The sequence below is a fragment of the Glycine soja genome, chromosome 17, assembly GCF_004193775.1.
Source record: "Glycine soja cultivar W05 chromosome 17, ASM419377v2, whole genome shotgun sequence".
Lineage (NCBI taxonomy): Eukaryota > Viridiplantae > Streptophyta > Magnoliopsida > Fabales > Fabaceae > Glycine > Glycine soja.
The window spans coordinates 11,810,688-11,932,583 of record NC_041018.1 but is presented as its reverse complement, the minus strand read 5'-3'; the positions used below and the strand labels follow the sequence as shown (position 1 = coordinate 11,932,583).

General features: G+C 29.9%; 8 protein-coding genes across 12 annotated transcripts; 5 read left to right on the top strand and 3 right to left on the bottom strand.

Moving 5' to 3' along the window:
* Positions 1 to 4,171: 4,171 nt before the first annotated feature.
* On the bottom strand, positions 4,172 to 5,325 carry LOC114391418 (ethylene-responsive transcription factor 1A-like). Its single transcript, XM_028352422.1, has one exon. The coding sequence runs from the start codon at positions 5,262 to 5,264 to the stop codon at positions 4,509 to 4,511; it is 756 nt and encodes a 251-aa protein (XP_028208223.1). The 5' UTR covers positions 5,265 to 5,325; the 3' UTR covers positions 4,172 to 4,508.
* A 13,336-nt stretch (positions 5,326 to 18,661) lies between these two features.
* LOC114394178 (ethylene-responsive transcription factor 5-like) lies at positions 18,662 to 19,694 on the top strand. The gene has a single exon (XM_028355811.1). The coding sequence runs from the start codon at positions 18,745 to 18,747 to the stop codon at positions 19,570 to 19,572; it is 828 nt and encodes a 275-aa protein (XP_028211612.1). The 5' UTR covers positions 18,662 to 18,744; the 3' UTR covers positions 19,573 to 19,694.
* Positions 19,695 to 48,395: 28,701 nt separating this feature from the next.
* LOC114393294 (gibberellin 2-beta-dioxygenase 8-like) lies at positions 48,396 to 52,870 on the top strand. The gene is made up of 4 exons (XM_028354575.1): positions 48,396 to 48,623; positions 49,248 to 49,691; positions 51,060 to 51,384; positions 52,455 to 52,870. Exons 1-4 carry the CDS (start codon positions 48,580 to 48,582, stop codon positions 52,686 to 52,688), a joined length of 1,047 nt encoding a protein of 348 aa, XP_028210376.1. The 5' UTR covers positions 48,396 to 48,579; the 3' UTR covers positions 52,689 to 52,870.
* A 15,318-nt stretch (positions 52,871 to 68,188) lies between these two features.
* Positions 68,189 to 72,271, top strand: LOC114394022 (nudix hydrolase 8-like). 3 transcript variants are annotated; one of them, XM_028355561.1, is made up of 9 exons: positions 68,190 to 68,743; positions 69,146 to 69,378; positions 69,683 to 69,748; positions 69,962 to 70,099; positions 70,317 to 70,394; positions 70,546 to 70,596; positions 70,721 to 70,755; positions 71,077 to 71,185; positions 71,797 to 72,271. In XM_028355561.1, the coding sequence occupies exons 1-9, from the start codon at positions 68,605 to 68,607 to the stop codon at positions 72,001 to 72,003; spliced, it is 1,056 nt and encodes a 351-aa protein (XP_028211362.1). In that variant the 5' UTR covers positions 68,190 to 68,604; the 3' UTR covers positions 72,004 to 72,271. The 3 variants fall into 3 exon arrangements, with proteins under 3 accessions (XP_028211363.1, XP_028211362.1, XP_028211361.1); XM_028355560.1 differs by having other exon boundaries at positions 68,191 to 68,743; positions 69,098 to 69,378; XM_028355562.1 differs by lacking the exon at positions 69,683 to 69,748 and having other exon boundaries at positions 68,189 to 68,743; positions 69,098 to 69,378.
* Positions 72,272 to 76,610: 4,339 nt separating this feature from the next.
* LOC114392440 (deSI-like protein At4g17486) lies at positions 76,611 to 81,425 on the top strand. 3 transcript variants are annotated; one of them, XM_028353583.1, is made up of 6 exons: positions 76,694 to 76,712; positions 76,829 to 76,922; positions 77,085 to 77,330; positions 80,002 to 80,289; positions 80,607 to 80,687; positions 81,031 to 81,425. In XM_028353583.1, the coding sequence occupies exons 3-6, from the start codon at positions 77,177 to 77,179 to the stop codon at positions 81,177 to 81,179; spliced, it is 672 nt and encodes a 223-aa protein (XP_028209384.1). In that variant the 5' UTR covers positions 76,694 to 76,712; positions 76,829 to 76,922; positions 77,085 to 77,176; the 3' UTR covers positions 81,180 to 81,425. The 3 variants fall into 3 exon arrangements, with proteins under 3 accessions (XP_028209385.1, XP_028209384.1, XP_028209383.1); XM_028353584.1 differs by lacking the exon at positions 76,829 to 76,922 and having other exon boundaries at positions 76,611 to 76,712; XM_028353582.1 differs by lacking the exon at positions 76,694 to 76,712 and having other exon boundaries at positions 76,740 to 76,922.
* A 1,313-nt stretch (positions 81,426 to 82,738) lies between these two features.
* Positions 82,739 to 87,573, bottom strand: LOC114393641 (putative dual specificity protein phosphatase DSP8). Its single transcript, XM_028355012.1, has 6 exons — positions 86,745 to 87,573; positions 85,102 to 85,224; positions 84,158 to 84,251; positions 83,822 to 83,904; positions 83,624 to 83,713; positions 82,739 to 83,293 (listed from the first exon to the last, which is right to left on the bottom strand). The coding sequence occupies exons 1-6, from the start codon at positions 86,940 to 86,942 to the stop codon at positions 82,895 to 82,897; spliced, it is 987 nt and encodes a 328-aa protein (XP_028210813.1). The 5' UTR covers positions 86,943 to 87,573; the 3' UTR covers positions 82,739 to 82,894.
* Positions 87,574 to 91,802: 4,229 nt separating this feature from the next.
* On the top strand, positions 91,803 to 94,023 carry LOC114392322 (uncharacterized protein DDB_G0284459). Its single transcript, XM_028353401.1, has one exon. It carries the CDS (start codon positions 92,114 to 92,116, stop codon positions 93,836 to 93,838), a length of 1,725 nt encoding a protein of 574 aa, XP_028209202.1. The 5' UTR covers positions 91,803 to 92,113; the 3' UTR covers positions 93,839 to 94,023.
* Positions 94,024 to 98,828: 4,805 nt separating this feature from the next.
* On the bottom strand, positions 98,829 to 101,029 carry LOC114394142 (homeobox-leucine zipper protein HAT4-like). Its single transcript, XM_028355745.1, has 4 exons — positions 100,570 to 101,029; positions 99,907 to 100,220; positions 99,675 to 99,754; positions 98,829 to 99,582 (listed from the first exon to the last, which is right to left on the bottom strand). The coding sequence occupies exons 1-4, from the start codon at positions 100,736 to 100,738 to the stop codon at positions 99,246 to 99,248; spliced, it is 900 nt and encodes a 299-aa protein (XP_028211546.1). The 5' UTR covers positions 100,739 to 101,029; the 3' UTR covers positions 98,829 to 99,245.
* Between the last annotated feature and the right edge of the window lie 20,867 nt (positions 101,030 to 121,896).

Sequence of the window (121,896 nt, the reverse complement as noted above, 5' to 3'; positions counted from 1 at the left end):
GTACTTGCAAATGATTATGAATAAAATTCACTATAAAAATGGATAGTTCAACAAATATCTATGAGTATAATAAATAGATTCATTTATAGCTATTTATTAAAAAAGTGGGGTTAGATAATACCTACAGGTACCCGTCTCGTAATTTAGAATTGCTTAAATATTCTTAATTATATATATATATATATATATATATATATATATATATATATTATGAATTTTGAGGAAATGTTAAGACATTTTCTTTCTGATACTTTCTTTTCTTTTTGATATTTTTTTTAAAATAACTAATTTTAATAGGTTTTATTTTTCATTAATATAAATCAGGAGAGATAAATATTAATTAAAAAAATAAAATCTACTAAAATTAGTGATATTTAATGAATTTTAATCGGAGGAAGTATATGAAAAAGAGAAAAAAAAAAGTGTCAGAGAGAATATCATAGCATGCATTCTTCGATAACTTATTTTTAGGATAAGTATATTTCAAAATTATTTGTTTTTACCATAAATATATGGTTTTATTTTTTTTAATTTAATTTAATTTATACTTTGATTTAAAATCTATATTTTAAAAAGAACACCAGTCCTATGGTGGTAGCCCCCTTTACTAATAAAGGAAATAGATAAATATTGGTGGATACCCACAAATATTTACAAAATTTATAAATACCAACTTAATGGATATCTTTATGGGTATAATACGGGGTGAACTTTCATCCAACGGAGTGCGTGATCAAGGATTACTAGTTTACTATTTATAGTTGTCTTGTCGTATTTTCATCCAATTCAAAATCATGTAATCATTTTTTATCTATAAAACTCATATTTAAGTATTAAAATATTTACAATGATTAATTCATGTATATTGTTGAATACAACTACAACAACTGTGTAAGCATTCAATATAAGTGTTTATCGTTTTTAAAAAGAAAAATATTTGTCATAATCGTAATAGATCCCATTTCAATCATTCTCAAATTATTGATTGTTTTTAAATATAATTTTTCTTCTCAAATTTCAATCTTTGATTAACTTTCAAAAAATTTCATATTAATTTTTTTGCCTGAAATATTAAATACTTAATATATATTTTTAAATTTAGATTTTTTTTATCCTGAGTTAAATTTATTTATATATTTTTTACTTATTTAAATTAATTACGAATGCATTTTTGTATAAATTCAAATATTTTTAGATACTTTTTAGCTTCTATTCAAAATCATGTGATCGGTCAATTAATTCATAATTGTTTAAAACCGTGATGGCGAGTGTAGGGGTGTATCATGTATGGGGGCTGTGGGGCACCATGTTTCCATTTTAAAAACCAAATAAAACGTTATTTTCTTGTTTTATGTATAATGCAGAGATTAACTATAATTTATTAGTAAAGTATGAACTACATGGTGCCCTATGTTCTTCAAAATATTAAAAGCATTTATAATATTATAACTGAAGAATCTTAATTATTATAAGAATCCTAACTTTAAAAAATAATGTGTATTTTTTTCCTAGGCGTCTTCCTCTCTTTCATTTCTACGAAAAATATAATAATGTCGTGTTACCAATAATTCAACATTGAAACACTTTTTTTGAATATAATATAACTATGGACTCAACTTTTCTTACACAGGAAATCCCACGTTATTACTTGTTTTTCATCTTGTAGCTTACTTTTTGTTGTCCCGTTAATGTTAAAGTAATGCGTATCTAATAAAAGAAAACATATTTGTCCCGTTGAGAAAAACAAAATTGTATTTAAACCATTTGTGTTTTGTCAATTTTAACTTCATCTTACCTTATATATTTTTAAAGAGTTAATAAGCAAATGTTTGTTCTTATCGAGACTGACCTAGCGTTTGTCCTAAAGAATTTCAGCCTTTAAAGATAAGGATGATGATGAAAAGGATTTTATAGTACCCGTTATTATATCTCTGTTTTAAAAAATATTTATATCTGATCTATATTTACGTGGATAACAACTTTAATTCCTATTTTTATATTATTGGATACTTATCCATCTATATTTGTATTTGTACATGTGACTCACAATTTACTAATGTATAAAGTTAATGAATCAAAAAATATATATCAATTAAAAAATAAAAAATTATTATAAATAAATTGAAAATTCACTTTTAAATATTCTAAACATAACATTAAAAACCTTCACACATAATATTAAAAAAAAATAAGCATAACATGATTTCTCCAAACATTCAAGTCATAAATAAATAACATTAAAAAGATAATTATCCAACAAAGAAATTCTTAAATTTAATGTTATGATTGCTTAACAAAAACTCTAATTAAACTTGAATATCATGTGATGACAATATTCTCAAAGACCTATCACAAAGTCATAAATTTATACATAAAAATAAATAATAATTCAATATTTTTAAATAGAGTTAAGCAAATATAATAAAATGTATGTTAAAACTAATATGATCCTTCTACACAAAACAATATTCAAGATTTACGAGTCAATCCAACACCAAAATGACATTTGAAAGCATATGGATAATATTGACCTCAACATAAAAGTGTTAATATGAAATTTACAAACCAAAACCATGATTGTATTCATCCGTCTCAACATAAAAGTGCTTATATGAAATAAAATCAATATGACACATCCCTAGTCAAATAATCTCAATTATAACATCAACACTTGAATTGGAAAGCATGAACCATGAATTTAAAATATCAATTGAATTGGAAAAAATATAACTTTGTTTTTACATAAAAGTATATGTATAATAAAAATTATTTATTTAACATATTTTAATTACATTAATATATAATATATATGAGATGTGCAGGACAAGGCGGGGTGGTACTATAGTACTCGTACCCACACCCATCCCTGCAAAAATTTATGGGTAAATACCTGTTCCCATTTTCAGCTTCAATAAGCAGGTAATTATCCTCTCCGCTTGTGGATATTTTGCGGGTGCCCATAGGGTTTGGGTCCATTTCGTTATCTCTACTTGGAGAGATCAGCCTAGAGAGACCGGCCATTAGTGGTCAACCTTAGGAAAGTTGTGTGAAGTGTTGTAATGTGTAAGCCGCCAAAAAGTTGCCAATTAGAAATGTTATAATCCACACAATTCAAAATCACCATATATCTGGGCTTACAACAATGATTATAGAGGAATCTAAAGATATTTTCCATGATTGAATTTGATTAAAAGTTGAAACTTTGAGAAATTGTAAGTGATGAAGGGGGAGAAAACCACAAGCCTTAATTTTTTTATCCATCAAAATATAAAAACAAAAAGATGAAGGAAAAGAATTAACTAAAACTAGCAATAACGTAAACTGTCTCCACTCTTAAAAGAAATCTAATAATGAAGAAGATAAGTGATCTTGAGTTTTAACTCGGATAATCCTGAATTTCAATAAAAATAGTTAGAATAAAAATATAATTCAATTTTAAAACAAAATATAATTTAACGACATTACATGAAAGTATATCAAAGAAATAGTTTTAAACAGAGGAAATCTTATATTCAAATAAAACATATGGGGTGTCATTATAATTTGTTAAAAGACAAATATGGCATTTTATTTAGAAGCTACACTATTTTTATTTTGCCTCATTTTTTTTTGTTACATTCTTGCGTCATATATCTAATTTTTCAATAACCGGATCCAATTCCCTAAAAATCTGCCAAAATTTTATTAACATTAGTCTTACCACAACATAGCATTAAATTGTTCATTTATTACCTTATGCTTTCTTCCATTTTCATTTATTATGAGATTGATCAAATAGTTATAAGAAAAGCAAGGAAGAGTGAAACAAAGAGAGACCACATGTTTAAATTTCTTAAACAGCTAATATTTTTTTAATAAAACTAATAAAATTAATATTTACTAATAAAAACATTATTTTTTATATTTTTTATGAGATATAAGATTAATTCAATAGTTGAAAAAATATGAAGGAAGAGTGAAAAGAAGAGAAATCACACGTTTAAATCTTCTAAACAACTAATATTTTTAACAAAACTAATAAAATTAACGTTTACCATTTAAAAAATCATTTCCATTGGCGTCCCTAGTTTTATTTGGTGCATTTTATTACATGTTGCCATGCTTTTCAACTCAGAATAACAATTAAGCAATTGATAATAATTTATCACAGAATAATCATTTAGAAGGATTCTTAAGGTCTCAACTCATTTGTCACATTTAACCCATTCATAATTCATAATGTTGAACAAACAAATTTGGTAGTATTCACAAAGCTAAATTACATATCCTCACCTCTGTCATCACTCATCATCATCTTTTAATTTTTTTCTTCCCGTGGTGGGTTCACCACTCACCATTTGAAATTTGATATACTAAAATCACCTGTCTCATCTTTCACCTTTTTTTTTTCTCTGTTGCAAGATTGAGTTGGATGATGGGTATAGGACTACACACGCACCTCACATAATTACAAAAGAGTATTGTATTTTTTGTATTTAATAAACACAATACCAATTTTAGAATCTCTCTCAGCTAACCAATAACTGTTCGCCACGTGTACACTCCACCACTTGACTCCCCACTTGCTCTTGCACCGTCCCCACCACCATAACTTTCTTTCTCTTCGGCGCCGCCGCCGCCATACTTTCCGGCGACGACGACCGCTTCGACGTCACCCTCACCGGATCTGGCTCGCCGGAGTTAACCCTCAACGGAAAATTCAGCAGCGCCCTCGACCCTCGCATCCGGTAGGCGGCGCGGTCGTACGCCAACGCCGCGTCCTCCGCCGTCTCAAACGTCCCCAGCCAAACCCTAGCCCCGTTCTTCGCCGGGTCCCGGATCTCCGCCGCGAACTTTCCCCACGGCCGCTGCCGCACGCCGCGGTAGTGCTTCCCCTTCGGCGGAACAACCTTCTTCTCCTCCACCGCCGGCGCCGGAGGCGGACACGGATTAATCAACGCCGGCATGACATCAGGCTCCAGCTTCACCGCCGGAAAACCCGACGAGACGCTCTCGGGCGAGCCGGCATCGAGGGATGGGACCCACCCCACATTAACTGCGTCACGGAGAACGCCGTACAACACCATATCTTCTGAATCGTCCTCCTTAAACGGAAGCTCTCCCCAATCATCACTCAAACACGAGTCCAAGCTGCTGAAACTGGAGCTCCGACCCGAACCGAAATTCGGGGCTCCGAATATCAATTCGGACTCTCCCAGCAAGTGGCGGCGAATCGAATCCAGAAGCGCCAAATCGGATTCGTAAGAATCACTCCGTCCGTACATATCTCCGGTGGTCTCCCCAAAAGGTGGATATATTAAATATTGGAACTTAGAGGGTTATGAATTAGGGGGTATTTATAGGAATGTAGGTTCATGCATTTGTGGATGGTGGCTGTTGGGGTCCTCGCCTTAGCTTCGCTGAAGCTTCGCATGTGTAAAGTGTAAACGGCAAGGAATTAGTGCCCATTTTTCTCACGTGCTTAATCAAATAAATATACTCTTGTGGATTTTTCTTACAACATTTTTTATGATAAGTCAGACTAAAGCATAAGGTTATTATTATATTTCAGCCGGCAATTCTTGCACTATAATTTAAGTGAGAATATTTATAAGATAAATAATATCAGAACAGAAAAAATTAATGTAAATTTTAAATATATACTATTTTATAAAAAAAATTATTACATGCATATCACTTCTTTTATTAATGAGTTTCAGTCAATTTTTTCTGACGAAAAATCGTACATGTATGATGTCATTCTGCTTACAGGCGCAGACAACTTGCTCCTTTGCTTGTCTTTCCTGTTGTCACCTTCCATGCTGCACAATCGCCTAGTATGTCATGAAAAGAGAGAAACAAATTAACAAATTATCTCATGAAAAGAAATTAAACGTTTTATGATAATGTTAAATAAAAATAATATTATTAAAAAATCAAATTAAAAATTATTCAATGCGTAATATTCTTCTATTCAATAGCTCACGTATAGTCTATGCAATGCCTTTTTTTGGTGTGTGTTTTTAAATAACGTACATAGAATTATAATCATATTATATATATTAAAAAAAGTAAAAAATGATTTCGACGAATTATTTTAGAACACAAGGATAAAAAATTATTATTATTATAAGTTTAAAAACATTTTTTAAAACTTAAATTATAATAATTTGTTTAAAAAAAAAACTTATCCAAATAGCTTGTGCCTCAAGGTTCGGTGAAAGAATTAGATACTTTAAAATTTTCTAAATCGAACACTTACACTTTATTAATGTTAAATGAAATAAACTTTATGAAAACAAATATAGTGTAATTTTAATTAAGGAAACTGATAAACAATTAATTCAATATTGCAGGATACGAATAGCGCACAACTTATTTAAGTTTATATGTATAATTAGATTATGCTAAGTAATTAACATAGGTACCAAAATATTACTCACTCTGTCGTCACAAAATAATTTTCATCCTAATTTATTTCTTATGGATCAAATAAAAACAGATAAAAAAGAATAATTTTATAAAATTAATCTTATATCATCATTAATTTATTCTTATATTTTATAATTCATCATCAATATACGATAAATATAATTAGAAAAAATAATTAATATACATTAAAAAATAAAATTATTTGAAGACAATTTTTTTACACTACTATTATAATTGGAAAGGAAGGAGTAAAACTTTGACACACAAATAGCACCGTGCTAAGTAATGAAGATAACTTTTGTTGTTAAAAAGAGTGGAAAAAAAAAAGGGTGAAAGAAGATGGCGAGTGGCGAGGAAAACAACGTGGGACTGAAGGACACGAATCAAACAATGCGGATACAACGATTGTGGACACATTTACGAGGTTTGCACTTGTGGATAAGTCTCTTCCAAATTCAATAACCCAACAGGTTGAGAGGACCCCACTACTCGCCAATTTGCATCCCCCAGTAACTGTATATGCTTTATGCTTTTAGTGTTTTCCAGGACAGTAACTACGAATCACAATTCAACGAAACCCTTTACCTTTTTAGATTTCATCATTTTGGTTTTGGATTAACACTACGAAAGATGACCCCATCAGTTGTCCAATTGATCATTATTTTATCACAAGAATTAGGTGTCATTAACTAAAAACAGCTACTATCTTGCCAAGTTGGATGTTGATTTGAATGAGGTTGAGTTGAGTTACTAGTGGATGGCCAAACAACTAGTGTGAAATTATATAAAACTGAATTGTTTAAGTTTTATGGAAGTGTTTGATAAAGTTTGTTTGTTCAATGTGAAATAACTTGTGAATTATATATATATATATATATATATATATATATATATATTATTGTATATACACATATCAAGTGGAAATTGTTTTTTTTAAATTAATACATTAATAATTTTAATTACAACGATTTTAAAACTTCTAATATTAATATGTTCATTGTGGTTATACGAGTAATTTTTTAAAATATTAAAATTGATTTTGAATTTATTTTTATAAAGGCTAAAAAATGAGTTTTTTTTTTAATAAAGCGATACAAATAAAATTATATTTAAAATATCTAGTTGGTTTACTAAATGTAACTAGGCATAAACAAATTAAGTAAATCATCCTAAAATTTCTTATATTTTTATAACTCAAGATAAATTCAAGTTTTAAATTAAATTTATTTAAATAACCGAATGAAAGTTTAGTTGTGTTATTTTTTCTTATGCCAAATTTGAATATTAATTTATTCACATTTAGTTGAGTTAACCTATAGTTCCTGTTAAGTTAAAAGATATTTATGTCTTAAAAATAAATCATGACTCATAATTATTTTGATTGGATGTAAATAAATAGAAAGATAAAAATTGCATTTGAAGTTTTCAAACAATACACTTATAAAACGATTTGATAAAACGTTTAAATAGTGTATTTAAGATCTTCATTTAATATTTTATGTTTGAGATTCTTTCATTCAAAAACATCCTCTTAAGATTTTTCAAAGTCTTGTGGAAAATAAAAAAAGTCCATAACCTGAAATACACTAATCATCCTCAAAAAGACACTCTTTGTTGTTAAAGATCTATTATGAAGAAAGAAGTGACTTCTCTGTTGAATCACAAGACACACTATCCTATCAATATAAACTTTGCATGAAGAAGAAACGTGCATTTAATACAAGCATTAAATGTTTCAATAAACTAAAGACCTCAAACAAAGAACAGAGTGAAAAATTTAACCGTTGAGAAACAACATATACTTGGAGATGAAGGTTATATATAGAAGAAGCTTTGAAGAAACTAGACACGAATCATCTACGTAAATCATTTTTTCATTTTTTCTTGTAAAACTTTTTGTATATTATTGTAAAGATACTAAACTCTCAAAACATCTTGTATACCTTAAGAGAAAAGACTAAAAGTGTTAAGTGATATACCCGTCTGTTAAACGATCATACTTTAGTCAGTGAACAAACTTTCAACATCTCTTGTTGATTTGTTTAGAGCCATTAGTGGCTTGGTTGAACATGGAATACTAGGGTTTAAGTCAAGCTTGAGGTAAAGCTTACAAGTGTAAGAGTCAAAAGTGACACTAAACAATACTTGTAACTTTGATAAGTTAGTGAAAACTTGATGGTTACCAAGAACTACTGCACGTAGTCTCAGGATTGAGAGAAACTAATATAAATTCTTTGAATACTTTCTTGTTGTTTAATTGACAAAGGGTTTGAATTTGTTTTTAGATCTTTTATCTCTTTTTGTTTTTCAAAGAAAAATGTTTTCTTCATCATCTGATAAAGTCTAAATCAAAACATGTCTAAGTGTTTTTAGTTTTATGTGCATCAGACAATAAAACGTATTTTTTGTGTTCAAAAAGTTTTTTTTTAAATATTTAAAAACACAATTCAACCCCCTCTTCTTGTGTTATTTGCTTCTACAGTCCGATACATCAAAATCATTCAAATGAAACAGAGAAAAATATAAGGAGTGAAATACATCTCACTTAGTGCTTAAGGTATGAAAATAGAGACAAACAAAACACACACATAAATAAGAGAACGTCAATCACAAGAAATTAGTCTTAAACATAACATATTGACCAACAAGTCGTTGATTCGAATGATACTAGACTCGGTCTCTTAAGCAAGGTCTCGAGTTCAAGTTTTGTGGATGAAAAAGACGTGGTTGGAAGGGTTGAATCCCACTAAAGGTGTCCAATCAAGTTTTTCGACAAAGATTAGTCATCGACAAAACTGATGAATACTCTGTATTAATAACATGATAACAAAAAAAAAAAACATAACATAGTGCTTTTGCAATGCAACAATGTTTAACTTATACTTTTCTTGCACATGAGGCACCATTCTAAACCCTTGAAAGCAGTCTAGTAGGACATGCATAAACATAAGAAGTGCTATCAACACACTAATGCCTTTAGCTTTCACACACTTACTAGAATGATATTTCTTAGTGGCTAGTTAAGGTTACCAATCTTTGTCAATACGCTCCGACTCCATAGGATCAACATAGGTCATTAAAGTTTCCACACCAGGTATCATCACTTCCAAGGCCAAGGTAAATAACATTTATTGACAACTTCTACCAACCAAATTCCTACATACTTCCCTTCATCACAATACTTGATGTTCTTATGCTTGGTTTTACATACATAATGCTCATGTTTCCATTGGACATTTCACAACAGGATCCTACCTTTCTTAGTCAATTCATGTCATTTATCTAATGACTCACAAATATGTCATACATATCCATCACATGTGGTATAAAGCCAACAACATGTTCTTTCCTAGGATTAAGGATTTTTTTTCCTGCACTACATTGCATTTTTGCATAGCGAGAATGGTCTCACTCAGCAACTCTCTCAATTCTTGCTTAGCAAGAATGCATCTCGCTAAGCAACACAAGCTCCAAGAATTTACCCTACTTTCTATGAAAATTTTGCTAAGCGAAGCTACATGCTCGTTAAGCGAATCCACTTCAAGGAGTCACCTTTTCTTTCTATCCAATTTTAGCTCAGCAAGAGAAGGTCTTTCTTAGCGAATTCACTTTAGAGATTCTTCTCTATTCAGTGTCTAATTTTTGCTTAGTGATAAAAGATCTTGTTTAACGAATTCACTTTTGCTCAAGAAGACATTATCTCGCTCAACAAATAACTCACTTAGGCACACCCAACCTTTATACCTATTCCTCTTAGCAAGAAGACTTTTCGTTGAGTGCAAGGCGAAAAATTTTGGTAGGTTAAGGGATGACAACAAAAAATTGTACTTGTCGAATACCAAAGAGTAAACTTCGACACATATTAGATTTGAGCAGCTTAATGAATAGTTGTGAATAAAGTCTATTAATTTTTGTCTCTACTTGCTTATTAACAAACAAGGATGGATAGAAAGGTACTTATACTCTATAAAAAAAGGTACTTATATATGAAGATTCCCACAATTTAAATTCTCTTATATATAAATTAAGTTACGTACTCTAACTTATTTTTAGTATGAATATATGTTTAAAAATTATTTATTTTTATAATATATATATATATATATATATATATCAAAACAATTTTCTATTTTTATGTTTTAAAAAAAAACATTTTAACAAAAAATTATAAAAATAAATCTGTATAGACTCACTTAACGAGAATACTCATATTAGTATGAGGTGGATTTTCATCTAACAAGACAAGTGACGAGGGATTACTACTCGTGTCCATGTTGTTCCATTACCATCCTTAGGTGAACTGATGGTTGCTTGCATTCACATGTTGGTGGGTAATGTTGGGAAGTATAAGATACAGACTACTTTAGGCAGGATCAACAATTAATTGAGCGGATATGTGAAGAAATTCTTCTTTCTCCACACTGAATGGGCGTTGAACTACATGCAACAAGGTATTTTTTTTTTCTTCTTTCAAAAACTTACTACCAGAGTTATTTTGCCTCCCTATGCCGCTTTAATTCTTATTTAACTTAAAAACAATAAATTTAAAATATTATTATGAATAATAAAAAATATATCAATAATAATATTTCTCCTTTATTTTACTCTATTTCTGCTCAATCAAATAAATTTTATTTTTACTCTATTTTTCATCTATTTTTTTCTCTCACCTATTCTCTTCTTTTCCTTTAGGTTCTGTCCGGTTTTAGCAAGTAGAATTAATATTGGAAATGATAGAATTAATTTTAAGAATTTGGTGGAGGAGAAATAAGATGATTTAGAAATGGTAAAACCTGTTTGTACTATTTCTTACATGTTTTTAGTCATCTCTCTATCTCTTTCCTCATTTCTTATCTCTAATTTTCTTCAACTAAACAATTTATCATTTTATTTTTCACCTATTTCTACTCTTCTTTTTCTATTTCCTTCTACTCTACTTCTCTCCTCGTTAACCAACACAACCTTACTATCAGGCTGTCATTGTAATATGCATTAACGTGTGGTTTAGTAGGTTAGTCGAGGTGAGATACTAGGTGTCAACCTCAGTTGAGGAGCAATATTTCAGGTCCCACTGTGCTTAGCGTCTCAATAGGTGTTAGACAAAAGAAAGACATTGGACCACAAACTTTATTTTCTCTAGGGTTGAGCTAGCTCTCATAAAATCGAGGCTTCCAAAATACTCAATCCGGAACTAACTTTTAGTGGACTATGGTTTTTATGCAAAATGAATTACGCAAATTAATTGTTTTTCTTCGATAGATGAATATTTATATTTATTTAAAGGAATCTACTATAATACTAATTAACAATATATATCCAATAGACTGAATTAGACCTTTATAGACCGATGAATATACAGTTTAACTTTGAAGCTAATTTCTTTTTGACATTTACAAAAACAAGTATATATTTAAGGGACGCACGAGGAAGACAGTCCCGCGTAACATAGCATAAGCTTAACAGAGGAGCCTTTGAAGCTGACCGATGACCAAAACAAATTGGGACTTTTGACTTTGACTTCAAAATTTCTCATTGATATATTATTATTGGCTAGCATGTATTTTTGGTCACTACGTGCCAACTACCAACCCGTGCGCACCGCAATCTTTGAGTCTACTAAACCTTTTCCCTACTACTATAATACTATATACGTCTAGGCTTTAAATCTTCAATATTAGTTTGAACATGTGAGGCCCACAATGGATTTACCTGATGGAGGAAAATTAATTAAATAAGAGCGAGATAAAGATTGAAAGAAATCTCCCCGTGCACAATTCAAGCAATTCAATTCCTAGTTTGGTTGAATGATGAAAAATAAAATATCAGTTTTCCTCCAATGTTAATACTATTATTTTAGAAAAAGTTGTTGATTATTCTAACCAAACAATTTGGCCATATCTATGCACTGTCACGTAAAATAATTTCATTCAAACAAGTTGAAATTCTTTTCAATCTAAAAATATCAAGTTGTAAATTTTATAATAATATCTGCTGTCGTCGGGCCTTACAATAATTAAGGGAGTACATGCATGTGTTTACTCCAAAGGTAGAACAGATACAAAGGATTAGGAATCAACCCTGTTCATTATACATGTTTAAGCTTCGCTAATGGTCAAATTAATCACCTTTAAAAACTACCCCATTGAACTGTGTTAGGAATCTTTGAAGGCATTTGATAGAAGCTAGCTCTGAAAAACATAACGAGGATATTCTTAATTGGTAAGCACGTGGTTTCCACGTGGCTGGCAGATGGAAATCCTTTACCCATGTACCTGTGTTGAAGACATGTTTTGATTTGAGTCTTCTGGCATATATAGGCACTCCAGCTCCAAGGGGTTGTCTTATTTTATTTGTCTTTTTGATCTATTAATTTATTTATAAAAAATAATAATAACAATACTTAATTAATAGCAATCGATTACCCCAGCTAGCATGGCCGTGGGATATGTCATGCCAATACTAAAACCTCTAATCCAGATGTTTAGTGGGCAAGGCCGCCATCATCTATCAATAAAATAAGATAACTGAAACTAATATAGTACAGTTGAAATTATTATATATTAGTAGGTAAATAGTGCTTAGCCAAGTCGGCCATAAATATAATAACTGAAATTAATATAGTACATCATCTATCTATTATTTTAATGTATACTCCAAGTATCCATTATTACAGTGACGTAATACCAATTGAACCTCTTGATTCCAGATTAGTTTGTAGTTTGCCCTTTATTGATTGGAGCCGACGAACTCTACATAACAAATAAACCGATGCATTCTTTCACTTTAGTACTTCCTACATTAATCAAATCATAAGTGATTTATAATTAGGATAGAAAGGGATGGAAATTTGGACTAAGGATATAAAACAGTTTATATATGGAGCTTGTATTTCCTAAATTTTAACAAAAAATGGGTGTGGTGGGCCGGGGAGTAAACGATAATTTATTTGGTGAATCCTATCTTTTTTATTTTATTTTTATGTGGATCATTTAGAGAGAATTATGTTTAAGTATTATAAGATCATTATGAATAATAAATTCTTTCTTTGAGTATTTAATATAAGATTACTGTGATGTCCTTTTTTAATGAGTATAAATAAATTTTAATATTTGGCAAAGAGAGCGCATATGAGAAAAATGTATTGCTAACAATACTATTCATCATATAGGAACTTCACTGATAATTTTGGGGGCAATATAGTTGCAGTGATGAAGCTGAAGGATGATCACTATTAGGAAATAATAAATCAGATCCGCAGACCACATAGGAGATGAATTAGTGGAATGAAACAACAACTTGTTCACTTGGTAGCTAGAGAATGTGGAACCAGAAGCGGAAAAGACTTTGGTTAGTTCTTAATAACAGAAAACAAAGAGAAAAGAGAGGAAACAGGGGAAGCATGAGAATGGGGTTAATTGGTTGCAAGAGAGCCAGGACTCTCAAATTTTCCTTCTGAATAGAGAGTGAAGCAGAGTTACACTATTTTTGTACAAATTAACCTGGCATTGTTATTGTTACACAACGTAATGAACATATCGGTAATTAGAATTTTGATATTACTATTATTATTAAAGAAATATGCATATGGAGCATAGACAATCATGTGCTATTCTACATGTTCAATTCAAAGAAGGATATGTCTGTCGATCAGTACGCTTAAGTTTTTTTCGCTCTTTCATTAAAACGAATGTGGCAATCTCTTTCTCTGCCTGCATTCAAACAAGAAACTACATCAATGCCCGTTGCCAGAGATCATGATGCAACGCCTTAGCTTGACTAGAATAGACCGAAGAGTTTGTAAGTTAAAAATGTTCAAAATCTTTTGCACAAGTATATTACGGTCATTGTAATTTGTAAACAATAAACTTATTTATGCAAGGCTGAATTCAAATAGCAATGGTGAAATGAGTAGAAACAAAAAAATACAAAAAAATATTAGCAAATGAATGATACTTTGATGGAGAGTCTATTTATGATAAAGATATAATCATATAATACATGATTTTAGCCATTGGAAAGGTGCCCATGAAAATAGGCATTACATCACACATAAGAGAGAAATGATTCTCTATAACTTACAACAATCACAAGTAACTTTAGGATTAGATTCAACAAAGAAGTTTGTTTATCTATAATTTCAATTATGAAAAATTCAATTTAATCTATTTAATTTGTTAAAAGTAAAATACTTGAATCAAATAAATGATGTACATAATTCATAGAATTTATGTAAGATCCTTTATGTTTGTAAATAAAAGAATAATTTATTTAATGAAAGAATTTTGTATTTGATTTCTTTCGTGCGTAAAATTTTTTTAGGTAAGTGATAATCATGTAATATACAGTTTAATCTGTGACTTAATAGGTTTAGATCGATGTGATATGCGATTCAGGAAAAAAAAATCTTAATAATTAAATGAATGAATAATAATTTATCTTCTATTATTTCTAAATTTAATGAACCATCTAATTAACGCTTCATAAATCAAAATTCGACCAATTTTTTTCTCATATATGGATTTCTATTAAATTTATTAAAATTGTACACCGATTTCTCATTAATTCACTGTGGATGACTCATATTCTATGAATGAGTAAATGTTAGAACGAAGTGGAGCAGAGCTCTCAACCAAGCGTAGGCACACTTGTCAAATGGTGTAGGGGTGATATTGTAAATATCTATCATTGTTTATTCTATATAATTTATGTAAACCCTATTCATCCTATCGTGCATTGAGTTTTATTTTTTTATTTTTTCATTTTTTCCAAACATAATTCAAACATTAAATGGGCGTGAAATGAAGATTTAAGTAGATGCAATTTTTTTCTCTTAAAAATAAGTACATGTAATTTTAGTGACATTCTAACCCAATTTCATCACTAGCATGTAAAGCAAGATTTTTCTTCTCTCTTATACAATTATACAATTTCTTCATTATATAATTTCTTTGAAACGTACGTTCATTTCCTTCGTTGTTCTTGTGCATTTATTTCTTCAAAATTAAATTGCTTGATGCCTCAAAGATATGAATGAGACTGTTTTGAAGAGTTTAAGCAGAATTTATTAATTTGCGTTCATAGACTTGACTTATGATTTTTATTAGGTTACATTTTAGTAGTATTTTTTGCAGATGGACTATATGAATAAGCTCTTATGTGACATGCAAACCTTCTTCATTGAAACTTCACATAACTTAATTTGCACCTGATTCTGGAAGGTAGAAGAGTCGTAACGTCGTACCTGCAGCTGGTAACCCTTGATAAAAACCCATGTGACAATTTCACACTTCAGAAGTTGAATTTGTCAACCACTTTTCATGGGAAAACACTTAAAATGTTGGGTCAACCATGACAAGACGTTTAATGAATTATGTATGAAGAACGATATTTCATTGTTATATGAAGCTAATTTTGTGATTATTTATGTATAACTGTTCTTTTATCGTGTCTATGACTTGGCAAGAAGTTATACTTAGTTATATATAGGGTTCCCTTTCTGTTAGGAATGGAATTTCCAAAAACGCATGAGCCAGATCAGGATGCTCTCAATTCTCATCCTTTGATGGTCCCTTAGAAACAAATAATAAAGAGTGGAGTCGTTGAAACTTGAAACAGGCCCGAAGACACAAACAAATTAGGATGGCTTATAAACCTATAAACATTGACTACTTCATCATCACCTTTCATTAAAAGATTAAAATAAATAAATTAGTAAAGCTCAATTAAGTGCTCTATAAATAAGTTCGGCATTATTAAGGATAGGAGCTCGGTCCAAGAGTGCCTAAACAAAAAAGCTTCTATATATCCTTAATTAAAGTGGTACAGCATAATTCGTATGATCCATGATATTCCTTGAGGGCCACATAACCTAACTTCTTTTTTTAGGTCTATTTATTTTATCTCATAATCTAATTAATTGCAACATGTATGATTACGAACGGTTATTACACGCCCGAACAAGAATTATTAACGGTTTTTGTATGTGTCATTAAGATTTATTTAAAAAAAGTTCTCTGACACGCAAAAAGATTGAAAATATTTTTTTTTATTATCACATTGATATGAAATATTTATTAATAATTAATTTTTATTAAAAAATTTAATTAATTATTTTTAATAAAAATATAAAATATTTTCTTTTAATCATATTTTTTTATCTATAAAATTTAAACTTTATTTAAGAAAATTAAATTGAATACTACACATACCAATCAATTATTTACTCAAGAGAATTTAATACCCAAGTCTTCTGCACACAAAAGACCGCACCTCTGTGTGTTGTTATATATTCGCCATAACACAACGCATCAACAAAACAAGTTGCCCTATGTCATGTTGACAAAGTTGTCATGCAAGCATCAATTTGACATTTCATTAAGACTATCATTAACACAATTTGACAACACATCAACAAACAAATGACCATGCCATGTTTGGAATATTTTATGAGAAGTCGGATGTTCACACCTTCCTAGTGAAAAAACAGAAAATTAAAGGAAGGCTATCCTTTTCAATTAGATGATCGTTTGTTTACGATGGGTGCAAAGTGCAAACACATGCACCCTAAATTGTGAAATAACACTAGCAATAAAACGATTTCAAACTAAAGCTTCACCTAAAGTATTAATAGTTTCGCAAATAACTTTGTTCTTACTCACCAAAAAATAGTCTTTGTTCTAGAATATAGCTAGATCACATTGTCACCGCCATATTCGGTTTTATATCGAAGTGTTTTGTCAAGACAAGATATATATTTTTCTTCTTTTCTAGAATCCTGCATTGAAGACGCAACATAGTGGAAGAGTGAAGACTCTTGAAGTTTACGCATATTTGCCTGGATCTAGGACTAAGGCTATGTTTCAGAGATCAAATTAGAATAAAAATAAATAAATAAATTGCTATTGTTATTGTTTAATTAAAATAAATTTAGATAAATTGTATTTGATTTCGTTTTATGTAATATTTATTTTATCCTATTTAAATTTACTATTTACTTTACAAATCATGAAATAAAAATTCATAAGTAATACCCATCCAAAATTCAGATTTATAAATACCAACTCCCCATACGAGGGTCATCAACAAAGCCTAACAAAGGTTATAACATATTTAACATAGCAAATATAAAAATACTATAATAACCTTTGCATCATAGAACCCACCTTAATAATCTCTGTCTGCACAAATTTTGATGCACGTGGTAATTTCAGTAACAGCCCTCCCATTGTGCTTTCCCCCATTCCACCAATCCTCATCACCCCACAAATCTTATTTCACAGTGATATACACAAAAAATACTATAAGAAAATATAACATTTTATTTTGTTCCATTCAACAAGATAAATGATTTAAGATTATTTCTCCAAACTAAAATTATGAGCCACCCCGTTCTTAAGGGCGAAAATAACATAAAAAACGAAAGGTACACAATCAACATTATATTGTAGATTTTTTTTTTTAATCTTTCCTCGTCACTAACTCTCTGCGCTTAAACTTGGGTGAAAATACATCATATCATGACTTCTCACAAGTTAAAATCATTTAATTTTACAAAAAAAAAATTATATATAAGTTAATTTTAATTTATAAAAAAAAATTATTTTATTATACATACATAATAATATACACATATATAACAAGAAAGTCATTGAAACTAAGACTTTGCTTGCACGTTACAGCCGTAGTTTAGCTCCACCAAGTGACCAAATCCTCATGTCATGTTTCACTTTCTTAAAACCTCCTCAACTGTCTGAGAACAAAGTCAACTAGACATAATGATCCATAAAGCTTGAAATATGGAAAATTTTACACTCAGTATATTGCAAAGTTCCTTCATAATCAAATCAAGTAATACTTCACCAAGAAAAAAAGTCAAATAAAATAAATAAATACTGCATAAAAGTGATAATTAAAACAAAAATCCAAATCTGAGAAATTACCTTTCTACATAATATGGTATAAAAAAAAGTTGAAAAATAGCAGATGAAAAAGTGAAAGGAAAAGCACCTCTTTTAAGTATAGAAAGAAAAAAAAAGGCAAGGATGGTGAAAAATAGGTAAAATAGAAAAGAGAAACGAGATTTAGTTGAAGTGGAGCAAGGTTACTAGGGTGTTCCCTAGCGCAGAAAATCGAAGGCATTGAGAGGATAAAGAATAATAATTCCTGAGGCAAGAGGATGCTTCGTGGCTCCATCATAGCACCAGGGTTGAAAGTCACATTTCTCCCCACTATATATATCCCTTTCCACTCAACTTAAACACACAACACAACCCTCTTCTCTCTTTACCTTCTTAACGCACCAAGCGAAGCGAAAAGCGCTTTCTAACTTAAGTGATGGCGAACGCAGCTGAAGTTTCAGCCTTGAACCGCATCAAACTGCATCTTTTGGGTGAACTCTCTCCACTGGCCACTCCCCTAAACTATTTTGATGAATCAAACCCTAGCCCCTCTGAATCTTCCAATTCCCAATCTTCTTCTGTTTCTCTTAACCACTACTTCACTGACCTCTTCGAATTCGACTCCAAACCCCAAATAATCGACCTCCAAACTCCCAAAACACTAACTTCAGCTCAGAAGAAACCTCAATTGAATCGGAAACCGTCGCTGCTAATCGCTGTTCCAAAGAAGACCGAGTGGATCCAGTTCGGGAGCCCGGATCCGAACCCGGTGATGGCTGCGCCGGAGAACCTGCCGCAGAAGAATCACTACAGAGGTGTCCGGCAGCGGCCCTGGGGCAAATTCGCCGCCGAGATCCGCGACCCGAACAAGCGCGGCTCTAGGGTTTGGCTCGGAACCTTCGACACCGCCGTCGAAGCCGCCAAGGCCTACGACCGAGCCGCCTTCAGACTCCGCGGCTCCAAGGCCATCCTCAACTTCCCCCTCGAAGTTAGCGCCGTGGCGGAGACCGTCTCCGTCGCCGCCGCCGAAGGCAACGTCGAGAGAAAGCGCCGCCGCGAGGAAGAGGAGGTGGTGGTGGAGGAAGTAAAGCCGGTGGTGAAGAAGGAAAAGATAACGGAACAGGATGTGAGTTGTTTTAGGGAGATGCCGTTAACGCCGTCTATGTGGACCGGGTTCTGGGACAGTGACGTCAAGGACATTTTCAACGTTCCGCCGTTGTCGCCGTTATCTCCTTTTGGATTTTCACCGCTCGTGGCGGTGTGAAATTTCTAATTTAGCACTGCGTTTTTTCGTGTTTAAGTTACAGCGTCCTGTATGGGGATGAGTACAGTGTACATTTGACGAATTTGTTAATTCAACAATCTTTTATTCACTTTTATTTGCTACATCTACATGGTTCATTTATTGGTCTTTTGGGTTAAGTTTAAATATTTAAAAAAGATTAATCACTTAAAACTTGAAAACTTTAATTGTATACCGTGAATCATTTGTGAATCTCATCACTGAGGGAAAGATACAATAATAATGATTACAAGTTTTGCATACTTTTACCTTTGTTTAAAAAATGAAACATCCATGAGCTTAATCTCCTTAAGAATCTATTTTCAAGGGCTTAAAATCAATTAAGCATGTTCAGAACTACTTTTAAGAAATAGACCCGGGTTAATCGATTTCAAGATGGTATAACCGATCACACCATGTCGATCTTATGACTTTTTAGTTGAAAATTACAAGTTACTGTTTTAACTGATTACAAGAGACCGCAGTCAATTAAATCAAGAACAAGCCACGCTTTATATAAGAATAAACATCGCTGTTTCAATCGCTTTCATCTATATTACTTTGTTATTCTTGAGAAAATCATGAGTTTATTATTTTAATCGATTACCAGCTTAACCTAATCAAATAAAATGTTATTAAATTTGTCCAGAACAACTCAGTCATTTTAATTGATTACTTCTCCATTTTAATAAATTATTTCAGTTAGTTTTTGAAAAATATAAAAGCCAATTAGGCTCTCTTTCTCTCATAACCCCCCTAAGCAAAATTTTGAAATTATCATTCTCTTTGAGGGTTTTGAACTTCTTCAAGATAGAAGAAAAATATCTTTGCATAACTTTTTTTACCCCCTTTGTTGTTGATCATTACGGATTAGTTTCTACATGGGTTAAGCAAGCTATATATAGTTGTGTTCTTCATGGATCTTGAGATAGGATTTCTCAAAAGGGTTGTTCTTGTTACAAGTTTTCACAAGAAGGGTATTAGGATTCTTATTGTAGGGTTCTAGAAAAAAGTGTGCTGTAAAATTTCATTGTATTTGAGCAATGTTCTTGTATTAAATTCTAGAATCTTTAACGGAATTCAATCTTGTTAGATTGAGAGTTGGATGTAGCTCTCTATGGTTCAAAGTGAACCAATATAAATTGGTGTCTTTTTTCTCTCATTCTCAAACCTTGATTCTTGTATCATATTATTTTAATTGTCATCATATCTTTAACATAGTAAATAAATCATTAGTTCTATAATATTGGTTTGAGTTGACTACCGTAAATCAACCTGAGTATTCAATTGATCAAGAATATAATGGCATTTTTATATGTACCGTAGTTTAGAAATACTTAGTGTAATCCTATTTCTAATTAATAATAGAAATATAACTGCTTTACTCCTTAGGTACATTGTCAAACCTCATTAAATCTTTGTTTTCATGTGTGCATGATTGATCTATTTCTTTATATTTTGATTTTGTGTTGCTAACACAAACATGCCTTCTAAAATATAAATTTGAGAAATAATGTGGTAAAGTATAATTTCTTAAAGATAGGAATTTATTAATTATGTGAAATACTAAAAAAGATGATTTCAACCAATCCTCTGACTAGTAAACCCCTGGAAAAGAGATTAATATACAAAACATCAAGAAGAATAAGATTTTATTAAGCCATCAACTAAAATTGACAAGTGATAATAATACAACCTTTATGATTGGAGATGTTATAAAGAAAGGTCATATGAGTAAGAATAAGTTATTTGTCAATTTTGCTAGCACTAAAATTAATTAGTTTTTGTCCCTTCTTCCTATAATGTGAGAAAGTGTTGGATATTGCATTAACATGATGCTAACCTTATAAAATATTTAATAATTTTTATATTCCTTATAAGTAGTATATGATTTGTAACAAAAACTTGATAAAATCATTTATATGGGTGTCAATTTTAAATTCATATTTTTAACTTTAAATGAAATATTTAACATATTATATTTCTAGTTTTGACTTGGTCTTTGTAGATAAATCTTATCTCCTCCTAGCTTCTACTTTGTCTAGATCTATTTGTCTTCAACAAAAATCAATTTTATCTTTTACATTTTGTAGCATTCTTTCTCTTAACCCTTCTTTCATTTTATGCTCTTCTCCTTATTGAGTTCTTGGGTATATTAAAAAAAAGGTTTTTTTAATAGTTTGTTGCCCTAAAAAAGTTGAGAAGGATCTCGTGCATCATGCAAATAATTCTTGGAAGACAATGTGAAGTTATACATCTCAACTTACTTGTTTCATGGATGATCTGTTGAGTTTAAAATCAAATCGTAATTCATAATTTGACCTAACTAGAACAACAAAAAATCTTGTAAAATGAAGGACCAAAATCTTGTTTAAATCAAATTTTAATGTAAGCTATAAAGTCCAACCTACTTTTAGGATATTATATATAATTAAGAGTAATTTTAATGATGATGTAATGAGAATGTAAAATAATTTTATACTATCATTTAATTACAAATAATTATTTGTATCACTTTTAAGATAATTATTGTAAAAATCAACAAATGTATATCATACATGTTGATTTATGATTGGATGACTATATAAAAATATTTTTAGGTAAGTTAGGAAAATACTAATTAATGTATACTACATGTTTAGGATGTATGGTGGAGGAAATAGAGAAGTTGAGAGAAAAATAAAGGAAAAGAGAGAATAATGATGTGATAAAAAATCAAGAGAAAGATAAAAAGAAGAAAAAATAAAGTAAAAATGAGAAGAGAAAGAAATTAAATAATGTATAATAATAAGAAAAAAAAGTCACACACTTACAATGTAAAATAAATTTTAACTCTAATAATACATGAGGATTTAATTATGATCTAATTACAATATTTTAAAATCTAAGAGTTCATTTGGGGTGACTCCAAGTTTTGGTTTGTTATTTTCAAATGCAATATTTTGAAACAAAATACGTTAGACAAAAATGAAGTTGAAATGATTTTTAACTCAATTTTAAAACATTTTTTTATCTTCATTTTCAAAATCAAGAAAAAATATTTGTGAATTTGATATTTAATTTTAAGATAAACATTTTTCCAACATTTGACAACAATCATTCTTACTATCACCACCAGTGTCATAAACATCGACATCACCATTAGCATTGCATGACCGCCATCAACATTACCATTGTTGTCACTACCACCACTATCATTGGCACCACCACATGTAACACTACTATCAATAGGAACTACAATCGATCATCACTAACATTATTAATACTGGCACCGTCACCACCGACATCGTTATCGTAAGTGACATTGTGGTTATTTTCATTGTCCCACTACAAAAATACATCCTTAAACTAATTTTAATAGGATTGAAAATTTCTAAAATAAGTTTATCTTAAAACTATAAATTAGAAAATAAAAAACTAAAACTAATTTTTAATAATTGGTTTTCAAAATATTTGAAACTAAAATTAAAAATTTATAATTAGTTTTAAATTTTTTGAAACTTACAACTAAACACTTCAAATAATCCTAAATCAAACAATCTAACTTAATTGATTCAATTGATTTAATAAAGTGCGCGAGTTATTATAAACTTTTAATATCTTTCTTTTATTTCTTCAAATATAATATATATAAAAAATGTTCCCTCTACCATATCTAAGACCATCCAATTTTTTCACATGTTAACACTTAACACGCCACCTGCATTTCCAAAGCCGAAACCAACATCTTTTTACTGAGGTTTGAGACTACAATTAGTGCCACCTATGGGCTTAGAGAATGATTTACATGTATATTATTAATTGCGACCACAATAAAACTATTGGATAATGTTCTTAAGTCAGATAGTGCTCTTAAAAACTAGTTTAATGGATTACTGGTTCGTTTAACGTTTTCAATCTCCATATATACTGATCCAAAAGTACGTAAGCTACCTATCTTAACGGAATTTTAATTACATTTTCCTCGAAATTATATATGAGGATAAGAAGATTTGTTAGTGTGACTTTGTTATTGACTTATTGTGCAGAAGTATATTACCAGTTTTAATTGCATATGGGTTAGGTTGCAGTTTTAAATTTGCCCCTCTGGTAGTTACATAATAGTAGTATATATAATTTACCTTTGCTGTTGTTGTCAATCCAATCGCCACCATCCTGTCACTATTCAAAGTTGGACATAAATGGTTTCGGTTTTTCTTTATTTTTTTGAAATTGGAGCACGTGGTTTGAAACTTTCTGTGTTTGAATAATAATCTCCATCATCCATCGGAAGCAATTCACTGCTACCTAGCGAGTCAATATTTCTGTTTCAATCAATAATCATCACATAGTTATCCGTTTTGAATCAAATTCAGCAAAACTTGGTCAAAATGACGTATAGAATATTCATGAGCTCATGCTCATCCCATCTTGTGTTGTAACTCAACAATAGCCGAAACCACGAAGGTGACGGTCATAATAAAAAATAACCAGTTTTATTTGGTAGAAAAATCACGCTTCCAACCAGTTGTATTATTCAAAAAAATAAAAAAAAAATTCCTTACTATCGTATCCCAAAGACATAAAAAAAAACAAAAAAAAAATCCTTCACAAATTTAGATTTTACAGGCCTAAAAATATGTATATTGGTAGTACATAGTATTAAGCTACGTGTCACCCATATATGGCACTCGCATATGATTTGTCAATTTTGTCTTTCTTCACGTACACCAAATAAACTACACTGTCATAAGTTTCAGCCTCATCGGTCAAAGTCGTTGCTCCATGTTTCTCAAAATAAATGTCATTCTAAGTTAATTTATACAAACAAAAATAAAGCAAGTCTAATAAATATACAAAAGATGATATATAGTGATTTTGTAAAATTAACATTAATATTAATATTAAAACATAAACTGATATTATTAGAAATCTTAATGAAAAAATAATATTACATTAAAAACTTAAATATGATACTTATTTGAGATAATTTTTAAATACAATACTTATTTTAACACGAAGGGAGTATTATTTACTCTTTTTTTGGGTCAATGTCTTCGTCCTTTACTCTTCTTTTGGGTCACTACCATTTTTTTTATTTGTGTTGGTTTCAAACTCATGGGTCAAACTCAAACCTACGAACATCTAAGCGAATGGGGACTCTTTCACGTAAATGATATATAATTAAGGTTCTGTGTGGCCCTTTGCTGTTCTCTCTACGATGTCAATCTACAATTCTACATGAACATATATTTATACTTGCACGTATGTATTGTTTGATTTGTTTACTTGCACTTCAGGTTCGAAGTTTGCTGTAATTAAATTAAATAAGGAGATTGTTGTGATACGTATATATCATCGTTACTCTAAAAAATTGACCATGCAATTAATTATATATAAAAATTAAAGAACTATATATTGACCACGGGTACGTGAGACATGCAATGATTTCATTGGATAAGTGTATAAACTTAACTTGTTTAATTAATTAGCATAAATTTCATTGTTTTAACTTTTCCAAAGAAAATTCTTTAAAAAGTATTTTAATTATATAATAAACTCTTTTAGTTAATGAGATTAACAGGCATAAAAAACATCGCGGAAGTGGCAAATAAATCTTTTTATGTATAAACTATTTACTATAAAGTATAATAATTCATATTATACTAATTTATATAATATCATATTTTTGTGTCTATCTCTTTCTACCTCATCATTTATAACATTTCAAACTCCTCTCTTTTCTCTCTAGTTTATATAATTTGTTGTACCATTTTCTCTTTAACTTATGAGTTCATTTTGGTTCAAACATTATTTTGAATTGCATCGTTATATTTTTTTTAGGGCATTTGTTATTGACAACTTACAATTTTACTAATATATCTCCTTTTATATATATATTCAAAAATATCCTTCTAGAAACTCCCTTTTCCAAATGGGTTAAAATTTTAACACATTCCATATGGTACTTTGCAGAAGCTAGTTTTTAGGGAAAAAATGGGACACCAATTGCCTTTAAGGAGACAATCTTTGTACTATTTGGAATAGTCTATGACGATAACGGTATAGTTGCGAAGAACTTGGGAACTTTGGTTCTATGTCTCGTAGTTGTAGAAATTTTACTTCTCAACCAGGATAACAACTTCTCCGCAAAAGGGGACATCATTTTGGTGATTACTTCACTTGAAATTTTTTTTGTGATTGTGATCGGAGTGTCGATGCATCCATAAGATTCATATTGCTGTAGCTTTTCTAGATACTTATAATTTTATTTTATTGCTAAGGTTTCTTCTAAATAAATTGAAAGAACAATTATATCAACACAAAGCAACTTAAAGACAATTTGTGCTTTTTTTTTTCTTTCTTTTGAAAATTGGCTTTCATACAGTATTTTCTGGAAGTGTTAAAATTTAACATTTAGGAAATGTTTTTATTTTTGTGAATGTGTGGGGGCAAAGCTCCATTTTTGAAAGTTTTTCCAGAAAAAAGTATATTAAGAAAAATAAAATTATAGAGGAGGTATAAATATAAAAATAGAAAGTACAAATAATACTTTTTTTTAGACAACAAAGCCCGCAAAGAAACAATAGAATACGACCCGAAGTAAGAATTATATGGCCCAGGTCCATGATGATTTCATAATGGACTTCTTTACCTAGAATTTGAGCAAGGACTATTGACAAATATACCTCTGTTAATTATAATATGTACCTCCCTTTTCCTTATTTTTATATTTTATTCTCTAAAATACCCTTTTGTACCCCCTTTTTCCAGTAATGGTCATCGACGGAAACAACTTCGAGAACCATCAGAGTTTTAAATGGGGCTGCATAATAAATAGTTGATGATGTTCATAGAATATTGGTTATTATTTCTGCACCAAAAGTTCCATTGTTAAAAAATTTTCAATGAGCTCAAAGATGATTGAAGTAGGTGTTTCTTCTTGGGAGTTATTTTCTCTACTCAACAATCCCAGATCTATGTCTATATTCCAAACATCGTTGATTAACTAGTGCAACTCGACATATGTCCTTTGTTGGAACCTTGATGGAAACTTGGTTGGCATCATTCCAATTCCTTTCGTTTCCACACAAAATCATGCACGCACCAAAATTTCATCCTCTATTTAAAATTTCAAAACCCAACTTCACTCACTGTTGAAACCGCATTGGCAGGCACAGAATCAAATAATAAAGCAATAAAAAAAATTGGAATGTCTTATTCACAATTGATAAACTGATTCATGATTGATATGAAACCCGGCACAACAATAACAATTTGGGAAACAAAGTAGAGAATTACCAAATCAAAGCCAAAGTGATTGGGCAACATTGATGGTGATGAGGGGTGGATGCATGATGGTTTCACCCAATGTTATTAACTTGAATTGATCTAATGAATCATTAATTAATTGACTCGCATGAATCAGTTTATATCAAAAAAAATAATTCATAACCTATATTTTGTCAATAATATTTATACAAGTTCATTGTTTGATATGTTAAAGGTTGTCTGATCGATTCCCAACATTACTTATTTTGTATTTTTTTATATTTGTTTGCAATTTTTGAGTTGTTTAGGATGTATGGCAAAAGTGGCACGTGAACAAGAGAGAGAAACGTGAAAGTTGAAGGTAGCCAGCAAGTAGGGATTTAGGTGAGACGGTGAAAGGCTGCAACATAGCAAAATGTAAAAGTTGCACAAACAAAGAGAAAAATATGAAAGCCTGAAAAGAAGGTTAATTGCGGTTCAATCCGAGTGTTTACTGCGATTCGATGACATGTCAACGAGTGATTGACATAAATGAACCAAGCAGTGAATCCACTCAGCTAAGGGTCCGGTTCCCAATTCAACTGGTTGTACCCGCTAGGTTGAGTCCAATTTAAAAATAATGTTTCCATGTATAACATAGGTTTCTCTTAAGGGTGTGAGAACAGACCTTTTAAGAGTCTTCTTTGTAGTAGGAATGTGATAGTATTTTTCAATTATAATTGCAAAAAAAGGGGTAGTTTAGAGAGAAAAAAAATTAAAAAAGGGTATATCTAACAAATTAGGGAGGTATATCTAACAATTGCATTGAGCCAGAAACAAATTTAATGACCCAATGGTTTGATCAAAAGTATGATATGATAGAAAAAAGAAAAGAAAAAGAGATAAATGCCATTCATAACTAGTATTTTAACACTTGTAATGTATAGAATGAACATTTCTGTTTATATAATTAAAATTTATAATAAATATATATTGTAATATATAAAGAAGTTTTATTTATATTTTTTTTTTAGATTTAATCTGAGATCAATTATGCTGCAAAACAATAATAGAATGGATTTCCATATGAGTTGTTAAAATTATTTGATTGCAATTATAAAGCTTCAATTGTAAATCTTGAAGCTTAAAAAAATAAAGTGAAAAATGATTGAAGTAGGATTTAAGTAAAAATATTGTCTAAAGCTTCATTTTTTTGTTTGTTTTAGGTTTTGGGTTGAATTCAATGTTAAATAATTTTGTTTTATTTTCATATTTTTTTCCATTGAGGAAGACACAAAATGAATAAAAAATGCAATTAATATTTTAATTTAGAATTTTTAAATTTTTTTCATATGAATTTATTGTTATTTTTCTCATTCATAATAAATATATAAAATATTTATAAATAAATAGAAACAAAAAGTATAATTAAAAAAGATAATAATTAAGGCGATCTTAAATTATTAAATACATAATGAAATAAAAATATTTTTAATACTTGAATAGATAAAAAAAAATTTACAAAAGCATATAAAAAATTGTTGCTGACAAACATAAAGTTGCATGAATCAGCGTGACCTTTTCTGATTAGAAGAGACTACATAGGCTTGGACGAATTTTGAATATTGGATTCAGTCTGGCTATTAGTTAGTGATTGATAAGAAACTATCATTTAAGTAATATTGATATCATTTATGTGTTATTTAATTATGTAAGATTGTATGACTTATACTATCGGATAATTTTTTTTTCCTATTAAAGTTAAAGATTTTTTCTCAAATCTAATATTTTATTTTTCAGTTTAATATTTTATTAAAAGATATTTTTTATCCTTAATTAATTCCTATTTTTTTATTCTAAATCTAGTTTTATCTTCCATGTATATAATCTTTTTCACCATCATCAAGAATAAAGTACTTTTCATGCGCCTCTCTTCCGTGCCTCCTATCTAATCATCAATCACGATTATACAAAAAGTTCTCGTATCCGCATTTTCTGTGCAGAAGTTGAGTGTTATTATATATATTTTTTGCCTTAAAAAATAAAATGCTCTATTTATATGTGATAAATTGATCTTGCAATTATTTTTTATTCAACATTATAACAAATATATTTTTTTATCCAAGATTAGAATTCATATATCTAATAAAATTTTAAAATATGTATTTTTTATTTGTATCTTGATTTTTTTAAATAAGTTATAGAAGAAAATATTATGCATTTGACAAGGAAAATTGTAAATATTTTCCTCTCTAACTTGTTTAAAAAAAATCAAGATAAAGATTAAAATATATTTCAAAATTTTATTATATATTTGTTCTAATAATAAATAAAAAAATATATTTATTTTAATGTTGAATAAAAGATAATTACGAAATCAATTTATTAGATATAATTAGAGCATTTTATATTTTTAAGGCAAAGAAAAAATATCACTTAGCTTTTGTACATAGAATGCAAAGATGAGAACTCTTTTGCAATCATGGTCAGTGATTAAATAGAAGGCATGAAGCAGGAAGGAGAAAGTGCTCTACTATTGACCACAATGAAAAAGATTATATGCAAAAAAGTAAAAATTAGATTTAAAATCAAGAAAATTAATTAGGAATAAAATGTATTTTAATAAAACACTAAATTAAAAATAAAAATATCAGATTTACAAAAAGATTATTAAACTTTAATTATAAAAACAAAAATTAAATTGAATTATTTAATATGACGATATAAGTTACTTAACATTACATGAATAGATAAACATAAATCACACGATATCACTTGTTTCAAGTCTTCCTCAAGTAACAACCTTTATAAAATTGATGTACAGTTTCCGTTAAGTATTAATTTAAAAGTAGTTTGATTTTCTAACCTGAACTGTTATCTGTCTAACAGTTCGGAGTTTTATAGAAAAAATATTATATACAAACAATTTTTTTTTAAAAAAAAGCAATTAGATAAATAAAATAAAAGAAATAATATCTAAAAAAACAGGATCAACAAATGGTGCCGACAATCATATAGCTGCATGACCTTTTAATACAGGAAGGAGGCTAGGTTTGGCAAAAGTCTGAATAGTTAGATTCAATTCGCTTCTGTAATTAGTCAGTGAATCATACAATACGCCAAAAGAGGAAAAAGTTATTGAAATGATGTTGGTTATAGATTGACAAGACCGTGGGTTACTTTTCAATTGCAACTGCTATAAAGAACGGTGCCATGTTAAAGATCGAAGGAATGTTTACACATCCAATCCAACTGTTAAAAAGGGGAAGCATGACCGCATATATGGAAACCGGATTAACTAATCCACCCTACATCATGAAAGAATATTAAAAAAGCAACATCAACAAGTATTCCAATGCTTAATTTACCCAAAGCAACACATGTACTAGATCCAACCCATATTTATTTATAATAAAAGCAATATGAATATCAGATTCTATCTCATTAAACAAGTAAATATATAAAAAATAGTGTAATTAGAAAAGATATATCACTGAAAATGCTTTATCCTAATGTCATGCTGACTAAAATAAATAGTATGAAAACCTTCCTATCAAATATAATAAATCCAATCATTGTATCAAAGTTGCTTTCGTCGAGCATGAATTAGTATCAGAAGTGCATATCTTTCCCAAAACAAAAAAGATCGGGGTTAGGAAATTGAAAACTTTTAGCTTTGGTTTGGTTGCGGGGAGGAAGTATTATTTATGAAGAATGTTTTAAAAAACAGCGTGGATTTCACATTTTTTGTTATCTTTACTTTAATTTAAATATATTTTTTCAATTCACTTTTATTTTTTTTTTCTCTTTCACACACTGAAACACACCCTTAAGTTACATTTAATTACGAACGTATGGCAACTTAAAACTATGACCTAGCTGATTGGGCTAGGAAATTTACCCTCCTTGTTTAGGAAAAGGAGGAATGATAGAAAGATGCAGTTGGCGTAGAGATAATGAAAAGGGACATTTTAGCCAATAATCATTATTCATTAGACAACAGATGAAGATCTGTGACCTGTAGGCCATTCAATTCGCCCATTGCCACAGTGTTTATATACTGCCATTGATTAGGAGCATAAGGTGCTGTGCTACTGTAGTACTTAATTGGCATCTGTAACAATTAATGGAAAGCCTACTGTACAAACTTTTTCATATGTGGACAATGGCAAATTGCATTCCCTTCTTCTTTTGGGATATATATGGTTATTGCATCTGAAAGCAAACGTCCCTATCGTGTGTCTTCTTCTGGGGTTATTCGGATTCTCAAATCTCAACCATTAAAACGTTCATCATGGCAACGTACACTTTATGAGAAGAGACCACGCCGATGCAATATGTAACAATGCCGACAAATCCCACGTGGTCCCTCTACTGTTTTCATGTAGAGGATCATGTCGTGACTCATGACCATGAGGTTTATTAGCCCTCGTTCATTGCTTCTGGTCTTATGTGAAATTTATGAACAATATAGAATCCTCACTAGTAATTTTATCAAAAGAAGAAAACTTGACTTACTTTATACATTGGTGTCAGTATAATTGAGTTTAAGTATGTTTTTGAGATAGATAAAAAAATATATATACAGTAGTTAAGAGAAGAGACCTACTAAGAGGAAGCTAATTAAGTTTTTCAGGAAATATTAATTATTGATACTTGTAACATACACCAACATTATGGCCAACTTTATTGCAATTGTGCTCTGGCTTTATCCACATTGCCTCTTTTTCCAGTGACATTGTTCTTATATTTAACACTTCTAAAGCCATTATCAGTATAGCTTGCAAGGACTCGTGAATATCCTCCATGTGATCATATAAAATAATTATTTCTTGTTGAATCTTCAGAGATTATTTTGTTGATATTTGGTAGGGATAATGATATTTGGACATTTCAATAACGTTAACGTGCATTCCATTGACATCCTTCATTTTTCTTTATTTATCTTTTATTGTCATATTATGCTATCAATCATTTATATATTTCTTCTCTCTTTTTATCTCTCACAAGATATTTATACCCCTGTGTCCAAATATAGTTATTAATTTGTTAGATGTTGTAGCAGCATAATTTTACACCGTACAACCGAATAATGTTCATTCAGTCCCCCTTCACGAATAAAAGTTTACCAATTTTTTAAAAAAGTATTTACCAATTTTTTTTTCTCATACAATAAGTGAAAATAAAATTTATTTTTTAAATTTTTATTTAACTAAACATGTAAGAAAAAAAAAGAGACTGAATATATTTTAATATTTTGGACAAACTATTAGTTAAAATTTATATACAATTTTCTATATTAAAAGTAACAGTGTGTTTGGTAAGAGATTATTTGCAAGAAGCAATTACCTTTTTTTAAAAAAAAATCTCTTTAAGAAAGTTAACAAAACTAAGTGATTTTTTTTATAATAAGTTAGACCAAATATATATGCACTAAGGAAGAATATATAATTTTCCTCTTTTAATAAGTTTTACAAAAATTATACCAATTGAATAACATATTAAAATTTTCATTAAACTATTTTTTTCTTCTTTCGAAAACCTTGTAAATGCATGGATACTATTCAGTTACTTTATTACACTATCAGTAAGTGACGTATTTTCCCTTAAATATTTACTAAAGAAATTATCAAATTCATTTACGTACTAATATGTCACCGAATCACTGAATAATATTATAGCACGCCCACGTGGCCACGTTACATACTTAATACTTTCGGTATATTTTAATTAAATTCATAACAAAAAAGAAATTGCACCTCTCGTGTGGATGGTGTAATGCCACACGACACGAAGACCATCAGAGATAGATGCCTATGGCGCTTCTCATTCCCTCAGCCTTCTTGCATTAGTGATAATCCTCAGCCCCATTTCCTTATTTAAACTCCAACTCATCACTCATCAATCTTCTCTCTCTCAAAAGGAAAAATATATTATACAATCTTAGGAGATGTAAACACCTTTTTGAGAGAGATAGATCTAAACAGAAAAGAAATAAAAAAAATAATTTATTTGATTGATAAATATGATGTGATAAAAAAAGATGAAAAAAAAAAACAAAGAATGTAGTAGTATTTTATAATTGGGTTGTCCAAATATCAATTTTCCTCTCAAATATGCTTATTTTCTTCGAGTTCCTTATGGGTTTAGCAACTTGCAAGAATACTAGTTGTGCCTCTTTCCTAGGAAGCTGCATTAAAAGAGTCATATCTCTCTAAGAGTGTTTAGATAGAAAATTTTAACTAAGGAAAATAATTTATCAAAAAAATTTAAATTTTTTTAATCTAAAATTTATTATTTGAATTTTTTATGAAGAATTTAAATTTTTGAAATTTTAAAACAGAATTTTAAAAAACTAAAAATGTGAAATTTTAATTTCTTTTTAAAAGGTGAGAAATTAAAATTCTGTTCTTGATAAAAAAAAACCTTCCAAAACGTTCGTGTATTTCCTTTATAACATTTATCCTCTCTTTCACTTGAAAATTCTCGAAATCTCCTTCTCTAAGTCGCGACTCTTCCCTCACGTCGATGATCCACTTCTTTAAGAAACAGCGTCTGAGCTCGCAGAACGTCGATCGAATGCGGACATAAGGAGACACATAGAATTGCACCCACTAGTCATGGGAGCCGTCATCGCTGCCCATCACATGGCAAAGGTGTTCACTGGTGCGGAGGACTTGAGTCATGCCTTGTGTAAGTGACTGGATGCTATGATCGGGTATGGTGATGTACGTTGTCGTGTCCCAGTTTTCGTGTGACTCTCCACGCCAAATCACTATTCTTCTCTTTGGAAGCACACCAACCATATTTTTTCTTCTCTTTGCATTTATTTTCTTTCATCCTCACAATTTTAATTTTTTAATCTAAATACAAAATTTTAAAAATAAAATAATTTTAATTAAAGTATTTAAAATTCTTAAAATTTAAAATTTCTCAAAATTTTAAATTCCCTTGTCCAAACACAGTCTAACACTTTCAAACCTTCAAGACACTTCTCCTTTTTCAGCAAAACTCAAAAATGATCAGGTAATCAAGCTCTTCAAAAATCAAACAAATCTCCTGGGTTCTATTTTTTTTTTCTTCATCTTTTCTTTTATTTTCATACATTTCCCTCCATTTCAAATTTCAACAAATCATGATAAAAAAAAATATTGACATTTTTTTCTTTCTTATGTTATTGTTTGGAAGGCCTGCTGTGGAGAACTATACATACACGGGCAGTGAAGAATCTGTTCTTTGAAGTGTTGGAAGAAATGGCTGATGGGTTGGGGATCCAACCAAAGAATGTGTTTAGTAGGCTGATAAGCGATGAGATCAGAGAAGCCATTGCTTATTTAGGGTTAATAGCTACCCGGCATGTCCAGAGCTTCATGAAGTTGAAGCACCGAGTGGACGAAATTTGTTGGATTTGGCAAACACACAGACCCTCAGATAATATCTGCCCTGAGATCAAATAACTCATCAGGACTTCAAATCTGTCTAGAAGATGGGACTTGGGCTTCAATCCCATCGGATCAGACTTGTTTTTTGCTTGCAAGTACAGCAGAACAATTACAAAAGAGAAAAATAGAAAGGGTATATAGAAGATGAAACATGAAGATATTCATCTATTATATATATATATATATATATATATATATATATATATATATATATATATAATTGAAAAAGGGATTAAAAAAAAAATAGAAGAGAAATGTGGAATAGATTTGACAGATTGCTGCAGGACAGAATGAAACAGAGGAAAGATAAAGGAAAAGTTTATCCTCCTATTGGTTTTTGTATGGTTACGTGGGATAAAATTAGTAGATAGAATTTTAAAAAGTTAATTTAATAAATTATAAGTATTTAGTAAGATTAGTTGTTGAAGTAATTAAAAATTATGATTTATTTAAAAAGAATAATTAAGAAATTGGATAAATATATTAAAAATAAAAATGAAAAAAAATAAAAAATTAAAACTAATATTTAAAAAAATATTATGTCAAATAGTATTTTATTTCATATGTTAAAAGTTATTCAGAAACTAGTAAAAGAAGCTTGTTATACTCAACCATCAAATAAACTTAAAACAAGTTTTTTAATTAGTAAAAACAAAATTATCTGAAATGTGTTGTCAATAATAACTTATTTCCCGTGCAATATTAATTTATGCTTAATTACTTGTAAAGAAAATTATGGTACTCACTGCGATATCTTTTACCACAACAGTAGCCACCAACTATTGAAGATATTGCTTTCAATTAGTAAAAAAGTAGAAGAAAAATGTTTTATAGTAGTAAAGGCTACAACTTTGAAAGTAAATGTGAAGGACATTTGGTGCAAATCGATATCTAATCTGTTTTCTTAAGGATTACAAAGCATACATGTATACACTATTACACTTGAGACTGAAAAGCATATTGGAACCTCCCAAACAATGATAAGAAGAACAAAATGAGATGAGAAAATAAAGATAATATTGGAGGAGTGATGATAGAAAGATAAATATGTGTTTATGTGTTTCAAAGTCTAAATTATCAATCTCTTACATAATGTTTATAAGTTTGATAACCATTAAAAAAAGTTAATAAATAATATTTAATTTTCAAATTAATATAAAAGAAATGTTAATAAATTTATTTAATTACAAAATACAATTATTTGTAATTTTTAAAATGATAACTATTAGAAAAAACTATACAATTATCTATACAATAAAGGTTGTAAAAGAATAAAATATTTTATTAAAAGGTAAATGAAGAAGAAGATAAATAACATTTAAATACCTTTCAAAAAACATTTAAATAACATTGTATACATAACTAAACTAGTAAACAAAAATAATTATTATATATATATATATATTAAAAATAATTTGTAATAGGCAGGGGGCCAAGTAGGTTCGTTATTAATGACGACAATAAGAGTTATGATGATGATGCTAATATCATTGGTGATAATAATGATAGTGGTGATAATAGTATCCACACTAGTAGTGGCCAATAATATACTTTAGAGAGGAAGGGGGTATTTGTCTCCAATAATATTTCTTTTTTCATAATATAACATGTATAATGAGTTTTATCCCATTAATTTATATATATGCATATTTTTCTACAGCTAAATTAAATATTCTAGATTGACCACTGGTGGCAACGACAATAAATGGGTGGTGGTGGGATAGCAATAGTAGTAGTGATAATGATAGAGGTGACATTGATATTGGTGGTGGTGATGGCAGTAGCATTAACGATATTAACAAAAGGACCATGCCAAAGAGTGTGTTTTTAAAATTAAGTTAAGTTTATAAAACTTTTTTTTCTTAATTTTAAAAATGAATATAAACATATTTTAAAAATAAATTAAAAATTATATCGGCTTCATTTTTGTCTAATACATTTTGCATGTTTTCAAAATTACATTTAATTTTTTTTAAAACAAAAAACATAGGACTAGGCAATTTACCCTGCTTATTTTGGAAACGGCATAATAATAGAAAGATGCAGTTGGTGTAGAGACAATGAGGAGCGACATCTAGTTTAGCCTATAATAATTATTCATTAAACACTACATGATAGGTAAAGAGATATGGCCAGTAACTTTTATCACAGTTGATAGATGTTAGAATTCCTTAAACATGCTGAAAGAGATTCAATTTTCTAATCATGCATATAAAAAAGATTTTATTAGAAAAGACAGAATACCTTGCTTTTTAGAAAAAGAAAAAAAAGAGAGATATGTTAGGTGAGTGTGTTTTGCGTTTATATACAGTCATTGATTTGGAGCACAAGGTGCTTCTGTGGGTGGCATCTATAACAATAAATGGAAAGTCTATTGCAAAAACTTTTTCACAGTTGGCAGTGGCAAATTGCATTCCCTTTTACTTTAGGGATGGTTGAATCTGAAAGCAAACGTTCCTATATATCGAGTGTCTTCTTCTGGGTTTCGGATTCTCAACCATTAAAGGGTCCGACATGTAATGGTCCACCGTTCATGGCATGGCTCCATGTAGATTCCATACGTAACGAATCCATTATTAACGACAAACAAAAAATTATTTTAAATATAACTTTTTTTTACTCAACTTTTAGTATAAGTACTGAATAATATTATAGCTTATGTAATATTTTTGGTAAATTAAAAGTAGGAAGAAGAGATACCCGAAGGAGTTTGGCCTGGTGGAAGTATATTAGGTTCGCAAGACGAGAGTGTATACAGAAATTCTTCATAAAGAGATTCATAGTTTGATTCCTGCGAAAAACATTTTTTTGGATATGAAATTTATCCATGTCGCTCTAATTCTTCCGACTCTGAAGTTCTCTCTCCACAATTTTACGTAATAAAAGAAAATACAAAGAAGAGATAAGTGTTATTTTTTGTTTTATATAAAAGAGAAAGAACACCTCTATTATAGTTTAAATTGGTCAGATTATTTGCTGTAAGTTGTAAATAAAGTTGATATAACAATGTTAATTAATCAGAAATATTTTTTAATCAATATATTAAAAAAAGGTAATTATATATAATCAGACTAAACAAACTTTAATAACTTAAAATTAAACAAGTAAAAGACCAGTTAAAATATGACATTAATGCCATTAGAAAGAGATATTATTTTAATTTAAAAATGATAACTTAAAAATATCAATTATTTAAATTAATTTGAAAATAATTTATAAAATAACAAATAAGAAATATTAACCTTTTTAAAATACTCAATCAAAATACCACCATTTCATTAGTGTGATTGAATGGAACTTTAGAAACACTGAAACAAAGCAGGACATATATACTTGATCATGAAAATTTAAAATTAGCATTATTTTGAAAATAAGGCAAAGAAACAAATACATTTTAATATTTGTTCAAAACAAAATGAAAAACTTGATTTAAAAATAACATTAATTTATTAAAAATTTGTTTATAATCAGTATGGGTAAAATCACTAAATTTTTACCATTTTTTATGATACAAAATTTAAAAAATTATTATCTTACTTTTGAAGATGATATGGTATTAGAAATATATTTAAATATTAGAATTATTAAAGACTAGCTTATCCACTAATCTTTCCAAACACTTTCACCGACTTACAAGCATTCAACTTTTCAACTTTTCCGCTCCTAAGCTTATGTTTGGCAAATTATTTAAATTAATTTCTAACTTTTTTACTACTCTTTCAGCAAATAAGCTTTTTTAACATTTTTTTAAATATTTATGAAAGTAATTTTTTAAACTCTAGTTTATAACTTCTAATTTTTTTATATTTTATTTATTTTTTTATATGATGAACAAAACTATCTAAAAATATGAAAGTTAAAAGTTGGTAAGCGATAGATTTTAAGCTAGCTTGTTTATCTTAAGTGTTTGGTAGATATGTTAGTTAAATAACTGAAAAATATATATAAAAAATAAAAGTTAAAAATTATTATTTTCTTACACGCTACTAAAAACGTTAAAAATTACTAAAGAAAAAATTTTCATTATTGAACATTCTAACAAATTGTTCAGCTAATAAAAAAATTACAAATTAATTAAAATAACTTATCAAATATAACTTTTATCCATAAATTATTATTTTTTATTGAATAATAGTGTAAAATAATTTTTTACACTATTGATAATATTTCTTCTCTTAATTTAGTTCTACATAAATTAATTTTAATTTATGCAGTAAAAAGAAATAATTTTAATTTATAAAAAAATTCATTTGATCTTTTTTCTTATTTTCTTCTACTGTCACTCTTTTATTGGATGCTCAACATTTTCTCTGATATATATTTTTTTAATTTGTAAACAACTCTATTCAAAGCTGATTTCTTAACACTTAAAAAATTAATTGAGTAATGACTGTTGGATGGAATTATTTACAATTTTATGTCCGAACAATAATTCTTTAAAAGGATTTTTGTTGACATTTTGTATTTTTGAACATATCATTCACATCCAGCACACTAGTATTGAAAATATTCGGGGAAAAAAAGAGCATTATCCTCTGGCTCAGCCCCATTCCCTTATTTAAACCCCAAGTGATGGAAGCTCTCTCATCAATAATCATCTCTCTCTATCTCTCACACGCTTAATTTCTTCGTGTTGCTTCTGTTCGAACTGGTTGTAACAACTGCACATGTTCACTTTGAGATGTATCTTTGTTAGGAGAAAACAAGAGGAAAACTTGCAAAACCAAACATTAGGAGATAAAGTAAGTATATGTTTCAATGAAATTAAGTGATATGTGCATATACTTGTTGCTCGTGTACAAAATAATGTGTGTTTGAATGTGTTGAAAATTTGATAAAACCTGACATTTATGAGAGTAAAACGTAGATGGGGGTTCTTATTTAAAGGGACTATTATAATCTTTATACAAATAACCGTTCAGTTACAAAACTCGACTGCAAAGAGTCAATCAGGACTTCAAATTTATCATGACTCAGATCTATCTCATGACAGATACTAGAAATTCAAATCTATTATGAGATAGGTATCTATCTGTTCTCAGCAAACTCAATTAAATTTTGTCCACTTGAACTTCATCAAGCTCTAGGCATGCCGGGTGGTAACGATTTCTTCACTGCGCCTATGTAATCCTCCACTGCAGAAGAGGAATGCATATAAAAAAAAATTATTTTAAAAAAATTTACTTTTCAAAAATACGTTCAGTTCCTCCTGGAAATATTTTTTGAACGGTTAGCCAAGCATGTTATCTCTAGTAAAAAAAAAGTATCTATTTCCTTTTAACCATCAATAAAGAAATGGAAAATAGAAGAGAAATGCGCAATAAAATTGTCAGGAGTGGTACAAGAAGAATGAATGAAATAAAGCAAAAAATAAAATAAAATAAATGTGTAGAAAATTTGTACGTCCATAATGAAGGAATAAAAAAAGAAATAGAAAAAAATGTAGATTATCAAGAATATGAGTACCAAATTGACTTGTTTTCTTTAAATTGAAATTTCATTTAGAGTTATACTATTCTTTTATGTTTTATGAGATTTATTATAATTTATTTTTTAGAACTCCTTAAAAATAAATTATAGAAAATCTTATATAATATATAAATGAATAATATATATATATATATATATATATATATATATATATATATATATAAATGAAATATCAATTTACAAGAAAACAGCCCATTTTTATTAATATTTAGATGAAACAAAATTGCATCTACCTCCATAGAAAGTCTTTCGACTTATAATCTGTCTGCAATTATATCAATATTTTTCACCCACTTTTTTTTTTCTTTTACCTTTCTAATACTTTTGTTGGGACATTAATAGAAAATTTCACGGTCTGACGGCTATCCTGGCTACGGACGTCATGTGCCTTATAGGACAATTGTTTGTCAAGTACATTATATTATGAATAATGAACAATACAAGAAAAAAATAACAAATTTACGTTAGTACTCCTTTTAAAATAATTTATTTTAATACAATTCATATTATTATATATAAGCGTAAAAATATTTTCAAAGCTTTAAAAGCTTTTGATGTTAGCAACCAACGGAGAAAAGAATGTAAAAAAAAAAACACTGAACAAGCTGCAAAGCTTATCTTTAGATAACAAGTGATTAATGCTATATTTAATGTTTTCCTTATTTTATTATTCTTTTTAAAATCAGACCACTTATAAAGTTCATAGATTCCAAGATCTAAAAAAAAGGAGGGGAGCAATTGTTGAATGTGTCAACGAAGTGAACGTAAGAGAAAAGCCTGCATTTATCTTCTCTCATATAATAATTTTTTACTAATCAAACAGACTTATAGTATTTTATTTTTATGATGTTATTTTTTATTTATAATGAATTTGAGTCCATTTTTACGGGAAGGATTTAAATACATTTCGTAGAGATAGAAGTAGGGTTCAAAACCGAAAAACAAGAGATGAAGACAGTAGGATTGGGATAGAAAACATATTATTTCCTCTTCTTTCTTCCTTCACAATCTCGATTTGATATTTTTGTTTTAACTTCTTGGTTGTATTCATGACTATGGTTGAGTAGTTTTCTTATTAACATAGGATTGGGCGATTGATTTCTTGCATTTGATTTTTTTAGTATTATGTTTCTCTGTACGACCGGCTAACCATCTATTTGCATAATCTTAGGTATGTAAGAAAGAAATAAAAGGTCAACTTATATACTGGATCAATAAATAAAGCAATTAGGATTTGAATTCAGTAAAAAAAAACTTAGGATTTGAATCACAATCAGTACAACATAGTTTCTATATCCATCAAAGAACAAAGAAATTAATAAAGAAGGTAAAGAGTTTAATTTGAATTAACTAATATAAAAGTAGCAAGGAGTTAATTTTATTAAAGACTCGGAAAAATAAGGTCATTTTTAATTTATTATTTAAAATTTACTTTTATTTATCTACGCACTTGACATTTTTTTTATGTTTCACTTTAGTATCTGTCGTTAATATCATTTTGTTAAGTGATGACGTGATGAAATATCATGTCATCAAGCTTAATCACTGACACATCCAAATTTTGACTCATTCACGTGTTAGTCATGTGTTACCATCATCCCTTCCCTTATTCACTTTCTTCAACCTCAGCCTACTAGCTTTGCACCTAAACAGAAACTACAACCTCTCTCTCTTTCTCCATTGTAACCTCACACCCTCTTTACCTCATCTGCCACTCCTTTCAGTGCTTGAGTTCTCATGCCTACTCTCTTCTGCCATAGAACAAAGCTCATTGATGGGATCGTTACCAGGGTTGCTCCTTTCGGCCACTCCTACTCCTTCGGTTCAAGCTGAATCAGACAGTCAAAAATCCTGAACACTTTTTCCATCTTACGCGCTTTGATTTTGACCTCCATGAGTGTGTAGAGTGCGTCAGTATTGCACAGGTCGGTGCTAAGGCGCTCTTCGAGAAGCCTCTCGGCCTCCTCCTCGATGAAGGCGATGTCAATTTTCGTAACGGGGGAAGTGAGCGGGGCAGCGAAGAAGAAGAAGAAGAAGAAGTACATGTTAGTGATTAGGCTTGATGACATGATATTTCGTCTGTTATGTCATTACTTAATAGAATAAGACTAACAGTAGGTATTATAATGAAACAGAAAATATCAAGTACGTAGATGAACAAAAATGAATTTTAAGTAGTAAAGTAAAAATAACCTATTTTCTATGTATGATAAACATATTTACGTCTTTTATTAAACATGATCTTTGTATCTTAAAAGGGAATATATACCATTTCATGTTAATTAACCTTCAAATGGTAATCTATCTAAACATATAAATAATAGCAATAAATCCATTTATTGTGGTTGTACAAAATCCAATTCGAAAAATTATTTTTGTCATTGATTTTCCTTTAATTGATATATATATATATATATATTCTTACTTTCAATCTTTGTTTTTACCCTTCGATCTCTATATTACAAAATAATTGTTTCTCGCTCTCTTATTGAATTGCGATAAATTAGTAGAATTGGTATTCTCTCCTAACACTAACTATTTCTCACTCAACAACCCTAAAGGGAGTTAGGATTAATGAATGGTTTTTTGGATTTGGGATAGGCAAAATTGCACTTTTGGTCCCCCAGTTTATCTTTAATTTCGGATTTGGTCCCCTTATAATTTAATTCACAAATTTGATCCCTCAGTTTTATAAATTCATGCAAAATTGGTCCTGGAAATCCGATTTAGACGTTCACCGTTAACCTCAGACGTTGACTATGACGTGTCAATGCCACGTGTCAATATCACGTGTCAATGCCACGTGTCAACGTCTAAGTGGTTCCCTGTAAAGGCTTCATTTTTTGTAGGTAAAATTGCACTTTTGATCCCCCAGTTTTACTCCAATTTCGATTTTGGTCCCCTTATAATTTAATTCGCACATTTGGTCCCCAATTTTATAAATCACTTTATAAATTCAGCCAAATTTCATTACTAGAGAAGTTGTATTTCAAATTTCAAACAAAAATATCATTATCATACATAGACCACTTAAGCAGTCGTATACACATAATATCGCATGGGGGAGCAAAAAAAGAAAAAAAAAAAAGGGGATTATTACAGAACCTGTTAAAGTAAGAGATCTGAAAATTTTAGACCCAGGTTGGGATTCATGCACCACTTTCCCAAGTTGAACAACCCCGAAAGTGGGAGAGAGACATAGAGTGGTTTTTCTCTGGGTTCCAAGTGAGTGAAAAACTTGCGATGAAAAAAAAGTGTGAGATTTATCAAGACCTACCATGTCTCTAGCACCTGTGGCTAAACCATTCAAAAGACCAATTTTGCAGGAATAATTTATAAAAGGATTTATAAAACTGGGGAACCAAATGTGTGAATTAAATTATAGGAAGACCAAAATTAAAATTGGAGTAAAACTGAGGGACCAAAAGTGTAATTTTACCTACAAAAATGAAGTCTTTACATGGAACTACTAAGACGTTGACATGTGGCATTGACATGTGGCAGTCAACGTCTGAGGTTAACGGTCAACGTCCAAATCGGGCTTCCAGGACCAATTTCGCAGGAATTTATATAACCAGGGGACCAAATTTGTGAATTAAATTATAGGGGGACCAAATCCGTGATTGAAGATAAAGTGGGGGATCAATTTTATAATTTTACCTTTGGAATAAGATGTACTATGTGAAGAATTATTTCACTTACATATACTAACTAACTATTTCACAATTACTATCCAAGACAAATGTTTATGGGATCCTCGTCATGAGTAGATGATCCATAATTAAAACATTCAAGGAGAATTCTTGAAAACATCTTACAGATATCCTAACCAAGGAAAAGGAAGCCTAGAAAGTCGGACTGACGGGCGACGAGGCTTCGGCTAGTCTTCTTACTTATTGGGTTGGGAGTTACTATTCTTACCCCCAAATTATTATTCTCACCCTTATAAAGTGTAAATGATCCTTGCTACCCTCCTCTCTTTTCTACGTCCCTAATCCGTTTCCCTTATTTCCAAACCATCCTCTCTCATGACATCCCCACCCCTTTTTCTCCCTTCTTTTTTCATCACACTTCAAACTCCAAACCCCAAATCTTTCAAGTCAATTTTACTATAGAAGAAAAACTTTTTTGGCAAAAATCTTGGACCAAGTACCCTTTGGGACTTGCCACACATTCCTCTTAAAGAGTTATATGAAATAAGCATATTATACACTGAAACCAAACATATAAATCAAAAGTTATGTCCTATCAAACAAACCAACAAAAACACAATTTTGTTTTAAAAGTTATAACAAGATCATATTTTTGTTACATATTTTCAAGGTGAAAAAAATGCAACAAAACATGATTTTATTGTATATTTTTATAACAAAATTGTATTTTTGTTTCATATATTTTTCACCTCAAATATATATAATAGAAACACGATTTTATGATACAAATATATAACAAAATCATGTTTTTTGTTGTTTATGTTTTTCTACCTATATATATGCAATGAAAACATAATTTTATTGTACATTTGTAAAATGAAATCGTGTTTCCATGAGAAGGATAATTTTGGAAATAAGTAAAAATCCACCCACATGGGCGGTGAGAATAGGAGCTTCCTATTGTGATTTATTGGACTGTTTTTCGTCCTATATAGGTGTGACCATTTTGGAATAGACACAACATCTTTTATTGATATATATATATATATATATATATATATATATATATATATATATATATATATATATATATATATATATAATAAAATAAAATAAAAAAGAGAGAGAAGAAGAAGAATAGACACAACATATGGGATACCTAGTGCTTTACACGGTAGTGTTTCCCCAGACGAATGGGGTATTAGACAATTAGTGTCTTTTAAATTTTGGTTTTGATTGATGGAGTTATTTTTCAGCCAAAAAAAATAAGTATATTACTAGCTTAAAATGCAAGGATGTGCAAAGATGACCCCACAGCCCTTGTACAAAATACAATGTAAGTCTGATTACTAGCCTACATTATTCATACCAACATATCCAGCCAATAATCACACAAGCAACATTGTAATATGACTCTGCACGTTGTATTTCCAATAATGCTATATACTCCTCTCTAATTATAAAGATTGTTTTTAAAAGAAATTATTTATTCTTTTTCTATAAGATCATTTTATAAATTTATAGATTATAGATGCACTAATTATTATTTTTTCTATATACCCTTGCTTAATTATTCTTTCTCTAAAAAATTAATAAGAAACAAGCTAGTAAGTTGATATACAGAAAAGAAAGGAATAAATTTTGAATGAGTATAAATAATTGACAAATTTCATGCGATAACTATTTTCTTAAGATGAAAGAATTAGTTGAAAGAATATTATATTTAGAGACCGATGGAATAATATCCTTAGTACATTAATTAAGAAACTAAAAAAAATATTATTGGAAAGTGAAAAATTTAACTACTTATAATTTTTACACTGTCTCGTAATTAGCTAAGAGATAATTAATGAAATGTCAACTAATATGAAATTAGGAATGTGTGATAGTTAATTATGGAGAGAGAGAGGAGCATAGGTCTCAAACCCAACCTAGTCATTGACATGATGGAGTTAGTGAGTCAATAATTTTACTAATAGGTCAATAATTCATTTGGTTTGATCTGATATATATTAAAAATTTAAAATTTTATATGTATATATTATATATAAGTATATAATTAACATTATTTTAGTAAGAAAAATTAATTTTTTTGTAATAACAATTAATAATAATGTGACATCAAAATAACACCGTAAAGGTGATTCATTTTTTTTTAAATCAATCGGGTCGGATCGATCCAATTGGAATTCGGTACCTAACTGATCGGGTTTGATTGGGTCTTCCCGAATCAATTGCATGATTGATTCAATAATAAAACTGGTTTGGTTAAGTTTTCAGATTCTAATTGGACCGATTCAACCAATCGGACCAAATCAGATTTAACAACTTTATAGGAGTATGGATAGTTATGAACATTGAAAGAAAACGTGGAGTGGAAGAAATGATTTAATAGAAAAAGTGTCTATAATTTTTATTAGGAAAAAAGTTGAGTAATTATATTTGTTGGTTACGTGAAAATTTCCTGAACAACTATTATATAAGAATAGAGGAAGTAAATAATTTTTCCTTTTAATTTCTTAATTAATATCCTAAAGACATTTATTAATAAGACCATAAAAATTATACTATTTTTATGTAACCAAATAGATCAGATATTACGTTACGTTTATTTCCTAGAAACCCACATGAATAATTTAAAAACTAATCTTTAGCTTCCAAAGGTAGCACCATTTGGCCCCAAATCAGCCATATCAACGTTTCCAAATGAGTGTTATAACTTGAAAACCTGCAACAAAAAATTAATGTGCATTGTTTCTTCCTCTAAACGGAAGAACGGTCATGAGAAATCAAGATCTTGTATCATAACATTTCTCTTTCTTAAGTTGGATTTTGTTTGAATCCTATTAAGTACGTGTCAATTTTTACCCAATCGCTGAAGCATTAGAAGTACAGGTGTACTCCAAAACCTGCGAAAGAAGGGAATATCAGCGCTCGTTCACAGGGTTCTTTGCGGTACCTTATGTATCAAACTTCTTATTTTAGACTTAACTGATGCTACATAAATATTTAATTATTTTTAATATTTATTTAATATTTTTCATTTTTTATATTTCTCCTTTTATTACCTCATAAGTCATATCTCATATTTACTTTTTTTTTCTTACTCTGTTAAATAATATAATTAGCGCTCATGTAATATTTATCTTTAGACTTTAGCATATCGTATGCCAAATTTTATGGTTTTTTTTTATTGAATACATCCTCTTTCTTTTCTTTTTTTTCAATTTACATTATTTTGCAATTTAATTATCAATCTACACTACTTTAAACTTTGTGCTTTGATTCACATCACTGTACGAATGAACGTGACAAAAGAAATACTGCTACAAACTCAAATGAACATGAATACACTCTCTTTCACTTTTTTTTAAATTTAAAATATTATAAAATATAAATATTATATTATATAATTTTTAATTGATTTTAAAATTACTTAAAAATTTTGACTACTTTTAACAAATCAGTAATCGAAATACAAGAAGACATGTATCATGCACAACATATTTCAGATCATCATTAGTTTTGTCATATTTGTGTTGTAATTGTATTTTTTAATATGTTTCATTATTTTCAACTATCATCTCAGTTACTACACTTTGAAATTTTATGTTTATTATATAAAATAGATATATCAATTATTTTTTCATTGTGCTTTTTAACTTGTTTTAATACTACCGACTAATTTTCTTATTTTTTAATTAACAAACACAAAAAAAAATATCAACAATACATAAATTTATCTACAAAATTACATACAACATAACTAAAAAATTGTACTATAATTTTATCCAATTTGTTTTCTTTTTCTTTATATGTATATTTTTTAAAAAAAATAAAAAGCAAAATTATAAAATTTAATTTAATAAATAAATAATTTTAAAACCAATTTTAAGAAAATATATAATATACTATTTATATTTTATAATATTTTAAATTAAAAAAAAAAACAAAATGGTGAGAGAAAGTGTATTCACCTTCATTTGAATTTACAGCTGTGAGATCTCTTTGGTCACCTTTATTTGTAAAATGGTGTGAATCAAAACACAACGTCCAAAGTAGTGTAAATTGAAAATTAAATTGTAAAGTGGTGTAGATTAGGAAAAGATAGGAGAGAGTGTGTATTCACGGAAAAAAAAATCAAATTTTATTCTACTATAATGATATTCTGTTTTTCTTTTAAAAAAAATAAGGATTTTAAGTAAAACGAATTAATTTTAATTAAAATCAAATTAAGTTAATTTTAAAATAGAAAGACTTAATTGACTTGCCCAATCAAAATACAAGAAAAAGTGTATTGAAACTAAGTTTTATAAAACAATCAATCTAATTATCCAAATACTATTAATTATTCTTCATGGTTGCACCTTAACGTTTTTTTTATTAGGGATAGTTACTTAATGTAATGAAGGTTAAATCGTGCATATATTGCTCCAGTTTGATATTTAACAAAAATATTTTTTTATCATATTTTATTTATCTTCTGATGGAATCGGAAGATTAAAAAAAATATATTAAGACATAATTGCTTCTTACTATTCCAAAATAAATTGCCTAATAGTGAATTGATGATGACAGAGTTATAATCTATTATATAAAATAGTATCATTCAAATACTACTAACAAAAATAATTACAAATATATAATAAATATTTGAATGTGCACGGTAATATTGTGAAATTTGATTGGTTGCTTATCTTGTCCACGCTTTATGCTTTTTACTTTTAAGACACTGCATTTCGCGGCTACAAGTCAAGTCTTGATTTTGTATGTTGTAGTTGGTTGCATGGGGAAGTCCCCTCTTTATCTGATGATATATGCTTGTCCGCGAGTTCTTTGCTTTAGCCATACACTTATTTGTAGTGCTATTCCAAGCTTTGTATTTTTTTATCTATTTATTTATTTTAAATACCACCAGCGGTATTCTTTTCATTGCTTCTTAAATTGATGGTGCATATAAATATGTGTGCAACCACCAATATCTCATTAATAATCTAAACTAACCAATTACTCTTCTTGTTGTTGTCACCCTTACAATTTGATCCCAAAACTAGCTAGAAGTTTCTTCTGGCAAGGACTTTCCTTAATTTTAACACTTACTGTTTCTATGCTGTACGTGTTTTCTTATCCGATCCCCATATTAATTCCATACTAAGAGGTAGCATTTGAAAGCTATGAAGTCCGTTAAATGCCATAATCCTCTTCAATCAAAGCACAGGTGAAATTTTGATTCATATATAGTTTTTTATTTATCATATATATATATATATATATATATATATATATATATATATATATATATATATATATATATATATCCTTTCAGCAGGCTCATGGCTGAATTTTTAATTACATATCATATATATCTGGAGCGATCAATCAACGAGAACAATTAATAGAAGTATATGTTTCCCTCAAATCCAAGTATATGGGTATTGGGAAAAAACCCCAGATCTTTATGTATATGTGTTTGTAGCACAGAAATTAGGGCAACAGAGGTAACTACACTAGCACTAAGTACTGGGATTAACATTTTCAGCTCGAGTTCAGTATAAAATTGCTGAAGCTTCTGTTTATTACAGAGAAAGCATTGGGCACGGATGCACGTGTAAGCATATTTGGTTCAATTTTTATATTTAGAGAAACAATTATTTGTTTTTAAAAGTTTTATTGTAAATTTCTTTACAATTAGTTCACGTTAAACTTTGCGCCGACGTTTTCATATATTAATTGAACGAAATTAAAAGTTTGCTGATTTTCTTATCAATCTAATTTGTGACACATACACCTAATAATTGATTTATTTTCATATGATTGAAGCTTGTGTATTATTTTCATATAGCTCTCAAATGGATTGTGAGCCTCCATTCCTTGAAACCTATAAGACCCTTGTGCAAAAACACGTTGAGGATTCAAAGAATATTGACTCCTCCTCTTTGTTGGAGAGATCAGGCGAACTACCTTTGATCGATCTTGGCCGATTAAATGGCGAAAGAGACGAATGTGTGAAAGAAATTGCAGAAGCTGCTAGTAAATGGGGTTTCTTCCAAGTTGTTAATCATGGTATTTCACAGGAGCTGCTGGAGAGACTTCAATTTGAGCAAAAGAAATTGTTCTATCAACCTTTTATTAATAAGTCTGCACAAGTTAATCTCTCTAGTTTATCTGCCAAATCTTATAGATGGGGGAATCCATTTGCTACCAATCTGAGACAATTGTCATGGTCAGAAGCCTTTCACTTTTCTCCGACAGACATCTCAAGGATGGACCAACACCAATGTCTGAGGTATTAATGTCATCTTCATTATTATATTTTTCAAAAAAATATCCAAGGAACGTACTAGAAATTGCAAACAAAATATAAAAGGACAATGAATTAATAACAGGAGCATGCCACTGCCAATTATTATCTTTTTTTTTTAAAGCCAACTGCGTAGAAACATCCCAACATGACCTTAACTAGCACATAAGATGTGTAAGGATTGGAAAAGCATGGTTATCATCATGCCCTCCCGTATACATAGCCATATAGAGCCCCAAAGGAAACCAGTACTCGATGGTCCTATAACTTATCCCTTTTGGATACAATAACCCTTACAATGGAAGGGTCAAAAAACCTCAAAATTAATTTGGACTTAACCACGCCCCCAAAAACCTGAATTAGGAGGGCAAAACAGAAAATAGACCATTGACCGTACTAATTAAAGAGTGCACAAATGCTCTCCTTTGTATGACAATTGAATAGTTGTAATTAATAAACCCAACTCCAATTATTATAATTACTTTATTTACCATTTGATCCATTATACGTATTGAATTTACATCTTAGCTTTCCTATTTTTGGTGTTCTAGGAAGTCATTTTTAACTTAATATGACTATATATATATATCAGATCAGTACATTAGTGAGTGCCTCTGCAACCTAACTCATGATCATACATCTTCATTTTCTTGATCTCTAGATTTTGATGGTAGACGAATATTTATGTCAACTCACTTTTTTTACATTTCATTTATACTCATATCAAATTATCTAACAAAAACAGATCAAAGAGAAAGTATTGTGCAAAAAAAACTCTTTTACAATAAATGTAAATGTCATGTTATAAAGAGTAATACGTGAGAATCACAAATGTAAATATATGAATCAATCAACATAAAATAATTCTAACTTAATCGTCTCAAGTTCAAATTCTAAATATATATGTTATTGTGATAAATATTCAAAGGAAACATTTGTCACTCTTAGTAATCGTGTTATAAAATTTAAATAGAATTGTCTCTTATAAAAATATTTGTCGTCTAATTAAGAGTAATGTGGATAATTAGGGTTTTAAAGTAGAATATTTATTTCCATCACTTATTTTTATACCCATTTATATATATATATATACATATATTTGTTGAACATAATCAATAAACAACACTTGATGTGGTCATATGCTTTCATATGTCTTCATTGTAACCAAGTGGTTGGACACAAATAATTAATGTGATGAAGTTAAAGTTGAATCTTTGTTTGATGATAAACTGGAAGATTAAAATAATATATATATATATATATATATATATATATATATTTATTGTGTTACGGTGCTTTATTTGTTTTTTTGTAAATAAACTTATACAATTAACTATTTTTTAAAAAATTTAGATTAAGCCTTGAAGCTTTTACAACAAGAATGTTCCCTCTTGCCGAAAGCTTGGCGGAAATTCTAACCTGCAAATTGATGAATACGAAATCAAACTATTTCCAAGAGAATTGCTTGCCAAAAAGTTCTTTCATTCGACTGAATAGATATCCCTCATGCCCTATATCGTCAAAGGTGCATGGCCTGTTGCCTCACAGTGATACTAGTTTTCTTACCATCGTACATCAGGGCCATGTTAGGGGATTGCAATTGATGAAAGATGGAAAATGGGTTGATGTCAAGCCTAATCCACAAGCTCTAGTCGTTAATATTGGCGACTTCTTTCAGGTGAAATATATACCTTCATTTATTATAGAGTAACTGATATTATATTTTAATACATGATATATATCTTCTTAATTATTTGTCTTCCCAACACTAAATAAAGAGAAAAAATAAGCGAATAAATGAAGCAAATGTATTTAATAGTAACGTATCTTTAAAATATATAAAACATTTAATATTTTCCTTGTTTGATAAATAGGATTAAGTTATGAAAATGTTGCAAGGAATTTAATCTTTGATCCTCATTAACGTCATTATGCAACAAAAATTATGTTTTCTCAGAATATGCCAAATTTGTAAATTATATTTCCTAATTAAGTAAGGTTCTTGTTTCGTAGCATATAGGAATATAATATGACTCTTTTTCAAAACGGACAATGATTACTTTGAGGAAGTGCCATAATATATAATGCCCAACATCTATGCTTTTCATTTTCAATCAGTAGTACTCCATAATGGTTGAAACCCACCAACTTTTCATCAAATCTGAATGGACCAAAAAGGCTTGCAAATTGCAATTATATGATAAAGAGTCCAATAGAAATTATATCGCTGAATGAATACATCACAAAAAGTATTAACAATAACGTATCAATAAAATAACATATCCATAAGGGTGTGATAAGTTTGGTAATTAATATTGTGCCTTAAATATATGATTATGCGTTTGATTTTTTATCTTTACAGATAGAAAACATCTATTAAAAGAAATTAATTTTTTAAATAAATTTTAATATTACCAGAAATTAGTCTTTAACGTTTTGGCTAAATGATATCTTGATTCATAAAAAATATAATATTAATTAACATTTTTTTTAACTTTTGAAGATAAAAACATGATATCTAGCCTGCATCGAGTTGCTTTATCTTTTTGTCAAAGCATTTTTTTTTTTTGGACTATAATCAAAAAGCTTATCACCAGTGTGAGTGTCCCGAAGATGGCTGACAAAAAGAAGGTATTGCTAGAATACCCTCGATAATTTGATTTTTCTATCTTATTATTTGGTTGACTAGATGTACAGGTGTTCTCAAAGATCTTGTAAACTTTAATTTGTGCATCCTATAATGTGCAGGCATTCAGCAATGGTGTTTATAAAAGCATACAACATCGAGTGGTTGCTGCCGAGAAAGCAGAGAGGTTTTCTATAGCCTTTTTCTATTGCCCCTCAGAAGAGGCAATTATAGAAAGCCAAATCAATCCAGCTACGTACAGGAAATTCACTTTGAGGGAGTATAGACAACAGACTGAGAAAGATGTAAAACAAACCGGGGATAAAGTGGGGCTCTCTAGATTTCTTCATTCGTAGTATAGACATGTTTGATAATCAGTTTAATTAATATCTTATTCAATAAGTCTTGTAACACATACAAGAGTTTATGCCATAAGTGTCTAAAACTTAATAAGTTATTTATGTTTTTAGATATATATGCAGCTAATGAGCTCTTATACAATTTTAAAGTGTTTGGATATATTATTAAATAAGTACTTGTCAAGTCATAATGAAAAATAAAATTTTTAAAAGTACTTTAATAAGTTACTAGACACCATTTACATATTTTTACATTCGGCCTTGGTTTATTTTTCACTACTATTTCATTTCTCTTAAACTTGATTTGAAGGTATTTTATAGGAGCTATTCTATAGCACAATGCAAAAAGTTTTTATGCTTCGAGTCAAATGTGGTCAAGGTTCTTGTACTTTTGTATGGATGAATTTGATCCTCAATTAATTATACAAAACATGTAAATTTATCCCCTCTTAACTTTAAAAAACACAATTAATTCTCGCTGTTAAATCATTGGATGAACCAACATCATTAATTGGTTTTGACAATAACAAACAAATAGCTAGCACAATCTTTTAGCAACTACTCATATAGTCTTAAGATGTAAGATGATGGGTTGGTATTATCAGAGGATATAAGCTATACTTATTTAAAATTATATTGATCTCATATTTATTTTATTTCTTCAGTTTGTTTAGTTATCAATTTATAAGGTGTTTTTACTTATCATTGTCAAAGAGAATGACTAAGAGTATTAAACTAGAGATCAACTAGTCATTGTTCTTGATATCAAAATCACAATCAATCATTAGATATGAGCTCTTCATTTATAAACACAATCTATAAATAAATAAAATTATGAATAAAATAAATATATAAGTTTCCGATGATTTAAGAAATTATTTTCTTCTCGAATAATCGAAACATCAAAATAATGAGTAATTATTATGTGTAAATGAGATATTAAAATCTATTTAAAATAATAATTATGGCTAATTAAATGTTAAAAAGTATGACAAAAATTGATATTATATTAAAAATATTCTAAAGTTAAAAATAATAAAGAATAATCTTTTGAAATACACAAAATTTACAACACTAACAAGTGCCACCTAATCCCTCAAAAGGCATTCCAAATCAAGCGAAAAGAAAATGTCAACACTCAACTGATCAAAAAGCAAATATGCTCACTGCAGTAACAAGATACTTGTAGAAGAAAAAGAAGATAAGTTAAATGTTTTATCATATAAGAGTGATTAGTTGGTGAAAGACATTTAGTGCTTGCATTAATTACACAAGTGATCATTTTCTCTCCTTAAAGAACTCAAATGAATGCTAAACTAAAGCTTGAAGGAGGCACAAGAGATAACGGTTAGTTTTTGAAGCTCACCTATAAATAGGCCAAAAGTCTTTGAAGCATAGTTAGAAAAACATCAACGAACATTCTTGTATTAAGTGCTTCGAAACTCTCTTGTAATGTCGGTGCGATAGAATTTTTCAAGACGATTTGGATATTTACCTTATCCTTAACCAAATTTGTGATTGGTTGAACTTTAAAGAGACTTTGGTTCAAAGAATATTTTGAGAGTTTGCTTTAAGAGAAATTGTAAGAGCATCTTAAGAACTCCAATCCATCATATCTACTATGATTCTTATTCACGAAATTTTTTTATGTTGGTAGTTGAGTTCTAAAGAAAGAACTTACTTTTGTCAAAAAAAATATTTTTTTTAATATCATTTATTTGAGAAAAAAATTTCAGTGCAGGTAAAATTCAAATTGAGTTCTATCTCTAGAATAAAAATGACAAAAATTCTTATTAAATTCTATTTGGTATCATAAGACCCAAAAAAGTTATTTAAAATCTAAAATAAATTCTTCCACTAAAAGTATTCTAACACTACTTGGATTGATAAGTCAAAAATGGCTTGAAAAAAAAAATACTTGTATCTGGGAAAGATATAGTAAAAGTTGGTGATTAGTCGGGAACAGAATTTTGGGGGGAGGAACGAAAAAAATAAAACAATTGGAGGATGAGCCAAAAAAAAAAATCTATTATATTTATACCATATACGTTGTGAATTGGATTTAAAGCTTGGATATTACAATTTACAAGTTTCGCATAAGCTGTAGCAACAAACAATTTATCAAAATAAACTTAAACATATTATGAATCACTCATAAGATATTTTTATATTTTTTTAAAAATACTCTTATATAGTCTTAATTATAAATACTTAACAATAGAAGACAAATGCAAATAAGTTATCGATAAATTCTTCTAAATGGAGCCTATATGTAATGTAAGTATTTCTATGTAAGCTTTATGTTAACGTTTGACAATGTATATTTCCTTAAATAAAATTTATAGTTTGAGCTTTATAAACGAAAAATAATTGGTATAGGAGAGTTTTATAAATGAACCACTCATAACATTTTTTATTTTTTTTAACACCTGAATTATTTAGATAAAAACGAGAAATTAATTAAAAGGAAAAGAAATATAACAATAATAGACATCAAATCAACATAAGATCTAAAAATCCAAATCATTTTAAAGATGCTGCTGCATCTACACCAAAAAAAAAAAGTCAGATTAAAAATTTACAAATCTAGCAAAAAAAAAAAAACGTGGATCGTTCAGGAACCTTCTAAGAAGGAAAAGAAGGTCTGGGATTGGCAGTGTCAACTATTTTTGTCCTCGTCCAAAAATGTTGAGGGTCCCTTCTGATTAAAGGAATAAAAGAGATATAAAAATGAATTAAAATGAAAACAAATAAAATATTTAAATTAAAATAGTTAAAATATTAAAAATATGAGACCTGCATCAATTTTTTAAATTTTAATCTCCAATGCACCTAATTATAATTAAATCAAACACTACTTGAGTATGGGTCTTTAATTTCCATACTCAACCAACTCCAAAAGCCGAACACCTCAGCCAACATCCATTGAACCAATGACACCCATCTTGAACCAAGACCCAAAATCTAAATAGAACAGCACCATACCATGGCTCACTGATTTTGCAACAGGCCACGTACACAGTAGTAGCAAGCCAACATCATAGTTCCTCGAGCCATTGCCCCATTATGATCAAGCCCTAGCTAACTAGCTTGCTCCATGATTAAACAATCTCAAGAACAACGAGCCTCAAATTATTCTTGATCCAATTGTTCTTTTTTTTCGGCCTGCTTCATGTTTTGGGCATTTACTTTCATGCTTCCTGTACTTTCCAATTTTTTTAATATTCCTAAACTACCATTTTCAATCCAGAAATATAATTTGGAACATCTATTTTAGGAGAAGAAAATTCAAAAACGCTATTCTATAATATGTATTCCGCAACACATTTTGGATTTTATAAGTCTATTATGAAAATACCCATCCCATAATACACTTCTAGAAGTAAAAAAAAAAAAAAAAATCAAAAGTTGTGTATTACAGAATAGGTGTTTTTGTAATACATTTTTTGGATTTAATTCCAATACCAAGATTAATTCAAGACTAAGAGTTAAGAGAGAGAAAAAATCACACAAGAGTTTATGTTGATTCAGTCCAATCATGACCTGCATCCAGTTGTTCTAAGTCTTCTTAAAACTTTCACTATATGGAGAAAACAAGTGTGAACATCATGCACACACAATTCTCTAATAGAACTCTAATCTTTCTCATGAATCCTGCAAAAGAAAGATTGAGAATTGAAAATTTTCTATCAATTCTCTGACCCTCTTGGTAACACTAGCCAAGAAACACAATTTAAACAAATGAAAGATAAAGGATTGAATACACCTAAATGTGTAGATGTTCACTATCTTCAAGTTTTCTTCACAAGACGATCAATTCATAATGGTAGAATGAATGATTCTTTGATCAACTTCAATCTTCAAACTAAATGCAATGTGATCCTTTTAGAATACTCTTTTGAAAATCATGTCAAGAGTATCTTTCAAAGAAAACATATAGGGATATTTATAAGTTTTGACCGTCAAAACAAATCTAATCAATTATAAAATCAAATAATTGATTAATTTGTCAAAATCTCCTTTGTTTTACATTTTCAGAAACTAGATAATCGATTATCAAAATGGGTAATCAATTAATTCGTTTAAGTCTAAGTATCTTTGTTTCTTATGTGTTGTCTAGATAATCGATTATCATGTGTGGTAATCGATTATAGAATCACACAAAAAACTTCTCTTTGTTTCCAGATGTTGGATAATCGATTATCAAAGGAGGCAATTGATTATCCTAAACTATAAATCCTTTCTTCTTCTGAAACTGGCTTGGACAATCGATTACCAAAGTAGGAAATTGATTAATTCGATGTTTCTAGCCAAATATCAAGTAGAAGTAAGTTCTTAGGAAACATATAGAACTAGAATACTTCATATTTGATCAACACTAAGCAAGAAAAAGAATTATACTATATCACATACATATGCCTAGTCTAAAAATATTTAATACAAATGTCTTATCTATTAAACATGTTAGACATTACAAAATAATCAAACTAAAACTAAAGACTTTAAGTTTTGATATGATGGAAATGGGAAATGAGACATTTAAGGGAATGGAGTATTGAGACTCATTAAAACTAATTTTATCCACACAATTAAAATGGAAAGTGTAGGTAGGAAGCAGGTAGAAAAATGCGGAAAGTAAATGTCCATGTTGTTAAGAAAATGGAATCTGGTAATTTTCATTTATATGAAATAGTGAATAAATACATGATCCTCTCTACATTTTTTCATAATTATTGAGGACAAAATATCAAAACAGAATCACAAATAAAAAAGGAGAAAACATATAGAGATTTGGATCAATTACAATTTAAATTCAAATCATATCTAATCCCTACAATTAATGGACTCTAACACCCCCTCTCAAGTTGGTGCATGAATGTCACACATTCCCAACTTGTCAAGAGAATCACTAAGGGCCTTGGATGCTACTGCCTTGGTCAGCATATCAGCAAGTTGTTGTTCTAATTTTACAAAAGGAAAGACAATAATATCATCTTCAATCTTCTCTTTGATGAAATGTTTGTCAATTTTTACATGTTTTGTACGATCATGTTGGACGGGGTTGTTAACAATCTTTATGGCTGAAAGTGATAATAACACCTTCACTATATTGAGCTTTGCAACTGGTGCAAAAGTTTCTTGATAATCAACCCCAAAGGATTGAGTGTAACCCCTTGCAACTGGTGCATAGGTTTATATGTTGCCGAAAAAGCGTAAAAGGCTCGTTAGAAGATGGGTGACGAGCATACAGGTCCACCGGGACAGTGGGTCACCGAAAAAGTGACGGCAGCGGGTGATGATCGAAAAACTTTATGGGAAAGGAGAAAAGGGTCGTCGCAAAGCGGAAGCAAGTCGCCAGAATAAATGTGACGACCATAAAGGTCCCCCAGAAAGTGAAAACATAGGAAAGAAGTTTGTCAGAAAAGGTGTGGCTAGTATAAAGATCCACTGGGGACAGCAGGTCCCCGATGGGTTGTCCCCAGTGGAGAACAGCTTTCTTTACTCCCTCAACCTGGCTCTGATACCATGTTAAGAAAATGGTATCTGGTAATTTTCATTTATATGTACATGATCCTTTCTACATCTTTTCATAATTATTGAGGATAAAATATCAAAATAAAATGACAAATAAAAAAGGAGAAAATATATAGGGATTTGGATCAATTACAATTTAAATTCAAATCATATCTAATCTCTACAATTAATGGATTCTAACACATGTTGCGTTTGTTGGGTTTCATTCCTTAGCCATATCTTTGGTTGTTTCACCAATTTGTGCATATTCATGGGTCTACTTGTTTCATGTGATTTAGTTTGAGACTCTTGGGTTTGATTTCATGGCATATATAACATTGGATTGTTATCTTAATTTGACAAAGGTGAGAGAAGGAGAAGAAATAAATTAAAATGAAATAAATTTTTAAAAAATTATTTAGTTTTTTATTTTATTTAGATTATGAAATATTTTCTTCTTTTATATACTTGAAAAAAAAGATATAAAAAATTTCCTATTAATACTAGAAAGGAGAAAAAAAATTAAAACAAGTTTAAAATAAATTTAATTGAAGTGCATTGTGAATGTAAAGATTTTTTATATTGTCATCCGATTATGAGAAAGCAAGTTTTGCAATGATACTATAAAATAATTTTGCATTGTCATTCAATTATAATTTATTATATATAATAATTTTTTTTAATTTTATAATAATTATTTTAAAAATTATATTAATAATAACTTGTAAGTAAACGATCCTGTAAAATTATGCATTGGAAGTGTGAAATTATTTTACACAATGCATAATTATTTGATTTTTTTAACTCGTTAATAGTATAATTTTTTCATTAAATAAGACATACAGTTAAATTCCTTTGACATTCTACAATTTTGCCTCTTAGGTAAAAATAATTCTCAAAGAACGTGTATTCATAAAACTCACTCGGTGTTTTCTTTATTAAAAAAGGCTAAAGGCACTGTTCAGACTTTCTTTTTTGAAGACTTTTTTTTATGATGGGTGAAAATTTATTGGAAATTAATATTTTTTTAGTTTTACTTCTCATTTTATTTTATTGTTCTCTCCTTATTTATATTAAATAAAAAATAAAACTTACCGAAATTAATAAAAAAATATTTGAGAACGAGTGTGCTAGCATTTTTTTTCTTTTCTTTCTTTCTTTTATATGTTAGACTTAATTATATTTTTATTCTCAAATTTTTACTGTTTGACTAATCTTACTTCTAATAAATTAATTACGCACATTTTAACTCAACTTTTTAAAAATTATAGATTTTACTTTCCATTTTCATTATTGAATTGATGTGTCATATCAAAATAATTTCACTTTTTATCTTTAACTTTTTTTTATTTTATAATGAATTTTTCACTTAACTTTTTTATTTTTTATTAAATTTTATTCTTAACTTTTAGATTGTGACAATAGTTAAACTAAAAAAATTACAATTTTTTTTAAAAAGAGAAGATACATTAAATTAATTTATTAAAAATAAAATTCATAAAAAAAATAAGTTTCTTTTTAGAGAAAAATAAATAAATTCATATTTTATTATTTGTAAAAGTTAACACTAAAAAATGCAATTAAGTTCATATTTAATTATTTATACCTTCCATCAATGAGAAGAAAATGGATAAATCTCATATCAAATCTCCTGTCGATTGAGAGTAGATTTATGAAATCACGCCCACCAAAAATTAGATATAATGAAATCAAGTGAGAATGTTGTCCACGCAATTTTCGTTTTTTTATTGTTTTATGTCATTTTTCAGTTTTCTTTTCCATGAGCCAACGCGCCTTTCATGTCTAACGGCTTAACAAAAAATGCTCTCTCCTTTCCTTCTTTATAGGAAGGGTGTGTTTTGCATATAACCATGAACAAGAATAAAAGTATGAAGATGAGAACTAAAAAAGTTTAATAGTTATTTTTATTTCTGAATATGTAATTTGGATACGATCATTCTTGAATGATAAAAATATATAATTTAGTTTACAAAAGTATAAAAAGTGTAGCAAATATATCCTGTCGTTAACTTCTATTTTGTCTGCCGCGGTTAAAATAGCATACGTGATACACATGGTTATTTTTAATTATCAGCATAGAAACATATTTGTCATATAATATTTTTTTTTACTTTTCTTCCCTCCACTCCACTGTGAAAAAATGCGTGGAGGATGAACATATAAGATTTAGTGTCCGAATGTGTAAAAAGTGTGACAAATATATCAAAACGTTAATAGTAGATTGTCACTAATTATTATAATTTTAAAAAAAATTATAATGATTGTGACAAATTTTTTTAACAAACTCGTAAATTAAATTGAGTCTAGAAGAAAAAATAATACTCGTTTTATAAATTATAAATAATTTTTTTACACTCTCATGTTTGATGAAAGGTTTAAATAAAAAAATGTTTATTGTAAAACATTATACTTAAATTAGGTTCATGAATAATTTTTAGAAAAAATTACAATTACAATGACACTTTTAATTTGTAAAAAACACTCACCTCCCTTGGAATGATTTTTTAAATGACCAGTCAATAAAAAATAATTATGTATGATTTTAAAAAATTAAAAATCAACAAATTTTTATTATAATTTATAATTTGATGTCATTGCATATACTAATAGACATTCATATTTTATTATGAAAATTTATAAAAAAAAATGAAATAAATAGTGTTTGGTTAAATAGAAACAATGATTTTTTTATTGTTTACGGTAAAATTTCTTTTTTTTTTCTATGTTGATAGCATTTATTTAAGAATTAACAACCAAATGATTGATTTTTTTTTTGTAGTTGAAGAAAAGTAAGAAGAATTTGTCAAAGTAATAAAACTTCACTTCTATGGGTAATATTTTATATATGTCTCAATCGTTGATGAAACTTAAAAATATATAACGGAAACAGACACTTACCGGTGTGATATAGCTCTCACGAAATTTTGTCGTAGTCATTATAAATTTTTAAAATTATAATAATTAGTCATAATTTATAATTAACATCTTGGTATATTTGTCCCGCTTTTTATACTTAGAGACTAAAGTTTACATTTTCATCTTTCATGTACACATTTGTAAGCGGAGTTGGAGGATGAAAAGTTAAAAAAATATTATGACAAATATGTTCATATATGACCACGTTGACAATCATTTCAGTGACAAATTTATTCATCTATATCACCTATGCTATTTTATTAACGGTGATGGATAAAAGTTACCAACACGGTATATATCTGTTGCACTTTTTATACTTTTAGGGATTAAATTTTGTATTTTCATTTTTCAGGGATGCATTTATCAGTGAATTATATATTGAAGGACAAAAATAATTATTTACTCAACTAAAAAAGGATGAAAAAAATGGTAAAGAAAATTTATTTAATAAAAATGAAACATTTAAATTAAAATGTTTAGACGAGTAATAATAAAAAAAGTTAAATAATTATAAAATATTAATTTTATTCCAACTTAAAAAAAATAACTCAATGAATTTTTTTTCAATTTAAAATAAAATAATGCTGTAAAAGATTTTAACAGACATATTATTAATTATGTATGATTACATGTCACAATTGAAAAGTATTTTTAATGTACTGAAATTAAGATTAAATTATTTAAGTTTTATTTAAATATGAGAATTGCCGAAAACCATTGAGTGATTCAAAACACTATAAAAAATAGATAATTATAGATATTTACTCACCTTTTTATATAATCAATCTCACCTCATTTTTAATCACGTAAATTCATTGTCGAAAATAGGTCTTATGAAATAAAGGTAATATAACGCTCCAACAATAAAGGACAATAGGTGGTTCGACTGGAATAAAAATCCTATAGGGTGAAGAATAATTATCATACTTATTTATTTTTATGTATATTCTACTCTTTTTTTCTTCTTTTTCTATCACATTATTTAGTTATTATCTCTCTCTTTTCTCTACTTACGTGGATTTTAATTTGTTTTTATCTCTCTATCCTCTTCGTACGTACATTTTAAAATGGAGTACACCTTTATAACAACTCTAAGTTGATTTGAATATCATACAAATGACCCAGCTGTAGCAATATCTTCATGCTTCTTGTTGCACTGCACATTTGAAACATGCCACATTGACATAGCGTTGGCTTTTAAATTTAAAATTAATTTCGTATCAGCAAGGAATGGAATTATTTTGTGATTTTTGTCTGATACATAGAAACAAAACAAAATGCCTGACAGAATTGGGTTATTGTCATCGATTTATTCTAACAAATAATTGGAAGTCCTGGGCCCATCTAAGCACCATGATCAATACCTCTTTTAATATTTTTTTGAGATAATGTTATATATTAAGAGATTTTTTTACGGAATATATTAAGAGATAGGGGAAGGATTCTATTATTTCATGAATATTTGTTCTAATTTATATATGAGCAATGGATTTGTCAACTTTTTTTTTATTTAGAGGAAAATAAAAGAACTACAACAGAAACTTAATGATCCGTTTGGTAGAAAATAAATAAAATAGAGAAAAAAACACGACTTATGAAATATTTTTTTGCTTGGTTCCAAGGAAAAATGAAAAAAAAAAGTTTATTCCTAAAAAAAATTTAATTTTTAATTTTTTCATTTTAATTTTAAATTTTTCTTTCATCCAAGCAAACGGACCATTAAGTCCTCAAGAAACTAATGTCTGCTAATAAATGATTATGCAGAAACAGTGGATAGAAATCATAAACTAACAACTCTTGACGAATTGAAGCATTTATAATTTTATATGAAATTTTGTGTAAATTAAAAATCTATAGGCACATTATCATGTTGTTCACATTTACTTAATTACATTTTCTTTAACTGAATCTATAGGTAGGATAAAAAAAATTGAACAATTTAATATTTTTTCTATTTCACATGTGAAAAATTTGTACGTGTGACTACCATTTTTCCTTATAATAATTCCCCACGCTGTACAGATTAAAAATGTGAAATAAGGTATATTCTTCTTTTCTTGTGAAAATGCTCCTCGATTAGACCTATTTTCACGTATATATTTTTTTCTTCTTGTGAAAATGCTCACTGATTAGACCTATTTTCACGTATATATTTTTTTCACCTAATTTCTTGTGAAAATGAACAATCTTTGTGTTTGGTTTTTCGTTGGAATGCTTCCTAAATCACTTGGTTGAATTAAAAATTTTGAATTTTTGTTTTCATAAAATTATTTTAAAACTCAACAAATATATTATATATATTTTGAGTTATGATTTGATAATTGTGTAAAAAAATTTATACGATTAAATTATAATTTTTTTTCTTAGTAAAATAGAAATATAAAGAAATTTAGGAGTAATTTTTTGTTTTCTCTTATAAGAACAAATCTATATCTTTCTTATTAATTGCTTTTAAAAATATCCTTAATTAAAATTATTTCTCTTAATTCAATAAGTAGTTTGTGGAATTTTTTGATAACCTAGATTGCATGTATTTTTTTTATCGGAAATAATATTGTTTAAGTTAGATAGAGTCATTATGGATTATAAAACTTTTCCTCCAAGATTTAACACAACTTAATATTGTAAGATGAAATAATTATAGTTGTATTCACCTTTAATTGTGAGTGTACAATAAATATATAGAGAGAGTAAAGAAGAATAACAAACTCTACATTATCTATGACTTGAAATTAAATATACACATATAAATAACTTGAATTTAAATTGTAACAACTTGTCATATCAATGGTCTAACAAGTCCCCACAAGATGGTGATGGGGAGACAATGTCTATCTTATTCATTAGAAAGAAATAAATTTGTGTTGTAAAAATATAAGATATTTGATGAGAAGGTTCACACGTCCATCAAAATCACAAACACAAATTTAACCCCTTAAGAGAAGCAAATACACTTAATCACCATAAGGCATAAACAAACACACACGCTTAACCACCTAAAAGGCTAAAGCAAAAAAGAGTTTAATTACCTTAAAAGGCAGAAGCAAAAAAAAGGCTAAATCACTTAAAGGCATAAGCAAATAAAAAAGGTTTAACCACCTAAAAAGCTAAAAGCAAAAGGATTTAACCACCTAAAAAAGACACAAGCAAAACAAATGGCTTAACCACCTAAAAGGCAGGAGCAAAATGACTTAACTACCTAAAAAAGAGAAAAGCAGGAGAAAGACTTAGCCACCTAAAAAGTAGAAGCAAAAGAGCTTAACCACCTAAAAAGACATAAGCAATAAAAAGCTTAACCATCTAAAGTCAGAAGAAAAATGACTTAACCACCTAAAAAGACATAAAACAAAAAATGACTTAACCACCTAAAAGATTGAAGCAAAAAACAACTTAACTATCTAAAAGGCAGAAGCAAAAATGGCTTAACCACTTGAATGACAAAAGAAAAGGATGACTTAGCCACCTAAAAGACAGAAACAAAATGACTTAATCACCTAAAATGACAGAAACAAGAGGACTTGACCGTAGAGGCTAAATTTAATGGGTAGATTGAAAGCATTGACCATGAGGAAAAAAATAAAGAAGAAAAAGAAAATAAAAAAAAAGTTTGATTTGGTTGTTAAGCTCATGACCCAGCGATATCATGTCGAAAGATGAGATAATTTGGATTTTATTCACCTCTAATTATGAAATTCTAGATTATCCACTAAATTATCTATAACTTGAATGTAAATTGTAACAACTTGCAATTAATTATTCTATTATATCAATAGTCTAACACGGAATGCTCAATGCTTAAACCCGAGACCTATAATTTAGCTGAAATAGCATCACACTAGTTAGCAAAATACTAGGAGTAATGCGTAAATAAATTTAAGATGTTTTTAATACTATTAATCAAATTAATCAATTTCTTTAATTTTAATATATTAGTTAACTAGGCTTGGTAAAAATGACTAGAAAGAGAGAGAAATAAATAATAGGTTAAATTATCCATTTGGTCCCTATAGTTTCACGATTTATACCTCTTTAATCAGTATAGTTTGAAAGTAATTTTTTAGTCTTTATAGTTTATATTTTAATTCTCTTTTAGTTCCTATAATTTAGTTCTTATAGTTTATATTTTAATTCTCAATTAGTCCCTATAGTTTGAAAGTGATCTTTTTAGTCTTATAATTTGTATTTTAATTACATTTTAGTCCTTACTAAAAAAATATAAAAATAATAAGCTACAGATTAGTTATAAATTATCATCTATTTTTTTATTATAAATTATTTTACGATAAATTAGTTACGAATTACTTGCTAATATTTTTGTAGTTAATTGTAATTGATAATATTATTCATACTTTGATGGTAAGGACTAAAAGAGAATTAAAATATAAAGTATAAGGACTAAAAAGACTACTTTCAAACTATAGGAATTAAAAAGAAATTAAAATACAAATTATAATGACTAAAAAAACCACATTCAAACTACAGGGATTAAAAGAGAATTAAAATATAAGCGATAGAGACTAAAAAAACTACAAGGACTAAAAGATACAAATAGTGAAACTATAGGGACCAAATTAGACATAGCAACAGGGAAGGGCGAGGACGAGTATTGTCTTCCCAGTCCCCGACCCCGACTCCCCAACATATATCCGTATTCGTTTCCGATACTTGATGGGTTAAAATTTGTTACCCCATTCCCGTACTTGTCGGGTATCGGGTATCCCCGCCCCGTCCCAACTTTAGATTTATAATTTTTTTTTCTTATTTTTAACTACTTGTATTTGCAACACATTTGTCCACAAAAATCATCAAGAAAAGAATATTAAATTATGTAAAAATTATAAAAAAATTAACAAATAATTAATAAAATTTCAATAATTTCATCATTGGGGCGGGTACGGGAATGAGTATGAGATAGGTAGTCACATCCCCATCCCCGATCCCAACCCCGACTAAAAAAGTTGAATAATCCCCAAATCTGAACTCGTATCCAGTCAACTCGGGTATTCCGTATCAAAATCGGTATTGGTTTGGATAGATACTCACGGGTAGAGTTTCATTGTAGACCAAATGTACAAATGATGTAAACTATAGTTTAATTACTATTTTCTCTAATATATTTTTTAGATTCAATTTGGTCTTCTTATTATTAAAATGTTCAATTAGGTCCTATATATTTTTTAAATAGTTGAATTAAGTTATTTTATTTTTAAAAGTTTCAATTAATTTTTTTTTAAATAAGTTCAATTTAGTCCCATTTTAAATCAAATTATGTCCTGTTTTTGAAAAAAAATGGAGTGGGTAAAAGAAAAATGGACCAAATTGCATTCACTTTAAAAAATAGAGGACCTAATTGAAACTTTTAAAAATAAAGTGACCTAATTGAATCATTTTAAAAAAAATTAAAGGACATAATTTAAATTTTAAAAATAAGAGTACCAAATTGAATAAAAAAAATAATGCTTAAATATGTTTTTAATCCTTGATATATACCCAAATTTTGCATTTGATTCCCAATAAATTTTTTCTTCACATCTGCTCCATGATATATTGAAAAATTTTGTTTTAGATCCTTGCTGTCAGTTAAGTGATTCTGTATCCGTTAAATATTTGATAACACAATTTGTGACGACTTAAAAACCGTATGTATTTGTTTCAAACATTGTGAACCCTTTTTCGAGTCATCCACCAGCATTTCACCTACCTTTTTTTTGCCTTCAAACTTCATCTTCTGAAACATATCTCAATTCCAAAAAAATTCTTCTTCCCAATATTCTTTGATTTCTCTGAAGCTTCGATTACAGAAACAACGGTATCGATGGCCGGGGCTGGGGTTTTGTCCTTATTCCTCTTCTGCTTCTTTTCCTCACGTGGAATCGGTGTTCACGGGGTGTTCGTCGTCGTTAGGGTTCTTAGTGCGGTTTGTGAGTCGGAAAATGGAGTGGGTTTTCTTTGAAAGGGGTTGTCATCGAAAAATAGAGAGGCAACGATGGTTGCAATGGTCTATTCCATCCTCGTGTCCCCGTTGAGAAGCGCGCCTTATGCGTCCAATCCATGCGCCTATTGGCCGCCAATGTCTTCTCTTTCTGCCTCCTCTTCAACGACCACCTCCTCCTCCACGCCACCACCTTTAACCACTCTTGCATCCTTTGCGTCTCTGTTGGTGCCGATCACGAGGTCGTTGTGTTCTGTTGCCTCAACAATGACGACGTCAAGATCCTCAAGTCCCCGTCGCTCGTCCAGCGCACCGATCCGCACAACCTCCTGTTCTTTGACGACGCGTTGGACCTTGCCTTTTCCTTCTCAATGTTTGATTTATTTATTTATTATTTTAATTGATTATAACGTTTTTTAACCGTCAGAAAATTTAAATTTGATTTTGAAACAAATACTAACGATTTTTGAGTTGCTACAAATCGTGTAATCAAATAATTAACGAACATGTCATCATTTAACTGACGACATGGATCTAAAACAAAAAATTTCAAATATCAAAGAACATATGCGAAGAAATTTTTTTTATCAAGGATGAAACATAAAATTCAGATATATATCAAGGATCAAAAATAAATTTTATGAAAAAAAAAATAAATTAGAGGACAAACTAGTAATTAAACCTAAATAATAAGCGTACCTCCATTGTTCTAGAGCACTCCGCTTTAGTGAATGTTTCGTTTCACATTTCATAATAGATACTAAGTTTATCGTTAATTTTAGATAATTTTTATGTTTGATTTCATGTGCTAAAAGATATCAAAATTGATTTTGGTTCAGAATTCATTCAGTTAAAACAAGTATCTTTTGTATTGATAAAAAAAACATATTGAATTTTATTTTAAAATTAATTCTAACCGAAATCAATTTTATTCGAAATCAACTTTTTTAACCTCTTCCAAACAAATACTTAATTAACTCGGATAAATAACTTACCTCGTTTTCTCAATTTATTATATTGTTAATGTTACAATTCATGAAAAAGAAAGAAATTAACAATCTTTCAATTTTGTTCTGTTTCTGGTTGATTTTTCTGTGTCAATATATGACACATAATCACGCATCGCTCAATATGCACCACCAGCTTAATCCTTCAAGGGTCGCTAGCTATCTAAGTGTTGTAAAAAACTAGCTTTGTCCCAATGTGGATTATGCTGAATTATATCCTGTTGGCACCCACTTGGATTATCAAGCTTTCATAACTCAAGCATTGGAAGGGAATAACAAGCTATAGTACACTCAGAAAAAACGATGAGTCCCATGACCATGATCACGACCACGATGTTTCTTTAGACATGTCAAAGTTCGATACCTGCTAAGGTTGCCTTGATTTCTGTGAAGATTCTCGTATATACGTGTTTACCCTCCATATTATATTAACATTTGGACAGTGATTCCCTGTGGCTACTAGTTAGAGTGTGTCTGGTTGGTGAGATTTGGCTTGTGTGTTGAGTTCTGACCACCGATTTTGATGGAGCTGAAATCGTTCTCTTCTTGTTCTGTGTCCACATCTGAGGTTGCCCATGTTGGAAGATCCTACTCCACTTTGATCTCCAGTTTCAGACACAAAGTTGGAGTTAGATTTTCTACCCACTTCCAGTGTCGCAGAGGTAACTGACAATTGCCCAAATACATCATTCTTTGAGGCATTTTTGTTGTATTTTTTTTCTACTTTTTGTTAGTTTGAGTTTTTTTTTTCTCACTTTAACCAGTGAGACAGAATACCTGAATTAATTTTGGCTCATGAGTTATAAGCCATGGTTGATTTCGTTTACACATTTCTAAAGTTGACATTTTTGCTAATAATCGATGCTCCCGTTTTGTTTTAATCTACAACCAAGAATGTGGGAAGAGTTGGTATCTGGTTTGGTTGAAAAAATTTAGAATTTTTTTGTTTTGGATTTTTGGGGGGTCCAATGAGAATCTGGGTTTAATAGTTAATACTCTCTAATGTTCAATTTCAGGGTTGTTTCTGACGACTTATTGTGCCTCGGATAACACTTATTTGACAGATAAAGCAGTCATTAGTTCAGTTGGTCAAGATAATTTTGCAGCAGAAACGAGTTCCCATCGAATTAATGGAACAAATGGCTCAATTTCAAGATTCTATTCCACAAATCTGAAATTACTTGATGCCTTTGATGATGAATATGGGGGAGTTGTTGTTCATCCAGATAGGTTACCATCCAACCCATATACCTTTGCATCTGTGTTGCGTTTGTCTCTTTCTCAGTGGAAAAAGATGGTAAATCCTTTGTCCATGTTCTCATCCTCTTTAACATGAACTATGCTTTCGTGGAAATTGGTCACCTCTTAATGATTCTGATGTTAATTCCTTTGAAAATAAATTTTATGACTTTATCCTTAAGGCAAACATAGCATATTTATGATCTTGTGGAGAATAAGGGCTTCTATGATATCTCATGTTTGAGAAATCAGAAGACATCATCAGTATTTTCCATTTGCTTTTATTTAGTGACTGCATTTGTTGTCTCTTGAAGGCATCATATAGCACAAAGTTATATATTAAGTTACCTGATCATTTACAGGGAAAGAAGGGAATTTGGCTTAAGTTGCCTTTAGACCAATCTGACCTTGTTCCAATTGCTGTGAAGGTAATTTAACTTCTCACAAGTCTACCGATGAAAAAAAATAAAGAAGAGATTTCAGTATGTGTCATGTTCATTATTAAGTTCACAAAATTAAATGAATCAACATGCGCAAAAAGACCAGTAAATTCATCCACTTATCTGTCTCTATTGAATTCAGCCTTTGTTTTAACTCATGGAAGAGTTGTTGACCCTATGAGTAACTCATTTTGGTCTCAGGAAGGCTTCCAATACCACCATGCAGAGCCAGGATATGTGATGTTAACATACTGGATTCCTGAAGGACCTAGCATGCTTCCAGCGAATGCATCACATCAAGTTGGAGTTGGGGGATTTGTCATCAATGACAACAATGAAGTATGATTGCTTCTAATATAATTAACATAAGAAACAAGCAAGCTCTTCACAATTAAATAAGAAAGCAGGATATTCTGCACTTTGGATTTGCAAAGAACATTTTTCAAGCTACTAAACATTTTGCATTTCTTTTTATGTGATATCAGGACAATTCTTATCTAATTCGAATCTTGCAAGCACTAACATTTGTATAATTTTCTGTTAAAAACTCGTAAAGGTGCTTGTAGTACAAGAGAGGCATTGTTCTCCAACAACTCTTGGTCTTTGGAAGATACCAACTGGATTCATTCTTGAGGTATTTAGTTTTGTAGCTTCACTTAATTTTCTTAAATGCTTTAGGAAAAACAAAAATATAAGACCAAATTAAAGATGGTGTTGAATTGTAGTCTCATTTATGTAATTATGTTGCAACTTGAATTATTTATCACTTGTGTGAATCATCTCAGGCTGAGGAGATATATACAGGAGCTGTAAGAGAAGTGAAGGAGGAAACTGGGGTAAGTTTGGTGTAGTTGGATATATTCCTCTGGTGTTAACTTATATTGAATGTATTCATGAGGTAAAACATAAGCTTCAATTGCGTAAGGGCTTTCTTCTGATGCTAGCTGCTTTTTGTTGCAGATCGATACAGAGTTCGTTGAAGTCATAGCATTCAGGTAACAATGCTGTTCATACTCAACCATGTGATCATGAAATTAAAAATTTTCTTCAATAAAATAAATCTGAAACAGTAACTATTGATTTTGTGCATATACTTGATCCATTTTGAATAATTTGTCACCATCTAATTATGATGTCTAAGGTAAAACTTAAAAGTAATTTGGATTACTGGAAGGGTTTCTCTTGTAATCAACTACTTAGTTACAGAATCTAGTGTGGTCACAGGATGCTACATAATTTAGCTTTTAATTCCATTACTGCAGCACTTTTGCTTGTATTTTTCTTCAATATCTGAAGAATTTTATCATCAATTCTAGGCATGCACATAATGTGGCCTTTGAGAAGTCAGATTTGTTCTTCATCTGTATGCTAAGACCCCTGTCATCTAAGATCATTGTTGATGATCTTGAAATTGCAGCAGCGAAGGTATGATATTCTTACTCATGAAGACAATTAAAGGAAACCTTTCTTGGAGGTGGTTAACTTATATCCTTGCAGCTCCTTTTGTTCTCCATTCACAAGGAATAGTCACCAAATAAAGCACAAGTTGGTTTTTCTATTTTCCTTTTCTTTGTTTTGTAATCATCACCAAACCCATATTTGGTGAGTATGAGAAATTATTAAATGATCCCATACCATCATAGTCTCAATCAATCTCCACGTGACACATAATCGAGTTTTATTAACTCTTTCATGCAAAGTGAAAAGCTCAACCATATGTCACATGGAGATTAACCAAGAACATGGCCATATTGTCATCTCATACCATGTAATAATTTCTCAGTGATTACAAAATATAGAGGATGGGGAAGTATGTATGACATAAGAAACCACAGGCTTATATCCCAAAAACCAAGTTGAAGATGGTCCATGTGACTTCAGTACTACTTGCATAAATTTCCCTTGATCATCGTGTAGTGATTAAGGTAGCATGACAGTTACTTTGTCAAACAAAAATTGAAGTGTGGTATCTTGTTACATGCAAAGTTTAATTTACTTATCTGGATTTCCAATAACTCTTATGTGATGTGATGCAGTGGATGCCCCTGGTTGACTTTGTAGAGCAACCACTCATCCAAGAAGACTCCATGTTCAAGAAAATCGTAGATATCTTCATTGCTCGTCTCGGGAAGCGATATTGTGGCTTGTCAACTCATCAAGTAGTTTCAAAGTTTGATGGCATGGTGTCTTCCTTATACTACAATGTCATTGACAATGCGGATAACAACTGTGTTGGAAAATGAAGACTCGAACACGCACAACTCTTCTTGGCTTCTCAAATGTCAGCAACAAGTTGAAAACTGGGCTAACCACTATACTGCAGATATCCAATCGGATATGTAAACATTCAAATGACAATTTATTCCTATAGTTATAATGTATATAAATATCTCTGATAACAATGTTCCTGTGGAACATGTTTGATCATCACAGTTGTTCCACATTTACTAATGATTCTTGCAAACAGAACATTAACTATATTAACGGGTCTCTATCTTATAATTTATGGAACCGAATCAGCATCTAGATTTGAAGGTTAACATGTTAGAGACGAAGTTGATAGGTGATTTTGAATATTGTGGCCTGTGGTGGTGGTGGTGGGGTGTTTGAAGTCAAAAGAGCAGTAGTGTTGAAGTGATGACCTTGATCTGTAGTATTATTTCATGCCTTGATTGGTGGAAACTTTACTTTTTTACAAGTCAAGGAGCCAAACCTTTGTTTATTCTAGTGATTAAGGTGAATTAACTGTGAGTCTCAAGTAAAAAGTCCTAAATATTTTTTTTTTCTTTGAAATCACAAGCATCTTTTATCGGAGATCATCTTGTTTGAATTAAGTAGAATTATTATGAGCCACAAAGTTTTTTCTTTCAAGCATTTAATATAGCTGCGAGATCCCGAAACCTCTAAAAATACCTACTAGTTACGAACACAAAAAAAAAAATTGTCATGCCATAGGGATTAATGCGGGTAATTTGATCCCAACAACCCGAAATTATAAAATTTATTATTCAACAATACTTAAAATGATCTAAATTTTTATCTGTTAGAGTATTCAATTTAATATTATTATCTTAAAAATTAAAAAATTGTAGTAAAAAATGTTATATCTTTCTTATCTTATTCATCATCATCATAAAGAACTTAGTCAAGCCTAAAAGGAGAGAATATTTACTAGTTATTACCAGTAATAAAACAAGATAGTTGCTGTGCTTGAACAAACCCACTTCCAGTTTGATGCAGATATTCTGAAATCAATTATTGAGATTTTCCCCGTGAATATCACGTTCACTATCCGTTGGCAATTTTACTAGCAGATGAAAGGAACAGGGAAGCGCAAAATGCCAAAATTTGTTTTCAATCGACATGTGCGAAATTGCAAGAATATGCGATTTTAATTAAAATAATAATAATACAATAAACTTAGATTTTTATTTATTTATAAGTAATTATTCTTTTATGTTTGAGATATTATATTTTCACCCGCTCCTATTTGCTTTTCTCGTCATCTTGATGAATATTATTCACTTAATGATTTAACAGTACGGATCGACTTATTTTAGAATAAAATAATATCTTTAATTATTATTTTATGCCAAAACTGAGAAAACAATTTGATCCCTTGATTAAGGGACCTAAACTCAAACCAATTATATTAATAACTTTTGGTATGTGGTTGAACTTTCATAATCATATGAGTCCTTCGTGACGTGTAGTTTATCTTGACATTGAATTGGTAAAATGATGATCATCAATACTCATTAAGGAAACGCCACGTGAGTTTTCAGAGCTCAATGGATAATTATTTATTTTCAAACCATTCAATTTAATCAGAAGGGTTTCCAGCATGCACTATCCGATCATACATACCATTTTGGTCTTCGACGGACATACTCATTCTTTTAAATTTCTCACAAGCTCTAGTTTTTATGTTCCTCATTTAGATTATACTATTAAATAATTATTTCTCCATTGATTACATCCACTTGCTTAAATAGTATTACTTTTTTTAGTTTTTAAAGATCATAGTTAGTGAATTTGACAACTATCTTTATTTGAGGGACACTAATATGATACAAATTGTATTTGGCTTCCTAGCTAAATTTGAGCAATTTTTTTTATTAATTAATAATATAAATTTTTTTATTCAATAACTACGTTGTTAATGCGGTTTCAGAATTGCCACAAAATTTTAATCTTGTCATTCTATCATAATATATTTATTGTGTTTTATAATAATTATATTAAAAAAATTCCTAAAAAAATAATGATATTAAAAATTATATTATCGACGATTTTTAATGAATCTATAGTATAAATTTTTTTTACATTGATAGTTCACAAAAATCAAGCTCTAAAAGCTTATAATGTTATAATTCATTAATATAAATGTATATTAAAGTTTAGAGAAAAAAATATTACTTTCATATTTAAAATCGATATCATGGATTGACTCTTGATGATATAGAAAAAAGGGAGCAAATTTAAACTCTAACATTGATTATCATAAGATAGTTTAGTATTAATTTTTTTTTTATTCCATTAACTTTTTGAACTACTCACAATTCACAAACCAATTTTCGGTTCAATCAGTCTCCACAGAAGGTCGAATCCAATTTTTAAAATTACCCAAATTTTACATTACACAGGTGGATTACACTAACCTAACTGTTTTATATTCAATTAATTGTATAGCCACATGTCACCAATTTGTCCAAATGGTCTAGATGCTTTACTTATGTATTTTGTTATAATGGCACTCACCTTACTCCCGCTATTAAATACTATATCTACTAGTAATAAACCTTTCTAATTCAGTTAAATGTAGTTAAAGCCAACTCTTGGTCATATGCATTATTCTACCCCTAGTCGCGAATAATTTGATGGGACTCATTCATTAATAGAATGAGGCTCATTAATTAAAGACTAAACAAATGACCCTCTCCTTTGTTTCCTTTGCATTGTTTTTTATTCCAACGAGAAACGACATACTATATATATATATATATAAAGAACTATAGTAACGAATGAACAAATAATTTAATTTCAACATAACCTTATGGGGCATTATTTAATATTTTATTTATATTAAAATTATAAATAAATAGTTAAATCTCAAATATACATAAACATTAAGTAGGTCGTATAAATATTTGTAAATATTTTATAGAATCAAATTGGTATTTAGAAATATATTTTATAAAATATAATTTTTGTTTGAATTTCTCAATTTAATTATAATGTTTCGGCAAAATTGAAAGTTAAGCTATTTATTTGATCTTAGTAGTTATTATTTACCTTTCATTTCATTTAAATTGTTTTTGTTCAGTTTCTCAATTTAATGAATTATTTTTGTCATCAAAGTTAAAAGTTAATATTTATCAATTTAACATTTTTAATCATTTAAAAAACATATAGTTATGCTTTAATATTCTAATAGAAATAAGAGATTTTCCATATCAATATTATTTAAGTTATTAACCACTACGTAAAAAAATACTAGTATTGTATTTTCTTTAAGAAATTCTATATTTTTTTTTCATAACACGTTTTACTTTTTAATTTTGAAGGAGTAGAGAGAATAAAGAGAGAAAATTTCATGAAAAAATATTAAAGGATGCAACATATATCAAAGATAGAGAACAAAGAGTTATACATTTTTTATATATAAAAAAAAGACTTGAGAGTTTAAAATAATTGTATATAATTATTCAATCACAAATTATCATATATATATATATATATATATATATATATATATATATATATTAATTTTAGTATGATTAATCTTTGTTAAAAAACCTAACAAATTATCTTTAGTGGGATAATTTTCTTCAATTATAATTTTTTTATTTATAAAACTCGAACTCTCTTCCTATTTAAGAAGATCAAATTCAATCATATGGAACACCCACTTGTTGATTGTTATGGATAATTTGAAATAAATTTTTGAAATTTATTTTATCTTATTAAAATGATCCATGACTTTTATAATTTCTTAATTTATTTTAATAAATTTTATAGTTAAAATTTATGGCATCAATAAAAGTTGTGTATTTAAATAACCACATTAATCGATAGCTTATTTAATAAATTTTATAACATTATAATTTATGCGCAAAATCTAACCATATAACTTAGAATTAATTGAAAAAACCATTTTAAATTTTAATAAGTAATACTAAGAGTCTAGAACCTTATCCCATATTAAAAGAAATTATGAAATAATTTATTATTCTCATCATTTTTATTAACTTGTGATAAGATTTTAGAGTCAGTTAATAACCCACTGAATTTGTTCCTCCGACAATAATAAATTACTTTTATAAACAGAAACATATTTCGTATAATAATTTTTGAAAAATACCTCCAAAAAGTACAAATAACACAACCAAATTAATTACTTGTTTGCCTGCCTGTGGGGGGGGGAAGCCAAGCCACATTGAGAGAGAGAGATTTAGCATAAGTTTGATTTCCATTTTCACGTTTAGTCTTCATTTTTTTTTAAATTATTTTCATTTTCAAAAGGTTTTAGAATTTTTTGCTTACAAGAAATAAAAATAATGTATTTTTAAAAGAAAATACATTTTTAGATTTATCTAAAATTACATTTTTTGCCACCGTGTTTTCATTTTACTTAAAATGAGATTTCTAGTTTCAACTTAAAAATGAAATTTTATTATTTTCAATTTTTAATTTATTTAAAAAAATATTTTCACGAAAAATAAAAATAAAAATCCAACCAAACACATTTTCATCACTATTTTTTATTTCATATAAAAATAAAAACAAAAAACAATCAAATCAAACCTCCCTTAACTTTTTCAATTTAGGCTTGATGGTTAAGTACTTGCTTTGCTACCTCACAATTTCATCTCCAAATTGCACCCCATTTTATTGTTGAATTTCAAGCTCTACCCTCCCTTCCCTCCACTTTCCTCCCTCTTCTTCTTTTGTAAGTTTCTCTCTTTTCTTACTTTCCGTTCCCCATATTTCGCTCATTCCACTTTTTTCTATTTTCATTTTTGGGATCTACCCTCTCTATTCATTAAACAATATCTTATTCTTCAGATTTATGCCTCTCCTTGACACAATAACAATTCAAGGGCAATTCAATCTCACAAAACTCTGACCTTACCTGCATTTTTAAGTCTGATAAATAAAGGCAACGATTTTTTCCCTCTTTTTAATTTTTTAGACAAAACCCTGATGAAAAAAAAAGTTCAATTTTTTCCCTGTCCTTTTGTTGTATGTTGTGTTTTTGCAAAAGGGTTTTCTTGTGCATGTAAAAACGATGCTTTTGTTTTTTTTTTTGACAATTTTATAGGCTTCTGTTTGAGAGGTGAAGATGGAATTGTAATAAAGCTCGGAATTTAATTGGGGAATTGTGGGAGAAGAAAAAGGAGGAAATCATACACAATGCCGGAGTTCCCCTCGAGCTCGAGGTTGGAAAGGGTGCCAAATAGCGAGAGAAAGAGTGGTTCTTTGGTGTATCTCAATGTGTATGATCTTACACCTGCCAACAATTATCTTTACGTCTTTGGGGTTGGAATCTTTCATTCGGGCATAGAAGGTTTGTTTGTGTGATCCTTCCTTGTATTGTACTTCATCTGCCGTCAATTTTTAATTTTGAGTTCAGCTTGTGATGAGAGAAGTAAATTTTATGCAAATTGTTATGGAATTGCAAAATGATGTTATGGCGCAACATTTTGATTATTGAAAGGAGGAAGAGTAGCAAAACCGAACTGGTAATTGAATAGGACACGACCTGGTTATAATCTATAGTGTGAATGAAATTGCTTTGTGCATTGATCAACATCAACCTAGAAGAAAGACATGTGAATGCATTACTTGACAGTAGGTTGTCCACTCATTCATCGGTTTAGGTTTCTTGTATTATTTTTTGATCGGGTTTGTAGCTTTGGTTTTTAACTGAGCCAAATGGTCCATGTAGCCAACCTCACCTAGTAGCATAAACCTTTGTCGATGTTGTTGTTGCTGCTTGTAGTAATATGCCTTTAGAAAATGTTGCATGGTGGTTAAAATTAGCAGACATTCATTATAATGGTTGTTATATGGGATTCTGCTTTGAATATTATTCAGTCTTTAGGCTAGTAGGAACTATCCATTCATGATGACACTTCATATCAAACATGACAGAAGTACATAATCAATATGGAAGTGCATTAAATTGGGATGGTAAAGTTGGTATCAAAATTGTTGATACATATGACTCTAGACTTCTTGAAGGGTGAGACTTTACTTAATTTTTCTGCATTTGGTAATGTGGGAGTTAAGATATGGTTTTCTATTATTTTAAACTTCAAGTTTAATTATTTGGGACTTTATTATGGTTTACTATACATTCTATACCTATTGGATCTAAGGCTTGATGTTTCATTCCTAAAAAATCTTAAATGTATTTGGAATTTTGGATTACTATAGTAGGAAATAGTTTGTTTGGCACTTTGGCTCCTTGTTTTTAATGATTACTTGAGTTACTATTTTGCCTTTCCCTTTACAGTCTCTTTTTTCTCTGCTCTGCATTTTCTCTCCTGTTTTTTTTTTCCTTCTCTTTCTTTTCCATGATGTTCTTGAAAAAAACTCCCATTGTATGCTTTGTGATTTGTTAAATTTTGGGACTAATTATATTCTTAATTCAGTTTAAAGCTGATTTTATGATTCAAAGGGTAACTCAACATTACATTTGACAATCAAACATAGCATTCCATTGACCTTGAGCATTGATTTTTCTTTTTGGGTATATGCCAGTTGCATCATGGTAAAGGCTTTAAACACATGCATATGTGATTATAAGTTCTTCCTCATCTAATGAAATTTATTGTCTTGCCAAAAGATCTATGTATGTTTTGTCATTGAAGAACTGTGGTTTATCCATTCATGGTTAATGAATTAGTTCTATCTCTTTTGAGTCAAGTGACATTGAGATTTTAAAATGCAATAATGCTTCATTGTTTTCGTTTATTAGTGATCATGCTTCTAGTTAATGTTGCGACGCTTATACCTCATGATTAAGTAACACCTTTCTCACTCTAGCTGAATACAAATCTTTTAGATATATGCACTGCTGAGATTGTTTTAAGAAAACTAATGGCTAGTACTCAGTATATCTTTATATGGTCTCTTATGAGTTGTTTTAATTACTGTCAGTGTAACCCTTCATCCCATCTCTCTGCTGTCAATTATATGGCAACCTCATGCCCGTGCTACTTTTGGATCACAACTCATAACCTATGCTTTATCTTTCATCTTTTATTCCCTCACTTTGAGCCTTTAATTATCAATTTAAATGAACTAAACTTTTTAATTACATGGAAAATTCATTTATATTGCCCATGTCTGAGATTCTGGAATTTTTACTGTTGCACTGTAGTCGTATGAGTTTTGCGTTGCTTCTGGTATGGCATCTTGTGCTATCAAGTCCTGGATAGTTGGCTTATATTTGTGGGTTCTGAATAACAATAGCTCCTACAAACTAGTTTTAGGGTTTTTATTTAACTTAGTATTTGCTATTCATCATTCTTTTAATTCATTTGAGTGTTTTGCTGCAGCCATAAACCATTTACTTTTCCTTGTTACTACAGTTTTGTAGTGGCTCATTTTGTTATTCCAAAATAATTTTAGTTTTTATCCTTTTCCTCCGAAGCAATACACTCCTAGTAAAAGAAGCAACTTACTTGGATGATACTGTTTTGGAATTCACTGCACTGCTTCTGATTCAATCTAATTATCATCAAAATTTTACCATATTTGGACGATGATTATTCGTTTTGTTAATTTATTGAAGTGAAATATTGTAAAAGAAAATCCCACGTGCCCATATTGAGATTGAGTAGTGTCAAATTAGAGTATAGCCAAAGCATGCGCCGAATATACTGGGGGCTACTATAAATTATGCTTAGTAGGTCCAACTTGGGGGCCTATTTAATGTTTGTGTGCAAGTCATTAGTTGAGTTCCTCTTCACCAAATCCAATATGACATTTGCTTTGACATTTGTTTTTGACAGAAATCCCATTCCTAGTTTAAAGGTGTTTTGGATATTGTTACTAATTACAACATTGTATGTACAAGTTACTTATTTGGAAAATTTAATATAGAGAGTATTTTATAAGGGTATAAAGCTACATCTCTCGAACAAAATGTTGATCGGGAGCTGGGATGTACTGCTTTTCTGTTTTAATACCCTCTTGATCTGACTTTAGCTTATTGTTTTCATGAACAGTGCATGGTATGGAGTATGGCTTTGGAGCACATGAGTACCCTACAAGTGGTATATTTGAGGTGGAACCCAGAAGCTGTCCCGGCTTCATCTTCAGACGTTCAGTATTGCTAGGCAGCACTGATATGTCTTCTTCAGAATTTCGTTCTTTCATCGAACGCCTTTCTGGAAAATATCATGGAGACAGTTACCATTTGATTGCTAAGAATTGCAACCATTTTACTGATGAAGTTTGCCAACAGCTAACTGGAAAGCCTATTCCTGCATGGATAAATCGGCTGGCTCGTGTTGGTGAGGGTTCTCTTTTCTTGATTATTCTGATAACAGAGAAGCTGTATTTTGTCTGTCTCACTGTATATTTACTATGAATTCGACATGTATGTCTAATATGCATAAGTATGTTCCGTTCTGTCCCTAGTTTATGATTTAAATTATATGCTGCCATGAATGTAAAATAATTTTTCATATTACTGTGGAAATAAGTTTTGTCAAAGGCTGATGGCTAGTGAGAGCGAGTTATCACAGTTGCTTACAACTGGCCATTGATTTCTGGTACTTGCCTCAACTAGTGTAGGTGTAACATGACCACATCCCGATTGAAATTTCAGGTTCTTTTTGCAATTGTCTTCTGCCAGAAAGCCTTCAGGTTGCTGCTGTTAGACATCTGCCTGAACATCTTGCACTTTCTGGTAAGATTTGAAGACAACAGTATTAGCCAATTGTTTTACACTTTATGACCTCTTTAAGATTAATCTATTGGTGGCTGTCCAAGAAAGAAATATCTATTATGGATGGCACATAGCATTTTACATAATACACATCTACTATATTTTCCATATGTGAAGTACATTTTGTTACAAAAAATGAAAAACAAAAAGTGCACTCCTATGTGATTCATGAAAACCAGAAAGAGTTGAAGTGGCCTATCATTCTTTTGTGAATACCATATCATATAGATGAAACATTTGACATTATAAGCAGTTTGGTTAATCAACCCGCGAGGATAAGGATCTAAACATATGTCAATTGCAGACGACGAAGAACTGGAATCTGATGGCCTCTCAGATTCAGAGGAGAGTGAAGACGAGGATTCCAATCACCATCTGCTAACTACATCAAATGGTGGTGAACTCACCATTATAAAAGAAAAACCAATGACTCTAGCACGGGACCTCCTATGATTTTTCATTAATTACTTACCATTCTTATTCTTTCTTCCTTGTACTGTATGTGTGATATTAGCTTTCAAGGTGTAACAAGCTTTCTCAACTGCCATGTATGTGTTACAAAGATGATATTTGTCTATGTGGTCCTGTATGTTTCAGAATGTAGTGGCTGTCTTTTGGATGTAATATTAAGGTACAAACAAAAATGTTCAGGCATACCGTTAATCTGATTCTGTGGAGTTCATATTATCCTTTTGCCAATATAACCTCTTCTAATTTTCTCATCATAATTGATGGATGATGGGTATCATTTAGTACTGAACAGGTATATATCTTATATTTCTAAGATTATGCTCCATCAGTTTCCCGTGGCTGCTTTTTGTATTGGTTATAAAAGGATTATTTAGGGGAAAAATATTATTTGTTGACTTAGATATGTTTCTAATCTCTCAAATTTAGAGGTCTGTCTTTTTTAGTCATCAAATTAAAATTTATTTTTTAGTTCTTTAATCGTGAAATGTTTTTTTCATTCTGAATTGGTTTTTGATGATTTGGCTGTACAATTTGTAACAGTTTTTGAACTTAAGGGGGACTAAAAAAAGACATCCCTAAATTAGAGGAACTAAGAAAAAACAAACTCCTAAATGTGAGGGACTAAACATATTTAAGCCATATTTGTCCTTAATTATGAACAGACCTACTGTACTGTTAATATTGTAACTCAAACGTAAATAAATGATCCAGTGGGAAATGTAACCATAAGTAGCGCAAAGCAATTCGTAGTTGAAGAGTTTGGCGCGTTATGGGAAATGAATCGGTATATTGATAAATGGATAACAATGCTTGATATTTGCTATAGCATGCATTGAAAGTCATACACTACGTTGATGGTGCACAAAACAGTAGCCACCATTTTTAATGAGAATAAGCACCTCAACAAACCGTAAAATGTCAACGTTATCAACTTCGTTAGTGTTCTGGAAGGTCATCTGAAATTATCCGAGAAAACTATGATACGCTTAGCTCCATAGAACAATGAACAAAAGATGTAACCAACCGATAAGAACAGCAACTAGAGTAACTAAGAGTTGGGCTATGATTTTAGACTGAATGGTATAAGAGATGGAATGTAGGGGAGTGAAGTGAGAAGGTAAGTGACATCATAATGCTCATTGAAAAAGATAGAATGAGATTCATTACACTTTATCCATTCCATTTCATTATATACCAACCGACTCCATTCTATTTTCTACCACCAATTCAAACATGACCTTAATCTTGATTCAAACGCTGCAAAGTTATACCATGTTAATTTTTAATTAAAACGTACGGGCGGGATTTCTTTTGGAGGGGGCTAATAATACAGTGTCTTAGGATTGGGCAATGGTAGTCATTAAACTAAGTTAGTGGAGGTTCCCACATACGTAAATTCATTGGCTCAGCCATGTAACATTCCAACCTCCTTTCTCGAATCGGCAGTGTAGGCCTGCATCCATCGCAAGATAAGCTTGCAACGATGAGGCTTTATACACATTTAAAACTATTGCCCTGTCATAGTAACCATTAGATCAATATAACATAAATGAGGCAGATTGATTGACTGACCCGTAAGACACTCAAATGAGAAAACAGCTGGAATATACAGAGGAAAACGAGTTATAGAGTCAGGACCGCCAAATATGTACGATTATTGGGCAGAAAATGAAAAACATGACTTATAGGCAGCTTTTTCAGTACACGTGGATATCAACACTAATTTCTCCCAGGTGATTAGCCCGGATTGAGCAACTGCTTTCCCTGCTGCTCAGTTTCTCCGAGGAAATCTTCTGGTCGGTAGTAGCATATCGCAGCCAAAGGCATGATATTCTCGCCAGTGCTGCCTGTCCAGCAACTCGTACACGATATACAACACTTAAATCTGCCCATATTTCACTTGCCATGGCTGATTGACTACTTGGGTCGTAACCTTCTAGATCTGACTCTGTTACCATGACTACAGAATTGTCATCAAACATCACAAGATCTCGTGAACCTGCTGCCGTCTGAGAAGCCTTTACTAATAGATTGGCTGTGGGAGCACATCCAACAGCCCTCCTAACCATAAGATGGTAATAGTATTCTTGGACAGCCTGGAATTTCAAAATTAAATTATATGAGGATTAACAGTAATACTAATAATTTTCCTAACCCAAACAAACAAATTTTTGGTCCAAAAATTTGATCAAGAAATTTAAATCAGACGAGCTTCAACTTTTAAAGTAAGGCAATGCTATTCACAGGTATAAGCAAACACACTTTTTCACAGAAAGCTCAAAATCATACAAAATATAAATTCTATTTCACATTTTCATAGACAAACCTTACCCCAAAGCATGTTACGTAAATTGAAGATATGAATGAATTCTGTAAAACTTCAAAATTAACAATGACAATAACTGAAAGATAAACCGCACACTTACTTGCCACTGAGAGGAAGCTAGAAGCACCCTTGGTCGAATTGATTTCACATAAGCATATGCAGCATCAGGTGTCATCATTTTGTGGTGCACCTACACAAAAGCTCAAAACGTAAGAACAATTTACCCAATCACAGTACCAACTCTTTTCTTTTTCTGTTTTGATCTTTTCTATGCTCATTTTTAAGTTGAGGCACCAACCAGATAACAAATAACAATAGTCGTGCTGCGACCACGTCCAGCTTTGCAATGGACATATGTAGTTCGTCCCGACAATGCATTTTCTTCATAAAAAACAAATGAAAAAAAGTCAAAATAATTACAAATAAGTGTAATAATTAAATTATATAAGAAACAATGATACAAGCCAACTTGGCTGACATTAATTCAAGATGCTCCCATTTTGTTGGCCACTCTATGCAACACATTACAAATAGTTTAAAAAGAACAATCAATTTTGTACCACATAAAGAAACTTGAATATGCCACTAAACAGTTGGATATCATTATAGTTAACCAATTTTTCGTAATACTCACCATGTATGAAGTCCACAGCACGGCAAATGTCATGCAGAGAAGGAGCAAAACAGTAATCTCTAGTAGGAATCACCAGATGATCAATTCCATGAGCCTGCCAAATTTAACAACAAATTAAGAGGAAATTGAGCATACATAAAAATACATGAAACTTTGATGTCATGAAAACAGTCAAGATGCTATAATAACCCAATGTAATTGAGATGTTCCACAGTGCCTACGGAACATAAATATTCACCAAGAACTAGAGAAATCCAGTGTTACTAGTATGTTGTACAGATAAGCATTGTTAACCCCACTTTTCCTGAAACACAAGTGCATACCAGAACATGCACACATGCACAGCAAAATTCAAAGTACTAATCTTTTAGAAATAACATTAATCCCACTCATAAAAATGTTATTTCTAGTCATTATAAAAACCAAGATGCTACTACACTTACATCAGATATACATGCAAGCAGTAAACAACAAAATCTATGGGTCAGGTTAACAGTAACAATGTTCCCTTGATCTTATGATTCATAAGCAGCTTTGTGGTTTATTAGCCTTAACCATTTCCAAGTATACTTGCTTCATGTAATCACATTATGTGTTTCATTTCACAGTCAGTTTAAATACTTCCTGGAAGTTGCAGAGCCACCAAAGCAAATTAATTATCACCAAATTTTTATGACAAGAAAACATGATTAACAGAAACTAGTCAGTCACTGCAAACAAAACAACTCTCTACACAGAAGGTCAGAAGGGGCATAAAACCCTTTGAACTTAACTCCCAAATTTCACAAGTTATATTCAACATCATTCTTATAAAAAAAGTCTTGTAGTAAAAAATCAAAAGGATTTAGCTAGAAAAGCAGGTGCTAAACAATAAAGAAAAAAAAAAACCCTCAGATAAAATATTAAGTATTAACATCAATTAAAAAAATATAGAAAATACTCACATAATATAATGCTGTTGGAACCAAAGTCTCATATGACTCATTCAATGTGATAACCCCACGAACACCGAGCTCCTTTAAGTGGGGAACATCTATAGGAAATGGAACAGCACCTAACAATATGAACTGAAAATTAAGTGCATCAGATTTAGGAGCAACCTTGTGTCCCACAAACAACATAAGACAATTTTCATATTCAGCCAAGTTAAAAATGTCATCTCAGATATAAGAAAAAATCGGATGGCTTCACTACCAAGATTACATATTCAATGAATTAAGAAAAGTTTTGATATCAATCAAAGTAAACCAGTAAACCACAACAACCTTATCCCACAAATGAAGATATTATCAGAAGCAGAAAATACACCATGGGAGGACACATGGATGAGAAACAGATGACAGCAACAAATTGTACCAAAATGAAGTATGGTATGTGTCCTTTGTTGATTTTAAGGAATAAAAAATCAATTATTATTAGATCATGCAGAACAAAGATAATAATAGCAACCAGCAACGACAACAAAAGTCTTATCATACTACATGAATCTTATGACACCATTGGGCTATTAAAGGTCAAATTCTCAGCGAGATAATAACAACCAGCCGAAAGGTAAAAAATAATCAGCCAGCTTTTGAATCAGAAAACAGAAATCAAATACATTCCGACTTAGCATATCAATTTCCTAGGTGCAAATTATAATTGCCTTTTCCATTTGAAATCCGAGTAAATCAAATTTCACTTACAGTAAGTTAAGAATTTCAAAATAAAAGATTCCATTTAATTTACAAATGAGTTTGTTCATGAAACTTATTTGGAAATTGGAATGATATTAACGTAAGAAGCCCATTCATTTAAAGGTAGTAATTCAAGTGCAAATTAGAATTGATTTTTCCATCTGAAACCCAAATAAATCCCATTTTACTTCCAGTGTTAGTAATTTCAAAACTAAAAGAACTCATTTCATTTAATTGTATTAAGTAAAGAATTAAATTCATTTAACACCTTTTGATGCATTTAAAGGTTGCTAATGGAATTTGCATATCCTCTTATCTTGAGAAATTCCTTCCATTTCTATAACCATTAACTACTGTTCCAAACTGGAACAGGTTGGCTCTGGCACTTAAAGCCCTTGGTCAACAGTAAACCATATTTAAAGAATAGAAAGGAAAAAAAAGAAGCTTTTGGTTAGGAAAATTAAATTAAATACATAAATGAGCAATCAGAAAATATCACAAATGTTGAGATCAATACCCTCATCAAACATAAAAAATTAACAGTATGCGAAATTTTATGCTTCATAATCTTCCTTCTTTAATTCTCCAGCCCGTAAGAGTTGTATCATCATCTCAATACAGTCCATAACATGGAAGAGGGATAAACCACAGCAGGTATATTCAATTAATCAATCAATCAATGCTATAAAAAGTAACAACATTTTTAACTCACAAGCAATCTTCCCTCTCTATGTTGATAATCACAGCCAGCCAGCCACCCACCACACACACCGAATTTGTTGCATTGCATGTATATTACTAAATTGTAAAGCCAATGTGCCATTACTAAAATTGAAGATGAAAACAAACACACACACAAAAAACTGAACACCATTCAATACATAGTCAAGCTGAAGCACAAGATATCATACCTCATCAACCTTATCCCACCATCGAAACTCGGTCTGAATCTTATTCCTTACGACATTGTAAAACAGGGTTGGATAGAAAAGCGCACGAGCGCCTGCTCCAACCAGCACCCTTTTCGCATCATAACCACCCACAAACCTCGATCCTCCTTCCTCCACACCTTCTAAAACCTCAACTCCCTCCAATTCCTCTATATGCATAACTCACTCCAAAATCACAAAGCAATTACCGTAATAATATCCCGATAATTACAAAAACCCTAATCAACAAATACCTATGGTGTGAACCACGCTTTTTTTTTTTACAAATTACAATTTTTTACAAATTACAACTCCTCGCGTATCCTGTCCACGAATCTATCACGATTTACAACCACCAAAACAATCACAAGAAAAAAATTTACAGAACAAACGGAAGAAAAAAATAAAATCTAATTGCCCCAAATTGAAATTGGCGGATCAATAGATCGATCGACAACCTAGGAAATTGGAATTCTACAACAAATCGAAGAAGGAATGATATAAAGGACGAAAGGTTGGCCCAGAAAACTGTGAGGAGTATTTTCCCGGGAAAATAAAACCATGTTTCTTTCGGAAAAGGGTAGATCGAGGAAGAGTGGTTATCGTAATTTGCAAGAGAGAGAAAAATAGAGGGAAAATTTGTCAGGAAGAAAAAGAAAAAGGAAAAAGAATCGGGAGAGAAAGAGGAAGTTGGGAAATGGAATCCCTAACCCTAGATTTGGTAGAATCAGAAGAAAATGGCTCTTTTGCTCAACAAACTCTGCACCTGAAAGTAAAGGATACGAATACGAGAAAATATGGATGAAGAGGTAAAAATCGAGAGAATGGGGAGCGGCAAAGTTTTGGTTACGCGATTGTGACGCACGGAAGGTGAAAGTCTCGGAGAGATTGACACGTAACACCGCTTGTGGGCTTCGCCTTTTGGGTGAGGTTTGCTATTCTTGTGGTTGTTTAAATCCTGCACCTCCCATATTGAATCCTACACCTCCTAATTTCTTTAAAATCCCAAATTACCCTTTTCATATTATACCATTCCGAAATAGACTTTCCATAACATAAAAAATAACTACTAGAATAGGTATTCCATAATAGTAAAAAATAGTTTTATCTTTTGAAATAGGCGTTCCATAATAGTAAAAATAGCTTCTGAAATAGGGATTTTGTAACAATTAAAAATAACTTTCGAAATAAGTGTTCCATAACAATAAAAAATAATTGTCTTCTAGAATAGGTGTTCCATAATAATAAAAAATAGTTTTGCTTCTGGAACGAAAATTTTGGAAAATACAAAATGCATTTCCAAAAAGGCTATTTTCATAAGCAAAAATGTTTTCAAAACAACATTTTTGCTTGTGGAAAGATCATTCTAGAATGCTTGTTCAAGAAAATTTGTTTCAGAACCAGCATTCCAGAAGCTTGTTCTGGAACCAACCCTCACCCCATCCAAACCAGAACCCAAACCCACACCCACTGCAAAGGAACGAAAAAGGAAGCAAGGGCTTACCTTGGATGATGAATGAAGAAGAGAACGAAAGAGGAAGTAGGGGGGATGTGTGCCGCATTATGGGGAGGAGGAGTGCCACTAAGAGGGAGTGTTAATTCATTAAGGGTAATTTAATAATTTCAAAGGTAATTATGGGTGTAGGATACATGTATGGATGTGTAGGATTCAAGTCCCTTCTTATGAGTTGATTACTGACAACCCATAGGTCTAAGTCCACACCTTATTGTACAACTGCTACACTTCTTCAACCTTTAATATTTTCAATTTATTTTTCATTGCTTTAATTTTATTTTTTTTACACATGCATAATTATCGTCCACAATAGATAATATAATAGAGTTAAATAAGATTATTATAGATGATAAAATTATACTCTAGATATTTAACTTAATTGTTAGAATGGGTAAAATCATTATAAAAGACTAGAAGGAAAGAGACCATATTTTTGAATAAAAATGAAAAAAATAATCTAAAAGTCAAAAGAAAAATAACTGTGTTAGGTATATATTTAAAGAGGGTTTTAATTCTAAAATGAATTCTAAAACGAGGTAAGTATTAAGTAGCTTTTATGTATAGATTTTTCAACAAACTTATTTTCAATGCAAAATATTTCAAATATATATCACCTAATTTCATACTCACTTTTAATATAAGTCCCCTACACCCTAGTAAATTTTATTGAAAATTATAAATAAGACCTACTAAATAATAAATTAGACTTACCAAAATTTATAATTTTCAATAAATTTTAATGTGTATTAAATATGATATGTTAATATTTCTACTTGTACCAGTCCCAAATTAAAAATGCCTTAAGCAAAAGCAACTCAAGCAGCCACATGAATTGTAATCGTTTTCTCTTCTTCTCCCAAAATTGTTTTGGTATCTATATGTTTCACTCAATATTCCTTATTGAGTTTTCTTAGTTTCGCGGTAAAGAGCATCTAACTCAAGCGCATATCAAAATTAGAAATATTCAAACGCAGATGGGTAGGGATCAGATTCTTTGCCAACAAGTGATCCAAATGTATTCCTCTTCTCACCACCTCACCTTCACCCTCTCATAGAAAACAAGAGAGAATTATAATTAATATACTGAGTAACTCTATATATCTCAATTTATTTGAGTATTTTTTATTTAACAATGCTTCATTAATCCTTTATAACTAAGCAACATCATCCTTTTGCTCTACTCACTTTCTCCCAAACTACGCCTCTAATAGAAATAAAGGTCTTCTTATTTAGGTTATAGGTTAAAAAAATTAAAGGAAAAATATATATTTATTATAAAAATCATTAAAAAAATCCAAATTCTTTTAATTTCTTAATCAATACTCTAGGAATAATAATTAGTATTTCCCTACAAATAAATTAGTCAGCACTTGAAGTACCACATACAGAGATTCTTGGTCATGCTGTCTTAACATTCGTACTTAAACCTAGTCGATCTATTAATTATTTGGTACTATTTAGATTAAAAAATTGATAATATAATAATATGATTCACAACATTCTATCGTCATTCCCAACTCTCTTTGTTCTCTTTCACACACACACAAAAAAAAAAAAAATTAACCAAAAGTATTTAAAAGGCAAAGGCAAGTTATGCATGGCAGCTTTGATAGATAAAGTGGCCAGTTACACTAATGGGATAAGTCATCATTGTTGAATCATCTAACATTGAGAAGTAAAATTGGACCTAGAATAGAAGGCCTAGAACTTTCTCACTCATCACATTCCTGTGAGTGCATGATTAAAAAAAAATTAACCGAGATCATCCGCTTATTATTCCATCAACTTTTGCATCCATATTGACTCACTGCGTAACCTTTAAGAGAACATTTTGAGTCACTGCGTAACCTTTAAGAGAATCCAACAGCAGCCAAAAAAGGAGGATTTGAAGTGTTAGTAAACAAAATTAATTAATAGATAAGTATAACACAAAACTTAGTGCAATGAAAATTTATATAAAAAATTAGCATATTAAGATAAAATTATTCTAATTTAATCAAATTCTGAATGTTAAATTTGTAATTGTGTTAAATACTCCAAATAAAAATATTGCAAAATTCCAATTCTAGTTAGAGGACAACACAAAGAATACATAAGGATGGTCATCTGAGTTTTGTGTACGCGTAAACACATGCTGGAATTTGTCTTTTCTTTTGTCACATAAATCCAACAGCCTCCATCCAAATGAAATCCATGGCAGGAGTACAAAACGGGAATCATGACTAATTCCAACGCTAACCATTTGCACCTTGCATTTTTTTTTTCTATTCCAAAGTTGTCCCTTTTCTCTATCTGAAATTCCCAAGCTCAATATATAAATAGCTGGTCATCAATATGAGTTTTGCAACTGTTACTATAGATGTAGGCAAATTGATTCGATGCATATGGACCCTCTGCATATGTTCCTCCAACTATGCTTTAGAGTCATGGACCAACACCTGAACAAGTGTATACTTTGGTATTGATCACAAGCTGTTGTTTTCATTTCACCCTCTTTACGTGTAGTTTTATTCGATCAATCTGTAGCACCACTGGGGGAAAATAATGGTGATAACCAATTAAACGTCAATTGAGTTGAGCTTATAGGTCCATGTGCCAATTTTAACTATTTCTTGGTGTTGATGTAAAATTGATAAGATACCATGCATGGCCAAGAAAACAAAACTTTCTGGAGCCAAAGGGGAGTTAAGAAAGGTATCTGGTGATATGTATGCTTTTTTTTTTTTTTTGGTAATTAAGAGAGAAAAAAGTATCAGCAAAATCATGTTGGAGCATAGAGATACGCCCTCTAGGAGATGACTCAAGAAAAGGCAAACCCAAATCCGTCTTAAGGTATATGATTTTTGAGAAAACATCAGTGTAAATTAAAGGCTGGAAACTTGGAATCAATCGAAAAGTTGGAGACACTAGCAAAATTTTAAAGATAAGAAAACAAGTTTCCCATTATTTTCAAACTCTGTTCTTAAAACTTAGGGTTATATACTATGGGAGAAAAAAGATGTTGTCAATATTTGTAACAGTCCGCATTTGATTTGGAGTCATGGATACACATTAATACTCAATTTTGTGTTAAAGTTTTAAAAAATTACACAAAAGTAATATTTGGAAACTTCATACTAACACATGTCAATGACTGAAAGATTGATACAAAATCAAATATGTAATTAATCCTAAATTAAGTCATAATTTCATTTGTCACTAAATAGATGCTTAATGTGATACATACATTATGATCTTTATTTTTAATGAAGGAAAAGAGATTGAGAAAAATATTAATTTAATTATTTTATATTTTAGAAATAAATTTAGAATTTTAATATCATTATGATGCAACCTTCTTCTTTTGTCAAAGACATTTTCAACCCATAGAAAACTAGATAAATATAAATTATAAAAGTATTTTTTTATTCATAAGAATCGAACATAAATAAAAAAAATTATAATAATTCACTAATTCTTCTTTTTAATCAGCTAGACCCTATTGATAAAGTGGATTTTAAATCTCACAAGTCACAAGTATAATAATTTCATACAGACAGATACAGCAACTTGGGGTATTTACTTAAAGAAACTGGTATATAATTTGTCAAAGCATATTGGTGTGGGAATCGAAAGGGCGAAAAAGGTAACATGGCAAACGGAATAAAGGCAAGGCTAGGCTTGACATATTTGTCTTTGACGGTTCCTAGAGAAAAACAGAACAAAGCCAAAGCAAAACCTTCAGTTTTCAGATTATTTTCCTCACCACTTTTCTTCTCTTCTTCCCCATCTCCTTTCCCTTTGTGCTTTTCCTTAACCTCTCTACTTCCCTTCTTCACATTCTCCTTTTGCAACAATGGCAGGTGCAATCCACGCCACAAAGCACCAAAAACTCCCACTTGCACAACACCAAGAGGACCAAAATAAGTTCTATTACCATTTCCTCTACAAAGCCACACTAGTCCTCATCTTCTTCGTTATTCTCCCTCTCTTCCCCTCACAGGCTCCTGAATTCATCAACCAGTCACTCCTCACCAGAAACTGGGAACTCCTCCACCTTCTCTTCGTTGGCGTCGCCATCTCCTACGGCCTCTTCAGCCGCCGGAACGATGAAACGGAGAAAGAGCATAACAACAACAACTCAAAGTTCGACACTGCACAAACTCTTGTGTCAAGGTTCCTTCAGGTGTCATCTTTTTTCGAGGACGAGAGTGAGAGCCCGGTCGAGTCCGATAACGAAACAAAAGTCCAAACGTGGAGCAGTCAACACTACAGGAACGAACCTGTGGTTGTTGTTGCTGCCTCTCCACGGTTGAAAAAGCATTCTAGTTTTGATGACCAGAGTGGAGATAAGCCTTTGCTTTTGCCTATTCGAAGCTTGAAGTCTCGATTATCTGATGAAGCTGAAGATGTTGATGTTCAATCTCTGAACAGGTCGATGAACTCCAAAAGATTTTCAAGCAATTCGAATAGAAAAGCAGAAGTTGAAGCTGATGCTGATGTTCAATCTCTAAATAGGTCAACAACCTTCAAAAGGTTTTCAAGCAATTCAAACAGAAATGGAGAAGTTGAAGCTGATGGTGTTGGTGTTGATGTTGATGTTCAATCTATAAGTAGGTCAACAATTTCTCAAAGATTTTCAAGCAATTCGAATAGAAAAGCTGAAGTTGAAGCTGATGATGTTGATGTCCATGTTCAGTCTCTAAATAGGTCAACATCTTCCAAAAGATTTTCATGCAATTCAAACAGAAACACAGAAGTTGAAAGTTCTAGAGTTGAGAACAAGAACAAAGAGAGCGTGGTGCTTCCTTCTCCGATTCCATGGCGTTCAAGATCAGGAAGATTGGAACCTAAGCAAGAAGAATTTGATGATGCCTTCAACATGATGCTTTCTCCTTCAAAGGAGGAATCTCGCCCAGTGAAGTCTCAACCTTCACGTGCTTCTTCGCGAGCAAGTTCGGTGTCTCCTTCGCCTTCTTTCTCATCAGAATCGCTTGCGAAGAACTCAGAGGACTCGGTGAGGAAGAAGGCCTTCTACAAGTCATGTCCTCCACCGCCTCCGCCACCGCCACCAATGATGTTTCACAAATCAGTGTCCATGAAGCCAAGGTATGGTGGTTCATTCAATGAAGAACCTTCCTTCAATAAGGAGTTGAAGAGAAGCTTCAAAAGTGAGAGGAACATGCCAGTGGGAAAAAAAATTGATGAAGAAAATAAACCCATGCAACGCACGTCGTTTAGAAGTGACAAGATCATGGGGCATGCAAGTGTGCCTCTTGTGTCACAGCCAGCAGAGAAAGAAAGCTTTCTTGTGGAATCTAATGATGATGAAGACGAGGATACGGAAACCGAGGACGAGGATGTTGGAGGAGGAAGAATCATTGTTCAGAATCAGAACAATGACAGTGGGAAGGGTCCACAAGTTATTGGTGGAGAAAGTTCAAAAACAGATGGTGATGAAGGACCAGATGTGGATAAGAAGGCTGATGAGTTCATTGCCAAGTTTAGAGAGCAAATAAGGCTTCAAAGAATTGAGTGTATCAAGAGGAGTACAAAGAGTGCAAGAAACTCCACAAGGTAATAATAATATTGAAGATGGATATCCTATATATATATCCTTCTATTTGCTACATTAGTTAAATGGGATGTAATTAAATTGACCTGGTTGTTTCTTTCCAAGGCTTAAGGGTGTTATTGAATTGCTGTCCTCTTCCCCCCAACATAAATATTTATGGTATAGACAAATTACTGATTTTACCTGCGCTTTGCTATAACTTCAATTGTTTTCCACTTTCTGCGGTTGTTTTGAATGGGAAATAATTGTGATTAGATCACAGTTTTGGCCATTTGTTGTTTGTACGAAGCTAACTGTAGTAATCGCCAATTACAACTTACAGAAATCACCAATCACAAATTTTAATTAATAATAGAAAATATGAATATTAAAAGAAGTGTACTAGAAAAATGTATTGGTAGGACTCCTCGTCTAGATAGTGAGTCCTCGATTTTAAAAAATTAAAATGCATCAGAAAAATTGAAGTACTTGAGTTCTCATTTTGATGAGAAATAGAGTTGGGAGCTGAAGGGATTCAAAAAGACTGACCGTTACGCTCATGATATTTTCATGTGAATGTTGTTACTCGATGTTCTGTGAAATGTTTTTCCACCCAAGTGTTGGGAATTGATTTGTTGTTTAATTGACATCAATATGGATAATTAAGATTGGATTGGAAAAGTGATCATTCACTTAATGATGATGTGGTAGTTGCACAAAGCCTTTAACGCATCATGAGCTCAGTTGCAAATTGCTAGAGACATGGCATATAAGAATATTGTCGTTTTCCAGCTTTCTATGGCACTAAATTTCCTTCACTCTAATCAATTTCCTTTAAAGTGCGTTTGGATTAAATACTTCAATTAAAAAAAATTTATTTTCAAAATTTTGTGTTTGGATAAAAAAAGTTAAAATTATGAGGGTGAAAAAGATGAATGAAAAAAAGAAAAAATATGATTGGTGTTTCAATTTCTCACCTTTTAAAAGGAAATTGAAATTTCAGATTTTTAGTTGTTTAAAATTATGTTTTAAAATTCTAAAATTTTTAATTCTTCACAAAAAAATATCCAAACAATGAATTCTAAATTAGAGAAATTTAAATTCTTTGATAAATTATTTTCCTCAGTTAAAATTCTCTATCCAAACATATTCTTAATGTTTTATTAGTTAAAGTATCACTTTATTATTGGATCCTACATGTCTTACAACTGGGCTTAATTAACCGAATGAAAATCAACAACAACTAAGTACATTTGAGCATGGGCTGTCCTAGTTTTCAAGAAACCTGAATATGAAAAAACAAAACTAGTAGCTTGATGACTAATTCGGGGAACTGCGTAGGGCATCCACTATTTTTACTGTTATACCTAGCAGTTTTTTTAAATATCGAAAATGTCTTTATATGTATTTTTGGTGATAAATAGCAGATTGGCTTTTTCATTTTTATAGTGTCTTTTTTCGTAAAATTGCACTCCCTTAGTGTAACTTGCTTTCGTTAGCATCCTTTTGTGAGTGTTTGTTGTCGTCGGTGGTGTACATGCGTTGTTTACGGATATACGATGAAGTTTTGTGGTTTTCCATCGCTGAAGAAGAAGTGGTGCGTATTAAAAAAATTTAAAATATACGGATTGTCAATCCATATGTTTTGAATTTTAAAAAAAAATTATACAATTAATTTATTTATAAAATTTGATAATTAAATAAATTTGATATTTAACTGAATGTTGTATTTATATGTTTATTATAGTAATTAATAGTTAAACAAATTTGATATTTAATTGAATGATGTATTTGGATATTTATTGCAATGATTGAAAATTAAACGAATATGGTATTTAATTGAATGATGTATTTAGATGTTTATTATAGCAATTGATAATTAAATAAATTTGGTATTTTTTTACATATATAATTTTTTATTAAACTTATGATTTTTATTTACAATTATATATATAAACAAATTAATTATTAGATAAAAATTAATTATCACAAAATTTATTATGTAAATTTACATGTGTATTAAATATACATTAGAAATTTTAGTATTATATATAGCAACATTAATTATTTTATAACATAATTGGTCTATTAGTTCAGTTAATTATAACAAAGCGAAAGTTATAGATTCGATTCCTGCTTGAACCATTAATTTTAAATTAATTCGTAAATTATATCTTTGAAAAAAAAATTAAAAAAATCATTGGGCCACTTACGGATTGACAATCCGTAGGCCCAATATGGATTGTTAATCCGTAAGTCTCATACAGAGTATTGGGCTTACAAAAGGATAAAATCGAAATTTCGCATGTTATACTGGGTGTACGAGTAAAAATTTTGGGTGCCCCTAGCAGTTCGCTAATTGGGTAAACTAGGCTCTTGTTCTATGAAATACATTGAATGATTTTACAAGCTACCAAGTGTGTTTGGTTTTCGGTTAATTTTCCGTTGCAAAGCTTTAAACGATTGTTTAACTCAACAACAGTAAAACCATAGATTTAAGTGAACGTGTATTACACACAAGTGAGAGTTTGACAAGGGAAGAAGTTTTGAATTTCTTGGAATGAGAATCTTATTTTCTTAATCTGTTTCAAAAAAAAAAAAAAAAATTCCCTCCCCTATCAAACACCCCCTGGATGTCTACTATGATCAAGTTGTGAAGAAAATTAGCCAAGCAACATGGGAAAGGGTTTTGGTAAAGATGTCCGCAATCTAATCCTTAGATCATTTTAATCCAATTAACATTCTGATTGTTCATATTGGTTTTGTAAAAATTGATACATATTATAAAAAAAATGGACTACTATTCTATTTATTTTTTTGTATTTAAATATATTTTTAATCCCTACACTTTAATTTTTTTTATTGCTATTATTTTTAATTATCTCATACGTTCGTGCAGTGATAAAACTTCACAAGAAATGAAAATGTGTTAATTTATCTTAATTGCTAACTTAAACTGCAAATGCAATCAACGGGTCAAGTTAGCTTGAGTTTATTGGGCAGGAAAACATGCAATTCTAACTAGGCTAATTTGGTTGAATTTTGCACCTAGGAATTTGCATCAAACACGTTAGTGTGATGCTACCTGAAAACACAACTAAACATCATCGAACCAAGTTATTTTATACACAATTTAAACCATAAACAATCTTTAGTTAATATTTAATAACTCCAGCAAGCAAAAAACAATCCATTGACACAAAATGATAAAGAAGAAGCAGGAAAGGTCATCCACTTGGCAAATTCATCATTGCCTAACCACTTGATTTCCTTATGAAAATAAGGTTGAATGACAGCTTAGACTGGGTGGGTAACAAATGACTTAGTACTACTATAGTGGATAATGGATTATGTGACTTGTATGAATGGCAACAACAGTGAGTAGGCAAATAAATGGTTATTAACTTAAAATGGGCTTGAGGTTGAGATGTCATTCTGTGTAAATTAGTTTGTAGGTGAAGGGTGTGGCTGAGAGTCTGAAATCATGGAAGTGTTTGTTTGTGACAGAGATTGAGACTATATATGTGCAAACTTTGGCTAATAAGTTCATATTCCCAAGTCATCATATATAAAGTCTTAGGTTGAATTATTTTCAACCGATGAACTAAATTGTCCATTATGTATTTCAATCAAGTTGGAATCAATTTAATCCAATAATTCAACACAAACTAACCCACTAGTTGGTTTGAATTGGTTTTGGAAATTCATCAAGTCCATGTAATTTAATAGACACTGATATACTGAGCAACTATAGTCCAAAATATTGAATGAAAAAATGGCTTCCTTGTATTCTATTCTAAAATTACGTAATAAACTAAATACTGGGCGTGACTTTCGTCGATCCTTGGATTTTATATGTTTGTGTTTATCTATTTCAATTTGATCAATGGAACATAACCCATGAAAACAGGAACCCTGTTATGCAAAACCATTGTTGTTTGGGCCCATAATGTCCTGAATTCTTTAAATTACTGAATGGTCGTTTAGACATTTGAACCCATTATTTATAGACCTAGACCAGGACTGGTACTCCACCGTTTACATTGACCCGTAAAATAAGAATAAGAAACGAATTAAATTTTCCCTGAAAAATTCATCTTCAGCTCTTTCCCCTGAACACCACCTCTAGGGGCCCACCCCACCCTAAAATGAAAATCACAATTATTTCATTTCACTATGAGCATATGTTCCATACATAATGCATTCACGTTTTCCATTTTTTGGAAACAAAGTTATTTCGACGACTTATTCAAACCCCAAACTTAAAAGTAAGTCATCCCAAATCTTCAAAAACCAAACAAGGATCCTTTCGGCATTGATGAATAACTTTATTTTCCAAACAATAAATGAAAATTTGACTTAACATCAAATAATAAACATGAAACTAAAATATAATTGAATGCCAATATTTAAGAACGCCCCCATTATCAGAGTAGTGTTTAACAATTTTCCATCAGTGGACCAAGAAAAGAGAATAGGCTATATATAATGCATAAATCTCATGATAGTGTATCCATTTATGATAATACAACTATTATAAAAATATATAAAATGAAATACATGTAAAATACTTATCTGAATGTGTAAAAAAAATCATTAAAATGTAATATATATATATATATATATATATATATATATATATATATTACAATTTTGTAAACCCAAATTAAAAACATACTTTGTAAAAGTTATTAAAAACCATGAAAATCATAAATATTATGATAAATTACTTCTTAAAATTCCATATCTTTCTTGCAATAATACATATGATGCAATGCATAGAGAAGACAAATCCATTTTTGGTTCATTAATAGACAATTTTTTTATTTTTGAAATCAGTGAGCAATAATTTTATGTTTTATAGATAGCTAGCTATATTAGATTATCATTACTTTTTATAAAAGCTTTTTATATTTCGCCAATACGTATTCAAGAGTCTCAATATAAAATACACATAAAATATAAATACTTAAAGCAAATTGTTTAAATGGGTATGATAAAATCTTGACAAAAAGAATAATAAATAATGATCTCAATTAAGTGAAATAGGCCACGGGAACCAAACCCTATATAATTTAACTAGATAATTGCACTTTACACAAAGTCTCTGTTTAGAGGGGGAAAAGTTAAGTAATACTATAAACTGAATAAAAAAAAACACCTAACTAGTAACTAATATATAGGTCATACCCAACAAAACAAAAGATGATAGGTCAAACTGGTACAAAACATTGGAGACCCACCAAATCCCTTCTTCTAATGACCATATCCTTAGACCGCACAATTCCACAGCACGCTGTTTCGACCGCTCCCTCACTCTTTCTGTTTCCCCCAATTTTTCTCTCCTTTTGGGGTTACACACCTACACGGTGGTACAAGTAGGCCCAGAATAGTAAATAATAATAATTTCACAATGACCAAAACACCCTCAAGATCAGTGGTGGAAGACATCAAACGGCCGGTGCGTAATGGGAGAGGCGGAAGCCCACGGGCCAATGGGCCTGTGCCGAATCTGGGCCTGGGCCTGGGCCTGGGCCATGGGATGATGACGCGTGGCAGCATCGACGGCGGAGGACGGAACAGCCACACGCTCGCAAGAGGGGCACATGGTGAGCGTCGTGGGTGGGGTCATTTGCATGTAAAACTGTGGGGAAAGTTTCAGTGCTCTAAGCTCCTGAACCTCCTTCTGCAACCTTCTATTTTCCTCCGTCAGATTCTCGCAGCACCTTTTCAATACTTCGCAGTCCACCTCGGTTTGCTTCAGCTTAGTCCTGAAATTAATTTCAATAAAATCAAATTACAAAATAAACATTATATTAAATCGAATTATTTCATTTTTGTGACATTGTATTTTGTAACTAACCTTGCTCTTCTGTTCTGGAACCACACCTCCACTTGTCTAGGTCGAAGTCCTAGCTGTTTCGCCAGTGCCAATTTTTGCTTCTGCAAAAACATTAAATTAAATAAATCCCATTAGTAATCTATTTTCAGGATTCCTATTTTACTCTTGTTTCTTATAAATATGTCGTATTACCAAAAAAATATGAGAATTAGTATTATTGTTATATTATTAAGGTCGTGTTTGCTGTGCTTACGGGGTTGAGGGTGTTGTGTTCTTTGAAGCTTTCTTCGAGTATAGCGGATTGGTCTTTGGAGAGTCTAAGTTTTTTCCTTGCGGTTTCAGCGTCTTCCTCGTCGCTGATTCCGCGGGAACAGGCTCTGTCCATGTCGTGTTCTTCGCCGTTCGGTTCTTCTCTCTCGCTACGTTTTCCACTCACGCTAGAGACGGTGCTGTTCGGAGACGAAACTCCCGTTTCCTCCTCGGTGTCCACGGCGGAAGGTAACCGGTTCACGTCGATTCCGCGCAGGAACGATCGCGTTTCGCCTCTGCATGTGTCGGAGTTTCGATCTGGATGTAAAAGAAAAAAATCATTATTTTTTTAAAAAAAAATTCATGCATATTAAGGATTTGGAATCTCTGGTTCGGCATAAATAAAGAGGGTGGTGCTAAAGATACTGAAAATGAAGGGTGAGAATAAAAGACAAGGGTAAAAATAAGTTTTTGTTTTCTGTAAAAAAAAAAAAATAACACCCGGTAAGCTGAATCAAAGTGATTGAGAGAATGGAGAGGGAGTAGGAAATAAAGAGAGAAACTTGAACAGATCTGGAACATTAGCATGCAAATTAAAAAACAGGGGAAAGTTTTTATTTATTTATTTTTTTGAAAAATAGAAAAAATTTAGATTTTTAGTACATACCCGAAGAAGTGAAAGCCTCGTTCCAAGAGGGTTTTTGAGGGTTGCAACCAGAAGGAGAAGAGGAATGAGTAGAGGATGACATGAGACTCGGATGTTGAGGATTTGGGGTATTGTGATGAGGGAAGTTGAGGCTTAAACTCAAACCCAAATCTTCCTTTTGAACCATCATCTCTAGCTAGCTTTATAAAAATTAGCAATTTATCAGAAGTAGTAGTTTGAGGATATTGGGTGAAAGGTTTTGGTGAGAGAAAAAAGAGAGTGAGAGAGAATTGAAGGAGATGGTAAGAAAAGCAAGGGGAGTTTAGGTTTTGGAGTGATAGGAGGGGCCGTGTGGGTGTGAGGTTATATAGAAAGGAGAGAGAATGGGTGGGAGTGGTGTGTAAGTTCAATGATGACTTTATGTCAGCAAGGCCAGTTATCTCAATCATGACATTTGCCCCGCAAATAATACAAACCCTGTTTTCTCTGTCTTCCTCTCATTTACTTCATTCATATCTTCCCTATTTATCCTCGCCCTTTGACCATTTGGTAAAACAAATATACCACTTTATTATAACTTTACTTTCACACTCTCTTTTTTTGGATAACTTTCACGCCATCTTTGCAATTGCACCATTGGATAAGTCCCACTCGACAACTAATTGTCTAATTACATTGACAACTGAATAATATATACAAATATTAAGAAATTAGTATTATAAAATAGGATGTTAAATTGTTAATTATTTACTGTGATGTAATGAATCCAGTAGTGGAACACGACTAGGAACAGGGGAAGACAATAATATGAAAACGATATTATCACCTTTAAAATTTAAATTTGCATAAAGGAGTTTGTTAAACAATTTTTAGTGGGAGATTTTAATTTGGGATTTTAGATATTTGTCAGTGGATGTTATATTGTTACGTAGGATTGAAGATGTTTTCAAAAAAAAAAATTCTTTCATAATATATCTTATTTTGAGATTTTAGATATTAGATGTTAGATTTTTTATTTTATTTTTAAATTCTACGTTATCACATATGATTGAAGTTCTCTCAAACCTTTTTTTTTCTCTTTAGTGGGGATCTCATTTTGAAATCTTACATAAGTTTTAGTAGATTCCACATGAATTTTACTTTTAAATATTTTATTGAAATATGTATTAAATTAAAAATGACTAATTAAGTGATTAAATTTAATTAATAAAACATGTAAGGAAAAAATTTATAAATATTAAAAAATAGGAAAACATACATAAATTTAATTTTTATTTATGACTAAATGTTAAGCAAATAAAAAAATGCAAAAAATTGATAAAAAAGAATGCAACACATTAATGCCAAAAAAAAAATTAAATTTCATTATTGTTATGACTTTAACGTTCCCAAAGATGTTCTACCAAGTCTACTTGAAGTTGTTGATAAATTCATCTTGAATGCATAATGTGTCTTGTTTGTAAGTATGTAACAAAGTCAAGAGGAACACCACGAGATACTTCAACATTTGAAATGTCATTGTCTACGTGATCATAATCGACATTGACATTACCACTTAATGTATCTCGTTCCTCTTCAACAATCATGTTATGCAACATAATACGTGTCAACATTATATCTTTCATTGTATTCATGTTTCAGGCACGCGATGGACCACATATAATTATGAATCGAAATTTGAGTACACCAAATACTCGTTCCACATCCTTTCTCGCAACTTCTTGATATTTGCAAACAATTTTCTTCTAGGACCTTGTGGCATTGGTATGATTTACACAATGACATTAAGTATCTTGATTGGGCCACATTTCTTGACATTGTTTAAACCTGTAACTCCATCAAACATAGGTAATTGGTTTAACACATTATTGTCATTGTTTAAACATGTAACTCCAAAATATGTATGTCAAACCCACAAGTTTTATGAAGCCACGACTTTAAGTATTATTGTGAGTTTCTGATGATCATCTTTACGATATTGTTCCTGCCATGCAATTGGACAATTTTTCCACTTCCAATGCATGCAATCAATAGAATCTAACATACCCCGGAAACTTTTGTGCATCTCCAATTTGTAGTAGGCAATTGATGTCATTGTTGTTGGGTCTTCTCAAGTACTCTTGTCCAAATATCTCATTGACGCCCCTTAAAAAAAATTGTAACCATTGAGTTGTAGTGCATTCACCAATTCTAATGTACTCATCTACACAATCGGCGGGTGATTCGTATGCCAATATACGAATAGCTGTAGTGCACTTTTGCAATGACGAGAGACCCATTCTACCAATATCATCAGGTCTCATTTGAAAATATCCATCGTAATTACTAAGAGCGTTGACAATTCGCATGAATAGTTGTCGCCGCATTCGAAACCTACGTCGAAATTGAGTCTCTTTGTATACCAAATTTTTTGAGATTGTGATTAATGACTCTTCTAGGTCTTTTGTGTATACTGAATGTTCATCTTCACGATTGCGATTAATCACTCTTCTAGGCCTTATGTGTTGACTGTTGTTGCCTCCTTGTTGTTGCATCGCACGTAAGTAGCTCATTATTTGTTTATCACTATTGTCATCAAGTGTTTCATAAATAATTTGTTTCCAAACTTTGTCAAAGTCATTATTTGGATCCATTGTATGAATGATTGATTACATAAACGAATGAAAGAATAAGATTGTTTGAAGAAGACGTACAATAATGAATGAGAATTGAACAATTAAATAGCAAATTAAACAATGACTAGTTTCATAACAACTAGTTTTGTAACGGTCAAGTTTCACAGATAAAAAAAATTGAACAAATTTAAAGACGGTTACAAATTATAAAAAAAAAATCAAACACAATTCCTAAAAATATAAATTAAAATATGGTTACAACAAATTAAAACTACCTAACAATTAATACTACATGCCTAGTTAGGCCTAATTATTTTACAAAAGGTTTGATGGTTTTGGAGTTGACTTTCAGACATTGTAGATGTGCCCTTCATTATAATGTCGTAGTACCCCGTTTCCACTTTTTTCTCCCTAAAGACTGCTAGTTTGGTGTTGAGAACATTTCTTTCTCTCATTGCTTCCTCCACACCAATCAAGTCCACAAGATTAGTAGATGTTCCTATTCATTTCCCCTTGTTCTTCCTTTAGGTTGTCTTTTGCTCCATTAGATGGACAATTGGAGACAACGTGTCAGCTTCAAAATCTACTACCGGTGTTTTTAGATTAGATGACGATGAATATGTCCCAAATGTGGAAATATTTGTCCTTTTAGAACAATTTTTAGTAAACTGGTCAAACCATTTTGGTTGATCTTTCAGAAGTCGCCAAGCTTGTTCCAATCCAAAATTGTTTCCTTCGTCTTCCTTCCAAATGGCATATGCATGAAATATGACATCGTTATTTGTGCAACCACTTTTCTTCAATGATACCACTTGCTTGTAATGACCCTTGAATTTTAGCATGCCTAGATTATTTTTTTACCATCGTGATTTCAGTTGATGCATTGCTCTTTCGCGTAGTTCATCACAAAATTTGTTGTAATTTTCTGTGACTCTCAACCAAAATGCTTTTTTTGTTTGACCAACACCAACAATTGGACCAGTTGAGATGTTGAACCATGAACTAATGAGGTGCGTATCTTCTTCAATTGCAAAGGTGAGTCCAAGGTTCTTTTTTGTAGAAGACCCTCTTATTTCCTCAACGACAATATCTCCTAGCCCAATTTGGGTAGAATATTGTGAAAATTGCGAACCAACTTCATTATTTGAAACACATGGTAGGATTGTTTGGTTGGATTGATAGAGATGCTTGAGAATTTATAGCGAAAGGAATTTGAGTGTTTGATATAAAATAATTTGGTGGTAGTGCTGGTAAAAAAAATAAGGGAAAAAAAGAAGACGATTTTATGAGTTTTGGGTCAAATGAGATATGTTGTAATTTTGTCAAATATAAACTTGCTAATCAAATTGATTTGAATCCATTTCACAAAAATAAAATTGAACTAAGATTGAGACCGATAAATCAAGAATGAACATAAAAATTGTATGTGGAAATTATGTGTGTACTAAAGCAATTTATAGATTGTTATTATCTAACATTGTATATGTAAGAACAAGTCTGCAAATTTCACTTGATAAAATTTTGTAATCAACATTTATTGTATACACCTATGATTTTGATAAGCAACATTTTTTTTTAACCTTAGCGAGAGTCTATTCCTTTTTCTGCGCATTGCAACTGTTTTTTCTATCATTTTTCCCCATATTTTACTACTATTACCATATGAACAATAAAATTATTTTTTAAAAAATGTGCATATCTATAAAATTCTTTCCTAAGAACGAGATCTCCATAAAAATCTTAAAAGATACTTTATTATTAGATCTGAAAAAGATGAAATCTTCCATTTAAGATTTATCCCCAAGATTGAGATGGTTAGCAGTATTTCACACTTATAAGCCATCAAGCAAACGAAGAAGATTTTGAAAGGCTTTCTGATAAGACGATAACTATATACATCACATCATCGTTCATGTCACGACTTTTTGGTTGATTAGACTTATTTTTCCTTTTCTAAATTTTGCTAAAGAGGCTGATAAGACTAGTTATTCAACTAACATGTGCAATTTCATCAAATTTATATCAATTAATATTATTAAGGAATCTCTTGATCATCCGTTTAAGACTCTTGCGGCACATTTTGAAAGGACACAATATAATCAATCATGATTGTAATAGGGACTAGGGAGTTTTAAGGTTAGCAAAGCAATTAGGCAAATATAGTAACTTGTGAAACAAGATAATATATATATATATATATGTACATGTATAAATATTTAAAAAAAAACCTCAATAAATTTCTCTCTACCAAAAGAGCATGTAAAACTGAAAATGAATGCAGCTAGGTTTAGGTACGATAGGGTGTCTGGTGGGAAATCGTCAGAAATCTTGGTGGGCCAGTTCGCACCTGAAGGAGTGAATCAGTTCCCTACATCAACGGCTGAGGTCAAATGTGACATCCATCAAAATCAGCACAGCCAATGATCATGATTGGAACCAAACAGATAACCTTTTCATGATATTTGGCTTGTCCCTGAGTGGGGCCCCATTATCCCTTATCCCACGCGACACACAAATCTCCACCCATGCGATCACCACGAGGGTCTTCCCCCCAGCCAACAACGTCGCTTTCTCCAACTTTTCTTTTCTTTTTCCTTTCCCTATGACTGTTAAAAAAATAACTTCCTTCCTTTGTTTCTTCCTCGTGTCCTGGGACCAAAACGGCTTTTGCTCTACCACGCGTCTTTTCACTGTTTCAGCGTTTTGGTAACATTGCCCGTCAATAATTGTTGTCTTGGTTAAGTTAAATCAACAAATAAGTTCTCACTTATCATAATAGTGCAGTATGAACCAAAACAATTCACAACGGCTAATAAGCTTTCGTAATTGCGCCTCAATTATGTGCAATGGCAGGAAAGAAGAAAATATCATAAGAGAATAATACATTTTTGTGTAAGATGGTCGCAATAATGTTTGAATTTATATTAAGATCACAAGAGAATAGATTAAACGAATGAGTTTATCTTTTTTACATTGCTAGTATACAAATTTTAATACATGATACACTATATATGTATTAGAATATTAACATTTTTTATTTTTTAAATTTAATTCTTACATATAAAAAAATATTAACACTTAGTTTCTTATTAGGAATTTAGATTACATATTTTAATTCCTTACTGAATTCAAGCTTTTCTTTTTCCTTGGTATAAACGACTAGGAAAAAGACTTATTTTATTGTCTTAACTCCATAATTTAAGATTTGGACTTGCGAGTCATGGCTCTAGCCGTTTACTATCGTAGCCAAATCTAAGCTTTCCTTTTTCTTTTTCTTATTTATTATGGAGTTTAGAAAGAAAAAAAAAAGGCAAAGAATTGAAGAGAAAGAGAGGTGAGAGTAAGAGGGGGACAAGTGCGATTGGTGTTCACGTGGTGCGAAAATGAAGAAAGCGTGGAAGAAAAACCTGCCCCCAACTCACAATCACATGAACCAACATGCCTCTGCAGGACACGTGCTACAACACCCCATACGTCTCTTCACACGTGGGTCCTTCTTTTTAATCAGTCTTTTTAACTTTTTTCACAAATAAATTAATGTTTTTTACATCTTTAAAATAAGTAAGATGAGGATCAACTTACTACTCCTACTAATCATTTTTTTTAAAATATAATCATTATAATGAATAATCAATTTTAATTATTAAATTTTTAAAAAATAAATGATAAACATAAAGTAATTTAATTTTTCTTCGTGTAAGATATTTATGGTTTGCTTAATGTATTAACTAAGGATGTGTTTGATAGGAAGGAATAAAAAAAATGAAAGTATAAAGGAATAAAATATGAAAGAGAGTGAAAAATAAAGTTATTTTATTGATATGAAAGAAAGTATAAAAAAGAGGAAATATTTAAATTAGAGTTGTATGTAAATGATAAAAGAAAAAAGTAAATATAATAGAGATGGAGCACTTATAAAAAAAATAGAGATGAAGTAAATATTCATTTTATTCTATTAAGGGGCAACGATTTTTTTTCCTTTTAAACTAATTGAATGTTGCTAGTCGACTATGTAAATTGCTTGATCAATTATACAACATGATCTTATGTCACCAGACACCAAAGTCTAAGAATCAATTATCACTTAATCGACTATGTTATAAGTATAATAGATTATATTATCAACTTGATACAAACTCAATCAAATTTGAATAATACAATGATACATAATCAATTATGCCATCATAATCAATTAGGTAGATAATGTATATGGAAGGACAATTTTGACAAGTAAAATGTTATTCTCTTGTGTCATTGTGAGTAACATCTTTTATCTTATTTCTTATCAATTTGGAGTGAAAGTTTAAAGTTATGGACTCATGAGTTCCATCAACTTTTTAAGACTTCCATATGTCTTTCACACCACCAACACATTTCCATCTTATATTTTTCACCTCAATTCGATTGAATTCACTTTCAACATAAAATTCATCTTTTTAAATCAAACACTAAGAATATTTTATAATAGTTCATTTAGAGAATGCATATTTATTAGTACATCACAAAGAGATGTTCTGCTTATTTGAAAGGAGAAAATTGGTAAAAATGAAATAAGAAATTATGAGGTCTACTAATATTATATTTTATTTTATGGAGGGAGAATATATATATATATATATATATATATATATATATATATATATATCCATTTGTAATTTTATATTTTTAATAGGGACATAGTAGTCTATTTAATAATAATAAATATTATATAATATATAAATATTTTTAATAAAATATTTTTAACGTAAACTAATTAGCATTTTTTAAGTAAAGTAAAATTATGTAAAGTAGAATTTTAAATTAACATAAATGAATTATATTGCATGTTCTATAATATATACAAACATATGACAAATGGTTAAATAATAACAATCCATCTATAATTCTATATGCGTATATTATATACGACTTTTTTCTTTAAAAATTGTTTAAAATAATAAAAATTTAAAACTTATTTATAAAAGATTAGTTAGAAAAACTTTTCTATATAGATTCTTACTCAATTTTTGACTAATTTTTCTGACTTGTCCACACCACTAACTAGACTGCTTTCATCAAACTAATAGGTTTCATCCAATTTTAGAAATTCTAGTTTTTTAATGTGTTCTTTATAATTTTTTTGCGCTCTTTACTACATTTTTAACATTTAATAAATGTTTCGTTATATGTCTTTAAAAGATCAATACCTTTTAGCGGTGATGGATAAAATTATTAGAAAAACAAGTTCAGTTCTAAAAGAATTATAATTTTAAAAAAAAATTAGAGTCATAACTATATATATTCAACATAAAATATATAATTCAATTAAGGTTATTTATACGATTTAAACTAGTGAGGAAGGTAGGGGTAGTACATAAAACTTTGCTCTAAAGAGAGATGGAGAGTAAACAAAATCGTGGGTGTCATCCTGTCCCTTCACGCACCGACACCTTCCTTATCACAATCATTTGAACACCCATTTGCCTCTTTGCAAAATCTTCACTACCCTCTCTCAGGGCGCGTGTTATTCACCGCGCTCATTTCCGGTCAGACATCTGACATCATATACTGACAAGAGAAGTTCTAACACGTCATTTCCTCTATATCAGTCTTAATTATGAAACTAATCTTTAATTATATTTTTATTATTTTCAAGAATATATTCTATGAAATTGAATAAGATGTAAAATTCATTATTTTTTTAATTTTTCAAAAACTTCAACTAATAAAATTTATTGAAAAAGTATGCTAAAAAATATATTATTACCATTTTTCTACTTGGTCATGGCACGTGTGAGTTCACATTTCTTTCTAGGTAAAAGGGGGTATTTTAGGTTTGAATTTTGAAATGGCATCTTCACCATTGTAAGTGAAGTCTATATGGTTAGCACCTCCCATCGCGATCCTATCTTTTGCAATTATTCAAATTGTGACTTTAATGAATCGTCCATTTGGCATCGTTCACGAATAGAATTGAGTTTGCAACTTACAAGTAAGACCCTCCTCCACAGGGAACGGAAAGCTTTCCCACCCAATGACCTAATGATTGAAAACGGATTATCTATCACAAACTTTATCAAATTGACTAATCACTAATTCAACCACAAACTGTGTACCACATAACTGCCTTTAAGGAAATAATTAAAAATAAAAGCATAATATATTTACTGCCACCCATTCAAATTATTCATATTTTTGTTCTTTTCTAATTTTATGTGCTGACAATATAATTTTTTACATTATAAAGTAATTCAAATTAGAATAGGTATCATTTTTAAGATGATTTTTATTTAAATTAACAAAGTTGTTATACATTTTAGTTTATAATTGGATGGTAGTATAATTTTTTTATTCTAAATTATTGATGTTTTATAATTTGTAAGTCTAATTATTTTTTTCACATATATCTCTATTGAAAAAAACTAGATTTGATCTTAACAAGAAATATTACAATTGAAACATATTTAAAAAACAGATGAAGTAGCCTATACAAATTCCACACTTACCAACATTGCAGCGTGATATTATATCCAAGATGGAATTTCCTATTCAGGATGACATTTTATGGATCCAACGTGACAAAATCAACTCCTGTATTATAAATAATTGTCATTCTACTCTATTATGGTAAACAATTTTTTTTATTACTATTATTATAAAAAAAATTCTCATTAATCTGTCAATTCACTAACTTGAGTGTTCGAATTTTTGGAAGTGGTGACCACCCCTCCGCTCAACTTAGACGGAACAACATGCATCATCCAACAAAGAGTACATGTATTAACTGCAAATCACATTTACGGGAGGATTATAAAATACATGATGGTGTTGATAATGGTAAATCTCTTGTGAACTTATATTGAACATGTGTTATTGACAGTTATAATATTATATATGAGATAAAATACTTTTATCAACAAATTAAATTTTTTTCTATCTTGTTAGATTTATGTTAAAATGTATGATTCAACATTTTCTCATGACTACGATATTGAGTGTAGATGGGGTTTGAATATGAAAGTAATAATAATTAGTAAGGAGATTAGAGTATGATTAATTATTAAGTGAATGGCATGAGAGACAAGATGTCGGGTGATGATTATGAGTGTCCCCACGAGTGCGTGCTAGCTGTCCCACGTGTTCCCTTGCATTGGGCTGGGTCTTTCCACACACACCCCAATAATGGATCTCTCCCTAACATATTAAATCATAACACTCGTTAACGTATCACCCACTACCCGACAAACCCACCCATCATCATTCGTCTTTCCCTCCTCTTCCCACTATCATGCCTTTTTCCACCCCACAAACCTCAAATGGAGTATACTTTTATTGTAAGAAATAAAATAAAAAATGCTTTGTTCTTCCTCTTACCCATGTGATTTCATAGGGTCTTAAATTAAATAAAAATTCAAACAATTTTTTAATTGATAAACTAATTTTATTACCAAAAAATCATTAATTAAAAATTAAAAGTAAAAAAAAATCATATTTTTTCTTAATTTAGATAATATTTTGATTATTATAATTTTTATTAACTTTTTTCTATTTTCAAATAAATTTCAGATTTCTTTAACTTAAAATTTTTAATTTATAATATAAATTCAATATTTGAACAACTTATTTATTTATATATATTGGATTTTTTTATTTAATTAGTGTTGTATCTCAAATAAAAAAAATAGTCACTAAAAATATATACACAAGTTTAGAATTGTGGTTATTCTTTAACTAGTGTAATTTCATTATTTATAAACTAAAAATAAAGTATTATTTCTTTAAAAAAATTAAAAATAAGACAAACTAAAATAACTGATTCATTTTTTTCTTATACTTTTAATTTATATACTATTTATTCATATTTTTTTTCCCTGGACGCTAATTGAGCCCGAATCGGTAATATCTTTACCATGTGATTTGCACGTGAATTTAGGTAGCTTTCGAGTTTCTTCCCATTTTCCCTGTCCTAACTGATTCTTAATTGGTAAAATAAACAAACAAATCTTACTCTATTACTCAGAAAAGGTAAACGTATCAAAAAGATGCCAAAGCAAAAAACTTTATTGTAACTCAGACCTTCCTTTACAGTTTCTTTTTATTTTTTTAAAAATAAAAACATCACGTATTCTTTCAGACAGTGAAATTAAAAAAAAAAAGGAAATTTTATTGCATCCTAAAATAGGAGTAGTTTAATCTGTTTTAACTTTTTTTATTGAATTTTTTCCTATTTATTTATATATTATTATATTCGTTTTTTTAAGAAAAAGAAAGTCTTTTTGGGCTGAAATACCTAGTCTTGTCACAAGGCACCCAATAATTGGAACTATCGATTACACAACAACTCGAGTAAGGACCCCATCTTTCCTTCTTGGGTCCGTACAGTGTTCCATCACATGTGATTCGCACGTGAACTCCGGACCCTGGTGTTTTCACTCATTGGCATTGCCATTTCAAGGCATGTCAAATGACCATGTTGCCCCTCTTTTTGGTTTGCCTCCATTATTCAATGATTGATGATGCTCGGCAAAAATATTGCATTGCTCTTGGATACTTTCCTAGCTTGTTTCCTTGTGTGATTCTTTGTTTTTAACAATCCATTACAAAGTTCCTTAAAAAAACACAACACATTACAAAGGCTATGTCGGTTTTACAAGCCACGATGATAAATGGGAGAGGAGAGTCATGAGGTAGGAAAAATTATTATATTATTTAGATTTTTTACATTTTTATGATCTCAATCAATAATGAATAATTATGTGATATTGTTATTTTTTAATTCATAAAAAAGAACTAATAAAACTATACTACTTATCTTGAGAAAATTAGAAAAAATAATAATTTTACTCCATATCATGTGAAAATTAGTTAAAACTATAATGATACCAAGTCATGTAATGATTTCTTCATGAGATATAGGAATTATTAGTTCTTCCCTTTGTGCCTATGTCTTGTCTCCATAAAGTTATCCCTAAACTATTTTTAATTTCTTTTTTAATAATCCGAGAATTTGATCTCTTTTGTGTGTTCATTTTTTATCTTTAAATAGATTATACACCAAGCATGTTTTAAATTAAATAGAACATAAGAATAAATTTAACAAAAAACTTAAATTAATGAATTCAATAACTAAGTCACATATATAATATATGCATATAACAAACAAATGAGTTTAAATAAATAATTTAATTATTATCATATTAGGATTATGTTTTGAATTGAGGCATGTATATTCATATCCTCAACTCAAGTCAATATCACCTTGCCATTTTTTACACTATTATAAGTATGAAACATATATTAATTTTACTAATAATTAATTTTTGTAAGAAATTTGATGGATAACTGTTAGTAATGTTTTACCTTATCCGAGTCTTTAATTTTTATGGGAATTATATTATGATAATGGTCATAAGAGATTGGATTTGAATCCGATATGTATATGTCTTTATGTTAGGATAATAATTTTTTTTTTTTTACCTTTTTTCATTTACAATGTTAATTATTAACGAAAACTCAACTTATACTCCAAATAAGTCTAACCTGCAGGTAAGACAGGGCAAGATGAGGCAGGTATGTCTGTCAGGTGCTTGACTCATTATTTCACAATGGCGGCAAGTCGCACCATAAGTTTGAGAAAATAAGTATATGATTCCTTTGATCAGACTTACCTTAATTAAGAGGATTGCCACTCCTTTTTCTATATTTGTAATCCGGTGCATGATGACTTAACTTTTCACAAACATGGTAAGTCCCCTTTCATTTTAAAGTTTTGATTAGTAGCTTTATGCACTTGATCATGCTTTTTGTTTGTGTACCTTTTTTTGTGAGAGTTGTCCACTAATTAAGTTGCCTTTTGAGATCATTACTTTTGCTGTTTGCTTTGGCTGACGATGCTATATGAGTTATCAGGTCTCCAAATGACAGTTCTTTACGCTAGCTTCTACTTGAGTTATTGATTGTAGTCCTTTCATGTTTCTTGTGAGTTTGGACAGTTCTTCAGGATTATTCTTCAGGATTATTTCCTTATAGTTGGTATAATAAAAGTCTCCAATAATTTAACACGCTCCTTTTAAGAATTGAAACTCCCAGTAAGGTAAAATAACAAAAGTTATATATGTTAACCTAAAAATTTAAAGTTAAGAAAATATAAAACAAATAAAAAAAGAGAGAGAAAGGAAGAAGAAGAATAGTGGGCATGGAAACTATGTTGAAATTTTAGGGGATTTTAGTAAAATATCAATAATCACTAAGAATACATTACGTTAAAAGAGTTATAAGAATACTTAGATTCATAATGATTGATCAAACAAATGCAACGAAATTTGAAAAATAGTCACGAACAATTGGTTTAATGGCTTTCCTCAACCAAATCACTTTTTTTCTTATGGGATCGTCGTTTTCTCTTCAGACGGGGAGATGATAAATTAGTTCTTAATTTGGTGTATTGGAGACCATAATCGTACCTCAGGTTTTAAACTTATTAAGGTTCTCATTATTCTCTAATGAACTGAACTGGTTTCCGCTCATTAAGCTCATTAATTTTCTTTTGATAGTCAAATAGGCTTACCAAATTAGATCACTTGTATTAAGCCCATAAAAAATGTAAATGACTAATATAAATGTTATAATATAAAATGTAACCCACATTAGTTAATTAATTAATTAGGAATTATAAAATTTTTAAGAATCTTCCACTTGGGCTTCATATTAACTTTAGACATTTATACAACAAAATTCTTTAGGCGCGCAATTGTATGTTATTTACTTTTATATTTCCCTTAAAGAATTTGGCCTATCTTATATAACAATAAGGAATCACTGTGATTTTCATCACAATCTAATGTGACTAAGTCACAAAATAATCACCATCGACACTTATACTTGATAACATGATCAAATATGGACAAACAACATAAAAATAACATGTAATGTGATCTTATCCATGTTCATTTCTAACTAGTCAAAACCTTATTTTTTATAGAGATCAATACAAATACAACACATATCGCATATAAAACATAACACAAGTTTATAATAAGATGATAAACATCAACTTTATTTTTACAAAAAATCCAAACAACAAAATGTTTGTAAACCATAAGATATAGAATATGAGCAAGACTCTCACTAAACTAAGATATTATCAGGAATTACACTCATATGAGCAATGTGCTCATGAAAAATTTTAAGTGTCAAACTTTTAGTAAGTGGATCAGCTAGCATGGAATGAGTTTCTATATGTTTTATACAAATCTATATTTTCTGAATTCTTTATTTAACAAACAAATTACTTTATGTCAACAAAATTTTACTTGGTTGAATCCTTAATAAGACTGCTAAGATATTATCTTAATAAACACCTGGTGGCTTCTTAATGTTGGCAACAACAGACAAGCCAATTATAATAATTTAGTAGTTATAAATTCTAGTATGATGTCTCATAACAAAACTTCACCAACATGGTTAAATGTGGATCCTTATGAAGAATGATTGGTATTAAGACTTTTCATAAAAATCGAAGTTAGAATACCCAATGATTTCTGAACTTCTAGATTTTTTATATAAAAAAATGTAGTTTCTTGTTCTCTTCATTTAGCGCCTTATGCGTTTTACTACTTTCTAGTGTTGCATATTAATATTACTCATGTATCACCTTAAGACTCCCACTAAGAATTATTTCAGGGCAATAAAAAATAAACTTAAGCATACATGATAAATTGTAATATAACTATTTTGCAACAGTAAATCGTATGAAACTAGTAGGATGTCATCAACATATAATACTAAAATAATAAACTTACTCCAACTGAACTTTTAGTATACGCAATCATCAACTAAATTTACCTCAACACCATAAGAGATAATCTTGATGGATTTTGTAATACCATAGACTAAAGACTTGTTTAAAAGCATAAATAGATTTCTTTAGTTTGCATACCATAAACTTTGGATCATCTTAAACAAGGTTTTGTGGTTGCACCATATAAATTATTTCATTAATATTTCCATTTAGAAACATAATCTTTACATCCATCTATGCAAAATAATCATCAAAATGATTTATAGTGTCATTATAGTTCTATGAGAAAGTCTCTTTATAATCAATGTCTTTCTTCTTGTAAAATTTTTGACAACAAGACAAACATATATCTCAATATTACCCATTGAATATCTTTCGACTAAAGATATTTATTTGCAACTTATGGGTTTCATAGTTTTAGACAATTTGACGATATCTCAAATGTCATGTTCAACCATCGATTTTATTACATCATTTATGACATTAATCCACTTGAGAGTTGGAGCATAACATGACTTGACTAAAGTTGATTAGACCTTTTCAATTAACCTAATTAATGTCATATTCATGTTCTTAAAAAAATATAACATAATCATATCAAATTACATTTTCCTTTCTCTAGTAGATCTTCTTAATGACATTTCTTGAGGCTATTGAGCTTGAACATTAGGTGGTGCTTGAGAGGGAATTTCAATGGTGCTTAAGAGGTAACATCATTATTTAATTACCATATATGTTTCTTGAACAATGGTAAGTACAAAAACTTATCTTTTGTCAATAACATATTATTTTTTGATGACAACATTCCTTATGTTTTCTTCTCCTTCAAACTCAATTTCTTTAAGGAGTCTCGCATTCCTGTCTCAAACATGATCTTAAAGTGAGATTGTAAAACTTATATATGCTAGAGTTTTAAATGTAACAAAAAATAGTAACTAATTATCTTTAAGTCTAACTTAACTTCATGCAGCTTATAAGACATTGTTTCGGCCAGACATCCCCAAATGTGCATATGCCTAATATTAGGATTTCCCCAGCTCACACCTATAGGGATTATTAGTGACTTTTTTAATTGGTACTCTAAAAGGATATAAATTGCATTTTTAATGTCTTTCCCCAAAGCAACTTTGATAGAGAAGAATCAAATTTCTTACCATATTTGTACAAGTCTAATTTCATCATTCTGCAACTTTGTTCATGCTAGGTTTTGACTACCATTATATGTTGTAAAAATATTTCACAATTATTGAAGAACACACATGGGGGACTCCAAACATTGCACCTTTATGTCATATCTACCATAATATTCTCCACGGTCAGATTTGACAACCTTAATTTTCTTTCCTAATTGAAGTTCAAATTCATCTTTGAAAGACTAAATGTCTAGAGACCACAACTTCTCATAATTTAAATAAAGAGGAATCATCTATGAACATAATAAAATACATTTGTTCATTCCGTGAATCCTTAAGGACTATAACACAAATGTATGTATGTATTAATCCTAAGACATCCTTAGTTATTTCAGTACTTAATTTTTATTTTGCTTGTTTATTTTCCCTTTTTAAACTCAATGTAGACTATAAGGTCCAACCAATATAAAGGATCCAAATTTTCATATAACACAAGCATCCAAATTCTCTATTGAGCGATATGACTTAAGCGCTTATGTTAAAGTGAAAAAATTCTCATTTAATTTTAAGTTTTGTACCACCTAAAATTGTTTGCAATAGGAACACTTAATATCCATAAAAGAACTCATAACTTGCAACATTTGAATCATGAGAGAGACTAACTTTATTATTTCTAATTGAACAAGAATAACTAAATTTGTCCAAATTAGAATTAAAATTTGGTTTAATAAACAACTCAATATATGTCTCAACCAAATTCAAATAAAATTGGATCTTTTAAAGCAACATAAAAGTTCTTATACCTTCAACTGCAACTTTAGTTATCGCTCACATAGATGAATCTTTCATTATCACTTGGCGAATGACTCTATAGGTAACATTGTACAAACATGCTTATGTGAGTAGTAGAACCAAAATCTACTCACTAGTGGCCTTTAGTACAAAACTAAATTAACTTTAAAGGAAACAAAAATGAGAAGTTTACCATTCTTCACACACTAAATAGTGTAATTGAGACTTTTTTATATGTCTCATCCTACAAAAGCAACAAGAAAATTCCTTATCTTGTTCTCTTGTTTCTTCTCTAAAAAAATAAAATAAAAAAATTATGCAATATTCTCAATTCTCAACTGACTTCCTACAAACTCTAAATTTTATACATGCAGTTTTAGAATTCAAATAATATGAGCAATTTAAACCGTAGTAGTAGCAACAACAACAATTAAAGAAGAGAACAATAAACATCCAATGCACAAATAACTTTTATGGTAAATTTCAAGACCCAAACAAGACACCTAGTGTACCATTAATCCCTAATCTTTGGATCGAAAAAGATTAACTGCAAGTGGTATTCTTAATTCATTATTTAAACATTAGTGATAAGTCTTGTCAAACAAAGATTGTCTTTAGACACTTTATTGCTCACATGGAAAACTTATATGATGATTACTCGTGTCAAATAATGATTGTTTTTTTGAACATTTCATTATTCACATCAAAATTAATATGATAATAATTCCTATCAAATAATGATTGTGTTTGGGCATTTCATTATTTACATGAAAAATCAGACTATTTATAATCACCACATGTTTACCATTGAAAGCATGTAGTTATTCTGCCGAATTGTGTCTTCCTTTAGGCTGAACACAATTCGCATGAATAATTTGATGCAACATCTATGTAAATTCAATCAAACTAACTTACGCAACAGATGTTACTTTAACAACATGTTGTTTCAATTAATTTAACCAAAAAATATAAGACAATTTAATATAATAAATTAGAGGTATTAAAATTACACAACTTTCACATATCATTAAGTTACATAAAAAATATATAATAGAACATGCAAATATTTTACAGAACAGATTCATCACAAGATACCTAACACAACATTAATTCATAATCTTTGGACAGAGAAATTAATTTGTAATTGATACTCTCAACACAATGATCAAATACTGACAATAAAATGAGTCAAATAATATTTTTTCTTTGGACCGATTATTATTCACATGAAAAAATCTTATAATTGTCACTCATTTATCATCACATATATGTTATTATTTGGCCAAATTCCGCCTTCCTTTGGGTTGGACACAATTCGCATAAATAATTTCATACAAAAATCTATGTAATTTTAATTAAATCAATTTTCACAATATGGATTACTTTGACAATATATCATGTCAATCAGTTTAATTAAACAAATTACTAGACATACAAATAAATGGAAAAGATTTATTATTGCTAAATTTACACCCAATCATGATAGCAGAAAAAAATATTAAATATTAATTACAACAAGTAAATATCATATCCTTAAATTATACTTAACGTTATCATTAATTTATATTGCATTTAAGGTCATCGGTTCTGAAGCACACCATTCCAGTTTTACAAATTGAATTAAAAATTCACATTGCAAATCACATTCTGGTCATTTAAAGATTGAAATTAGGCTTCTTGAATGATTAGGAAGGCGATGTTGTTGTCTCGAAATGAAAAAAAAATGTTTTGAAAGATTGACAGAATGATCACATTTTCTCCACAATTTCTTTAATTCTTCCTCATAGACTTTATCTCAAACACATAACTTACAACAATAAAAAAAAAATTAGGCAAAACTTCCCCAAATATAAAGTCAATATGTAAGCACACATAACAAATAGAAGTGGTGTTCAAAACCAAAAGTGATGCCGAAAAACAAAATACAACTTAATTGAAACCAAATATCAAGCATGACAATTTCTGAATTATTAATATGTATTTTCCCAAAAAAAAATATGATTCATATAACCAATTAATCGATTCAAGTGTAATAAGAATCAAACAACTATATATCTTAATAATCTAACAGTAACAATGATTGTGATGTCACTTGTTGAAATTTTAGGGGATCCTTGTAAAATACCAATGACTACCAGAAATACATTACGTTAGATTATCAAGAAGAATTTTAGGAATACTTGAATCTATAATGATTAATCAAACAAACACATCAGAATCTGTAGAATAGTCACGAACAATTGATTTAATGATCTTCCTCAAGCAAATCATCTTATTTCTTATGGAACTGACATTTTCTCTTTAGATAAGGAGCGAAGAAACTCTTTCTTGATTTAGTGTATTTGAGATCATAACCGTGCCTCAGGTTTTAAATCTATTAGGGTTTCATTATCCCTAATGAGTCAAACTGATTTCCACTCATTAAACTCATATCAATTTTTTTGTTGATAGTCTAATAGATTCACTAAATTATATCACTTATATTAAACGCATAAAAAAAATATAAATAACTAATATAAATATTATAATATAATATATAACACACATTAATTAATTAATTGAAAATTATAAAATTCCTAGAAACTAATCTGAAAACCCATATATATTACTTTAATTTGTAGAATTGTGTCATTTAGTAAGCATCAATATTTTTTGAAAAAATATAGATATATTATTTATAGAAAACTCTAACATGAGTATATATTCATATATAGATTGATTACTTAAATAATTTTTAATTATTTTTTTAGAATTAATTAATTGATTCATTTAAAGTAATTAAATCAAATAAAAGAAACGAATAAAATTTCATTTCATAAATATTTAATTTATACTTATATAGAATTCTATACTAGTATTCTTTTTTTAAAAAAAAAATAAATTAATGATCAGACAATTAAAAGTTCAAGCAATATTTCTGAATTTTTTTTTTTTGATAAGTTAACTTTAAATTTCAAAATAAATAAAATCGACTATTAACTGTAGGAATAAAATGTCATAAGGTATCAGTTATATCGTGAAGCTAGGCAGGAGATAAATCCACAAATTTGAACTGTCATCATGTATTCCTTTCTTAGGTTTTCTTATACAAACACAATTTAATACGCACACATAATTATATACAAATTAATATGTGTATTATCAATATTTATTATACATTTCTTTACTGTTTTTTATATCATTTTTTAAAATACCTATTTTGACACTATTTTAAACTATAAATAATACTATGATTAAAGTTTGAAATAGTATAGCATTTTTTTAATTACGAGAAAATATAAATTTATATATCACATGTATTAGTGATATGTCGACATTAATTTGTTAAATACTTAAATTAAGAAATAAGAATCATCCCAATCTGCCTTTTTCTTCTGTCACTCCCGGGTTTGTCATTCCTACCTATACCATGATTGATTGTCTCACAGTCATGTCTTCCACGTAAGGTATTTGTTTTTTTTTTTTTTTCTTGACAACGATAGAAAACTAATTTTACTTCTTTCAAGGAAATAAACACTCACGATTAAGCCAACTAACTCATATAATTTTTAACAAATCATATGAACTATTATTAAAAATTCCATATATTGATAAGAATAATAATCATTTAGCATATTTTATATTGGCAATAAAAAAATTAAAAATATTTTCTCAGTAATTTTTTTTATTAAAATTAATTTACTGATATAAACATTTTGACTCTATATTAATACTACAATATATTGATAGAATACATATTCATGTATATCTTCATAAATAAACATAACTATTAAGAAATACTTTTTTCTCATAGGAAAGTATTTCTTACATATCCCATATTGTACTAATCTACACCCGGAGAGAGAATTTTTTTAAAAAAATTATAAATATAATAAGTATTTGATGTAACAATAAAAAAAATAAAATAAAAGATTATTTAAAATATTAGAATGTTTAAATATCAATCCTCTTTAATATATGAAATTGAATTATAACTATTGACTTAGACTCATTCACAATGTTAATTAATAGCCCATATTTGAATGCTGAAAATTGCATTTAACTCACTACTACTAAAATATATTGGTATTTTGTATTGATTTCTAGAAAAATTAATATAACACGTAACATGATGACATTTTTGTAATATTAAAATGAATACTATATATTGGATTTTGACAATCAATATAAAATGTTAATGCTTTTTCAAATTTTAAATATTTTAGACAAGACTTTTTAGATCAATTATATTTTAATTAATTAAAAAGTTACTTTCAAGACTAATATTTCATACTATAGTTTTAGAAAATCTTATTAAACATCATATTATGTGTCTGTAGAACCTTCACTCTCAAAATATACAGTATTTCATTCTTACTTTTTGTTGTCCTAATTCTTCCACCCTTCATTATCATAATTATTGTTGATTTTCTTTATCGTTCTTGTCCCAATTTTTATTCTTTCACGTCGTTGTTCTCATTTTCATTATTTAATGTGTCTGCTCTCATGAACAAATGTGCTATTGTCGCATTTATTGTATTTGAAGATTGAGTTTGCCATCTGATAAACGCTATGCTTGTTATTGTTTATATTTTCACAAAGTAATTTGTGTTGGCACTATGGTTGGTTTATACATATGTTAGTTGCATTACCTAAACAAGGATGGGTGTTAACTTCCTTGACATAGATATGGGAACTAGTCTCTGTGTTAGAAAATAATTCAAATTTTAAATTTTAAATTTTTAAAATATTATTTAGATTTAAAAAATAATATTATTTTATTTTTAAAATGTTGTTTACAATTAAAGATAATATTATCTATCTATTAAGAATTTATTTCTTCATTTAAAATTAAGGTGTTATGTCTATAAATAGAGAATTTTGAGATAGAAAGAAGGGGCCGGAGGTCATCACACAAAGTAAAAGAGGAAAATCATGTAAATAGAAGGATTTCAAATTTATCATTTGTCTCAAAAACTTGTGAAAAATTCTTGGATTAGGGAAGAGGATCCGTCAAACCATGCTAAACAAATTTAAGGTAATAGATGTA

Excerpts from the sequence above, each read along its gene's own strand:
- LOC114392440 (XM_028353584.1), top strand. The coding sequence starts at position 77,177 with ATGCCGGAGTTCCCCTCGAGCTCGAGGTTGGAAAGGGTGCCAAATAGC. Across the intron at positions 77,331-80,001 it reads CTTTCATTCGGGCATAGAAG|TGCATGGTATGGAGTATGGC; the intron begins GTTTGTTTGTGT and ends TTTCATGAACAG. Across the intron at positions 80,290-80,606 it reads AAATCGGCTGGCTCGTGTTG|GTTCTTTTTGCAATTGTCTT; the intron begins GTGAGGGTTCTC and ends TTGAAATTTCAG.
- LOC114391418 (XM_028352422.1), bottom strand. The coding sequence starts at position 5,264 with ATGTACGGACGGAGTGATTCTTACGAATCCGATTTGGCGCTTCTGGAT.
- LOC114394142 (XM_028355745.1), bottom strand. The coding sequence starts at position 100,738 with ATGATGGTTCAAAAGGAAGATTTGGGTTTGAGTTTAAGCCTCAACTTC. Across the intron at positions 100,221-100,569 it reads CGAGGCTTTCACTTCTTCGG|ATCGAAACTCCGACACATGC; the intron begins GTATGTACTAAA and ends TTTTACATCCAG. Across the intron at positions 99,755-99,906 it reads AACACAACACCCTCAACCCC|AAGCAAAAATTGGCACTGGC; the intron begins GTAAGCACAGCA and ends ATGTTTTTGCAG.
- LOC114393641 (XM_028355012.1), bottom strand. The coding sequence starts at position 86,942 with ATGCATATAGAGGAATTGGAGGGAGTTGAGGTTTTAGAAGGTGTGGAG. Across the intron at positions 84,252-85,101 it reads TTCCAACAGCATTATATTAT|GCTCATGGAATTGATCATCT; the intron begins GTGAGTATTTTC and ends TAAATTTGGCAG. Across the intron at positions 83,714-83,821 it reads CTATTGTTATTTGTTATCTG|GTGCACCACAAAATGATGAC; the intron begins GTTGGTGCCTCA and ends GCTTTTGTGTAG.
- LOC114394022 (XM_028355560.1), top strand. The coding sequence starts at position 68,605 with ATGGAGCTGAAATCGTTCTCTTCTTGTTCTGTGTCCACATCTGAGGTT. Across the intron at positions 69,749-69,961 it reads TTGTTCCAATTGCTGTGAAG|GAAGGCTTCCAATACCACCA; the intron begins GTAATTTAACTT and ends TTTTGGTCTCAG. Across the intron at positions 70,756-71,076 it reads GTTGAAGTCATAGCATTCAG|GCATGCACATAATGTGGCCT; the intron begins GTAACAATGCTG and ends CATCAATTCTAG.
- LOC114392322 (XM_028353401.1), top strand. The coding sequence starts at position 92,114 with ATGGCAGGTGCAATCCACGCCACAAAGCACCAAAAACTCCCACTTGCA.
- LOC114394178 (XM_028355811.1), top strand. The coding sequence starts at position 18,745 with ATGGCGAACGCAGCTGAAGTTTCAGCCTTGAACCGCATCAAACTGCAT.
- LOC114393294 (XM_028354575.1), top strand. The coding sequence starts at position 48,580 with ATGAAGTCCGTTAAATGCCATAATCCTCTTCAATCAAAGCACAG. Across the intron at positions 49,692-51,059 it reads GACCAACACCAATGTCTGAG|ATTAAGCCTTGAAGCTTTTA; the intron begins GTATTAATGTCA and ends TAAAAAATTTAG. Across the intron at positions 51,385-52,454 it reads ATATTGGCGACTTCTTTCAG|GCATTCAGCAATGGTGTTTA; the intron begins GTGAAATATATA and ends TATAATGTGCAG.